This window comes from Phyllobates terribilis, unplaced genomic scaffold (genome assembly GCF_046119375.1).
Source record: "Phyllobates terribilis strain yellow unplaced genomic scaffold, ASM4611937v1 Scaffold_2__4_contigs__length_985480577, whole genome shotgun sequence".
Classification (NCBI taxonomy): domain Eukaryota; kingdom Metazoa; phylum Chordata; class Amphibia; order Anura; family Dendrobatidae; genus Phyllobates; species Phyllobates terribilis.
Window position 1 is genome coordinate 741,561,648 of NW_027362762.1, and position 110,888 is coordinate 741,672,535.

The 110,888-nt window shown below is 44.4% G+C and overlaps 2 protein-coding genes across 2 annotated transcripts; one reads left to right on the top strand and one right to left on the bottom strand.

Annotated features, from left to right (window-relative positions):
- Positions 1-2,370: 2,370 nt before the first annotated feature.
- ATG3 (autophagy related 3) lies at positions 2,371-43,024 on the bottom strand. Its single transcript, XM_073667235.1, has 14 exons — positions 42,987-43,024; positions 42,803-42,892; positions 42,624-42,721; positions 37,874-37,915; positions 35,855-35,904; positions 32,911-32,981; positions 28,748-28,855; positions 25,275-25,324; positions 23,701-23,779; positions 21,215-21,249; positions 11,065-11,217; positions 4,274-4,401; positions 3,542-3,610; positions 2,371-2,611 (listed from the first exon to the last, which is right to left on the bottom strand). The coding sequence occupies exons 3-14, from the start codon at positions 42,693-42,695 to the stop codon at positions 2,530-2,532; spliced, it is 939 nt and encodes a 312-aa protein (XP_073523336.1). The 5' UTR covers positions 42,696-42,721; positions 42,803-42,892; positions 42,987-43,024; the 3' UTR covers positions 2,371-2,529.
- A 66-nt stretch (positions 43,025-43,090) lies between these two features.
- SLC35A5 (solute carrier family 35 member A5) lies at positions 43,091-87,123 on the top strand. The gene is made up of 8 exons (XM_073667234.1): positions 43,091-43,242; positions 56,002-56,118; positions 57,528-57,683; positions 68,978-69,076; positions 73,523-73,656; positions 75,946-76,013; positions 83,669-84,416; positions 86,706-87,123. Exons 3-8 carry the CDS (start codon positions 57,554-57,556, stop codon positions 86,772-86,774), a joined length of 1,248 nt encoding a protein of 415 aa, XP_073523335.1. The 5' UTR covers positions 43,091-43,242; positions 56,002-56,118; positions 57,528-57,553; the 3' UTR covers positions 86,775-87,123.
- Positions 87,124-110,888: the final 23,765 nt, after the last annotated feature.

Consider the following 110,888-nt stretch of genomic DNA (forward strand, 5'->3'; position numbering starts at 1 on the left):
ACAAGTGCAGTAACCAACACTGTCACTGTGCTTCTTATATGTGTGACTGACATGTTTCTATCTATCTAATCTATGTGTGATGCTCTATTCCTTCTTGTCTAAATTGTCGGGTACCGGTGTATGCCGCTGCTGAATTTGCCGGCCGGCTTTTTTAAAGAGAGTGTCTTCTGAGCAGTTTGTCAGCTTTTGGACACCTTTGCAGGTGTTTTCTATGTGTTTCTATGTGTTTTTGTTTGCCTGCCATTGGTTTTAACGGTGTTCGACGGTGTTCTAAGGTGTTCGACGAACAGTTCGACGAACAGTTCCTCGAACATCCCGGTGTTCGACGAACCGAACCGAACCCGAACACTACGGGGGTGGCTCAACACTAATTGTGATCTGATTGATTATCTGAAAATGCAGAAGCTTTCATATGTCGGAACTGTAAGAAAATATATAAAAGAATTGCCTACACAGTTTGTAAGTGTGAAAGGGAGACAACAGTACAGCAGTATGTTTGCATTCCATAATGGAAAGGTTTTGGTTTCCTATGTACCACAAGCAAAAAAATTGTACTTCTTCTATCAACACTTCATGATGATGATGCCATCGATCCTGGGACTGAGGCACAAAAAACCCGGAGATAATTACATTTTATAATGCAACCAAAGGGGGTGTTGATACAGCTGATCAGATGTGCTCAACTTTCAACGTCAGCAGAAACACCAAACGCTGGCCAATGGTCATATTTTTTGCTATGTTGAATTTGGGTGGTATAAATTCACAAGTCATTTACCTTGAAAACAAGCTTGAACCACTCTGTAGACGATTCTATCTGAAAAAATTGGCCCATGAACTAGTGCTTGGAGAGCTACGCAGGAGAAGTATGAAAACAATCGGTATCCCCTCTCGCCTTCAAGTTCAGCTCAAAAGATTCCGCCCAGAAGATGATAGTGAAAATTCACCACCTGCACCACCTCCCAAAAGAAGGAGATGCACCACCTGCACCACGGAAAGCGGAATCAGAAGGCTTTCTAATTATGAATGTCACAAATGTCATAATGCAATCTGCCTGACACATGCAAAAATGATGTGTAATTCTTGCTCTTTGCTCTGCAAGTGTAATTTTTCTGGGGAAACTTCAGGATCTAATTCTGATTGAATATGTGTTTAATAGTACTTAAGGTATCTTAAAATTAAGTTTGTTTCCATAAATTTTCTTTGTAGAGTTTTTTGACAGAGTCGAACTGGGGACTATTTGGTGGGAGCTTTGAAATGTTTGTATTTCAGAGTTATTAGTTTTATGTTAAGTAAATGGGTTTTTTTTGCACCTGATTATGTGTAGTCTCTTTTATTACATCCATATGAAGGTCACTGATCACTTTTAGAGCACTGAAATTGCAAACATTAGATATTATAGGTATTTTTCTAGCCTGCGCCTGACAGTCACATTGTATGTGAACTCGTTAGAACCGATATTGTATGTGACGGAGGGTTAAGAAGTTTTCCTTTAGTTGAACTTAGCTGGTAAACACAGGAGTGTGAGATCGATTTCAGTGACCCAAAGAGCCGTGAGAAACAAAAAATTATACCTTTTTGACACTCAGACTATTAGCATAATAGTTTGGGAAGCGGTGTAGTAGACTTTAAGGTAAATAGTACCTTTCACTGTTTTAGTGCATCTTTGTGCCATTTTTCATTAACTTTTACTTAAAACGAATGGCCCATATTTACCAAACAGTGCACAAGTTTTGTCACAACTAGGACATGACGTGTTTTCACTATTTCAGTTTTGTAGTCATGGGTAGGGACAAAAGATTAGCTTCTAAATCGGGGATGTCAAACTCAAATATACTGTGGGCCAAAATTAAAAACTTGGAGAAAGTCGTGAGACAACTTTGATGTTTATAACATTAAATCACGGCAGAAAAAAAGTGGGGAGGGGTAAAATGGGTTGGGGGAATCTGCAAGGGTAGGGAATGCAAAGGGTGTGGTGACTCTGAAATAGAAGGAAATATAGGGAAGCAGAAAACATCAGAAGTTCGTAAACCACGCTGAAATGATAATATTTGCAGAGCCCAGATGGTAGGGAGAGAACAAAAAGGGCGAGATCTCAATACATAGGGAAAGGATAACGTACATAGCCTTGTAGTGACCGGGGAATGTGCCAGGCCAGAAACGCGGGATTTGTAGTATTGCATGCGCTGTCTACCGGTGAGCCAGCTCTAGTAGACATTTGGTATTTTAGCATGGGCAAAATATAAATGACAGATTGACATCTATGTTCTAAATGCTCATTTGTTTGCTTTTTTTATTGATAAAACATGATCTAAAATGTATTTCAAGTATTTTATGATTGTATGCCATGAACAGAAAGAAATAAACTTGGAAAATGTTTAAATGCAGAAATTTAATCAAAGAAGTATATTATACATTACAGAAATGTTGAAGAATTGTTTGGATGGAAAAAAAAACAAAAAACAATAGATATTTCTGAGTCTGTTAGTAAAAATTGGAGCTTTAATGGAACTTGCAGGTAGACAATAGCAGTTACATTGTAAAATGCCGCGTGTAATCGTATTCTATAGTGGGAATGACAGCCTGTACAAATTTTAGAAAAATGAGAAGGTACCTGGTAAGGTCACATTAAGGAAGATAACAAATATATACTCAGCATTATTCACCCTTATCGTGTCATAGTTTTTTTTATTTTTTTTTTATAGTTGACTGTAGACTTAAGTCCTTCGAGTTCAACCTATAAACTAACATGTTGATTCAGAGGAAGGCAAAAACCCCACAATAATAGCACCATATTACGGGAAAAATCCTTCCCGACTCAACATACGGCAATCAGACTGGTTCCCTGGATCAGCACCCCATCACAGAATCTAGTGCCCATAACCTGTAATATTATAGTTTTCAAAAAGGGCAGTCTAATAGTGACAGAAAATGCAAAATTTGGGTCATTACTAGTGATGATCGAGCATGCTCGTTGCTCGAGATACACGAGCATGCTCGGGCGATCACCTATTATCTTCAGCGTGCCTGGGGGTTAAGTTTTCGTCGCTCTGTGACTGTTTGACAGCTTTAATACATGTGAGGAATGCTGGAAAAACAGGCATTCCTCACAAGTATTAAAGCTGTCAAAAAGTCGCAAATCATATTCACGGAGCGACGAAAACTTAACCCCCAGGCATGCTGAAGATAATAGGTGCTCGGCCAAGCATGCTTGTAAATCTCGAGCAACGAGCATGCTCGATCATCACTAGTCATTACAAGTGGTAAGGAGCATAAAAACCCCTCACCATAACCAAAAACTAGATTAGTGCAGTGCAGCACCTGGACGGCTTCTCCCAGCGCTGATAGAGGTGATTGACAGCTCTCCTATAGTGAGACCAGGCAATCACAAACAGCGGTGCTGGGAAAAGCCGTCCAGGAGTGGCGCTGGACTAGTCTCGTCTCCAGTTATGGCTCTCAGCCCGATCTTCAAACTAGATTTTCTCTGAAAATAAAATGGCACGGACATTTATTGCATACGGTAAAGAAATAAAGGAAAGGATACATGTGAACTCCCAACTCTCCGCCGCCTTCTGCCACGGTCTCAATGATTTTCTTCATTACTTCCGCATGCCTAACATGAAAAATAAAACAAACATTTTGACAAAGGCTGCGTTAACAAGGGAACCATTGGGGGTAACAAGATAAACATTTGTTTCCCTCTAAAAACTGTTTTCACATCCACATTTCATAGTCTTAACTCCTCGGTGAACTTGGGGCACTAATGTGCAATTTTCACCAAACCACTGAGTCTCTTTTTATTTCTGCTATTTCAAAACACATTGCAGAGGTCACTTGTTAATGGATCCCCTCCCTTCCTTCCTCCACATGGCTGGTCTTTAATGACACATCTACATCTACCATAAGAGCGCACCCATGTAAGACTGATTCTGCAAGGCAAAATCTGGATCAAATCGGCTGGATTTTGTTGCAAAGTGATGTGGATTTACCGCAGCAATCACGGACACCGTGGATTTCATTACATATCTGATACATATTCAGGGGCCCATAATATTGTACCCCACTTTGATATCACATGTATTAACCCCTCAATGTCATCCTGTTCCTAATAAAGGCTAGTGCTCATTAGGATCCTGCGGCTTTTCAGCACTTATTCTTGCATATGTGCTGACTATGTAGCTTGTGCCATGGAATATAATCACTTAGATTTTCCACGCCATCAGGTATATATACAATGTGCATGGCTTCTATCTTCTAGGTCATTAATGTAGCTTACCTGCATGGATGTACTGAACACATAGCTGGCGGGGGCAGATGAGGGTGGTTTTCAATGGTCACAGTTTTTTTCACATGATCTTGGCTAATGTCTTCATACATATTTTCTACGGTCAATGGCTGACGTTGCTGGAAGTTACGAAGAAATACAGAAATGTGCATCAAAAAGAAAATGCAATATTGTTACCAAATTCATTATGAAAATCATTTTTATAGGCCGCCATAAATGCCTGATAGAATGCACCAACCAAAAGGGCAATTTTCTAACCCTAACCCCTTTTTTTCACAGAATTTTACATTTTGCTACACAGTCAGGTAAATGCACATTCCTGCTACAAATAGTTTCACCGTATTAGTCAAAGAATTACGGTATATTGGAGTAGGGGTAGGATTTATACCCTACTCCAATATATAGTGATTAAATGCACATATCCGGACCAAAATCCACGTGAGTTGAATGTGAATGTCGCCATGCATTTGTAGCAGATTTTATCATATGCTTGAAAAAAGGTGAATCTGCAAATACAGAATTGGCTTGTAGAGGATTTAAAAATCTGAATTGTAAGTCAATTTATGCACAAAAAATGTTAACATTGTATAGATGATATTTTTAGGATCTCATCCACTTAACAGGTAGTGCGCTACACTGTGGATTTACAGCACCAAATATCCACCGTGTGCCTGTGCCCTCAAGACAATCATTAAAAAGAGCACTGTAATGCAACCATAGGAACTGGGCAGTCACGGTAAAAGCGACTAACAGTGCTAAAACACACGGCCATAATTTATAGAGAAAACCTATTCAGAAAAGTGATATAATGGCCAGTAGCTCTCTACATATAGATAAATAGAGCCATCACACCCATGGATGACAATGCATTGGAAATCACAGCTATCTAAATGTACGATTATTTAAAAATTAAAAATACTCAGTAAAACTCCCTTAATGGGAATATGCAGGTAGGTTTTTTCTTTGTAATCTGAGAGTAACATGATGTAGGGGCAGAGACCCTGATTCCAGCGATGTATCACTTACAAGGCTGTTTAGCAGCAGAAAGCGATAATCCCTACAGGACTAGGGGTCTCGTGCTTCTTGGTCCTTCTACTCAGTATAACCACACCACCCACCACTGATTAGCAGCTTTCTGCCTATGCACAGTGTAAACAGAAAGCTGCCAGTGGTTTGGGTAGGGTTATACAGAGCTCAGTATTGTGAGCAATGCTAGATCTGCAGCAGAGAAAAAAAAGGAAGGTATCAAAATGACAACATGCAACTCCGTAAGTGACACATTGCTGGAATCAGGCTGCTCTCAGAAAAGATGACAAAATCCTGTTGACAGATTCCCAATAATGGGACCTAAAAAAAAACAACTACAAAGTAAATATAATATATATATATATATATATATATATATATATATATACACAGTGGGGAAAAAAAAGTATTTAGGGTGTGTGCCCACGTAGCGTTTTACAAGCGTATATGCTGCGGAATTTCCGCAGCGTAAACGCTTGACAATCCGCCCCCCATGGTCCCCAATCAGAATCCGCAATTTCAATGCCCATGCTGTGGATTTTTCCGCCACGTTTATGCTGCGCTCAAAAATCCACAGCATGTCCATTAATTTTGCGGAAGCGCAGCGTAATTGCCGCCATTGACTTGCATTGAAACGCATTTGTACACACAGATATTATGCGTCTCTATGTGCGGATGGTACCCAAGTCTGGAGGAGAGGAGACTGGGTACCATAGAAACTGTAAAAAAAAAAAAAGAATTTGAAATAAAAAATAAAGTTTATACTTACCTTCTGATGTCCTCCTGGTGTTTTGCCTGCTCCGTCATGTATATTGCAATGCTCGCACTGTTGTGAAGGACCTGCCATGACATCACTGAGTCATGTGACCCATCACATGGCTCAATGACGTCACCACAGGTCCTTCACTCCACCCCGAGCCGCCCAACACACCGGACGTGGCAGAGAGAACACCGGGAGGACACCGGAAGGTAAGTATAAACTTTATTTTTTACCATTTTATTCTTTTTTTTTTAAACTAACTTGGTCACACTTTTCCAAGTGATGCTAAAATCGATTGGAAAGGCGATTGATAACCCGCATGCAGAAATGCATGTGAAGAACGCTTCACAAACGCTTCTACCTGGCAGGAAAAACGCATGTAAAATCCATATGCGTTTTTCCTGCCAGGGAGAAACGGAAAAAATATGCAGCATTTCTGCATCGTGGGCACATAGCCTCACTCAGTCAGTTCTCCCACTTAAAAAGATGAGAGAGGCCTGTAACTGACATCATAGGTAGACCTCAACTATGAGAGACAAAATGAGAAAACAAATCCTGAAAATCACATTGTCTGATTTGGAAAGAATTTTTTTTTTAATTTTGGTGGAAAATAAGTATTTGGTCAATTACTAACAAGCAACATTTCTGGCTCTCACAGACCTGTAACTTCTCCTTTAAGAGGCTCCTCTGTCCTCCACTCATTACCTGTAGTACTGGCACCTGTTTGAACTTGTTATCAGTATAAAAGACACCTGTAAGCAACCTCAAACAGTCACACTCCAAACTCCACTATGGTGAAGACCAAAGAGCTGTTGAAGGACACCAGAAAGAAAATTGTAGCCCTGCACCAGGCTGGGAAGGCTGAATCTGCAATAGGCAAGCAGATTGGTGTGAAGAAATCAACTGTGGGAGCAATAATTAGAAAATGGAAGACATACAAGACCACTGATAATCTCCCTTGATCTGGGGCTCCACACAAGATCTCACCCCGTGGGGTCAAAATGATCTCAAGAACGGTGAGCAAAAATCCTAGAACCACATGGGGGGACCTAGTGAATGACCTGCAGAGAGCTGGGACCAACATTACACAGGCTACCATCAGTAACACACTACGCTGCCAGGGACTCAGATCCTACAGTGCCAGACGTGTCCCCCTGCTTAAGCCATTACATGTCTGGCCCCATCTGAAGTTTGCTAGAGAGCATTTGGATGATCCAGAAGAGTATTGGGAGAATGTCATATGGTCAGATGAAACCAAAGTAGAACTGTTTGGTAGAAACACAACTCGTCATGTTTGGAGGAGAAAGAATGCCAAGTTACATCCAAAGAACACCATACCTACTGTGAAGCATGGGGGTGGCAACTTCATGCTTTGGGGCTGTTTCTCTGCCAAGGGACCAGGACAACTGATCCATGTACATGAAAGAATGAATGGGGCCATGTATCGTCAGATTTTGAGTGCAAACCTCCTTCCATCAGCAAGGGCATTGAAGATGAAACTTGGCTGGGTCTTTCAGCATGACAATGATCCCAAGTACACTGCCAGGGCAACGATGGAGTGGCTTTGTAAGAAGCATTTCAAGGTCTTGGAGTGGCCTAACCAGTCTTCAGATCTAAATACTATAAAAAACCTTTGGAGGGAGTTGAAAGTCCATGTTGCCCAGCGACATCACTGCTCTAGAGGAGATCTGCATGGAGGAATGGGCCAACATACCAGCAACAGTGTGTGCCACCTTGTGAAGACTTACAGAAAACGTTTGACCTCTGTCATTGCCAACAAAGGATATATAACAAAGTATTGAGATGAACTTTCGTAATTGACCAAATACTTTTTTTCCACCAAAATTTGAAAAAAAAAAAAAAAATAATAATCTTTCCAAATCTAAAAAGTTCATTTTTTTCTCAGTAAAGTACACTCTGCAACCCATCTTGACTGAAAAAAAAAAAAAAAAAAAATGTAGAAATTTTTGCAAATTTATTAAAAAAGAAAAACTGAAATATCACATGGTCATATTTATTCAGACTTTTTGCTCAGTATTGAATAGAAGCACCCTTTTGAGCTAGTACAGCCATGAGTCTTCTTGGGAATGATGCAACAAGTTTTTCACACCTGGATTTTGGGATGCTCTGCCATTCTTCCTTGCAGATCCTCTCCAGTTCCGTCAGGTTGGATGGTGCACATCGGTGGACAGCCATTTTCAGGTCTCTCCAGAGATGCTCAAATGGGTTTAGGTCATGGCTCTGGCTGGGCCAGTCGAGAATGGTCACAGAGTTATTCTGAAGCCATTCTTTTGTTATTTTAGCTGTGTGCTTAGGGTCATTGTCTTGTTGGAAGGTGAACTTTCGGCCAAGTCTGAGGTCCAGAGCACTCTGGAAGAGGTTTTCATCCAGGATATCTCTGTACTTGGCCACATTCAGGTCTCCTTCAATTGCAACCAGTTGTCCTATCCCTGCAGCTGAAAAACACCCCCATAGCATGATGCTGCCACCACCATCTTTCACTGTTGGGATTGTATTGGGCAGGTGATGAGCAGTGCCTGGTTTTCTCCACACATGCCACTTAGAACTTTTTGGTGATAATTCTATCTTCGTCTCATCAGACCAGAGAATCTTATTTCTCATAGTCTGTGAGTCCTTCATGTGTTTTTGAGCAAACTATCAGGGCCTTCATACGTTTTGCACTGAGGAGAAGCTTCCGTCGGGCCACTCTGCCATAAAGGCCCGACTGGTGGAGGGCTGCAGTGACTTTGTGGAACTTTCTCCCATCTCCGTACTTCATCTCTAGAGCTCAACCACAGTGATCTGGGGGTTCTTCTTTATCCCTCTCACCAAGGCTCTTCTCCCACGAATGCTCAGTTTGGCTGGATGGCCAGGTCTAGGAAGACTTCTGGTGATCTCAAACTTCTTTCATTTAAGGATTATGGAGACCACTGTGCTCTTAGGAACCTTGAGTAATGCAGAAATTCTTTTGTAACCTTGGTCAGATCTGTGCCTTGCCACAATTCTGTCTCTGAGCTCCTTGGGCAGTTCCTTTGAGCTCATGATTCTCATTTGGTCTGACATGCACTGTGAGCTGTGAGGTCTTATACAGACAGGTGTGTGCCTTTCCAAATCAAGTCCCATCAGTTTAATGAAACACAGCTGGATTCCAATGAAGGAGTAGAACCATCTCATGGAGGATCACAAGGAAATGGACAGCATACGACTTAAATATGAGTGTCTGAGTACTTATGACCATGTGATATTTCAGTTTTTCTTTTTTTATAAATTTGCAAAAATGTCTACATTTGTTTTTTTTCAGTCAAGATGAGGTGCAGAGTGTACATTAATGAGAAAAAAATGAACTTTTTAGAATTTACCAAATGGCTGCAATGAAACAAAGAGTGAAAAATTTAAAGGGGTCTGAATACTTTCCGTACCACACTGTGTTAAAATTTTTTAAGCAAATACAGTTCATGGCTACTATTAGCAAATGTAAAGATTACTTTATTCAACTTTCCAGCTGGTGACATTTAGCTCTGACTACAGAGAGGAGGTCATGAAGGAGTTAAGTAAGAGAATGCTTCCCATTACGCATCCACGTCATTAAAGAACAAGCCGTCACAGTCACATCATTCATCTCAAATAGTTTTTTTTCTGATGTCTGTTGATTTATACAATTCTCCATGATGATGAGCTTCTGCACAAGCCGGGAGCAGACAAACGTGTCCGCACAGACTGATGCAATGGAGCCGTCCGTTACAACTTGAGCAACTTTCTGTTGTGTAACATTTGTAAGATAAGAAGAACAGATGCACTTTCTCAGGAAGGAACTCAGAGGCTGCACAGATTATGGAGAAGTTGTAGATGAATCACGATCCTCTATCCATCCGGGGGACCGACTGTTCTCATTATCAATGTAGCAGTTAACGGATAAACTTTTCTGCTGCTTATAGTTTCTGATCGCTCCTTCACATTTAGCTCTCCATCTGCTGGCTTTCTGCAGAGTGAATGCGGAATAAGCAGAGCTGCAGTGTAAAGCATTGTAGGTGAGCTGAGGTTTTCAGACCATCTCAGATGGAATTCCATTCACTGATCATAGTTTTGCTCTAATGGATTTCTCAGGAATGCAGCAACAGATAGCGATATAAAAAATGGGGTTCTGGGAGGTTGATCCTTGATAGTTTTCTGCCATCTGGTGGCTACCCTTTGTAATGTTTTCTTATTTTCATTATTTTGTGTCTCTCATTGGTTCTGAATAAATTGGAGTAACACTTATATGATATTAACACTTATATGATATTCCATGTAACATATGGCAGATAAATGAATCCTACATACACATTACATAGCTGTCAGTTGACAGATATCTCTCTTGAGACATCCAGCCAGATTCCTCTGGCAGTGACTTATTTCTGCACCGAAAAAAGAAAAAGGATTGCCTATACAATTTCAAACATCATCTTTTGGGGGAGTTGGGATGCCACCATACACATGAATTCTATATTTATTTAAAGGGGTTGTCTAGTACTTTTAAAACTAATGACCTGTCCTCAGGATAGGTCATAAATACAAAATTTGATGGGGTTTGACACCCAAGAATCCCACTGATCAGCTGTTACCAACACTGTAGGGAGTGGAGCACCGCAGCTCTGTACCTATTAGATGCTGCCGGGTCCTGTAGCGGCCACTAAACAGAGTATTGGGTGATCTGTGTCGCTCCATACACTCTTTACATCCGGCCTACACTGAAGGTGAAGTCAGCTGATCGGTGACCCCCAACAATTTTAAGTTATCTATATAATAGTACTGGAAAACCCCTGAAACGGTGACTGTCACCACACAGTGTAGAGCATTTACAAGATGCTCATAGAAGGTAAACTCACATTTTGGGCACTATTTGCTGTCACGCTGCACAAGTATATAAACTTATAATGAATGTTTTTTAATAAAAGGGGTCTGTCTAAAGAATCTTTGTAGAGATCACAATGAGACACTTCAATGCCAATGTACCTACCTCATCATACCCAAATAACCAAAGTCTCGGTGTTTGGTAATACTTGTCATATGTAATGTAAAGGTCATAAGTCCTGGTCTGTAAGATGGCGTCTTCAGCACCTTCAGCTTTTGGTTTGCTTGCTTCAACAATTTTGGCAGTGTCGACCGTTGCCTAGATCAAGATAAAGCATCACTTAGACAAGATATAGAGATAAATATATCTATCTATCTATCTACACACACACGTTATATATTAGTGACTCCTAAACAATTGGCAATATACCCAACAATAATAAAATCCACAGCGATATCTGAAGAGGTTAGATCACTGTATTTTAGCCTTTAACAAGGTAACACATTTCTGTCCTGCACATGACCAAGCGACAAGACCCAAAATTTAGATATTTTAGGTCATTAACATGCAACAAAAATTCTGAAGAATGTAAATTATGTGAAACTCCGTTTTAACCTTTTCATGGCCGGGCTATCTAAAAAAAAATATATAATATATAATATATATATATATATATATATATATATATATATATATATATATATATAGGCCCCATTATACAAGTGCTTCTCACAAAATTAGAATATCATCAAAATGTTAATTTATTTCAGTTCTTCAATACAAAAAGTGAAACTCATTATATAGAGTCATTACAGAGTGATCTATTTCAAGTGTTTATTTCTGTTAATGTTGATGATTATGGCTTACAGCCAATGAAAACACAAAAGTCATTATCTCAGTAAATTAGAATACTTTATAACAACAGCTTGAAAAATGTTTCTAAAATCCAAAATGTTGGCCTACTGAAATGTATGTTCAGTAAGTGCGCTCAATACTTGGTCAGGGCTCCTTTTGCATCAATTACTGCATCAATGCGGCGTGGCATGGAGGCGATCAGCCTGTGGCACTGCTGAGGTGTTATGGGAGCACAGGTTGCTTTGATAGCAGCCTTCAGCTCGTCTGCATTGTTGGGTCTGGTGTCTCATCTTCCTCTTGACAATACCCTATAGATTCTATATGGGGTTAAGGTCAGGCGAGTTTGCTGGCCGCCAATCAAGCACAGTGATACTGTTATTAAACCAGGTATTGGTACTTTTGGCAGTGTGGACAGGTGCCAAGTCCTGCTGGAGAATGACATTTCCATCTCCAAAAAGCTTGTGGGCAGAGGGAAGCATGAAGTGCTCTAAAATTTCCTGGTAGATGGCTGCGCTGACTTTGGTCTTGATAAAACACAGTGGACCTACACCAGCAGATGACATGGCTCCCCAAACCATCACTGATTGTGGAAACTTCACACTAGACCTCAAGCAGCTTGGATTGTGGCCTCTCCACTCTTCCTCCAGACTCTGGGACCTTGATTTCCAAATCAAAATTGGAACTCTGGGACTTTGTGGAGTGTGTCAATGACTGCCTTCTGGACATCTGTCAAGTCAGCAGTCTTCCCCATGATTGTGGAGCCTACTGAAACAGACTAAGGGACCTTTTTAAACGCTTAGGAAGCCTTTGCAGGTGTTTTTTGTTAATTATTTTAATTTACTGAGATAATGACTTCGGTGTTTTCATTGGCTGTAAGCCATAATCATCAACATTAACAGAAATAAACACTTGAAATAGATCATTCTGTAATGACTCTATATCATGTATGAATTTCACTTTTTATATTGAAGAGCTGAAATAAATTGGCTTTTTGATGATATTCTAATATAGTGACATCTACCTGTATAAAATAAATATATATTTTAGGTTTTCTTCTGATGAGGTCTTCTGGGCATCGGGGTGGGCCTGGGTCTTCTGCCTCCTGTGTTTCTACAAGTAATTGATTATTCAGTGACCTGCCTCAGTTTTCAAATTTCGCGCTGCCGATGCCATCACAGAGTGGACAGCGCGTCCACGGTGCGAGATTCCACGTTTGTCTTCAACAAATTGGCGCCGAGTCGCCGCATGAGGAGATCTAGATCTAAATCTGCGCCAACTCCGGTGCCATTTTATTGAACACCTGAACACCAGACGCAAAATCGCTTTTCTAGTTTATTACCATTTGTGCACATTTATTCAGGGTCTTTATTCGGGAGTCTAATCTGAGGTATGTATTTTATATTGGGGTATGTATTCATTGAGGTAAGCCCTTGGGCCTATATTTATTTTGGAGTATGTTCAGGGTTTTGTAATCATTTTTGTGGACTATGCTTATTTTGAGGTCTAATCTGGAGGTCTGTATTTTTTTGGGTGGGTCTACAGTTATTTTCATGGTTTGTAGCTATTTTGGAGGCTGATCTGGGATCTGTATTGATTTTAGGGGAAGTATTTTTTCAAGGTCATTATTCTGCAGATCGTGTTACATAGGGAATCTGAGGGTGCGGGGATCGTGTTACATAGGGAATCTGAGGGTGTGGGGATCGTGTTACATAGGGAATCTGAGGGTGCGGGGATTGTGTTACATAGGGAATCTGAGGGTGTGGGGATCGTGTTACATAGGGAATCTGAGGGTGTGGGGATCGTGTTATATAGGGAATATGAGGATGCGGGGATCGTGTTATATAGGGAATATGAGGCACCCTCAGATTCCCTATGTAACACGATCCCCGCACCCTCAGATTCCCTATGTAACACGATCCCCGCACCCTCAGATTCCCTATGTAACACGATCCCCGCACCCTCAGATTCCCTATGTAACACGATCCCCGCACCCTCAGATTCCCTATGTAACACGATCCCCGCACCCTCAGATTCCCTATGTAACACGATCCCCGCACCCTCATATTCCCTATATAACACGATCCTCGCACCCTCATATTCCCTATATAACACGATCCCCGCTCCCTCAGATTCCCTATATAACACAATCCCCGCACCCTCATATTCCCTATGTAACACGATCCCCGCACCCTCAGATTCCCTATATAACAGGATCCCCGCTCCCTCATATTCCCTATATAACAGGATCCCCACACCCTCATATTCCCTATATAACAGGATCCCCACACCCTCATATTCCCTATATAACAGGATCCCCGCACCCTCAGATTCCCTATATAACAGGATCCCCGCACCCTCAGATTCCCTATATAACAGGATCCCCGCTCCCTCATATTCCCTATATAACAGGATCCCCGCACCCTCATATTCCCTATATAACAGGATCCCCACACCCTCATATTCCCTATATAACACGATCCTCGCACCCTCATATTCCCTATATAACACGATCCCCGCTCCCTCAGATTCCCTATGTAATACGATCCCCGCACCCTCAGATTCCCTATATAACAGGATCCCCGCTCCCTCGGATTCCCTATATAACAGGATCCCCGCACCCTCATATTCCCTATATAACACGATCCCCGCACCCTCATATTCCCTATATAACAGGATCCCCACACCCTCATATTCCCTATATAACACGATCCTCGCACCCTCATATTCCCTATATAACAGGATCCCCGCTCCCTCATATTCCCTATATAACAGGATCCCCGCTCCCTCGGATTCCCTATGTAACAGGATCCCCGCTCCCTCGGATTCCCTATGTAACAGGATCCCCGCACCCTCAGATTCCCTATATAACACAATCCCCGCACCCTCATATTCCCTATGTAACACGATCCCCGCACCCTCAGATTCCCTATGTAACACGATCCCCGCACCCTCAGATTCCCTATGTAACACGATCCCCGCACCCTCAGATTCCCTATGTAACACGATCCCCGCACCCTCAGATTCCCTATGTAACACGATCCCCGCACCCTCAGATTCCCTATGTAACACGATCCCCGCACCCTCAGATTCCCTATGTAACACGATCCCCGCACCCTCAGATTCCCTATGTAACACGATCCCCGCACCCTCAGATTCCCTATATAACACAATCCTCGCACCCTCAGATTCCCTATATAACACAATCCTCGCACCCTCAGATTCCCTATATAACACAATCCCCGCTCCCTCATATTCCCTATATAACAGGATCCCCGCATCCTCATATTCCCTATATAACACGATCCCCACACCCTCAGATTCCCTATGTAACACGATCCCCACACCCTCAGATTCCCTATGTAACACAATCCCCGCACCCTCAGATTCCCTATGTAACACGATCCCCACACCCTCAGATTCCCTATATAACAGGATCCCCGCACCCTCATATTCCCTATATAACAGGATCCCCGCACCCTCATATTCCCTATATAACACGATCCTCGCACCCTCATATTCCCTATATAACACGATCCCCGCTCCCTCAGATTCCCTATGTAACAGGATCCCCGCTCCCTCGGAATATGAGGGTGCGAGGATCGTGTTATATAGGGAATATGAGGGTGTGGGGATCCTGTTATATAGGGAATATGAGGGTGCGGGGATCGTGTTATATAGGGAATATGAGGGTGCGGGGATCCTGTTATATAGGGAATCCGAGGGAGCGGGGATCCTGTTATATAGGGAATCTGAGGGTGCGGGGATCGTATTACATAGGGAATCTGAGGGAGCGGGGATCGTGTTATATAGGGAATATGAGGGTGCGAGGATCGTGTTATATAGGGAATATGAGGGTGTGGGGATCCTGTTATATAGGGAATATGAGGGTGCGGGGATCCTGTTATATAGGGAATATGAGGGAGCGGGGATCCTGTTATATAGGGAATCTGAGGGTGCGGGGATCCTGTTATATAGGGAATCTGAGGGTGCGGGGATCCTGTTATATAGGGAATATGAGGGTGTGGGGATCCTGTTATATAGGGAATATGAGGGTGTGGGGATCCTGTTATATAGGGAATATGAGGGAGCGGGGATCCTGTTATATAGGGAATCTGAGGGTGCGGGGATCGTGTTACATAGGGAATATGAGGGTGCGGGGATTGTGTTATATAGGGAATCTGAGGGTGCGAGGATCGTGTTATATAGGGAATATGAGGGTGTGGGGATCCTGTTATATAGAGAATATGAGGGTGTGGGGATCCTGTTATATAGGGAATATGAGGGAGCGGGGATCCTGTTATATAGGGAATCTGAGGGTGCGGGGATCCTGTTATATAGGGAATCTGAGGGTGTGGGGATCCTGTTATATAGGGAATATGAGGGTGTGGGGATCCTGTTATATAGGGAATATGAGGGAGCGGGGATCCTGTTATATAGGGAATCTGAGGGTGCGGGGATCGTGTTACATAGGGAATATGAGGGTGCGGGGATTGTGTTATATAGGGAATCTGAGGGAGCGGGGATCGTGTTATATAGGGAATATGAGGGTGCGAGGATCGTGTTATATAGGGAATATGAGGGTGTGGGGATCCTGTTATATAGGGAATATGAGGGAGCGGGGATCCTGTTATATAGGGAATCTGAGGGTGCGGGGATCGTGTTACATAGGGAATCTGAGGGTGCGGGGATCGTGTTATATAGGGAATATGAGGGTGCGAGGATCGTGTTATATAGGGAATATGAGGGTGCGGGGATCGTGTTATATAGGGAATCTGAGGGTGCGGGGATCCTGTTATATAGGGAATCTGAGGGTGCGGGGATCGTGTTACATAGGGAATCTGAGGGAGCGGGGATCGTGTTATATAGGGAATATGAGGGTGCGGGGATCCTGTTATATAGGGAATCTGAGGGTGCGGGGATCCTGTTATATAGGGAATATAAGGGCGCGGGGATCCTGTTATATAGGGAATATGAGGGTGCGGGGATTGTGTTATACAGGGAATATGAGGGTGCGGGGATTGTGTTATACAGGGAATCTGAGGGTGCGGGGATCCTGTTATATAGGGAATATGAGGGTGTGGGGATCCTGTTATATAGGGAATATGAGGGTGCGGGGATCCTGTTATATAGGGAATATGAGGGTGCGGGGATCCTGTTATATAGGGAATATGAGGGTGCGGGGATCCTGTTATATAGGGAATATGAGGGTGCGGGGATCCTGTTATATAGGGAATATGAGGGTGCGGGGATCCTGTTATATTGGGAATATGAGGGTGCGGGGATCCTGTTATATTGGGAATATGAGGGTGCGGGGATCGTGTTATATAGGGAATCTGAGGGTGCGGGGATCCTGTTATATAGGGAATATGAGGGTGCGGGGATCGTGTTATATAGGGAATATGAGGGTGCGGGGATTGTGTTTTATAGGGAATCTGAGGGTGCGGGGATCCTGTTATATAGGGAATATGAGGGTGCGGGGATCCTGTTATATAGGGAATATGAGGGTGCGGGGATCCTGTTATATAGGGAATCTGAGGGAGCGGGGATCCTGTTATATAGGGAATATGAGGGTGCGGGGATTGTGTTATATAGGGAATATGAGGGTGCGAGGATCGTGTTATATAGGGAATATGAGGGTGTGGGGATCCTGTTATATAGGGAATATGAGGGTGCGGGGATCCTGTTATATAGGGAATCTGAGGGTGCGGGGATCGTGTTACATAGGGAATCTGAGGGTGTGGGGATCGTGTTACATAGGGAATCTGAGGGTGCGGGGATTGTGTTACATAGGGAATCTGAGGGTGTGGGGATCGTGTTATATAGGGAATATGAGGGTGCGAGGATCGTGTTATATAGGGAATATGAGGGTGTGGGGATCCTGTTATATAGGGAATATGAGGGTGCGGGGATCCTGTTATATAGGGAATCTGAGGGTGCGGGGATCGTGTTACATAGGGAATCTGAGGGTGCGGGGATCGTGTTACATAGGGAATCTGAGGGTGCGGGGATCGTGTTATATAGGGAATATGAGGGTGCGAGGATCGTGTTATATAGGGAATATGAGGGTGTGCGGATCCTGTTATATAGGGAATATGAGGGTGCGGGGATCCTGTTATATAGGGAATCTGAGGGTGCGGGGATCGTGTTACATAGGGAATCTGAGGGTGCGGGGATCGTGTTACATAGGGAATCTGAGGGTGCGGGGATCGTGTTACATAGGGAATCTGAGGGTGCGGGGATCCTGTTATATAGGGAATATGAGGGAGCGGGGATCCTGTTATATAGGGAATATGAGGGTGCGGGGATCCCCGCACCCTCAGATTCCCTATGTAACAGGATCCCCGCTCCCTCGGATTCCCTATGTAACAGGATCCCCGCACCCTCAGATTCCCTATGTAACAGGATCCCCGCACCCTCAGATTCCCTATGTAACACGATCCCCGCACCCTCAGATTCCCTATGTAACAGGATCCCCGCACCCTCAGATTCCCTATGTAACACGATCCCCGCACCCTCAGATTCCCTATGTAACAAGATCCCCGCACCCTCAGATTCCCTATGTAACACGATCCCCGCACCCTCAGATTCCCTATGTAACACGATCCCCGCACCCTCAGATTCCCTATGTAACACGATCCCCGCACCCTCAGATTCCCTATGTAACACGATCCCCGCACCCTCAGATTCCCTATGTAACACGATCCCCGCACCCTCAGATTCCCTATGTAACACGATCCCCGCACCCTCAGATTCCCTATGTAACACGATCCCCGCACCCTCAGATTCCCTATATAACACAATCCTCGCACCCTCAGATTCCCTATATAACACGATCCCCGCTCCCTCATATTCCCTATATAACAGGATCCCCGCATCCTCATATTCCCTATATAACACGATCCCCACACCCTCAGATTCCCTATGTAACACAATCCCCGCACCCTCAGATTCCCTATGTAACACGATCCCCACACCCTCAGATTCCCTATGTAACACGATCCCCGCACCCTCAGATTCCCTATATAACAGGATCCCCGCTCCCTCATATTCCCTATATAACACGATCCCCACACCCTCATATTCCCTATATAACACGATCCTCGCACCCTCATATTCCCTATATAACACGATCCCCGCTCCCTCAGATTCCCTATATAACACAATCCCCGCACCCTCATATTCCCTATGTAACACGATCCCCGCACCCTCAGATTCCCTATATAACAGGATCCCCGCTCCCTCATATTCCCTATATAACAGGATCCCCACACCCTCATATTCCCTATATAACAGGATCCCCACACCCTCATATTCCCTATATAACAGGATCCCCGCACCCTCAGATTCCCTATATAACAGGATCCCCGCACCCTCATATTCCCTATATAACACGATCCCCGCACCCTCATATTCCCTATATAACAGGATCCCCACACCCTCATATTCCCTATATAACACGATCCTCGCACCCTCATATTCCCTATATAACACGATCCCCGCTCCCTCAGATTCCCTATGTAATACGATCCCCGCACCCTCAGATTCCCTATATAACAGGATCCCCGCTCCCTCGGATTCCCTATATAACAGGATCCCCGCACCCTCATATTCCCTATATAACACGATCCCCGCACCCTCATATTCCCTATATAACAGGATCCCCACACCCTCATATTCCCTATATAACACGATCCTCGCACCCTCATATTCCCTATATAACACGATCCCCGCACCCTCATATTCCCTATATAACAGGATCCCCGCTCCCTCATATTCCCTATATAACAGGATCCCCGCTCCCTCGGATTCCCTATGTAACAGGATCCCCGCTCCCTCGGATTCCCTATGTAACAGGATCCCCGCACCCTCAGATTCCCTATATAACACAATCCCCGCACCCTCATATTCCCTATGTAACACGATCCCCGCACCCTCAGATTCCCTATGTAACAGGATCCCCGCTCCCTCATATTCCCTATATAACAGGATCCCCGCTCCCTCGGATTCCCTATGTAACACGATCCCCGCACCCTCAGATTCCCTATGTAACAGGATCCCCGCACCCTCAGATTCCCTATGTAACACGATCCAGCACTCTCAGATCTCAGACCAGAGAGGGGCGCCACACAGTGCTGGAGCTAGAGCAGATGAATAATCTACTGGACAATGGGTACTTGACCCCCATTGAACGCATTCATGGATCTGGTCTAAACCATTTATTTATTCAGGCGGTCTAGTCTATAGTTATTACTTATGCAGGGGTCTGCATTTATTCTGGAAATTTGTGTTTGTTTCTTTAGGGGCCTTATCTGCATCTGTCTGCCTTTAGGGGTTCTGTATTTGCCATGTTGTCTGGTGTGATGTGTGTATTTATCTTGAGGTTAAAGGGGTACTCTGGGGAGATAAAAAAATGTTTGTACTGTTCCTGCACTCGACACTGAAAAGAAGAGATGGTCAGTACAGTTGTATGATCCTTGTAATTCCGTGTGACAGGATCCGCTCCTCACTGCCCCCCCCGTCTGGGTCATTACATCATACACCAAGTGCTGCTCCCCCCTGTAAGGAACAGCCAGCCTGAGGAGAGGGGTCATGGTCACATTTTAGTTTATATTTAAATACGACATGGTCTTATGATTTATGTTGTATTTAGTAGCATATTGTGTTTTTTTCATATATTTATATAACTGGAGCAAGTTCAGAGAAGAGCGACCAGAATGCTGACCGGTCTGCAAACCATGTCCTATGAGGAACGGTTACAGGATTTGGGAATGTTTGGCTTGCAAAAAAGAAGACTGAGAGGAGACTTAATAGCTGTCTACAAATATGTCAAGGGCTGTCACATTGTAGAAGGATCATCTTTATTCTCATTTGCACAAGGAAAGACTAGAAGCAATGGGATGAAACTAAATGGGAGGAGACACAGATTAGATATTAGAAAAAACTTTTTGACAGTTAGGGTGATTAATGAGTGGAACAGGCTGCCACGAGAGGTGGTGAGTTCCCCTTCAATGGACGTCTTCAAACAGAGGCTGGACAGACATCTGTATGAGATGATTTAGTGAATCCTGCTTTGAGCAGGGGGTTGGACCAGATGACCCAGGAGGTCCCTTCCAACTCTACCATTCTATGATTCTATAATTTCTATAGCGTTACTGATGAAGGTCTGATGACAAGAACGAAATGTTTATTCATTTGGATCGCACATACGAATAAAACAAGAATCTAATATCGTCATTTGAGTGCAGAGTTTTGTTTGTGTATTTTGGTGTGTGTCTCGGGGTCTTTTTGGGGGACTTTATTCTGGTGTTTGGTCTGGGTTCCTTATTAACTTCTGGGTCTGATAAGAGCAATATTCAGTTTTTCTGAATACAATAGACAGAGCGATGACCCCATTCCCAATATCCGGTAACATTTAGCTATAGGAGAACAGCTTTGACCAAACTGACAGTGCTGCACTTACATCATCAGTCTCTAGTAGGCCACTTTCTTCATATTCTAAAAAATAAAAAAAAAATAAATACATATAAGTAGATCCATGTACATATATTGGTCCATTCATACACACTTGTGAAGCACAATTTTGCTTTTGCCTTTATTTATTGCCAATAATCCCAATATTAAAGAAGCAAATACCATATTCCATAGAAACAAGAAACGTTACCATTCTGTCCTGCTACTTTATAACTAGGTAATTTCTTTCTAAAGGAACACGTAGGGCAATACACTACTATTATGGCAGGGCTTTGTATTTTTCAGCTGACATTGAGGTATGAGGGCTTGTTATTTTTGCAGCTGTAGTCTGATTGATGACATTCATTTTGCCATACAATGTTCTGAAAAAAAAAAAAAAAAATTCCAAGTGGGATTAAATGGTGAAAAAAAAATGCAATTGCACCATTGTTTTTTGGGTTTTGTTTTTAACTCTTGTTTATAGCATATTAAAAATAACCTAGAAAAATGACTGTCTAGGTCAGTGCGATTGCACCAATTCCAAGCGTAAAGATTTTTTTCAATTTAACCCCTTCACGACGTATAGGTACGTCATCAGTCATGTCTCGGTCTTTGATGCAGGCTCCGGCGCTGAGACCGCATCTTTCCCCGCACATGACACCGGATTTGATCAGCTGTCATGTTCCCCTAACAGCCGCGGGTGGATCCGGGATGTTAACAAGTTAAATCTCTGACAGCACCATTCAACACACACTGGCTGGAAGTGCGTCATAAGACCCACCCATCGGCGCCCCCGTCGTGTGATTGCGGGGCGCCGATGGGTTGTTATGACAGCCAGTGGTCTGCAGAAGACCCCTTTACCTGTCACTGTAAATCTCCTATGAACGCTGGTATTCACAGGAGATCATGATTTCTGCTAAACCTAGCAGGCTGAAGCCCTGCTACGTGTACCAAAGGCGATCAAAAGATCACAGCCTTAAGTCTCCGAATGAGACTTATTGAAGCATTTAAAAAATAAAAAAAAAAAAAGAACAAAAAAACCCCCACAGTTTCAAATCACCCCCCTTTTGCCCCTTTCAAAATAAAACAATTAAAAACAATAAAAAACACACATTTGGTATCGCTGCGTTCAGAAATGTCCAAACTATCAAACTATAAAGTTAATTAATCCGATCGGTAAACAGTGTAATGAGAAAAAAAAATCAAAACTACAGAATTACGTCTTTTTTTGTCGCCGCAACATCGCAATAAAATGCAATAACGGGCGATCAAAACATTGTATCTACCCCAAAATGTAAAAACGTCAGCTAGGTGCGCAAAGAGTAAGCCCTTACACAGACCCCCAAAAATGGTGACATAAGCAAATTTTTTTTTTCTTACAAATTTCTTTAACACTTAAATAAAAAACAAACAAACAAAAAAACCTATACATGTTTGACATCTGCGTACTCATACTGACCTGGGGAATTACATTTAAAAAAAATCATTGTGGAATTGCACTTTTTTTGCAATTTCACCGCACTTGGAATTTTCTTCCCAATTTTCATGTACACTAAATTTTTATTTTTTTTTCTCCTTAGAGGACTTGAACCTGCGATTGGCTGATGGCTTGTATTATATACTGCAGTACATATAGGTTTATATAGTGAAAATCATAGTCTCCTATTAAACTCAGGAATTCCAAGATAGCACCTCGAGACCCCTCCAAACATGTGGACCCCTGCCCAGGACGTTATTTCACATCCTACTGTGGGAAGGAGCTAATGAGGTGATGGTGCATTACATGGAGATCCTATCTTTCGGGTTTCTCCAGCTGACACTGCTATACACTTGATGGACAGTTGTACTGACCAGTATCCCAACACTCAGCAATTATTATGCATGGGGTCTCTCCTAATTAATAGGACACAAGCATGCTACATGTGGGATGGCTGCCTTTCCTTGGCCTCAGCGGGCAGCAGCATTTCTCCATTGCCAGATCAGGCGGCAGAGATGCTGCACAACCCCTTTAAAGACCCTTCCACTCAAAACATAATGGCAATATACTATTAAATCTGATGCCAGCGCAATTTTTTTTTTGTAAGTTTATGGTTTGAACCCAATTAACACAAGCACAAGCAGACATTATGGTAAATTAGCTTCTCAGAAATAGAATCACCGATTTACTATCAGAACCTGACAACTGATACAGAAATATTTGTATTTTTTCTCCCCATAAGTAAAGAAAACATTAATACTAACGTCTTTCAATTTACCAATAAATGGAGAATTTACATTTTGCGTTAAATATGATGTACAGAGGGTTGCCCCCCAGCATACATATCAGAAACGTATTAGACTGGCCGCAGCAATCACATACCCAGAAGAGCGAGTACAGACCCCAGCAGCACTGGAAGAGGGGCGGCGGAGGATCAGTATAGCGAGCAGGTGCATGCATTTAAAAAAAAAAATATTATTCATACTATATATAGATTTCAAGGTTTTGAAAAGTTTTACCTTCCATATCTGCAGCTTCCCCATCATCATCGTCGTCATCATCATCACAAGTTGCACGGCTGGCTGCTTTTCCAGAGTCCTTGTACAAGCAAAAATACAAGAAATAAGGTAAGATTTATAACTGGAATATGGAGCATAATAGGCAATGTAAGACAAAAGTATAATCCTGTCAGCTGGAGGGGCTCTCTGCTCGTATCAATTCCCTATTTGGTAAAATGGCCCATTAAAAATACACTGACTACTAAGTTTCCGAGCTGGTACTCCCAGTACTCAGATATAACTTGTGGTATCACATGTTAAAGGGATATCCCCGCTCATCCATTCATGGCATATCCACAGGATGTGCAGATATGTATCCCACCAATGGGATCTGGATCAATGGCGAGAATGGGGACTTGAATTCAGTGGAGAGGTGGCTGGGAATCCCATCTACTTGTACAGAAATTCTGACCACCTCTCTCCAGATAGATGCAAGTCTCATTCATGGAACTTGTGACTACTATGCATTTAGAGACTATTCAGTGGCTATGCCATAACTGTACAAGATGGGAAAGATGGGAATACCCTTTTAAATTTCCATGCAGCACCATCACAGGGGGAAGTAAGCATTACATAGTGTCCCTCCTAATGGATGGGAGGACCTGTCCTCCAGTGGGACATACACGATTTGTAAGCCATCTCTGCTAGGAGGATTCTAAGTAGAGGACCCCCCGCGCTATTCTCGTACAGGCGGATTCTCCCCGTCTGCTGACAAGCCTCTGTTTGTATACTCGTATAGGCAGAGGCAAGCCGCCAGGGACCCGCCTGTACGACTAGTCACTAGCACGCCTTGGTCTCTGGCAGCTATTAAAAGCATGTCTTTCTCTGAAACGCTGCAGCGTTTCAAAGGACATGCAGTGGCTGACACATGCTGCCCAAACCATGGACAGCACGTATCAGCTGACAGATTCCCTTTAACCCCTTCACCCCCAGGCAATTTTCCATTTTTTTTTCCTCCCCTTCTTCAAAGAGCCATAACTTTTTTATTCTTCCAGCACATGAGGGCTTGTTGTGGGACAAGTTGTACTTTTGAATGAAAAAATTCCAAGTGTGGTGAAATTGCAAAAAAAAAAAGTGCAATTTCACAGTGTTTTTAATTTACTATGTCCACTATATGGTAAAATTGACCTGGCAATATGTTTCCCCAGGTCAGTATGAGTATGCAGATACCAAGCATATTACGTTTTTTTATTTTTTTTTATTTACCCATACTAGATAACACATGCCAATATAAGAGAAAACAAAAATTTCATATCACATAATTAGGGTAAATAGATAAAAATAGAATAAACAGGTTTTAGTAGCACTTTTCAGGGTTCCTCAACCATCTCAACTAGTGGCACAAGCAGTGGTTAGGATCTTTTATTTAATAGACAGACAGGACTTTAATAGCTTAATAACTTTTTGCTAGATCAGATTTTCAGAAGTCCTTGAAAATGCAGAATTACTCATTTATAACATCCATCTCACTGCTCAGCATGTGTTATTATTCTGTAAATTGCCTGCAGTGCAACATCCAAATCTGTTAATCTTACCTGCGTCTCAAGGGTAATTTCTTTCACGGCCTCAGTAACAGTGTTCACACCTAACATACACAGGCTTTAATTAGAATACAAATGTGATCTAAAGTGGTATGGTGTCAGGATTATTTACAGAAACCGTCAATCACAAAACTAACTTTCTCAGTCGCTTAATTGGAGGAACGCAGGAACCATAAGACTTTAAGAATATATTTTAGAAAAATAAAAGCCGACATGCCTCCCCCACCAGACTACACCTTGGCAGCAGACACTCAGTTATCCAGTTTAGCTAAGGCCTCTTTCACATGTCAGTGTCTCCAGTAGGTATGGTGACAGTTTTCACACGTACTGAAGACACATACACACAGACCCAAATGAATGGGTCTGCACATATCAGTGTTTCCTCGGACCGTGTGTCCGTGGGCAAAACACGCTGACATGACCATTTTTTACACGCTGCACAAGTCCAAATCAGCGGTATAGTTAGCGCTGTTCCTAGGCACCGGGTGCTGAGGGAATCTCTCATCATTGTCCCCTGCTTGCGCTGCGATCAGCGTGAGCAAGGGACAATGTTGAGAGTAGTATTCTGCCCCCGCTGCCCTGACCGACATTTATTCATCAGCATGCGCGGTGGCTTGAGGCGACTGCACCTGAACTGTGCTGAGCTCACTTAGTGACAGGACACCACTCACTGAGCTCAGCGCAGTTCAGGGGCCTGCTCTCTGTATCAAGTCATTCTCCTCTGCGAGTGGGGTCACCTCAAGCCACCGAGCACGCTGATGCAGAAATGTCGGTCAGATAGACTGTGGCGTGGGACACTGGATTATTTAAATTTAGGACAGGTGAGGGATATTGTTCTTTTTTTATTTTTGGTTTGTTTACAGGGGACAATGGTTTCAGGGAATTAGGTGTTAAAAGGGGATTATAATGTGTTTTTATTTTCTTATTTTTACACTTGTTGGAGACACCGGGGGCAGAATACAACTGTCAACATTATCCCTTGCTCACGCTGATCGAAGCGCAAGCAGGGGACAATGATGAGAAATTCCTTCAGCACCCTGCGCTTGGGAACAGCGCTAACTGAATCGCTGATTGCCAGGCGCCGATACGTATGATCCTAATGCTGCACACAGACACGGATATCTCCGGTACTGTTTTTTCCAGTAAAGTAAATATCAGGACATGTGAAAGAGGCCTTCGTGTCATTAGGAGGCAACAAGGGGCTAAGTAGCAGACCTGTCTTAGCCTTGATTAGGCAGGTTAGGAATAAACTATTTTGTCTTTGCTATTCAAAAGACATGGGCTGTAACCCAACTTTTTCATAGGATGGGTAATAGACAGTAAATGAGGCCCCACGGAGTGATGGAGAACACAGCCTCTACCCTCTCTTGTTGGTATAGCAGGGCGCAGTTGGCGATAGGATGGTTGGTCCTTTTACCTTTGACTCCTACCTAGCATAGAGCGGCGAGTTTGCATGGAACAGAAGATAGGCATCGGGAAGTCCAGGCTCTATCTACCCGACTAGCTTTCTTCAAAACAGTTAAGTAGGTCCCTTGCTGCAGTCGGGCATTGCACTGGATTCCCTGTGTTCGTTTTTTGGCAGAGTCGCAGTCCTATCCCAACACCCAGGGTATCCTCCCTGACTGCTTGCCTGCCGGCATTTCACTGCAGCTCCTATCCCTCCACTTCGCTCTTCTGATACGCCTCCTTCCCTGGTACCGGTCATCCGGCTTTTGAAAAGGGAGGGTGCTTTCTCTGGCGGTCCTTGATGTTCCGCCATTTTCCAGGGGATATAGAGCTTTTCCATGTTGGCTTATTGCCTTTTTTTCCCGTTGCTTCATATGAGTTCTGCTAGTCAGAAGATTTATGCAGTATATAGGTAATATTTATTACAACACAATATGATGTAGTCAGAGCTGTTCAGCTAAGTCTCTCACAGGACTGTTCGGATATTCGGTTGCCTTGTGGGTCATCTCGTTACGCTCGACAGAGATCAGACAACCTCTAGGGCTACCACTGTTCTGTGGTTACGATCTGCCAATGCGGAAGGTTGGGCTAAGCTAAGGTGCCCCTGCCAGGGCACAGCGCTCTCACCCTGCTGGGTAAAAGCCCCTCGGGTGTTACGCCTCCAGACGCATGGTCTTCTATTCCATTGGGCCGCCACTGCATCTTCTGCCCACATCATTGTGAAGCTCTTATCTTTGCATCCAGGAATGCAAGTCTTTGCAGGATACTAAATGCGGCAGTTACTTAGGTTGTAACCTGAGGGATTGTTATTCTCCCTTCTGCAGGACTGATGTTAGTTTTCCACCCCAGCGACCACTTTAGGCCATCCCATGGTTCCATTCACCCCAAAGAAGTGACTGAAAAAAAAAAATTATTGGTACTCACCGCAAAATCTCTTTCTCGTAGCCTTCATTGGGGGGACACAACCCCCTCGCTTCTTTGTGTGGTAGAAGGTGGGGGAGAGGTTTGGGTTTTGCTCTTAATACTATTTCTGCACTAACTGAAGGTCAGCTGGCTGTCCAGGTGTATTCAGGTGGGGAGGAATCATATTAACCCATGGTTCCTGTGTCCCCCAATGAAGGCTACGGGAAACATTTCACGGCGAATACCAAACATCGTTATTTGTTAACAATAAATCCACAATACATTATGTTTGGCTGCACATGGCAGCAACATTCCTATATTACATGCATAGGCAATGTATAGCAGAGAGAAGACCCCACTAATGACATCAAATGGGGGAAAGCTAGGTAGGTGGAGATCATTTTGCTTCATATTAGAACATTTATTACCATAAGCCAAAGTCAGATTAGATATGTATAGTCACGTACACTTATATTTTAGCATACATCATTATTATTTAATGGAAATAATGACTTGAGCCTTGATTCATCATTGCTGCTGTTCCGGTTTTCTGGAGTAATTTGCACTTTTTTTTTAGTGACGTATTTGCGCCATTTTTTAAGCTTTAAGTCTTTTTTTTACATTTTCCCTTTATCAAATGTTGCATTTTCTTGGCACTTGTCACACTAGTCCCTGGCTGTGGTAAGATTTCTGGAGCAGTTTTCAATTTGGCACTTTTTTTTTTTTTTCAGACAAATGTGTGACTTCTTAAAGGATCTGCGACTATTAGTGCTGAAAAGGTCCAAAAAAACAATTAAAGACAAAAAATATAGAGCACTCTTGATTTTGCGTCACGCTCATAAACTGAATGCACCATTTTAAAGAATTTGGCAGAGAAACAGTCAGCGACTAAAACAAGATAAAAAAAAAAAAAAAAAAGACTAAGAAAATTTGGAAATGATGAATTAGGCCTTTGGTGATTTGTTCTCAATTTGCCCAAATAAAAAACAACCCCTTTAACCTCCCATTCACATAAAACTTGGCATCTCGTCCTTGTGCCTAGTGAATTTTGCCATTTTGTACATACATAAGCATTATTTAACAAGGGAGGAATGTTAAAGCCCAGAAGTATAACTTACCTGCATGATGAAAAGTGTCAACCCAACCACCGTCTCCATCATCCTCTTCTATGATGGCTTCCTGTTCATCGGAGTACTCCATCTGCTTACATCTTTTATAACACGGCACTGAGGGGAGTAGTGATTGTCAATGCATAGAAATACTAAAGGCAGAAGACCCTCCATCAGCTACCTTCCGACACATCACTTAAATCACTGTATTACAGAACAGAGGGGTCGGTGGTGCTATGCAGGTGCCAGGACTTCCAGCTTCTACCTTACACATCCCCCTATCTGGAGCTTGGCTCGTTTATGCTCTGTGTCAGTGGGATTGTAATGCGAGCGTGGAAACTAAGGCAGGAAAAGGACACAACCTGCACATACATAACCTATCGGTTCCCCACGGCGTCATACTTCAGGTCTAGCCAAGCATGGGCTAAGTAATTAGAACTGATCACGAGGTTTTGCTCCCAGCCTTTTATTCATACATTAAAATGTAACTGTCTTTTCAGTACAAACTGTCCTGTGTGTTTACATGAGCAATAACTCTGTTTTCTGCCATCACATGGCTTGTATGCTGACTCTACTAGCTTTCCCTTCTGCAGGCTCTAATCACTAGAAGCCTCAGCATTTTCTCTTAATGTGCTCTGCCACTTTCTCCTTCCAGCTTCTTCCCCTCTCCTCTCCAGAGAACTCTATAGCAAACAGGTGTCATTTTATCTCTGGAGGACAGAACTGTAGACAGATTTGAGCAGGTTTTTTTTCCTCAGCATGAGTGATCAGCAGGATATAAAAAGTGACTGGGAATAGGAGACAGAAACAGATTTTTATGATAAGATATATTACAAAGCTTGTTATCTTCATTTGTACTGTTGAGTTATGTAAAATAACTTAAAATGGAGTCACTCATTAAGCTAGACGTGGTCACTGACAATATCAAGCTCCTTCTCTCTGGCAGACCACTCTTGCTGGGTAGAAAGCAAAAAGTAGTCATATGACAGAACCTTGTACTTCTCCTGTTAGCGGAGACCAATGCAGGAAGCTAAATAGACCCATATAGTTCTCTCATATATAGGTATTGTCAGCTGTAACACAAGAGAACATGGAGGAGGGCAAGCTGTGACTATTAGACACATAGAGTCCTCTCATATATAGGTACTAGCTATTGAGCCCGTTCTACGGCCGGGTGGCGAGCATTTTTATTGCTATATGGTCTCCCATGGTGGTATGTGCTCCCCCCATCCTGGTATTTGTGCTGCCCCCATCCTATCCTGGTACGTATGGCACCCTCATACCAAATCCTGGTATGCATGGTACCCCATCCCCATCCTGGTATGTATGGTACCCCTCATCCTAGTATGCATAGTACCTCTCATCCCTATCCTGGTATGCATGGCCTCCTCATCCCAAATTTGATATACATGGCACCCCTCTCATCCCAATCCTGGTATGTATGGCACCCCTCATCCTTTTATGCATGGCACCCCTCATCCCAAATTTGATATACATGGCACTCCTCACCCCCCAATCCTGGCATGTGTGGCGCCCCCCCCTCATCTCCCAATCCTGGCATGTGTGGCGCCCCCCCCTCACCCCCCAATCCTGGCATGTGTGGCCCCCCAACCGCACCCCCAATCCTGGCATGTGTGCCCCCCCGCACCTCCCAATCCTGGCATGTGCGCCCCCACTCACCCCCCAATCCTGGCATGTGCGCCCCCCCCCCTCATCCCCCAATCCTGGCATGTGCGCCCCCCCCCCCTCATCCCCCAATCCTGGCATGTGCAGGCCTCCCCCCCCCAATCCTGGCATGTGTGGCCCCCCCTCCCCCTCCAATCCTGGCATGTGTGGCCCCCCCTCCCCCTCCAATCCTGGCATGTGTGGCCCCCCCTCCCCCTCCAATCCCGGCAAGTGTGGCCCCCCCTCCCCCTCCAATCCCGGCATGTGTGGCCCCCCCTCCCCCTCCAATCCCGGCATGTGTGGCCCCCCCTCCCCCTCCAATCCCGGCATGTGTGGCCCCCCCTCCCCCTCCAATCCCGGCATGTGTGGCCCCCCTCCCCCTCCAATCCCGGCATGTGTGGCCCCCCCTCCCCCTCCAATCCCGGCATGTGTGGCCCCCCCTCCCCCTCCAATCCCGGCATGTGTGGCCCCCCCTCCCCCTCCAATCCCGGCATGTGTGGCCCCCCCTCCCCCTCCAATCCCGGCATGTGTGGCCCCCCCCTCCCCCTCCAATCCCGGCATGTGTGGCCCCCCCCTCCCCCTCCAATCCCGGCATGTGTGGCCCCCCCCTCCCCCTCCAATCCCGGCATGTGTGGCCCCCCCCTCCCCCTCCAATCCCGGCATGTGTGGCCCCCCCCTCCCCCTCCAATCCCGGCATGTGTGGCCCCCCCCCTCCCCCTCCAATCCCGGCATGTGTGGCCCCCCCCTCCCCCTCCAATCCCGGCATGTGTGGCCCCCCCTCCCCCTCCAATCCCGGCATGTGTGGCCCCCCCTCCCCCTCCAATCCCGGCATGTGTGGCCCCCCCTCCCCCTCCAATCCCGGCATGTGTGGCCCCCCCTCCCCCTCCAATCCCGGCATGTGTGGCCCCCCCTCCCCCTCCAATCCCGGCATGTGTGGCCCCCCCACCCCCCCCAATCCTGGCATGTGTGGCCCCCCCACCCCCCAATCCTGGCATGTGTGGCCCCCCCACCCCCCAATCCTGGCATGTGTGGCCCCCTCACCACTTTCACACTGCACACATACAAAAAACAAACAAACACTTACACTCACCTTTCTTCCCTGTGCTCCAGCGCTGCTGTGTCCTGTTCTGCCGGAGGAGGAGTGTGGTGCCGGAGTACGCGCATGCCCATACCGCACTGTCCGGCGCCATTTTGCTGAAGACACACTGCAAATGTGTCTTCAGTAAAATGGCGCCGGATAGCGCTATGCGCATGCGCCGATTCCGACGCCTTCACTCCTGCCCCGGTCTCCGGCGAGAAGAGAGGCGTCGCGGCAACGCTCCTCACGGTCAAGTAAGTATGTACGTATGGTGCTGGAGATCGCGGTATGCGTTCAGTGTCTACGCATACCGTGATCTCCGGCGCCATATACACTCCTCTTACCTGTAACGGCTCCATGCGTTCTTCTGTCTGGAGCCAGACTGCGTGTCGCGCTTGCGCAATCTATAGAGGCTTCAGACAGAGGGACGCTTGTACGATTATATTATAGATTATCATCTGTAACACAAGAGAACATGGAGGAGGGCAAGCTGTGACTATTAGACCCATATAGTCCTCTCATATACAGGTATTGTCAGCTGTAACAGAAGAGAACAAGGAGAGGGGCAAGCTGTGACTATCATTAGGGAGGTAGTTGGCTGGGTTATTCCTGCTGATAAGTGGCCCTCCTGTAATCTCTAGTGGGAAAAAAAGTCTTCAAGAAGTCCCATAGATCACCAGCTGCAGTGCATTTGTTGGACAGTTTTGCTTCTTCCATGCAGGGCTGAGGAGTCTGAGTCAGTATAAAATGGATCGACTCCTAAAATATATAATAACTGGGTTCATAGTACAATGCAGGATGTGCTGTAAAGGTTTTCAGAAGAATTTGGGAAAGTTTATCAAGTGTCCTATAAATGTCTGTTCTGTTCCTGATCTGAGGATTTAGGCTTTTAGTTGAGATGAATCTGTGCTGCACTTTATGTACATGCTCAGTAGTGAGGCACCACTGTGTAGTCGGAGTTGAAAATCAGGGAAATTGAGGAGTCAAAGTCGTGGAGTTGGAGTCAGTGTCCATTTTGGTTAAGTCGGTATAAAATAGGCCGACTCCGAAAATATATAATAAATTGGGTTAAGTAGTTCAGTTCAAGATGAGCTGTAAATGTTTTCATAAGAATATGGGAAAGTTATGAAATGTCCTATAAATGTCTGTTCTGTTCCTGATCTAGGGGTCTCGGCTTTTAGTTGAGATGAATCTGTGCTGCACTTTATGTACATGCTCAGTAGTGAGGCAGTGCTGGGGAGTCAGAAGTCAGAGCATTGGCTTACCCACTCCACAGCCCTGCATCCATGTGCATCAATTGTCCCCCAATTGTGTAAGGTATGCCTGGCTATACATCATGTCAAAAGGCTAATTTTGGGAGCTTGCTTTTAGATCTGTAGAAGTCTTGTCCAGGCCTGCACTGTAGAGGTTATACATCACAAGCTCTTACCATTCTTTGTCATTAGAAACTGCTTCTCATTGGGCAAGTAGGCTTTAACTTTTAATTCTTCACCAGGTGCCCTAAAGTAAAAAGATAAATGTTTATAACATGACAGATAAATATTTCCAAAAACCAATACAGCAACATAGAAAAAAAATTAAAATTAAAGCAACTTCAAACTCCTGGAACTCAAATCTTATGATTCAGAGAAGCCTGTGGATACATATATTTCTGGCCACTTCCACAGCAATCCTTTAATACACATACAGTGGGGGAAATACAAAAACTGGGTTAAGTTTGCCCACTGACAAAGACATGAACAGTCTAGAATGTTAAGGGTAGGTTAATTTTAACATTGAGAGATAGAATATCCCAAAAAAATATCAAGAAAATCACATTGTATAAATTAGATATTTTTTTTTGCATTTCACAGTGAGAAAAAAGTATTTGATCCCCTACAAACCATTATGAGTTCTGGCTCCTACTGATTAGTTAGACGCTCCTAATCAACATGTTACCTGCATTAAAGACAGCAGTCTAACATAGTCACCTGTATAAAAGACTCCTGTCCACAGACTCAATTAATCAGTCAGACTCTAACCTCTACAACATGGGCAAGACCAAAGAGCTTTCTACGGATGTCAGGGACAAGATCATAGACCTGCACAAAGCTGGAATGGGCTACAAAACAATAAGTAAGACGCTGGGTGAGAAGGAGACAACTGTTGGTGCAATAGTAAGAAAATGGAAGAAATATAAAATGACTGTCAATCGACATCGTTTGGGGCACAATGCAAAATCTCACCTTGTGGGGTATCCTTGATCATGAGGAAAGTGAGAGATCAACCTAAAACTACACAAGGGGAACTTGTTAATGATCTCAAGGCAGCTGGGACCACAGTCACCAAGAAAACCATTGGTAACACATTATGCCTTAAAGATTTAAAATCCTGCAGTGCCCGCAAGGTCCCCTTGCTCAAGAAGGCACATGTGCAGGCCCGTCTGAAGTTTGCCAATGATCACCTGGATGATTCTGTGAGTTATTGGGAGAAGGTGCTGTGGTCAGATAAGACAAAAATTGAGCTCTTTGGCATTAACTCAACTCGCCGTGTTTGGAGGAAGAAGGAGGAGTACAACCCTAAGAACATGGTCCCAATAGGGGAAGCATGGTGGGGGAAACATTATACTTTGGGGGTGCTTTTCTGCAAAGGCGACATGACGACTACACTGTACTGAAGGGAAGATGGATGGGGTCATGTATTGCGAGATTTTGGCCAACAACCTCCTTCCCTCAGTAAGAGCATTGAAGATGGGTCGTGGCTGGGTCTTCCAGCAAGACAATGACACAAAACATACAGCCAAGGCAACAAAGGAGTGGCTCAATAAGAAGCACAGTAAGGTCATGGAGTGGCCTAGCCAGTCTCCAGACCTTAATCCCATGGAAAACTTATGGAGGGAGTTGCAGCTCCGAGTTGCCAAGCGACAGCCTCAAAATCTTAATGATTTAGAGATGATCTGCAAAGAGGAGTGGACCAAAATGCCTCCTCACATGTGCGCAGACCTCATCATCAACTGCAAACAATGTCTGACTGCTGTGCTTGCCAACAAGGGTTTTGCCACCAAGTATTAAGTGTTGTTTGCCAGAGGGATCAAATACTTATTTCTCACTGCAAAATGCAAAAAAAAAAATGATCTAATTTATACAATGTGATTTTCTGGATTTTTTTTTTATATTCTATCTCTCAATGTTAAAATTAACCTACTCTTAAAATTATAGACTGTTCATAACTTTTTCAGTGGGCAAACTTACAAAAACAGCAAGGGATCAAATAATTATTTCCCCCACTGTAAAAGTTTAGAAAGGAAACAATATAGCTGAGCCTGTGATGCATTATTTAGTGTCTGCCAGCTCATTACCAGCAGGAGATAGCAGACACAGCGCAGATCTCATCAATTCTTAAGTAGGCGGTGTGCTGGAATATTCAACTTAACACTAACTAAAAACGGTGAAAAATCTAACTGAAAATATCAGTTCTAAACTAATAGGATCTCCGAGCAGAAGAGTATAAAGTGTTACAATAACCAACTAAATGATGGAGCATCAATGCTCTTTCCTCTCAAACTATCATTTTTGTTGGTTCTCTTTGGAGATCGCTGTGAGAAATATAGAAAGGATCTGGCATACACACAGCTAAGGGTTTGTTCACACCATGCCGCATACACCGAATATTTCCATAAGGCCCCATTGATAAGATGCATACTGTTAAGGGTGTGCCTTTTGCATATGTATGTGAGGTATGGTTCGGCATTCCTTTATTTAATAACAGAAGAAAAAAAAGCAAAAATAGTTTCAACACACCCTCCTGGAAAAAAAAAAAAAGAGTCCTACAATTCCAGCGGTGCACAGAGTCTGTGGTGTGTCTGCAACGCTGAATACATTCAATTTATTCCATCACATGGTTCAATCCTCACAGAATCATCTTCTACGGGTGGGTTCACAAGAGCAAATAAATAGTATTTACAAGAGTAAATAATAAATGTTGGATGATTTTACTTAATGGACACAGGCAGGATAAACTTACATTTTAATTTACTGTATGGGACAATATACTTGAATATTCTGTTCAATACTGGGGCAAAGAGTGAAAGGAAAAAAAGATATTTATTTATTTATTTTACACTGGGACCCTATGGGTAATGCATGCTTATATGGTAGGATATCTTGAAATCTTGGAAAGATTTACTCCCAACTTATACTGTACCTCCAATGGGAGGCTGACATGAGCTTTAGGGGATACAGCCTGTTACTCTTCATTTTACTGATTGGCAGGCAATACATTTCATGTGCTGTTAAATTGATTTTAATGGGGTCATTGGAAACTATGGTTTTGACTTACTGTGCCATAGGTTAAAAACAAAACAAAAAAGGAAAAGAAAACAAAAAACTACTTGCCATTGCCAAGTAGGGCAGTGATGAACCAAGTGATCACCGGCAGCCAGAAACTGTGAAAAAAATAGAAATATCTGGTTAGAAAATATACTTTTGGGTGGGTTGTACACTACTGTACAGAGCAATAATCATGTCCTACAGCCTGGGGTGGGACTCAAGATCACTACCAAGACTTCAAAAACTACAGTCTGATGAAACATTTGTCCTGGAGACGCATGAGATTTTGTATGGAAGAAGACCACCTTGCCCTACCTACTACTAGTAGGAGGTACAACTCATTCATATGGCAGCCATATATGTGGTCTCCAACAGTGGTTGTCTCCTCATCATCTCCTCAGTGAGAAGAGGAAGATGTCAAGAAAAAACCAGCACCATCTGTAGTGACAACAGATCATATATATGGGGGCAACCATGTTCAACGTTCTCCTGATCCAGGGTCTACCACATCATGGTCACAATTGCCAAGATGTCACCTACAAGTTGCTCTCCACTTCCTACCCATTCTGGGTTTGTCTCCTACTATATATTTCTATGACAAGCTTTACACCCATGGTCTTCTTATGGCTTTATCTACACTGCTCAAAAAAATAAAGGGAACACTTAAACAACAGAATATAACTCCAAGTAAATGAAACTTCTGTGAAATCAAACTATCCACTTAGGAAGCAACAATGATTGACAATCAATTTCACATGCTGTTGTGCAAATGGAATAGACAATAGATGGAAATTATTGGCAATTATCAAGACACCCTCAATAAAGGAGTGGTTCTGCAGGTGGGGACCACAGACCACATCTCAGTACCAATGCTTTCTGGCTGATGTTTTGGTCACTTTTGAATGTTGGTTGTGCTTTCACACTCGTGGTAGCATGAGACGGACTCTACAACCCACAGAAGTTGCTCAGGTAGTGCAGCTCATCCAGGATGGCACATCAATGCGAGCTGTGGCAAGGTTTGCTGTGTCTGTCAGCGTAGTGTCCAGAGGCTGGAGGCGCTACCAGGAGACAGGCCAGTACACCAGGACTTGTTTTAAGGACATTACATCAAAGTTGGATCAGCCTGTAGTGTGTTTTTCCACTTTAATTTTGGGGGTGACTCCAAATCCAGGCCTCCATTAGTTAAGAAATTTGATTTCCATTGATGATTTTTGTGTGATTGTGATGTCAGCACATTCAACTTTGTACAGAACAAAGTATTCAATGAGAATATTTCATTCATTCAGATCTAGGATGTGTCATTTGAGTGTTCCCTTTATTTTTTTGAGCAGTGTATATTACCGCAGGTTGTTAGGAGAGGTGATAAGCGTCTGATCACTGGGATCCTGGCAATCACAATAATGGGGTCCTGGGCCCTACATCTGAATGTAGCACTACCACTCTATTCATTGTCTGGGGCTAACAAACATGGAGTTCTGGACTCAGCTATCTGTCTAATAGACAATGTATGGAGCCACAGGGCGCATACCCAACTGCCACGCTGTTCAAACTGTGGGCGCAGGACCCCCATTCCAGTGCTTGGTAGGGGACCAGTGATCAGGCACTTATCACTGAATACAGGGGACAAGCTGTGATTGTGGGACACCCCCTTTAATCCTACACCAATAAGGCAGTGAGCCAAGCATTTGATCTAATGAGGTCCTGTCACCTGGTGAAAAGTGGTCAGTTTTTGTTCTCGCTGCTCCCCTGAGCAATAATAATAATAATAATAATAATAATAATTTTTATTTATATAGCGCCAACCTATTCCGCAGAGCTTTAGTTAAGTAGGGTTTATTTGTATTTTTAATTCACCATGCGGCTCCAGAGATAGGGGCTTTTTATTTGGTGCTTGTTCTCATAGTCTTTACAATGGGGCGTGACTCTCAGGATTTTCTGGGGACGTGTCTTTAGGCTGCTCTGCATTATTACCCTGTGACCCACGCCCCTTTGGTAAAGACCATAACAAGTAGCAATTAACATAAATGGGCCCGTATCTTGTAAAACTGAAGAAAATATTCAGTAGGAGGCCTGTGAAACACTTACCTCTTCAGGAGTAATGACACCGGTTTCCTTAAATTTTGACTCCTGTATAAGAAATACATAAATAAGAATGGGAAATAATGTCATGAGACACAAATCAGTCGTGGAGAAGTCTGTGCATGTATCCTTAAGTGTGACTTGGCTCTTTTTTTTCCCCCTCACAAATTCATAAAAATACTGGCCAAGTGGACGTCCATAAAATTCAATTTTGCGGGTCCACTGCAGGTTAAAAACTTCATGTGACTGCAAGAGACCCTTCCAGGATAAGTCCCCCTGAGTTTACACGTGGCACTGTGGTAAGGTTCTGCTATAGTTTTCAGTAGAAGAAAGCCATGCATTTCCTAGAACCATCATGAGATGGTATTTTTTTCAGGAGGGCAGAAAATATGACGAGTCCTTTTAGCTGTTGTCTTCAAGAACGTAACAAGCGCTCTTCTGAAGAACTGCTCAGGTGGCCTTATCAGGAAGACTGTGAAAGTCCAACTGGTCATCATGAGAACATTGCTTTCATGGGATTGTCCACTCCTTTCTACAATTGGCCCACAGAACTAACATTCAAGAAAGAAAGACTTTAATGAATATATTTACTTATCTAAGATGATCTGCGTGTGTCGCGGTCATCTAATCCTGCCCAAAATCTTCCTTAGATGTTTTGTTCGAAAGTGACATCACGAGAGGCTCTTTCATGGCGGTCCGCACATGTGCATCCTCTCGAGTGATGTCACTGGTGATTCATCCAAGGGTGGAGGCCAGAAGGAAAATCTGTCAGATGGTATGTCACAGGAAGGATCATGGGCAGTATGAATGGAGACCGTCTAAAAGGAGCAGAGGTCGGGTATGTGCACCTCCCTATGAGACTGACAAAAAATACCGAAATCGACCATCTCAGGCAATCCCATAAAGAATGAATGGAGCAGAAGTGTGCTTGCTTGACTGTGGCTTCATACCTATGGGGTTCTGAAGAGTTCTCGACTGGTAGAGGTCCAAACAGTTGCCCTCTCCTAGTAATCAACAAGTTAGAACATTGCTACAGGATAATTCTAGCCCTCGGTCCCCTGCCCTCAGTCATATACTCCCCTTCAAGCGTCTTGACAGTCTTTCGGTGCCGCTCCAGTCCCACTGCGCCATCTTTTGAGTGCAGCTTCTGGCTGGCCGGAAGTCAGAGGTTACGTCACGAGGCTCTCATAGACTTACATTGAGTAGTGACCTCCGGCTCGCTCCATGAAACACTGGAGCAGCTGGCAGGCCACAAACTGCAGGAGACAGACGGCAGCAAAAACAGATGAAAACGCTGGAAGGTGAATGTCAGACAGGGAATTTGGATTTTAAGCACCACCCCAACGGTGAAATAGAAAAAAAAACGCTGGAGTGATGCTTTAAGGGCTCATTCACACGTCTGTTTTTCACATGAATACTGTTTTTTTTTTTTTTCACCGATAACACTCGTACCCGCAATAGTCTATGGATGTTTACGGAGTGGTCCAAGCAACATCACGTGAGATGTCCTTTATTGATCCGAGTGTTGGATCAACCTTGGCAATGAAAGTCTATGGGTCTGTGAAAACATTCAGACAGTACTCTGATGCCATCCATGTGCTGTCTGTGTTACTCTGATAGGAGAAGGTGGAGAAACCTTTTTTTTATTTCAGCAAAAAAAACTGGATGAAACTCTCTGCTTTTCTCATACGTCCAAACAAACTGACATGTGAACGAGGCCTAAATTGGAAGGGGGAAAGGGTCTAGCTCTATGAACCAGAGATTTGAGCCATACTAAAAGCCATCAGCCAACTCTGCTGAGATCAGCGGATTAGGGCAGATGAGCAAAACCACATCCAACATTAGAGGGCATCTGTCAGCCCATTTGTGAGTATTTAGCTAATAACATGGGCATACAGGTTGTATACAGCTGGAACTAGTCATACCTGTATGCCTCCTAGATGTGGCCTTGTTCATTAAAAATCATCTTATTCCATTTTGGTCTTCCAGACTATGGGGCGTACGCTGCCGGGAAGATAAGACTGCCTCCTCTCTCATGCTGGATTTATCCTCCCCTTCCCTTTGATGTCAGGTGTGCGGTTGGAGATCCCGCACCTGTGTTTCTCCTGTGCACTGTTCTCCCCTTCTCAGGGCAGTGACTTTAATTTTCTTGTGCGCAGGAGGTTCACGGTCACTTCCGGCCCCAGTGATCTCTGGCGCTCTGAAAAGTTGCTGCAGCCAAAACCCTGAGACTGGAGCAGCGGTGGAGAGTCGGCAATGGACCTGGGAATGGTGAAAACTACCTGACTTATTTTACAGGAGTTCTATTCTTTGCAGAACACTTTTGTAAACAAGTTGAAAACCCCTTTAAATAAAATCTGCTACCAGCAAGGAGTAATATTATAAGATGTAATGTCCCGTTGTCTTGTAGAATCTCAACCAATGCCTCATACTTTATATATCATTTTCATCTTCTTATTACACATTTTTCATATTGATGCAGGCTGCAGCCAGGCCCCGTATTATCATTGGTTGGGTGAATCGGGGTGTCTGTCCTTGTGGGGTGCACTTATATAGTGCTGGGCAGCCACCTGATCTAATAGTATGGGTGTAACCAGTAGGCTGTAAGCCAGACACTGTGCATCACACGTATCTGTGTGACTGGCGTCCTATACAAGCCTCATCTGTGCATTTATAACACTAGACAGCCACCCCCTCCATGATGGAAGGTTGTGAGTGGTCTTCCCAGATTGTCATGGTCCCAGCTGGTGTCTTGGCGCCTGAGACACCAGATAAACAGCCAGTGCTTCTATCAGGGGCAGACAAACCACTGGTGTAACGTTCAGCCGCACAGGGGTCCATGAGGGAGGCAGCCCACTCCTAGCACAGACACATTATTGGACCGCACATGGCCCCTTCTGTCTGTACCCACCCCAGGTGTGGTGGCTGACGGGTGTACAGGACACAATAAAACAGGCTTTAGGAGCCAACTGGACAAATGAAGTAATCACATAAGTAGATGGTCATTGACCACAAGAGATAAGAAGTTAAGTTAGTGCCCACTCTCTGGCTACCGGGCCCTGGGGTTGGATTTAGAGAGTGTAACCCATCCTAGATACCCAGCACAGAAAGTGAAAGGCTGGCAGTGCTGACATCTGGGCTAGTGTATGGAAAAGTCACAGATGGCAGAGGATGCATGGGATAGGAGGGGGGGGGGGATATCTATGGGACGGGCAGGTGGGGGGGGGATATCTATGGGATAGGAGGGGGGGGGGATATATATGGGACGGGCAGGTGGGGGGCGATATCTATGGGACGGGCAGGTGGGGGGCGATATCTATGGGACGGGCAGGTGGGGGGCGATATCTATGGGACGGGCAGGTGGGGGGCGATATCTATGGGACGGGCAGGTGGGGGGCGATATCTATGGGACGGGCAGGTGGGGGGCGATATCTATGGGACGGGCAGGTGGGGGGCGATATCTATGGGACGGGCAGGTGGGGGGGATATCTATGGGATGGGCAGGTGGGGGGGGGATATCTATGGGATGGGCAGGTGGGGGGGATATCTATGGGATAGGAGGGGGGATATCTATGGGACGGGCAGGTGGGGGGGGGATATCTATGGGACGGGCAGGTGGGGGGCGATATCTATGGGATGGGCAGGTGGGGGGCGATATCTATGGGATGGGCAGGTGGGGGGCGATATCTATGGGACGGGCAGGTGGGGGGCGATATCTATGGGACGGGCAGGTGGGGGGCGATATCTATGGGACGGGCAGGTGGGGGGCGATATCTATGGGACGGGCAGGTGGGGGGCGATATCTATGGGACGGGCAGGTGGGGGGCGATATCTATGGGACGGGCAGGTGGGGGGCGATATCTATGGGACGGGCAGGTGGGGGGCGATATCTATGGGACGGGCAGGTGGGGGGCGATATCTATGGGACGGGCAGGTGGGGGGCGATATCTATGGGACGGGCAGGTGGGGGGCGATATCTATGGGACGGGCAGGTGGGGGGCGATATCTATGGGACGGGCAGGTGGGGGGCGATATCTATGGGACGGGCAGGTGGGGGGCGATATCTATGGGACGGGCAGGTGGGGGGCGATATCTATGGGACGGGCAGGTGGGGGGCGATATCTATGGGACGGGCAGGTGGGGGGCGATATCTATGGGACGGGCAGGTGGGGGGCGATATCTATGGGACGGGCAGGTGGGGGGCGATATCTATGGGATGGGCAGGTGGGGGGGGATATCTATGGGATGGGCAGGTGGGGGGGGGATATCTATGGGATGGGCAGGTGGGGGGGATATCTATGGGATGGGAGGGGGATATCTATGGGACGGGCAGGTGGGGGGCGATATCTATGGGACGGGCAGGTGGGGGGGCGATATCTATGGGACGGGCAGGTGGGGGGGCGATATCTATGGGATGGGCAGGTGGGGGGCGATATCTATGGGATGGGCAGGTGGGGGGCGATATCTATGGGATGGGCAGGTGGGGGGCGATATCTATGGGATGGGCAGGTGGGGGGGATATCTATGGGATGGGCAGGTGGGGGGATATCTATGGGGGGGGGGATTCATGGGTTTGGGATGGCGTGAGGGGGGAAACTATGAGACGGGTGGGGGTCCATGGGTTTGGGACCGCGTGGGGAGCGGGGTCCATGGGTTGCCATGGTGGGGGGAGGGCACAGCAGAGTAACGCCCACCAGCTGACGAGTGCTGGCAGGATGATGGAGGTCATACTCCTGGCAATGATGGCGGTGCTTACCTTCAGCACAGGAGTCAGGTACTCCGCCACCTCCAGCGCCTTGCCCTTCACCGTGTTGATGACGCTCTGCATGTCTCCTGTCTCCCCGCACAGGGGCGCTGCAGAACAGAACACACAGGTGATCACTGGACACAGCGCTGACAGGGGGCGCTCATCCTCACAGCAGCAGCAGCCCTCACCTGCTAGCAGGGTCTCTCAAGGGAACCTCTCCGCCCTGTTCCTCTACTCCAGTGCCGGTCACATGGGGGCGCCACTCCCGGAAATGTCCGCTGCGCATGGCCAAGAAATATGGGAGGGGAGTTTAGCTTGTATGTTATTTTCGTGTAATGTTACTATGCCTGACAAATACACTATGATCAATACCTTGTGTTATGAGTCTGGAGCCGGTTCATACTCGTAAAGCCGCTGCTGTTTTACGCAGAGCTAGATTTGTTTTAGCATATTGCTTTAAATATGTAAATGTTTCGTGTTCTGAGAGCGAGGTGTGGAGCGCGTGACGTCATAACCCGGAAGTAAACTTGGTGCAGGTTTGTGAGGCTGGTTGTGCGGTGAGATGTGGGGCAATGCACGGGTGACGTGTCCGAGTCCTGCTGTCAGCTGCCGGCTAGTGACTCCACAGGTGAGTGGCTGCTACCGAGTGTTCTCATACTGTGTGCGGAGCACTCGCTTTACGGCTGAGCCTTGTGTCACGTGATGGCCCCATGTGCACTGGACATACCCTCTATATAAGTCCTGACCTATAGGAAAGTATCATGTGCAGAACTTATTATTATGCTTTGCTTTTAGAGCGTCATCACATTCCACAGCGCTTTACATTCATTATCATCACTGTCCCCATTGGAGCTCACACTCTAGATTTCCTAGGACGTCTTTGGAGTGTGGGAGGAAAACCCATGCAAACACTGGAGAACATACAAACTCCTTGCCGATGTTGTCCTTGGTGGGATTGAACCCAGGACCCCAGCGCTACAAGGCTAACCACTGATCCACCTTGCTGCCCAACATATGGCAGAAGCCACCCTTGTATCGGCCTCCCTATAGAACAATGAGTGTATGGCAGAGGCCGCCCTTGTATCGGCCTCCCTATAGAACAATGAGCGTATGGCAGAGGCCGCCCTTGTATTGGCCTCCCTATAGAACAATGAGCGTATGGCAGAGGCCGCCCTTGTATCGGCCTCCCTATAGAACAATGAGCGTATGGCAGAGGCCACCCTTGTATCGGCCTCCCTATAGAACAATGAGCGTACGGCAGAGGCCACCTTTGTATCGGCCTCTCTATAGAACAATAAGCATATGGCAGAGGCCACCCTATAGAACAATGAGCGTATGGCAGAGGCCGCCCTTGTATCGGCCTCCCTATAGAGCAATAAGCATATGGCAGAGGCCACCCTATATAACAATAAACGTATGGCAGAGGCCGCCCTTGTATCGGCCTCCCTATAGAACAATGAGCGTATGGCAGAGGCCGTCCTTGTATCGGCCTCCCTATAGAACAATGAGCGTATGGCAGAGGCCGCCCTTGTATCGGCCTCCCTATAGAACAATGAGCGTATGGCAGAGGCCGCCCTTGTATCGGCCTCCCTATAGAACAATGAGCGTATGGCAGAGGCCGCCCTTGTATCGGCCTCCCTATAGAACAGTGAGCGTATGGCAGAGGCCGCCCTTGTATCGGCCACCCTATAGAACAGTGAGCGTATGGCAGAGGCCGCCCTTGTATCGGCCTCCCTATAGAACAATGAGCATATGGCAGAGGCCGCCCTTGTATCGGCCTCCCTATAGAACAATGAGCGTATGGCAGAGGCCGCCCTTGTATCGGCCTCCCTATAGAACAGTGAGCGTATGGCAGAGGCCGCCCTTGTATCGGCCACCCTATAGAACAATGAGCGTATGGCAGAGGCCGCCCTTGTATCGGCCTCACTATAGAACAATGAGCGTATGGCAGAGGCCGCCCTTGTATCGGCCTCACTATAGAACAATGAGCGTATGGCAGAGGCCGCCCTTGTATCGGCCTCCCTATAGAACAATGAGCGTATGGCAGAGGCCGCCCTTGTATCGGCCTCTCTATAGAACAATAAGCATATGCAGAGGCCTCCCTATAGAACAATGAGCGTATGGCAGAGGCCACCCTTGTATCGGCCTCTCTATAGAACAATAAGCATATGCAGAGGCCACCCTATAGAACAATGAGCGTATGGCAGAGGTCGCCTTTGTATCGGCCTCCCTATAGAACAATGAGCGTACGGCAGAGGCCGCCCTTGTATCTGCCTCCCTATAGAGCAATGAGCGTATGGCAGAGGCCACCCTTGTATCGGCCTCCCTATAGAGCAATGAGCGTACGGCAGAGGCCACCTTTGTATCGGCCTCCCTATAGAACAATGAGATTATGGCAGAGGCCACCCTTGTATCGGCCTCTCTATACAACAATAAGCATATGGCAGAGGCCACCCTATAGAACAATGAGCATATGGCAGAGGCCGCCCTTGTATCTGCCTCTATAGAACAATAAGCATATGGCAGAGGCCACCCTATAGAACAATGAGCATATGGCAGAGGCCGCCCTTGTATCGGCCTCCCTATAGAACAATGAGCGTATGGCAGAGGCCACCCTTGTATCGGCCTCCCTATAGAACAATGAGCGTATGGCAGAGGCCACCTTTGTATCGGCCTCCCTATAGAACAATGAGCGTATGGCAAAGGCCACCCTTGTATCGGCCTCCCTATAGAACAATGAGCGTATGGCAGAGGCCGCCCTTGTATCGGCCTCCCTATAGAACAATAAGCATATGGCAGAGGCCACCCTATATAACAATAAACGTATGGCAGAGGCCGCCCTTGTATCGGCCTCCCTATATAACAATGAGCATATGGCAGAGGCTGCCCTTGTATCGGCCTCCCTATATAACAATGAGCGTATGGCGGAGGCCGCCCTTGTATCGGCCTCCCTGTAGAACAACGAGCGTACGGCCTAGGCCGCCCTTGTATCGGCCTCCCTGTAGAACAATGAGCGTACGGCCGAGGCCACCCTTGTATCGGCCTCCCTGTAGAACAATGAGCGTATGGCAGAGGTCGCCCTTGTATCGGCCTCCCTATAGAACAATAAGCATATGGCACAGGGCACCCTATATAACAATGAGCGTATGACAGAGGTCTCCCTATAGAACAATGAGCGTATGGCAGAGGCCGCCCTTGTATTGGCCTCCTTATAGAGCAATAAGCATATGGCAGAGGCCACCCTATATAACAATGGGCGTATGGCAGAGGCCGCCCTTGTATCGGCCTCCCTATATAACAATAAATATATGGCAGAGGCCTCCCTTGTATCGGCCTCCCTATAGAACAATGAGCGTGTGGCAGAGGCCGCCCTTGTATCGGCCTCCCTGTATAACAATGAGCTTATGGCAGAGGTCTCCCTATAGAACAATGAGCGTATGAAAGAGGCCTCCCTTGTATCGACCTCCCTATAGAACAATAAGCGTATGGCAGAGGCCACCCTATGTAACAATAAGCATATGGCAGAGGCCGCCCTTGTATCTGCCTCCCTATAGAACAATGAGTGTATGGCAGAGGTCGCCCTTGTATCGGCCTCCCTATAGAACAATGAGCGTATGGCAGAGGCCACCCTATATAACAATAAACGTATGGCAGAGGTCGCCCTTGTATCGGCCTCCCCATAGAACAATAAGCGTATGGCAGAGGCCACCCTATATAAAAGTAAACGTATGGCAGAGGCCGCCCTTGTATCAGCCTCCCTATAGAACAATGAGCTTATGGCAGAAGTCGCCCTTATATCGGCCTCCCTATAGAACAATAAGCGTATGGCAGAGGCCACCCTATATAACAATAAACGTATGGCAGAGGCCGCCCTTGTATCGGCCTCCCTATAGAACAATGAGCGTATGAAAAAGGCTGCCCTTGTATCGGCCTCCCTATAGAACAATGAGCGTATGGCAGAGGCCGCCCTTGTATCGGCCTCCCTGTATGACAATGAGCGTACGGCCGAGGCCACCCTTGTATCGGCCTCCCTGTAGAACAATGAGCGTACGGCCGAGGCCGCCATTGTATCGGCCTCCCTGTAGAACAATGAGCGTACGACCGAGGCCTCCCTAAAAGTCCTATACACATTGTCATACAGAGAAATAAAAATCCATACAGTCATCTCCACAGAGGAGACATATCACACTTACATTGAACATATGGGATTAATTAAAACTGGGGAAGTGAGCAAGAGCTGACAATTCAACTTCCATTGAAGTAGAGACCTCCTGCTGTGACTAGGTAATTACAGCAGAGATCTGCTCTGAGAACCAGACAATAAGACTGGGATTCGTTAATTCAGCGGCTGAGAAGTACACTTCTGAGGCAAGAGCTTCCTCTGCTTAAAGCACTGTTTCTCAGACTTTTTGGAGCCAGTGATGAATATTGGGGTCTACATCGATCCTACATTTATGGGAGATGTCTTTTTGGCTTTGTAGCAAAGGGATCAACATAACACATTCACTCACATCACCATAAGGCCATTCTATCCTCTCCAGCGTAATATTGGTCAGATGGATGATGCTACCCATGTCATGTTTCATCACTATAGAAAGGTATAGTCGTGACAGGAAACATGACGGCAATATCTCCCGCCTGAGCCCTCCAGGGGCGAAACTGTCAATAGGAAATTTCATGAAAATGCAAAGCGCGTGCTGCTGTTCTGTATACAAAATGAGAAGATTTTAAAATAAAGTTTGACACCGAGATGGTTAACATTTATTACAGATGAGGTAGAAAATATACGGTGCAGCATTCAGAGGTGTTTTTTTTTTTTTTTAACAATTTTCAGCTTCTCTGTGGGATCCAGCCTTCACCCATGTCGTTGAGCCTTGGATGCCCATTACCCTGGCACTGGCTCAGCAACTGCATAGTGAGAACATCCCATAAGGCCTGCTGTTTTGAAGATGATCTGACCAAGTCTTGTAGCCATCACAATCTAGCTCTTCTCAGTCTTGCTTTGACTCTTAAAGGGATTGTCCACTACATTAAAACACATTCTATGTTTGCCCGGTGTGGTAGGAAAATAAAATAGTAATCCTTCAGAAATGCACTGAATCACATGAACTCTGTAGCCAATTAGTGCCCCTGATTGATTGCAGCCTTCATAGTCTGTCAGAGAAACAATTCCTCTTCCAGTTCAGTTGGAAAGTGAAGGCTACAACTGGTCAGCGGCCAATCATTAGCAATCTGAGCTTCCATCTAAATCCCTGCTAATGAGATTTATAAGCAACCCCTGACAAAGTAATTCAGTATAATGGGGCATATGGAGTCTCTTTGGCCTCTGTTACATCCAAGTCTTATGGGTTTTTTTTTTAAAAAAACATACCCAACTGGATGACTCCATCTGCCCCATTGTACTGAATAATTCCCTCGGGGGTTTCGTATGAACCACTTTTTTTGAGGCTATAGACCAAAACCCCAACTTAGTTCTGAGCTTAGAGCACAATGTAAAAGGTAACCTTCATTTTATTTCTTAAATCAGTGCACATGACAATAAGCAACTTTGTAATATATCTAATCAGAGAAATCTGCTTCTTTCTCCTCCTGGACTCTGAAGACAGATTGTTACATTACTGAGATAGGACATGGCAGGTACTAGTAATAAGATTCCATGTAGACGGGAGGTGCTAGAGGTGGAGCGTCTCCCTTTTCTTTCTCCCTCCTCCCGTCTACATAGAATCTTATCAGTAGCAGCTGCCATCTCCTATCTCAGAAATGGGAAAATCCATCTTCACTGATACAGATTTTACTTATGAATTGAGAATAAAAGATCAGTCCTGGAGGAGAAAGAAGCAAATCTCTCTGATAAGATATATTACAAAGTAGCTTATTGTCATGTGTACTATTGAGTTATGAAATAAAAATGGCATTTACACTTTAATCCCGATGATGTATATTTACGTCATCGGCCGTGTCCGTGCTTTAGATACAGGGACATGGCTCGCATCTTTACCCGCACTTGTTGGTTGACTTAATCAGCCATCAAGTGCCTCTATAAGCTGTGAGTGGATCCAAGACGTTAAGTTAAATACCGCTGTCAATCACAGACATCGGCATTTAACATGCGTCACAAGTCCCGCCCATCAGCACCCCTGTCACGTAATCGCAGGGCGCTGATGGGTTGTCATGACAGCTGGGGGGCTGCAGAAGACCCCCGTGCCGGTTATTACGATACTCCTTTGAACGCTGGCTTGTGGCTGGCGTTCATAGGAGATCGTGATTTTTTGCTATACATAGCAGGGCTGAAGCTCTGCTATGTATAGTACAGGCAATCAGACGAACGCTGCTTCAAGTCTCCTAAGAAGACTATTAAATAAAGTAAAAGTGAAGAAAAAAAAATTTTTCAAAAATCACCCTCCTTTTATCCCATTGAAAATAAAACAAAAAATACACATATTTGGTATCGCTGCGTTCAGAAATGTCCGATCTATCAAAATATAAAGTAAATTAATCCGATTGGTAAACGGCGTAATGAAAAAAATCAAAATGCCAGAATTACGTTTTTATGGTCACGGCAACATTGCAATAACAGGCGATCAAAGCATCGTATCTACTACAAAATGGTCTCAATAAAACTGTCAGCTCAGGGTGTAATAAATAAGCCCTCACCCACCCCAGATCGTGAAAAATGGAGATTCTACGGGTCTCAGAAAATTATGACATACGCAAAACTTTTTTTTCATACAAATTCCTGGAATTTTTTTTTTTTTTACCACTTAAATAAAAACTAAACTATAAATGTTTGGTATCTGTGTACTCATACTGACCTGGGAAATCATATTACTTAGGTCAGTTTTATCATATAGTGAACAAGGTAAATAAAAAAAAAAAAAAAAAAATTATTCTGGAATTTCACTTTTTTTTGGGATACTTTTTCTGCTTTTCAGTACACTATATGGTAAAATCAATGGATCAATGGTATCATTCAAAAGTACAACTGCTCCCACAAAAAACAATCCCTCATACGGCCATACTGACTGAAAAATAAAAGTTATGGCTCTTGGAAGAAGGGAAGGAAAAAAACGAAAAATTGCCCAGTGGGGAAGGGGTTAAAGTGCTTTTCCCAAAAAACCCTGAACCTACATAGATGCCACCTAGGGACACACACTTTTCCCATCTCTTTAAGTAACTGTAAACACTTGTAGAAGTCGACCGGTTGCTCCAAAAGCCACGTTGTGACTTTGGAAATCAGAGTCTCATCTGGAAAATGCTTGCCCTTCAAAATTAACTTCATTGTTGGAAAGAGGTGGAAGTCCGATGGTGCGAGGTCAGGTGAATAAGGGGGATGCGGTAGAATTTCAAAGGCACAGGAGCCTGCTTCTATTTGGGCAACATGTGAGTTGTGAACTGGTGCAATGTCTTGCAGAAGGTGGACACCTTTGGTGAGCATGCCACGTCTCTTGGTTTTGATGGTCTCCTGCAATTTCCGCAGCAGTGAAGCATAGCATGCCACAGTGGTCATGGTACCCTTTGCTAGGAAATCCATCAATAATACACCGTACTGGTCTCAAAATACTGTGAGCATGACCTTGCTGCCGAGGGTTAGGCACGTACCTTCTTTGGATGATGCTTCCATTGCATTGCCTGGACTTTAGTCTCAGGATCATAGTGATGGACCCAGCTTCATCCTGTGTGATGAGCCTATTGAAAAAGTCCTCCTGGTTTCCATGGCGCATCGTCAATAGAGCCTGAGAGCATTTGAGTTGTTCCTGCTTCTGGAAAGGTGTGAGCAGCCAGGGAACCCAGCGAGCGGATACCTTATGCATGTGAAGATGGTCTTGTATGATTTTTTTCCACAGACCCCACTCTAATCTTAATATTTTGGGCTAGATGGCGAATGGTTATACAGTGATTTTTAAAAAATGGCGACCTCCACTTGCTGGATGGTGTGTCGCCCTGGAATTGGAGCTGTTTGCACAGAAGTCCGACCACATTTCAATTGACAATGCCAGTTCTTGACTACATCATATGATGGGGAATCATCACCAGAAACCTCTTTCATCTCGTCGAATGTCTCCTTTGGTGTGCTTCCTTTCAAGTAAAGGAACTTGATGACTGCTCTTTATTCCACTGGGTCCATCATCAAACATCACACCACTTCAGCACCTGTAAAATCAAGACCGTTATCAGTTCTGAGTTGCAAATTGGCATGTAACCTATAGAGACTCTCATCATTACACATGTGACGTTTCAGCGTCCTGTAATTAATAGAAGTGGGTCAAGGGAAATTTTTAAGGAACATCCCTCTAATATTATTATATTCCGAAGTTCCCTGACCCTAGTATTATACTCAACAGACTCTCTTATTTATCTCTTCCCGGCGCTGGTCCGGCCTTGCGCCGCCGTCTTGTGACTGACCGGAAGTCAGAGGTAACAGTCACAAGTTCTCATAGACTTACATTGTGACTTCTGGCTCACACAGGAAACACTGGAGTGATCTGGTCGGTCAAAACCTGCAGAAGATGACTAAAGCTGCACTGATTAAAAAAAAAAAGACGGGCAGAGAACGTACATTAGAATCACCACTCCAGCAGTATAATTGAAAAAAAAAATAAAAAAATCCTGGTGAAGTGGTGCGGTAAAAAAAAAACCCAAAAATGCTGAGCTTACTCGCCCTCCCTGGGTCCAGCGCTGAGTGTCCATCACTGTAGACAAAAATGGACACCGGGTCAGGGATGGAGACTCAGCCTTACTCGCCCTCTGTAGGTCCAGCGCTATGTGCCCACGATGCAGAAATGTTCCGGATTTTTTCCTGAGCGTTTCTGCATCTCCCTGGCAGAAAAAAACGCATGCGGATTGTACATGCGGATTGTACATGCGTTTTCCTGCCAGGGACATGCGGAAATGGAGCGTTATCACTGACCTTTCCGCATGCGGATTGACAAGCGCTTTCCAAGCGATTAGCATCACTTGGAAAGTGCTTGTGACAACTAGGTCACACTATATAAATCCTTGCAAACGGCATGGATTTATATAGTTTGACCTGAGAGAATGGTAAAAATAAAAAAATATAATGTATACTTACCCTCCGATGGCCCCCGGTGTCCTACTCACTCCGTTCTCTCTTGTCGGCATCGGTGGATTGAAAGACCTGCCGACGTCAGCGTCGCGTGACCCGTCACATGACTCTGATGTCAGCGCAGGTCCTTTAGTCCACTGCAAAGTGCCGGGAAGCACGGAGGAGCGCAGCGCGGGATTTATTTTTTATTTTATTCTTTTTTTTACAGATTTTTAATGGTACCTGGGTGTGGATGAGATTCTCCTCTCATCTACACCCGGGTACCATCCGCACATTAGAACGCTTGGATTACGCATCTACATATACAGTGATGCATAATCCATGCGGTCTAATGCAAGTCAATGGCAGCGAAGACGCAGCACTTCCGCAAAATAATTGGTAGTGCTGCGTTTCTTTCCGCAATGATAATCCGCAGCGGAAATTTCCGCAGAATGTGCACAGCACATGCAGATTATCATTGGGGAACATGGCAGGCCTTCTACCATGTGGTTTTAATGCGTTTCTGCAGCTGCAAAAAACTGCAGAAACGCATTAAAAACGCATCGTGGGCACACAGCCTTAGGCTATGTGCCCACGATGCAGAAATGAAGCAGAAAATTTCTGCAGCATTTCTGCATCTCCCTGGCAGAAAAAAACGCATGCAGATTGTGCACGCGTTTTTCCTGCAGAATACATGCGGATCCACATGCGGGTTCACATGCGTTTCCGCATGCAGATTGACAAGCGCTTTCCAGGCGATAGCATCACTTGGAAAGTGCTTGACAACTAGGTCACACTATATAAATCCATGCAAACAGCATGGATTTATACAGTGTGAACCGTAAAAATAAAACAAATAAAGCTATACTCACCCCCGAGGCCCCGGCGTGGCTGCAGCGCTGCTTCCTGGCTGGTTCCCGGCTGCCGGCATATCGCGAGACAGAGCGGTGAAGGGCCTGCGGTCACATGACTGTGACGTCACCGAAGGTCCTTCAGCGCTGCTGGCATTCAGAGAGAAGACGCCGGACAGGTGAGTATAAACTTTATTTGTTATTTTATTCTTTTTTTACAGGTACAATGGTACCCAGGTCTGGATGAGAGTCTCCTCTCCTCCAGAACTGGGTACCATCCGCACATAGAAACGCATAGAAGCCGCTTGTACAAATGTACAGTCGCGGTTTCTATGCGTCTCAATGCAAGTCAATGGCGGGAGTTCCGCTGCGCTTCCGCAAAATTAAATGAAATGCTGCGGATTTTTGTACGTAGCATAAACGCTGCGGAAAAATCCGCAGCATGTGCATAGAACATGCGGAATCCCCTTGGGGACCATGGGGTGCGGATTACCTAGCGTTTCACAAGCGTTTCCGCTGTGGAAATTCCGCAGCATAAACGCTTGAAAAACGCATCGTGGGCACACAGCCTAAAGGTCAGTTTGTTTTTCTAAACATACTGCAGCTGGGGACACAGGTTTTCAGGAAACCAGAAAATCCCCTTGAAGTAGAGGACATATTCTTTAGCCTTGTTTCTGCTTCTAATTAATCCGCTTGCAATTTGGCCTTGTTAAAGTTGATCTGATCTTACCCAGTTTTCCTGCTTCGAGCGTATCAAGGACTGACTGTCACATGCTACCCATATATCCCAACCCTTGACAAGGTGCCATCGTATTAAAAAAATGAATTGATGGTCAGTTTTAATGTTATGGCTGATCCTCGTAGTTCCATAAGATGGTAGCATTGTGCCTATAGCATGTAACAATGCACAGCCTTCTGGTATTGAACAGGAACGCTTTCCAATACCAGCCCAGTTTTTGTAGATCTGCAGAAATGCCACCAGCTTCTAAAAGCTTCACACCGAGGTTTTCATTATCAAACCATCATATACATTTTTTGCCATGTTCCTTCCATCAGATGTCTTAATGCAGAGGTTCTGCTTCTACGGGTATTATGAGGCCTTAGGCTGCAGATGATATCCACAGCAAAGATATACAGTTGAATCCACAGCCTTTCTTCTTATTTCTGCAGAATGCTCAAAAATCTTCTAATGAAGCAGGATTTAAAAACCAAAATATTTGGTTGCAGAACACGCAAATCAACGGCGCGAGAGCCTGGGCTGGGTCGGGCTGGCGCAGGAGCGGCTAGGGGGGCCTGGGCTGGGTCGGGCTGGCGCAGGAGAGGCTAGGGGGGCCTGGGCTGGGTCGGGCTGGCGCAGGAGAGGCTAGGGGGGCCTGGGCTGGGTCGGGCTGGCGCAGGAGAGGCTAGGGGGGCCTGGGCTGGGTCGGGCTGGCGCAGGAGAGGCTAGGGGGGCCTGGGCTGGGTCGGGCTGGCGCAGGAGCGGCTAGGGGGGCCTGGGCTGGGTCGGGCTGGCACAGGAGAGGCTAGGGGGGCCTGGGCTGGGTCGGGCTGGCGCAGGAGTGGCTAGGGGGGCCTGGGCTGAGTCGGGCTGGCGCAGGAGAGGCTAGGGGGGCCTGGGCTGGGTCGGGCTGGCGCAGGAGAGGCTAGGGGGGCCTGGGCTGGGTCGGGCTGGCGCAGGAGAGGCTAGGGGGGCCTGGGCTGGGTCGGGCTGGCGCAGGAGTGACTAGGGGGGCCTGGGCTGGGTCGGGCTGGCGCAGGAGAGGCTAGGGGGGCCTGGGCTGGGTCGGGCTGGCGCAGGAGAGGCTAGGGGGGCCTGGGCTGGGTCGGGCTGGCGCAGGAGAGGCTAGGGGGGCCTGGGCTGGGTCGGGCTGGCGCAGGAGCGGCTAGGGGGGCCTGGGCTGGGTCGGGCTGGCGCAGGAGCGGCTAGGGGGGCCTGGGCTGGGTCGGGCTGGCGCAGGAGAGGCTAGGGGGGCCTGGGCTGGGTCGGGCTGGCGCAGGAGTGGCTAAGGGGGCCTGGGCTGGGTCGGGCTGGCGCAGGAGCGGCTAGGGGGGCCTGGGCTGGGTCGGGCTGGCACAGGAGAGGCTAGGGGGGCCTGGGCTGGGTCGGGCTGGCGCAGGAGTGGCTAGGGGGGCCTGGGCTGGGTCGGGCTGGCGCAGGAGAGGCTAGGGGGGCCTGGGCTGGGTCGGGCTGGCGCAGGAGAGGCTAGGGGGGCCTGGGCTGGGTCGGGCTGGCGCAGGAGAGGCTAGGGGGGCCTGGGCTGGGTCGGGCTGGCGCAGGAGAGGCTAGGGGGGCCTGGGCTGGGTCGGGCTGGCGCAGGAGCGGCTAGGGGGGCCTGGGCTGGGTCGGGCTGGCGCAGGAGAGGCTAGGGGGGCCTGGGCTGGGTCGGGCTGGCGCAGGAGTGGCTAAGGGGGCCTGGGCTGGGTCGGGCTGGCGCAGGAGCGGCTAGGGGGGCCTGGGCTGGGTCGGGCTGGCACAGGAGAGGCTAGGGGGGCCTGGGCTGGGTCGGGCTGGCGCAGGAGTGGCTAGGGGGGCCTGGGCTGAGTCGGGCTGGCGCAGGAGAGGCTAGGGGGGCCTGGGCTGGGTCGGGCTGGCGCAGGAGAGGCTAGGGGGGCCTGGGCTGGGTCGGGCTGGCGCAGGAGAGGCTAGGGGGGCCTGGGCTGGGTCGGGCTGGCGCAGGAGTGACTAGGGGGGCCTGGGCTGGGTCGGGCTGGCGCAGGAGAGGCTAGGGGGGCCTGGGCTGGGTCGGGCTGGCACAGGAGAGGCTAGGGGGGCCTGGGCTGGGTCGGGCTGGCGCAGGAGTGGCTAGGGGGGCCTGGGCTGGGTCGGGCTGGCGCAGGAGAGGCTAGGGGGGCCTGGGCTGGGTCGGGCTGGCGCAGGAGAGGCTAGGGGGGCCTGGGCTGGGTCGGGCTGGCGCAGGAGAGGCTAGGGGGGCCTGGGCTGGGTCGGGCTGGCGCAGGAGTGACTAGGGGGGCCTGGGCTGGGTCGGGCTGGCGCAGGAGAGGCTAGGGGGGCCTGGGCTGGGTCGGGCTGGCGCAGGAGAGGCTAGGGGGGCCTGGGCTGGGTCGGGCTGGCGCAGGAGCGGCTAGGGGGGCCTGGGCTGGGTCGGGCTGGCGCAGGAGTGGCTAGGGGGGCCTGGGCTGGGTCGGGCTGGCGCAGGAGCGGCTAGGGGGGCCTGGGCTGGCGCAGGAGCGGCTAGGGGGGCCGGCGCAGCGCGGGAGCCTGGGCTGGGCGCTCTTTGCAGGACATATCTTTACATTGTGATTTATTTAGAATGTGTCATTTCCAAATGCCTAATTAAAGGGGCTGTCTTATCAGAGAACATGGACATTATAAGGGTATGTACACTGTCTTTTGGAGAAGTTCTGCTTAAAAGAAAAAAAGCCTGAAAAATCATTTAAAAAACACTTGAAATACTCTTCCTATCTTTTCTATTATAAATGCACTTTGCTTGTCCTATGTTCAGACTATTGAGTGTTTTTTTTTCCTTTTCAGGTTTTGAACAAGGCCTGGTGAAAATAAAGTACATGTCACTTCTTTGAAAAAGCTCCCAATGTAAAATACTCCAAACTCAACATTGTCTACTCAGAAGTCTGCAAAAAAACACTTCAGGTAATAAACTGTCCAAAAACTGCTGCTAGAAACAAACAACTCCCCAACAAAAAACCTTTCCTGAACCAGTTTGCGTTAGAAAACCCATAGTATTTGACCGCCTCAAAAAAGCTCCATGTGCACATAGCCTTAGAGGTTCTCCGCCTAGGCCGTCCTCTGTAAGCCGGAGCTGATAACGGGCAGTGGGCCTCACTCTGGTGGACTTGTACTGTCAGTATATTACATTAGTGGCTTCTTCCAGGTACATTTCTCTTGTGGCAGACACTGTAGGATTAATGTCTAGTCTGCTGTGACTTTCCATAGCAAAATTACCTGTTTGCCTGGGGTGTTAGGCGATTTACCCTTTGTGAAATAAATGGAGGGGCTTTATGCATGGTCTGTATTATAGGGACAGAAGAACATTTATAGTGTGGGCAAGAGAGTGTATCTTTAATGTGAGAGCAGCATGATATAGGGGAAGAGACTGATTCCAGCAATGTGTCACTTACTGGATTGCTTGGTGTAGTTTTGAGAAAATCCCTGTTTTCTCTGCTGTAGATGTAGCAGTTCTCTGAATTCTGAGCCCTGATTGGCAGCTTCCTGTATACCCTGTGCATTGTCAACAAGCTGGCAATCAGAGGCGGGGTTACACAGATTAGCTGGACCGCCTGGCACAAGACAACTAGTCCTGTAGTGACAATCTCCTGCTGATAAAATGCTGATTATATTGAAACTACAGCAAGCTGCTGAGCAAGTGACACATCCCTGGAATCAGGATCTCTGCCCCTACATTATGCTTCTCTCAGATTAAATCACAAAAACCTGCTGACAGATTCTCTTTAAAGGAAGTCTGACTGCTGCCCCCTGCCTACTAAATCATGTCCAGCATTGGGTAATTGACGTTTCAAGCCGCAGATTGTTTGATTATTGCTGAGAAGGTCAGCTTTGTGTGATTCAGTAAATGATCTGGCAAGTGCTTGGTCAGGTAAGTGTGCCATCTCCCCTGCCTAATGCTGCCTCCTTCGCCCTGCACCTGCACCATGCGTTCCCAGCCTGGCACATGTGCGGTACTCTCTTCTCAATGATACCTGTGCAGGGTTATGACCACTTTACATGTATGCAAGAACGCAGGGAGATGTCACAATGGCTCAATCCCAGCAGACTGCCAAAGCCATATTATTGCAATTTCCTGTGAATTGGCTTGTAACCCAAAAAGCGAGAACTGCATTTTTTTTGGATAGTCCCGTCACTGAATGGTCTTTACTGCTGACACTTATTTCAACATCTAATTATTGGTGCTCGGATTTATATTTTCATCTCTGCAAAAAGTTCAGACCTAAAACCTGTATCAGTGCCAGCTGTGCCTGTGGCACATACTGTATACGTAAGATTCACCCCCCACCTATATGTGATTTTTTATATTTCATTAGGAAATGCTGGACTGATCCTGACTACAATGAGGTGCAAGACCTGCATCAATCCATCATGGTTCTCCAGATCCAACTTGCACACCTTTCTGCTTGGGTTTACTTTTGTTGGACTTGGATCAAGCCGTGTCCTTCTGGTGAAATTTTCTGCTAATGAGGGTGGGTTGACTTTATTTCTTGACATAATGTTTATTTTTAACTCCAATCTTAAATTTTAATAGATTATTTTTACAAAAAGTAAATGATGTAATCATGCAAAAGGACAATCATTAATGGAAAGTGCTAGGTGACTTTTTCACAATGTGCAGTGTATTTACTTTTTGTTTTGGATGTAATTGTTTATTTCTACTTTTATAATTCGTGTTTAATACGTGTATCAAAAGTGTGACCATTGGGCTCATGGGAGTCTGTAAGCACCATCCAAACTAGGTACAGTGGATCTAAAAAATGTACACATTCCTGTTAAAATGCCAGATTTTAGTAGTGTAAAAAAATCATACCGAGCAGAATCATTTCAGAACTTTTTCCACCTGCAAAGTCACCCGTAATCTGTATAAATCCATTGAGAAACAAACTGAAATAATTTTGAGCTGGAAAATAAAATAAAAATGACAAACATCCTACATCAAGTCCGCCAAAAGCATGTGGGAAAACGTGTTATAGTCTGATAACAAGATTGAACTTTTTGGCCATAATTCCAAAAGGTATGTTTGCAGCAAAACCAACACTGCGTATCACCAAAAGAACACCATACCACCTTGAAGCATGGTGGAGGTAGCGTTATACTATTTGGCAGTTTTTTGGCAACTGGAACTGGGGACTTTAATCAAGGTGATTGGATTATGAACATTTCCAAATATCAGCTAATTTCGCATCAAAACCTTCAGTCTTTTCCAAAAAGAAAACCTGAAGATGAAGAGGAATTTTACCTTTCAGCATGACAATGACGCTAAGCATACCTCCTAATCCGCAAAAGAATGGCTTTACTAGAAGATCAAAGTTTTGGAATGGGCCAGCCAGAGCCCAGACCTGAATCCGATTGAAAATTTGTGGATTGACCTGAAGATGGCGCTGTATTCAGGAGATTCTCTCACAAAATGACAGATTTGGAGCGCTACTGCAGGGAAGAGGGGGCAAAAATTGCTAATTCTAGATGTGCCGTCCTGATAAACTCCAACTCAAAAAGACTACATGCTGTCAAAAATTCAATGGGTACTTCAACAAAGTATTAGTTTAATGGAAATCTGTCAGTAGGGTCAACCCTCCTAAGCCGTAGGTCATAGGAAACTGAAAAATCATACCTTGATATCTGCGATCTGATGTCTTATTCCAGAGAAATCCCTGTTTTTATGATATGTAAATGTGCTGTTCCAGGCTGTGGGGAGAACACTGATCTGCATGAGAATCTGCCTCCAGAGATTATTATAAATTAAAAGGAGGAGTTACCAGTGTGATGGCCGCTCTCTGCTCTCCTGATCTCACTGCAGAGCTGTGTGTGATTATACCTGACACATCTGCAGGTTCCTCTCAGCTTTCATCTCACAGGCAGATAGTGTTACAATAAAGCAGAGCTCTGAGCGCTGCTTCAAATGTGTTTGTTATAATACCAAGTTTAGTTTTACTGTTCTGTGCAAGTCTTTTGGGGTATGTCTCTACCAGTTTTGCGCATCTAGAGGCTGAAATTTTTGCCCATTCTTTTTTGCAAACTAGCTCTAGCTAAGTGAGATTGGATGGAGAGTGTTTGTGAGCAGCGATTTTCAAGTCTTCCCATAGATTCTCAATGGGATTTAGGTCTGGACTGTTACAGGGCCACTCAAACACATGAATATGCTTTGATCTAAACCATTCCATCGTAGCTCTGGCAGTATATTTAGGGTCATTATTTTGCTGGAAGGTGAGCCTACACCACAATCTCAAGTCTTTTGCAGCCTCTAACAAGTTTTCCTCCAGGATTGCCCTGTATTTAGCTCCATCCATCTTCACATCAACTCTGACCAGCTTCCCTGTCCCTGCTGAAGAAAATCATCCCCACAGCATGACACTGTCACCACCATGTTTGGCACTGGGGATGGTGTTTTCAGGGTGACTTTCAGTGTAAGTGTGGCGCCCCTGAGGGTGTTTCCTCCACATGGATGCTGCACCTCTTTAATGGGGTGTAGTGTTCCTCCTTTGAGGTAAGAACAGTGCGATGGTCAGGACCCTTCCTCCACATCCTACACCACACTTCTCCCACCAGAGGGGGCTATTAGGCACCAGGTGCTGCCCCTACTGGAAGTTGGGAGACTGGTGAACCAAGAGACGGGAACCAATTCGTGGGTAAGGGTGGAGGATTCACATTTTAGTGACACTTTAAATTTCTTATTTAATACACAGCCATCTTGGTTCTGGGTTCTTTGATCATTCTTTGATCGTGATCTCCCTCCCTGAGCGTGGATCCTGTGTGGACCTGCAGAGGATGGAGACACGGCCCTCGTATCCTGGCCTTGGGTCGAGGGGCAGGTTGCAGATAAGGAATGTCTCAACCCGGTCAAGGACCATGACCAAGAAGGTCAGGAGCTCAGGAGTGTAGCTCCACCGCAAATGGATCCCGGGGGGGGGTGCAGACGGAGCGCTATACGCCACCTGTCCTCGCCAACCTGATCTATTCAGAGGGATTCCGGCTGCAAGAGGGGTACCGGCCCCCGACACCTGACCTTGCTACTCTATGTCCTGGTCAGGGAAGCCCGGTAGGCCTGAGGATCCCACCGGGTAACGGAAGGAGCGGAGCTGCCACCCGTACCCTTATTCTGAGTGAAGTTCAGAGGGAGACTCGGCCTATCCACACACACAGGAAAGGACTCGGTCTGAAGCCTAGGAACACTCTGGTGCAGGGTCCTGATTGAACACTGGACTTACTCGGAGGTTGTCGGACCCCCCCCCCCGTCCCTGGTGACCGCAGAACTCCGCGAGGAGCAGGGAGAAGCCTTTCAACTGCAATCTCCACCGTGAGTAAAACCCTGGAAGTTAACCCCTATGGCCTCCGGACTCTTTATTCTGCATTACACCTCACTACGCAGCACCAGACATCCTAGACTACAACCCCCTCCATCCTGTCTCTCTGCCCTGAGGCCCTGCTCTGCCTGTGGGGAGTAGTAACAACTACGGCTGCCATAACACCATGCCTCAGCGGACTGCAGCAGCGCTGGTGGCCTTCACCAGGTGCCACAGGTGGCGTAGTCTAGATCAGCCACTCAACCCGGATAAGCCCACACCATCCTTTTTAATGTGACGGCCCTGGGCACTTAGCGGGTCCGGGCCACGGCTGCACCCCATCAACAACATAGGACCCGGCTCCGAGTCCCCCATCTCCCAGGGTAGGGCTTTCCAGCGTCACACGAACTGGCGTCACATAAGTATTCTGCCACACATAGCTTTTTTTATGAATACTTTTTTCAAGGCACTGTTTATTTGTACTGAGTACACTTTAGACCTGATTGCTGCTATACAGTTATATGAAAAAGTTTGGGCACCCCTATTAATCTTAAGCTTAATGCTTTATATAAATTGGTGTTTTTGCAACAGCTATTTCAGTTTGATATATGTAATAACTGTTGGACACAGTATGTTTCTGCCTTGAAATGAGGTTTATTGTACTAACAGAAAATGTGCAATCTGCATTCAAACAAAATTTCACAGGTGCATAAGTATGGGCACCTCACCAGAAAAGTGACATTAATATTTAGTAGATCCTCCTTTTGCAAAAATAACAGCCTCTAGTCGCTTCCTGTAGCTTTTAATGATTTCCTGGATCCTGGATGAAGGTATTTTTGACCATTCCTCTTTACCAAACAATTCCAGTTCAGTTAAGGTTGATGGTCGCCGAGCATGGACAGCCCTCTTCAAATGATCCCACAGATGTTCAATGATATTCAGGTCTGGGGACTGGGATGGCTATTCCAGAACATTGTAATTGTTCCTCTGCATGAATGCCTGAGTAGATTTGGAGCGGTGTTTTGGATTATTGTCTTGCTGAAAGATCCATCCCCTGCGTAACTTCAACTTTGTCACTGATTCTTGAACATTATTGTCAAGAATCTGCTGATACTGAGTGGAATCCATGCGTCCCTCAACTTTAACAAGATTCCCGGTGCCGGCATTGGCCACACAGCCCCAAAGCATGATGGAACCTCCACCAATATTTACTATGGGTAGCAAGTGTTTTTCTTGGAATGCTCTGTTTTTTTGCCGCCATGCATAACGCCTTTTTGTATGACCAAACAACTCAATCTTGGTTTTATCAGTCCACAGGTCCTTCTTCCAAAAAGAAATTGGCTTCTCCAAATGTGCTTTTGCAAACCTCAGCTGACTCTGTTTGTGGCGTGCTTTCAGAAACAGCTTCTTTCGCATCACTCTCCCATACAGCTTCTCCTTGTGCAAAGTGCGTTGTATAGTTGACCGATGCACAGTGACACCATCTGCAGCAAGTTGATGCTCCTGCTCTCTGGAGGTGGTCTGAGGATTGTCCTTGACTGATCTCACCATTCTTCTTCTCTGCCTTTCTGATGTTTTTCTTGGCCTGCCACTTCTGGCCTTAACAAGAACTGTTCCTGTGTTCTTCCATTTCCTTACTATGTTCCTCACAGTGGAAACTGACCGGTTAAATCGCTGAGACAGCTTTTTGTATCCTTCCCCTGAACAACTATCTTTGTTTTCAGATCATTTGACAGTTGTTTTGAGGAGCCCATGATGCCACTCTTCAGAGGAGATTCAAACAAGAGAACAACTTGCAAGTGGCCACTTTAAGTAGCTTTTCTCATGATTGCATACACCTGGCTATGAAGTTCAAAGCTCAATGAGGTTACAAAACCCCAAAAAGTGCTTTAGTAAGTCAGTAAAAAGTAGGTAGGAGTATTTAAAACAAGAAAATGATAAGGGTACCCATACTTATGCACCTGTCAAATTTTGTTTGAATGCAGATTGCACATTTTCTGTTAGTACAATAAACCTCATTTCAAGGCAGAAACATTACTGTGTCCAACAGTTATTACATATATCAAGCTGAAATAGCTGTTGCAAAAACACCAATTTTTATAAAACATTAAGCTTAAGATTAATAGGGGTGCCCAAACTTTTTCATATAACTGTATATTCCTGGTCTACAATTCTGCGGCTCTGCAGTAGTTGTTGTTTCCTTAGTAACTTTTCTCTGCTAACCATAATGACTGTGCTTTATTGTGCTGCCAAACATGCACTTCATCTGTGCTCACCCTGGGAATATATGCACATAACATTATGTATTCTTCTGCTGGAATCATTCCTCTTTGCAGGTGCAATATAATGTGTCCAATATAATTGTGCATAATATTAGTGTGTAATTATTAATGGGATTGTTCAACAAACAGCATAGATAGGATGGATGATTAAATATATGATCAACGGGAGTGTGACTGCTGGGACTCGCACTGATTCCACAAACGGGGTTTCCGTTTTCCATCCATGAGAAGAGAGTAGTAAGGTGTATTCGTGACCGCCGCTCAAGTCACTGTTCATGGGAGCACTTGTCACAGAAGCACGCTACTGCTCTATTCACATGTGGGAATCCCATTTTTTTGATTATGGGGTCCTAGCATCTGACATTTACAAATCTTTAAAGATCTGAAAAAAAAAGCACTGCATGAAACATTTTGGAAGCCCCTTGCCATTTAGTTTGCTTATCTCTGCTTGACCCATTATAAAAAGGGGTTATCTAAACCAGTTGGCGTATTACTTTGAAGCTGAAAAATAACACTGCTAATCTGGGACAGCCTACCACGGGCAAATGCATGGGAGTTGGGAAAAGTGCCAAAAAGATGCCTGAAAATTGCCTATTTCTTTTACATGGTGATCGCTTTGCTAAAAATGGATCCCTTTTATCCAATAAAGGTATTTCTAGTGTTAGGAACAACTGGTCCATTTTGATATAAATAATGCCCATAGGTGTGCTTCATTTGTTATTTTCGTCATACTGTCATCCATTTTTTTTTTTATGTTGTACTGAATTGTAGAGATTGTGTTTTTAAGAGCACTTGTCTGTAAACTGAGAAATGTTGATCTCTATTACAGGTTTGGACTGTAGATGTCACTAGACCCTTGTGGCTTCTTGTATAACTCATGAGAAACTGCTCACCTCTCCTGCAATTTTTTTAGTGTGTGATATGCAAATAATGTAAATGTATTTATGTACCAATATATAGTTAAGTAATGCGTCTGTCTACTATGGAAATTTGGAGCGATGGCTGGCATTTTACAGCTTAGTTACTGACTAGACACAGACCACAGGTCTGTCCAGTTTGTGTGAACCCCTTGTTACATTGCTATGTTGCTTCTGCTCTACATATGGTAGTTAGGTTCAGAAATATTTGGACAGTGACACGTTTTGTAATTTTAACTGTTTGTCAAAACATATTCAAGAAAGAATTGTGCAGACTATCAGCTTTAATTTTAGAGTATTCACATCTAAATTAGAGTAAGGGTTTAGGAATTACAGCTTTTTAATATGTAGCTGCCTTTTTAAGGGACCAGACGTAGTTGTACAATTATCTCAAAAGCTTTTTAATGGGCTGCATGGGCTATTTCATCTTTAATCCATCATCAACTAAGCAGGTAAAAGTTCTGGAGCTGATTCCAGGTGTGGCATTTGCATTTAGATGCTGTTGCTGTGAATCCACAACATGCTGTCAAAAGAGATCTCAATGGAAGAGAAATAGACCATCATTAGGCTGAAAAAAAAAAAAAAAGAAATCAATCAGTGAGATAGCAAAAATGTTAGGAGTGGCCAAATAATCAGTTTGGTACATTCTGCAAAAAAAAAAAAAAGCACTGGTGAGCTTGGGAACGCAAAAAGCCCTGGACATCCACGGAAGACAACAGTGGTGGATGATCGCAGAATCCTTTCCATGGTAAAGAAAAAACCCCTTCAACAACATCCACCCAAGTGAAGAACACTCTCTAGGAAGTACTGCATTTTGCAGACAATAAGACGCACCCCAAATTTTGGAGTGGAAAATAGGACCTTTTTAAAAAAAAAATAAAATGGTGGTGCCACTTAAAGTCCTTTTTAATGGTGGCTTACCAGGGGGCGGCGGTGGAGCGGGGTCATAGGAGGCAGGGTTGCTGCTTCAGGAGGCTGGCGGCGGCATGGGTGGGGGGATGCTGGGAGGAGGGGGCGTCCAGGCGGTGCGAGGCTGCAGGTCCTGGGCTTGAGATTGAGATCTCTGGAGATAGGAAATCGATGGGAAAGGGCACTCACCAACATCTTATGAGAGCCCAGGGTCTCCAGCATCACCCCACTCCTGCCGCTGCCGGCCTCCTGACGCAACAACTCTGCCTCCTGTGACCCCCCCCCCCCTCCACCTCCGGTAATCTGCCTTCAGATTATAAAATGCACCCCCATTTACCTCCCAGATTTGGAGGAAAAAAAAGTGTGTTTTATAATAAGAAAAATACAGTAGGTGTTTCAGTATGAAAGTCTACCATAAAGAGAAACAAAGGTGCAAACCATTAATCAGCATTTAAAAACAAAGGCCAGATTAGACTTTGCCCCAAAAAATATCTGAAGAAGCCAGCCCTCTTCTGGAACTGCATTCTTTGGACAGATCAAATTAAGATCAACCTGAACCAGAATCATGGGAAGAAGAAAGTATGGAGGAGGCTTGGAACGGCTCATGATCCAAAGCACACCATATCCACTGTAAAACATGGTGGAGGCAGTGAGATGGCATGGGCATGCATGGCTTCCAATAGCCCTGGGTCACTAGTGTTTATTGATGATGTGACTGAAGACAGAAGCATGAAGTTTACAGGGTGACACTTTCTGCTGAGATTCAACCCCATCGAGCAGTATTTCACATGGTTAAGACAAAACTTAAGGCAGAAAGACCCACAAACAATCAACAACTGAAGTAATCTGCAGTAAAGTCCTGGCAAAGCATCACAAAGGAGGTAACCCAGCGTTACGTGACGTCCATGGCTTCCAGATTTCAGGTAGTCAAAGGATTCTCTACAAAGTATTAAAAATGAACATTTCATCACTGTCCAAATATTTCTGGACCTAACTGTAAGTGAGTGCAGAAATACCCATGAAATGTGTCCGATGGGTGCCCATTCTTGAGTTGAGGCTCCTGGGACATGTGCCACTAGACCAGGTGGAAAATTGTCAAGCCCCTTTTAAATTCAGTCTGTCAGCAGAATCTCATGACCAGTCCTTTCTCTCATTACCGAGTAATCAGCGTTTGAATTGATATGTGAATGAGCTGAAGAACTATTTGTAGATTTGAATCCAGCTCTTTTCTTCACCCAGAGCTGCTGCCTTCTGCTTAACTTGATGGCTCCTTTGCCTGAAGTCAATCAGCATAGAGGCTGTCAGTGAAGCAGGAGGAGGTGGCGCTGGGCTGATCTTCCATAGGCCTTCAGCCTCATTTGCTTATCAATTCGAACACTGATTTCTCAGTTATGTAGGAACGGGTTTTGCTGGATTTGTGTTTGGAAGAGCTACATGCGCATATAAATAGTTTGGGAGGGGAGACCTTTTTCTTTGAGAAACTGTCCCCACTAGGTATTAGTGCTCAGGGTCGTGTGCATTTACTTACAGTTGCAAGCCTGGTCCAATTTCATATCAACCTGGCTCGTGTCCATGGCGGTGGTGAATGCATGGACTCTGCACCTTGTGCCACCAAGATTGAGACTGTTCTTCTCAGAGTCTGAATTCCTACATGGCACAATTTGTTTTCTCCATAGATTATGTGCACACTACGTCTTCTAAACTGCAGCAAACCCGCCCAGTTTGTCAAGCAGAAGACGCTTCAGGAAACTGGTATTTTTGAAGAATGGACACTTCTTTTTAACTTCTTGGCATTTTTAGCAACTTGATGCAGTTAAAGGGGTTGTCCGGTCCAAATCGATAAGTCGATAAGGGTATGTATGCATTATACATGCTCCCGGCCAGAGCCCGTCCAGTGGGCGTGGCCTCGCTCCATACACTTGTATGGAGCAAGGCCCCGCCCTCTATTTGGCCAAGCCTACTGGACGACCGCATCTCTTGTAGGAGAGCGGCCTCACTCAATACACTGGACTGGATGGCCACTGGCCGGGAGTACGTATAACGCATACATACCCTCCGATCCCGGCTCAAACTGGCGAATCCTCGCCGCGCACAGTGCCTGCACTGGGGGGATTCATACTGCAGAGGTATCGATTTGGACTGAACAACCCCTTTAAGACATTAAAAAGCCCAAACAGTGTAAGATCGGACACACAGAGGTTCAGTATGGTGATAGAGCAGCTTATAGACGTCATTTTGGACCTTAATACTGTGAGTTGCTGATACAGCCTTGTGCATGTGGCCGCAGCAGAACAGGAAACTGCTGACTCTGGCTTATACAGCTTCTGGGCTATCCACAGTGCATGCATCATCAGAGAGCAATAGTAGACTTCAGTCACTATTCTTAAAGTGCCAATACGCCTTAGATGGACATCTTACTGAATTGGCCAGTCTCCTAATATGTATGGGGTCTTCCAACACCTCAACTGATATCAGGAGGACTGAAGAATTGGGCATGTTGGATTTCACTATACCCAACTCTTTTTGTTCTCACAAAAGATCAGTCACTGCCAAAAGTGACAGGTAGCAGCTAGTGATGAGCGAGTATGTTTTGTTAACCCTTTCGCCGAGTATGCTCGGGCGATCACCGAGTATTTACAGCTCTGTGTTATGTTGGAATCACTCCTGTGTGCAAGATTTGCAGTTTTTTTACAGCTTTAATACATGTGAGGAATGTGTAAGAAATAGACATTCCTCACATGTAATAAAGCTGTCAAACAGTCGCAAATCATGCACACGGGAGCGATTCAAACATATCACCGAGCAGCTGTAACTACTCGGTGCTCGCCTGAGTATACTCGGCGAAAGGGTTAACAAAACATACTCGCTCAACACTAGTAGCAGCTTATTTCCCCCTTTTCACTGGGAAAACTCAATGAGCCAAGAGTGCAGGGGAGGCTGGAAGGAATAGCTGCCGTGCGGCCGACACCTATGTAAGGCCATCTTTTCTCTAAAATTCACCATGTAGGCATAGTGTTTTTTTGGAAAACAGCAGTATACACAGAGGGTACCTTACTAGGGTATAGGATGGGATGCTACATTACTTTTATGTAAGCCCTTACCTTTAGTGAGTTGATATACATGCAAAACTCTGAAATCTGTATGATCTGTTCTAACTTTATCAAGCTTTCTAGTAAAACATTTGAGTTCCCACAATCAGTGATTCTACACTTTGAAGTCAATGCGCTTCATAAAAGCTACACGGGAGTGCTGTGTCCACCACAATCAGAGATGCTATGTAGCCAGTGTCTGTTCTAGCTAATTGTGGAGTTCTTGAGCAGGGAAAACCTCCATTAATTTAGAACACCCTAATCTGGGATTTGAAAACCATGGAACGCTTTTATTTTTATTTTTTTTAAAGGGGTATTCCGGTTAGACCAGGGATGTCAAACTTAAACACACAGAGGGCCAAAGTGAAAAACTTGGACAAAGTCGCGGGCCAACAAGTATAGAGAATAATGGGTCCCACATAGTCCACCATAGAGAATAATGGGTCCCACATAGCCAACCATAGAGAATAACGGGCCCCACGTAGTCCACCATGCAGAATAACGGGCCCCACGTAGTCCACCATGCAGAATAACGGGCCCACATAGGAGTGGTGGTTCTGGTGTCGTGGGCCAAATATAACCACCCTGTGGGCCAGATTTGGCCCACGGGCCGGACTTTGACCCGTATGGGTTAGACCAAGTTATTGCATTTTCCACTGTATAGTATTGGTTTGATTAATGAAACTCCCACTGATCATCAGAAGGGGGCGTTTTGTTATCACCGTAGTGCACATGCCTGTCCAGCGGTCCACTCAATCCTTCATGGGAATGCCAAGACGAAGCTCTTTGGCACGGAGCGTCAATCTTGTATGTGCACTGTCGCGCTATCCTAACCAGTATAGGAGAGACCTGTTTTGGTAACTGGTGCAGGTTTCAGGAGTCGGACCTCCACCGATTTAGAAGTTATCACCTATCCTATGGAAAGATAATTTCTTCCTACACCCTTAAGCTTGGTATATAATGGATTGGAAAAGGTGCAATTTTCCTATAAATGTAGGCCAGGTACTGTACAACTTTTTTAGCTTCTGTAAAGCCTTTTCTTTTGCAGATGATCTGTAGCCAACGGTTTTCTGTTCTTACTTTTACATTTAGGATAATTGTGTTGTTTTTTTTCTCTTTATAGGTTCAACAATGCTTTGTAATTTCTGGTGTATACTGAAAAAAACTATTATCTAATGCATCCGTGTGTTTGATACATCTTTTCACTGTAAATTTACCGTGGGACATGAGCCCTTGACACCGAACTTGTAATCTTGACGCAGACTTGTTTGTTGTTTTTTTTGCAGATAATACATATGACTATGTTCCTGCCACAGTAAATGTGTGCGCAGAAGGCGTCAAACTCCTATTTTGTCTGATAATGGCCATTCGAGTCATTGTGAAGGGTAAGTTATCTGCAGAGCGCAGTACATTAGTGTACACCTCAGTTGTAACCTGCAGCTGTGACTACAGAGTTCACTGTTTTTATTTCTGTTCTGTACAGTCTAGATTTATCTTATTCTTATGAAGTTATTAAATGGCACAATGATAATACCGAGCATTCTCAGTGTGCCAAGTTATTGCGACAAATCCAGTGCAGCAGAGCAGAAGACATTAAAAGCTGAATAATAGACCTTGAAAAATGTCACTTAACATTGTCAGCGAGAGCACAACATTGAAAAGCTACATAGTTGTTGGTGATAACAAGCATACCAATCCTTGAAATCAAGGAGCAGGGCAAGAAACACCAATAATAAAGAGAAGAAGGAAGGGAGCAGAAGAGAAAAGAGAAAAAAAAGATATAAGTAGAGGGGGAAATGAGAGAAGAATGTTATGGAGTCCGTAGTTAAAACGGCAAATTGTCTCTTCGGAGAAGACTAGAACTCTAGTGCAACCTATTGTAAATAGCAATCCGAAAAATCACTATCGACCCTTTCACGAGCGTTGTCACATGACTTAGGATAATGGCCAAAACCGGTTTTGACTATTCTCCTAAGTCATGTGATAAGGCTCCTTAAAGAGTCAATATTGACTTTTAGGATTGCTATTGCTACTTCCTATAGGTGGCGCTAGAGTTCTAGTCCTCTTCCTCTCTGAACACACAATTTGCATATTTCCCAGAGGAGCATTGTGGCTGAAAAGTCTCTTTACCTTGACATGCTTAACATGTCACTCTCCGCAAGGAGAAACATTACCCCTTGAATATTAGTTAAAAGGGAAAAGAGATCATATGACTTGAATAGAATCCAACAGGAGCAGATTGTCATAAAGTGATCTTATCAATCATTTCCCAAGGCATTAAATCCTTTGCATAACATTGTTTACTTCTTAAACCAATTTTTGCCTTACTGGAACTACAGACTTTGCAAATGATGTAGAATCACAATATGGACCATAGTGCTCCAGTGCATTTAGCTTGTAAAGTTTAGGTTATAAGTTATTAAAAATAGCCTATGGTTTTGTGTTTATAACTCATTCAGACCAATGCATGTCCATGGTTACAGGCTGCAAGCTAATCCTGCTATGGTCATGTCACTCCACTCCCTCTGCCCACCATCGCCCACTTTGACGATCTTCAGACAGAGATTGATCAGACGACAGCCCAGCAGACGTAAAGCATGGTTCCACATTCTTCACGTCAATGCCAGCATGTGTCTGACCCCATGAGCTAGAATGAATGGGACATAACATGGCACCTGTACCAACTAAATAATAGTTTGTGTATAGAATAAATGTAGATTTGTCCGATGCTGGTGGGTTGCCATTGCACCCATGGGCCTACTGGAGGCCCCCGTGCCTGCCATTACAGTGCTTCTGTGAAGACCACCCCGTGGCTGGGCTGTACAGGAGACCTTGATTTTATGTACGGTAAACACTGTTAAGAGAAAAAAATTGAAACGTCAGAAATGTGTTTTTTCAGTTGCCACAACTACCCCTTAAGACGAACTCAAAATGTGATATCTAGCCCAAAAATGGTATCGATATAAATGTCAGCTCGCCACAAAAAACACAAACCATCATCCCGCTCCATTGACCGAAAAAGGAAAACGTTCTGGGTTTGGTGGCACAAACCAGTATATATATTGTTTTCACAACTTAAATAAGAAAAAAACAATCAAAACCTTACAAGTTTGGTATAACCGTATATTCGCAGTGACCTGTAGAATATTGCCAATGTCTTTTTTTTTTTTTTTTTTTCCTGTGTTTTTAACCAGTCAATGAAAGCCTTACAAACCAAATCCAAAAAACAACAATGTCCTTTGCAGACATTGCCATGAGTTGCAGGTTGTATTGCCGCTAAGGGAAAAGGTAACTGTATTTAAATAATCTGTTCTAGTGAGTGTGAGAGCTTGCGAGTGTGATTTTTCTTAAATGGGTTATCCACTACTCTGACAACCCCTTCTTAAACTAAATGTTTCGGTATGAACTGAACATGAAGAGGAAGCCAGGGCTACAGCTGATCCCGGACTTCAGCTTCATGTTTAGTTTGTCCTAAGGCAGGGGCAGTGACACCAGCTCTGATTGGGCGCTGGACATCACGTGTCATTCCAACGGGTCACCGCCCCAGGACCTCGAGTGCTGACACCGCTGGAACGGAGTCGGCACCGGTGGTGAGTATTGGCATTTTTATTTTATCGGGGCTGAACATTTTAGTTTAAGAAGGGGTTGTCCGAGTAGCGGACAACCCCTTTAAGTGTGTGACTTGTGATTCAGTGACTTTGGTTTCAGGGAGTTTAGAAGGAAGGAACTTGTATTAATTCACCTGTTGTATTTACATGCCTATTTATTTTTGTCTCGTGAAATCCACATTAGTAATATGTGCTCCATGATTGACAATGGCATCCAGTGTGCATCTTCTCGCATTTACACGTTGTACATTTGGAAGCTCTGGTACTGGATCTAAGTGAACAGCTGGCAACACTGAGATCCATAGACAATATGGAAAGGCTTTTGTAGCTCCCTGAGCAAGTGCTCACTGGGGTAGATGTGGGGGACGATCGTAGTATGGAGCTTCAGGACAGTGAGGCCTCTAGCTGGGTGACAGAAGGCAGGGTAGAGGGAAGAGTGCCTGCGAAGCTAGTCCTGATCTGACACAACCCAACAAGTTTGCTAATTTAGCAGATGAGGGGGGTTTCCGTACAGGAGTAGCACTTCTGCGGCAAGACAAGTCTACTGAAAGCCGGGGGAGTGTCTGCTATAGCAAGGGGGAAAATATGAGTGTAGGGCAAGCCAGACAGGTATTGGTAATGGGGGACTCCATTACTAGGGGGAATAGATCTGGCAATCTGTCACAAAGACTGAGATCACTGAATGGTGTGTTGTCTTCCTGGCACTCGAGTTCGGCACAAAGCTGATCAGGTTGACAGATTACTGGGAGGGTCTGGGGAGGACCCAGTGGTCATGGTACACATCTGCACCAATGGCAAAGTTAGAGTTAGGTGAAAGGTCCTTAAAGATGATTGCAGAGAATTAGGCTGTAAGCTTAAAGCAATGACCTCGAAGGTAGTATTTTCTGAAATACTGCCTGTCCCTTGTGCCACACCACAGAGGCAGCTGGAGATTAGGGAAGTAAATAAGTGTCTCAGGAATTGGTGCAGGAAGTAGGGGTTTGGGTTTCTGGAGAGCTGGGCTGACTTCTCTGTTGGCTACATGCTCTACACTAGGGATGGGCTGCACATCAGTGGGGAGGGTGCAGCTGTGCTGGGGGAAAGAATGATTAGAAGGTTGGAGGAGGTGGGCAATTACTGTACAGCTGGGGAAGATAGTGTAGATAGTGACCTGGGCATAAGTAATGAAATTTGGGGTGGCATGGGGGAAGGGGTTAGAGTCAATAGACTAAGCAGGAGTAGAAATACACAAAGTACATGTTCACTAATGCCAGAACCCTCACCAACAAGATGAAAGAATTAGAATTAATACTTTTGAAAGAATATTATGATATGGTGGGGATAATGGAGACATGGCTGGACGAAAGCTATGACTGGGCTGTTAATTTACAGGGCTATAGTCTGTTCATGAATGACCATACAAATAAGTGAAAGGGAAAGGTTTGCCTATATATAAAATTGTCCCTAAAACCCATCGTACGTGATGATATACGTGAGGCTAATGAAAATGTTGAATCCCTGTGAGTGGAGATAAGGGCAAGGAGAAAAAATAATAAAATACTGTTACGGGTTTGTTATAAGTCTCCAAATATAGTGTAAAAAGCAGAAAATATCCTCATAAAGCAAATGGATGAGGCAGCAAATCAGGGAGAAGTCATTATTATAGGGGACTTCAACCACACAGACATTAAATTGGGGAGCAGAAACCTGCAGGTCCAGCAAAGGAAAGACAATTGCCATTCACAACTGGTTTAGGACCCAATAAGAGGAGGGGGTAACTTCTAGAACTAATTTTGACCAATAGGCCGGACCGCATATAAAGTATACAGGTTGGGGGTAATAATGATAACAACATAATACGTCTATGAAATGGTGGAATTGCATTATTTTTGCCAATTCACCGCACTTGGGATTATTTTGCTGTACATTATTTTGTAAATTGAATTGTGTCATTCAAATCTACAATTAGTTTTTCAAAAAATAATTTCTAATACAATTATGTTGACAAATAAATAAAAGCTTACAGCTGTTGGAAGAAGGGTAGGGAAATAACGAAGGCGCAAAAATAATAGGAAAACCACACAGTTGGGTAGGGGTTAATGGGTAAATAAATAAGGGTCTGCTGCCTGGAAGCTGGACTACTCAACTGTATAGCAATGTATTATATTATGACTTTGTATTCCATTTTGCCATCTTAAGTTACTGCATGTTCTAGTTTTTTATGTACTTTTATGTATTTTTCAGAAAAGCGATCATTGCGGTGCTCCTCGTATTTTACATTGAAGGAATTCTGCCGCTACATGAAATGGGCTGTGCCTGCGTTTCTCTACTTTGTAGACAATCTTATAATTTTCTATGTCCTGACCTATCTACAGCCAGTAAGTGATGAGTACATTTTTTATGGCAATGTGTTGATGTATATTATGAACTTCTTTTTTTATTTTATTTCAAATTTTTTCCCTACATCTTTTTTTGAGAGGCTATTTTAGAGGTTGCCTAACTAAGCCTGTTCCCACTGGTGAAACCACTCGGTGGCTATCGGCACCCTGTGATTCTATCTTGGAGTCCAGTAGCTTTCTTTGGTAGCCTCTGACTGTTGACCCCAGGTTTGTCTAAGGTTAGGCTGTGACAGGAGCGAGCCCTCCTAGTTTACCTGTCAGTTTTATACTAACATCATTCATGTACTAGGGCATTGAGACTAGACTATTTTTCTTCTTTCGAAATGAATTGTAAAATTTATGGCAAAATCGATATTTACCACGTCTAGATTAAACTGACACCCACTGTGCAGACAGCCGATCCCAAATAAATAGTGTTGAATGCAATACCCTGCACAGCCGGATGACTGGTTCATCAATGGGCAGAGAAACGGTGATGGGAACACACAGCTATGGCGGCTTTATTTTTGGGATTGGTGGGAGTCCTCGAGGTCAGGCCCACACCAATCTTAAAGTAATGGCACAGCCTAGCCATAAGTCCTCTTTTGACCCGATAGGAATACCCCTTAAAGGCAATTTCTGTAGTGGAATTTTGGGCTGCATGTAAACATAATTTAATAAACCAATTTCCCTTTTGTCTTTCCCCTTCATTTGGCAAATGGTTATCTTCTGTCCTTAAAATATATTATGTATCAAGTAAAGAACTGGATTGCAATGTTTTTTAATGTACTGAAATGTTTCTAAACCTGCTAATGGCAAGCTGTTTTTGTACATGTCATTTTCAGTTCTTTGTGTCTTCTTCATTAAAGTCAGTTGGGAAGTAACACCACAATCCACAAAGAATTGAATTTGTTGCAGAAAAAATAGACGTTTACTTAAAGGGGTTTTTAATCAATAGATCTTGGAATAATAATAAGTTCCATAATTGGATGTGTTTAAAAAAATAAATAAATAAAAAATGTTCCTGTTCTGAGATAATCTTATAAATGTGCCCCTGCTGTGTACTGTGTAATGGCCGTGTCTGACCATACAGGAACATGGTCTGATCATACCACAGCTCCTGGGCAGAGGAGGAAGCAAAAGAGTATACACCCTCAACTGTGTGAGGTGAGACATTATGGGAGGGGGAGGTTAGGAACTCACCATGTTGGCAGTCTTCAGTTCTGGCAGGAGTCTGTCCGGAGGGTGCCCCACCCATCGGTGATTACAGCCATATAGAGAAAAGGAAAGGGAGTTCATCGGCACATCCAACCAGAAAATAAAACAAACTCCTTTATTGATTGAAGATTTAAAATATTAAAAACATAGAAACCTCAGAACGTGATGCGTCTCCAGTGTACAGCGACACGCCTATTCATAGGATACAGTGAGGTTAGTAGATATGCTGCGCTATATATATATATATATATATATATATATATATATATATATATATAAAATGTCTGCTTGACACAGATGAAGACAATTATTCAAATTAGAAGAAACGTCAGCTGCATAGGTGCAAAGATTCGCTAATGTGTAAAATGCATTGCAACCTCATAAATGGCGATATAAGCCGTGAAACATCGGACGCGAAACATTAAACAGAAAATATATTTGTACATACAATTTCATCTGTAAATAATTTCAATAAATCTAAAATAAATCATTTCTGTAGTTCATTCTGTGGGGAAACTTGGTATCTAATTGCAGTCTCTAAAATACCTCACGTAATGCTGTTTTTGCCAATTACCCCCACGACTTTGATGATAAACTCTCTCGATGCCAAAAAAAGAAAGTTGAGAAATACCTCCTTTGTGTGACAGTGAAATGTGTTGCCACTCCAGAATAACAAGAATTATTATTGTTAATATTGGAGATGTGTTCTGCTATCCTCTTTTTCAACTTCCTTGTAGTGTACGCTATATAGGACAAATTACATGCATTACACTGAATGCACTAGACTGGTTATTAACTGTGAATCTAGCCACAATCTAATTTGATAGGAAATACCTTGCGAGGAGAAAAAAATGTGTTTTTTATTATCCGCATAGCAGCACACATTACATGTGTCACACGTAAAGGAGATCTTTCTATTTTTGGCATTGAGAGAGTTGATCTCCAGAGCCGCTGGGGTAATTGGCATACTTTTTTTTTTGTCTTACCTGAAAAATGATTGAAAATGTTTTACATTACTTTTATTTTTATTTTCTTCTAAATGTTTTTGTTTTTTTGCCTTCTCCTTTATAGGCTATGGCGGTATTGTTGTCCAATTTTGTTATCATTACAACTGCGTTCTTCTTCAGGATCATATTAAAGTATGTAACCTTCAATGTATATATTCTTCTCATGCTGGCCACTTTATATTTCTCTTAATTTGTGTAGGTCATCCAGTAAATATCAGTGGCAGTCATAGTAATTTTTTTGGTTACTTTCCACTGTGTTGCATTATTCCTCGCTTTAAGAGGCTAATTCATCAAAGCTTTTACCCCAGAAAACTCACATAAATGTTTTGAAACTTTTGTGCGTCTTTTAACGTTTCTGCCAGATTGAAGCAGCTGTCAAAATGAGTGTAGATGTAGACGAGCCTGGGTTGGACAGGGCAAGGATACATCCGCCCATCAAATTGAGCAAAAGTGGTGGCGTTTCTTATGTCAGAAGTGCTATTCTAGTGTCTAACTAGAATAGCATTTCTGGCAAGGTGCTTTGAGGCACACGCCACTTAAATGATGCTCCAAATTCATTAAATGGTATGTACAGTGCCTACAAGTAGTATTCAACCCCCTGCCGATTTAGCTGGTTTGATAAGATGCAAATAAGTTAGAGCCTTCAAACTGCAAACGAGAGTAGGTTTTATGAACAGAAGCATAAATCTTACAAACCAAAAAGTTATGTTGCTCAGTTGAATTTTATTAAATTTTAAACATAAAAGTGTGGGTCAATGATTATACAACCCCTATGTTTAATATTTTGTGGAATAACCCTTGTTTGCAATTACAGCTAATAATCGTCTTTTATAAGACCTGATCAGGCCGGCACAGGTCTGTGGAGTTATCTTGGCCCACTCCTCCATGCAGATCTTCTCCAAGTTATCTAGGTTCTTTGGGTGTCTCATGTGGACTTTATTCTTGAGCTCCTTCCACAAGTTTTCAATTGGGTTAAGGTCAGGAGACTGACTAGGCCACTCCAACACCTTGACTTTTTCCCTCTTGAACCAGGCCTTGGTTTTCTTGGCTGTGTGCTTTGGGTCGTTGTCTTGTTGGAAGATGAAATTACGACCCATCTTAAGATCCTTGATGGAGGAGCGGAGGTTCTTGGCCAAAATCTCCAGGTAGGCTGTGCTATCCATCTTCCCATGGATGCGGACCAGATGGCCAGGCCCCTTGGCAGAGAAACAGCCCCACAGCATGATGCTGCCACCACCATGCTTGACTGTAGGGATGGTATTCTTGGGGTCGTATGCAGTGCCATCCAGTCTCCAAACGTCACGTGTGGTTGGCACCAAAGATCTCCATCTTGGTCTCATCAGACCATAGAACCTTGAACCAGTCTGTCTCAGAGTCCTCCAAGTGATCATGAGCAAACTGTAGACGAGCCTTGACATGACGCTTTGAAAGTAAAGGTACCTACCTTACGGGCTCATCTGGAACGGAGACCATTGCGGTGGAGTACGTTACTTATGGTATTGACTGAAACCAATGTCCCCACTGCCATGAGATCTTCCCGGAGCTCCTTCCTTGTTGTCCTTGGGTTAGCCTTGACTCTTCGGACAAGCCTGGCCTCGGCACGGGAGGACACTTTCAAAGGCTGTCCTGGCCGTGGAAGGCTAACAGTAGTTCCATAAGCCTTCCACTTACGGATGATGCTCCCAACAGTGGAGACAGGTAGGCCCAACTCCTTGGAAAGGGTTTTGTACCCCTTGCCAGCCTTGTGACCCTCCACGATCTTGTCTCTGATGGCCTTGGAATGCTCCTTTGTCTTTCCCATGTTGACCATGTCTGAGTGCTGTTCACAAGTTTGAGGAGGGTCTTAAATAGTCAGAAAAGGCTGGCAAAAGAGATCTTTAATCCACACATGTGAAGCTCATTATTCTTGGTGCCTGAACTACTTCTTAATACTTTTGGGGGACCAAACAGAATTCTTGTGGTTTGAGGGGTTGAATAATAAATGACACTCTGAATTAACTTTTAACGTTTAAAAAAAAAAAAAAAACAAAAACAAAATTTGCTGCAGTGCATTTCCCACTTCCAGGCTGATCTACAGTACAAATGTCACAATGCCAAGTTAATTCCGCATGTGTCAACCAGCTAAATCTGCAGGGGGTTGAATACTACTTGTAGGCACTGTATTTATTAATGAATTTGGCTCATCGTATTCCACGGACTCCCTCATTAAGTCTGGCTTCCGTAACCCCAGAATTAATGAAAGCGACCCCTGAAACTTCATTGTATCTGTCTTTGATGACCTTTTAATATGAACAAAAAGTTGTTTTTTTTAAGCATGTTCCTTTTAAATAAAGATAAATAAAATTCTGAAAAACTAATATTTCCCAGGACGTCCCTCATGACAGCACGACAAGAGGTAGTCCTACTTATCCTCTAAGGACAGGAAACACACGAGAGGTTAAAAGCCCCCCCCCCCCCTTTCCAGCTCACCCTCAGTGTATTTCCTGTCCCTAGCAGGAAAGGACGCAAGAGAGAGGGGCATCGGCATGAAGAATTACTTTGGAGCTCAGGGGGATTGGAGGGGATCAATCTCTTCCCTTCTCTCTGTGAAGAAGCTTCAGGCTGATACCTCGCTGGGTAGGAGTTCCTCAGCCAGGTTAGTAAAGGTGGATGTGGCTCCTGACTCTGCCACTTCCCTCTGCGGAGGGCTCTGTGCTCCATGCAGCATCTGTCGTATGAACTTACGGTGATGCGCATTGTGTACGTTTCAGCGTGAAAGTATTTCTGGTTTCGAGGGGAACCTCCAATTTGGACGGCGCAGCAAGCGTTCCAACGTAGAACGCAGGAGATTCGGATGGGGGATGTCTCTAAAGCACTTAGGCAAGGCAAGACCCTATAAAAGGGTGCCTTCAGGTGTGCACAGTCTGGCAATGGATACTAATCCTTCTCGCACAGAGGCACCAGCCAAAGAGTCCCTGAGCAGTGTAAGTGATCCCATTACACAGCTAAACTCTGATCCTTTCTGGAAAGGCTTGAGCCCTTTTTAAAGTGAAGGTCTCCTGTCTTTTTAAAAATAGGATAGAGGAGCCCCCTTAGGATCTGGCTCCTCCTCACGAAAGAAACCAAGTAGATATCCGGCGTGTAATGTTAAACTGTCAGAAGCGCATAAAAAGCAATTATGTGCATAGCAAAAATTCTTAAAGGCGAACAATCGTCGTTTCTAGCAGATATGCGGTCCATGATCAGAGAAGAAGTCCAGAGCACTGTCTATAGTCTTATGCCACCCCAGACAACTCTGAGTACTTCCCGTCATAAGAGAGCTAGATGGGAGATGGAAGAGTCATCAGAGGAGGGGGCATATTCATATTATTCTGATCAGGACCTTGAGGGAGAGGAAGAACATGTTCCCCAAATACCCTCATAGGAAAGAAAAAAAGTACTTCTCATCTGAAAATATGGATGATTTATTGAGAGCAGTGCGGGGTACCATGAAGATCAAGGATACTCAGGTGGCACACTCAGTAGAGGACCCAGAGGAATAGTGTTCCCAGTTAACGAACATATAAAAGCGATAATTCTGGAGGAATGTGAAGATACAGAAAAGAGACTGGTTATTCCCAGAGATTTTAAGGCTCGTCTCCCTTTTGATCCGCAGGAGGTCAAGGTTTGGTAAGAGATCCCAAAAATTGACGTTCCCATCGCTAAGGTGGCAAAGAAAACCTCAATACCCTTTGAGGATTCGTCCTGCCTCCATGATGCCATGGACAGGAAGGCGGAGGGGTTACTAAAAATAAGTTGGGAGGCATCAGCTGCCATTATTAAAGCCAACATAGCCTCCACCTCGGTAGCCAGGTCCATGTGCCTTTTGGATTGACAATTTAACAACCCAGTTAAAATCCGACACTCCCAGAGTGGTTATGCTAGATTCCCTCCCTATGTTAAATTGTGTAGCTATTTTTATGGCGGATGCCTCAGCAGAATCTGTGAGGTGTGCGGCAAGAAGCAATGTTTTATCTAATTCGGCGAGATGTGCCATCTGGCTAATAACGTGGTCGAGGGAAAGCCATTTTTAAAACAAACTCTGTTCCATCCCTTTCTCAGGTACACATGTCTTCAGTCTCATCTTAGATGAGATTCTAGAGAGGGCCTCTGATGACAAGAAAGGTTTCCTGGAAGAAAAACCGAAAAAGTATCATTCCTTTCGTAGACCCTGTCCATCCCACAGACAGGATTACAAGGGAATGGGTAAAACGGGAAGGTGGAGTTAGCGTAAGGAAGTTGGGGGGAGTCTTCAGTTTTTCCTAGAAAGGTCGCAGGCCATTACAGAGAACCAGTGGATTCTGCGGACCATAGGGGAAGGTTACAGAATAGATTTTTTTTCCCATCCCACCCCCCACAAAAGTATCGCCTCACCAAATCCCAATCCCTTTCCGCCTCAAAAAGGTTCTGGAGCGATTCTGGGACCTTCTCGAATCTGGGGCAGTCAGTCCAGTACCCCTCTCAGAGGTAGGACAGGGTCACTATTCCTCTCTTTTCTCCATAAAAAAGCCTTCGAGCCAATACTGTACCATTTATAAATCTAAAACCCCTAAATCAATGGGTCACATACAAAAAATTCAAAATGGAGTCAGTGAAATCAAGCATTCCGATAATAGGAAGGAATTTGGTAATGTGCACAATAGACTTAAGAGACCCATATTATCATGTGCCCATCCATCCCAGCCAGCAACAGTTTCTGAGGTTTGCACTGGAACATCAAGGAATAGTCCACCACTTCCAGTTCCGGTGCCTACTGTTTGGCCTGTCCTCAGCACCTCGTATATTCACGAAGTTAATGATGGAGCAGGCATCCTTCTTGAAGAAGAAGGGAGTTATTGTCGTCCTATACCTGGGCGTTTTCCTTTTAGTGGCAGATTGAACTGTCCACCTCAGTCAACATCTTGCCCAACTATCCACACTCTTGAAAATCTAGTGTTGTGCATCAACTGGGAAAAGTCCGACTTACAACCAGACACTCAAAAGTATTTTTAGGAGTCCTCTTCGACTCACTTTGCAGAATGTCATCCCTACCCCTCATAAAAAGGGAGGAAATCAGGAACAGAATTTGGGCCTTCCAGAGAAAGAAAACCGTATCTGTCAGGTACGCTATGAGAATTCTAGGACTAATGACTTTTTGCATCCCCAGCGTACAGTGGAGTCAGGCCCACTCAAGACAACTGCAAGAGGCAATCCTGTCAGCCTAGAACAGGTGTCCGTCCGGACTGGACAGGAAGACGAACATATCAGCAGGCCTAAATGCCTCCCTGTCATGGTGGACATCCACGATGAAGCTCCAGGAAGGAGGACCATGGATCCTATCCCCCTTTATTCGTGTTACCACGGACGCAAGCCAAATAGGCTGGCCGGGGAGTGGAAGTAGAGGGTCAATACCTTCAGGGTACATGGTCCCCTGAAGAACAAAAGAAATCGTCCAATTACAGAGAGTTAAGAGCGGTATAGGAAACACTCCAACAGTGCAGTGCCAGATTGTTTCCTTTCTACATTGTCAAGGAGGTCCACGAGGTCAACTCCTGCAGGCCCTAGCGGGACAAATATATCAATGGGCAGAGAAGACCGTTCTTTCCATTTCAGTGGTTCACTTGAAGGGCTCCGAAAACAAAGTGGCAGATTTTCTCAGCAGGGAAAAAGTCTGGTCCTCCGAATGAGAGCTAAACGTAGAGAGGTGTTTCATCAACTAACCCAGAGATGGGGGTATTCCACGTATAGATCTATTTGCAACCCAAAGGAATGCGAAGCTAATGAGATTCTGCTCTATAGATCCAAGAGACAACCCAGAAGGTGTAGATGCTTTGTCTCAGAGTTTTCAAACAGATCTTCTATAAGCATTTCCTCCATTTCCACTTACCCAAGTGTCCTAAGGAAAATCCAAGCGGATCGAGCCACCGTGATATTTGTGGTGCCCTTCTGGCCCAAGAGAAGTTGGTTCCTGTTATTACACCACATGGCTCTGGAAGATCCATTTTCCCTTCCAGAGAGATGTGTCCTTCTGTCTCAGGGTCCCCTCATACATCAGGATATATACTTTCTATGCCTGACAGCCTCGATCCTGAAAGGCAGATCCTAAGTTCTAACGACCATGCAGGCAAGCAGAAAACCAGTTACTTCTGACATCTACTCTAAGGTATGGAAGAAGTTCTGCTCGAATGTAGTAATATCCATTTATGCAAACTTTGAACCTCAGGAAGAGTCTAACATCCGATTACTCTCCATGAAGACTGCATTCTTAGTAGCTGTCACCTTAGCAAAATAGGTAGGAGAGATCCAGGCGTTATCGGTAAGGGTCTAGATGACCGAATAATATTCAAACTCAACCCCTCCTTTGTTCCAAAAGTAGTATCCAATACAAATTTAAACTAGGCAGAAGCATTCTACCCTCCTTTTGTCAGCTCCCAAAGAATGAAAAGGAAAAATACACTGGACGTGAGAAGATCAGTAATATGTTGCGTAGAAGCTACGGAACCCTGGAGGCAAGATGCAGATCTGTTTGTACAGCATTCAGGAAGGAACAAAGGCAAAAAAGCCTCAAAAGTGACTCTAGCCAGATGGATCACTTCGACCATATCTCAGGCGTAGAAATCTGAAGGAAAAGAATTCCCTCTTAAAGAAGTTGTCCAGTACTTTATATTACCCCTCCAATGTATCTCCCCGGGGCCCCTAAGGATTTTTGTGAATTCCTTTACGTTGCTGTTTCTGCCTGAGAGCGGCGTTATCCTTGGCCGCTCATAGGCATCACGTGACCCCTCGCTGATGTCACGACAAGTGAGGCGTGACTCAGCGCTGAAGTTCCCGCGGTGGCTGCTGGGTTGTGGGCGGGTTTACCCCCCGCGTCACACCCAGCATCCACCACTCTTCCCAATGAATGGGGAGAGGCAGAGCGCACGGTGGATGCTGGGTGTGAAGCGGGGGGGGGGGGCAACCCTGCCCACAGCCTGGCATCCACCGTGGAACCAGGAAGACAGAGACCCCCGGCTGTCGTGACGTCAGCGGATGTCAGAGCCGGCTGCAACCGGGGGTCACGTGATGCCTGTGAGCGGCCAGTGATGGCACCACTCACAGGCATTATCTGCAACGTAAGCTAATTACAAAAATCCTTAGGAGCCCCTGGGGGATACATTGGGGGGGGGGGTTAATATAAAGTACTGGAGAACCCCTTTAATATCAAGACTCGCTCCACAAGTGCCATTTCTGTATCCTGGGCTGAGAGAGCGGGAGCTTCTGTAAACCAGATCTGCAAAGCCGCAACTTGGTTTAACCTAACCACCTTCTGTAGGCACTACAAACTGGATGTAATTTCAGGGCAACTGCTTGCCTATGGAAGGAAGGTCCTTCAGGCAGTAGTCCCACCCTGAAATGCCATTTATTTGGTATTTTGTCCTGTTGTGCTGTCATGAGGGACGTCATGGGAAAATAGGAATTAGTCTTACCGGTAATTTTATTTCCAGCAGTCCATCATGACCGCACCATTACATACCCTCCCCTGAATTCCTAATAGTATGTGAAGTTAAATATTTGTTTGTGAGAATTCAATAAAATAGAGTTGCATCCATCCTGGTGTGGTGATTGGAAAAACACTGAGGGTGAGGTGGAGGGGCTGCGGTGGTGGTGGGGGATTTTAACCTCTCGTGTGTTTCATGTCCCTAGAGGATGAGTAGGACTACCTCCTGTTGTGCTCTCATGATGGACTCCTGGCAATACAATTACCGGTTGGACTAACTCCTATTTTTTTGTCTTTTTTTTTCCTCATCCAGACGACACCTTTCTTACGTTCAGTGGGCATCGCTCCTAATACTTTTCCTATCCATATTGGGCCTCACATCTCAGAATGGAACTCACAAAGAAGTCTCAGTCCACGAAGTTCATCACATTTTCCACTCCAAACCATCCAACAGCTGCATTTTTGTGGCAAAGTCTGATGCCGAGAGCCATGAAAGCAGCAATCCAGCAATACAGAGTACATTGAAATCTATCCCTCTTGGATTTGGCCACTTTCTGATTTTACTGCAGTGTATTATATCAGCTCTGGCAAACATTTACAATGAGAAAATCCTGAAAGAAGGGGACCAGATTTCTGAGAGCATTTTTATTCAAAACAGCAAACTTTACGCATTTGGTGTTTTGTTCAATGGACTCACGTTGTCTCTTCACAGTGAGCACTTCGACAAAATAAAGTCCTGTGGCTTTTTTTATGGCCATAATGGATTTTCAATTGCTCTCATTTTTGCAACTGCATTTGTTGGGTTGTCAGTGGCTTTTATACTAAAATTCAGAGACAATATGTTTCACGTACTCACAGCACAAGTGACAACCGTTATAATTACAATTGTGTCATTTTTTGTATTCAACTTTAAGCCCTCTCAGGAATTCTTTCTCCAAGCACCTGTGGTTCTTCTCTCCATATATATTTACAATGCAAGCCGAATAATAGAATCCAAAGGCCCTCCACAGCGGGAAAAGTTAAAAATAGTAAATGGAGATGTTTGGGAACACTCTTGTGGTGTAAGTAATTTTTTTTTTTTTACCTTTTTTGTTTAGTAAATTTTTTAACATGACAAAATATGAATATCCATACAATCCTGCGCTGAAATATTTATCGCAGGTTACTTAATGTTTAGGATATTTTTTTAATGTGAAGTAGCACCTCTTATGCACTAAAATCCCCACAGATCCCCCCTGGTCACAGAAACTACAGGGCTAAAAGTGCTGAGCTTGTTTTGACACAGTCAGCCCAGTATAACAGCAGTCTAGCTGTGTAGTCTGGATCACCCCCTATAACAGCAGTCTGGCCGTGTAGTCTGGATCACCCCTATAACAGCAGTCTGGCTGTGTAGTCTGGATCACTCCCTATAACAGCAGTCTGGATCACCCCCTATAACAGCAGTCTGGCTGTATAGTCTGGATCACCCCCTATAACAGCAGTCGTCTGGCTGTATAGTTTGGATCACCCCTATAACAGCAGTCTGGCTGTGTAGTCTGGATCACTCCCTATAACAGCAGTCTGGATCACCCCCTATAACAGCAGTCTGGCTGTATAGTCTGGATCACCCCCTATAACAGCAGGCTGTGTACTCTGGATCACCCCCTATAACAGCAGTCTGGATCACCCCCTATAACAGCAGTCTGGCCGTGTAGTCTGGATCACCCCCTATAACAGCAGTCTGGCCGTGTAGTCTGGATCACCCCCTATAACAGCAGTCTGGCCGTGTAGTCTGGATCACCCCCTATAACAGCAGTCTGGCCGTGTAGTCTGGATCACCCCCTATAACAGCAGTCTGGCCGTGTAATCTGGATCACCCTCTATAACAGCAGTCTGGCTGTGTAGTCTGGATCACCCCCTATAACAGCAGTCTGGCCGTGTAGTCTGGATCACCCCCTATAACAGCAGTCTGGCCGTGTAGTCTGGATCACCCCCTATAACAGCAGTCTGGTCGTGTAGTCTGGATCACCCCCTATAACAGCAGTCTGGTCGTGTAGTCTGGATCACCCCCTATAACAGCAGTCTGGCCGTGTAGTCTGGATCACCCCCTATAACAGCAGTCTGGCCGTGTAGTCTGGATCACCCCCTATAACAGCAGTCTGGTCGTGTAGTCTGGATCACCCCCTATAACAGCAGTCTGGTCGTGTAGTCTGGATCACCCCCTATAACAGCAGTCTGGCTGTGTAATCTGGATCACCCCCTATAACAGCAGTCTGGCCGTGTAGTCTGGATCACCCCCTATAACAGCAGTCTGGCTGTGTAGTCTGGATCACCCCCTATAACAGCAGTCTGGCTGTGTAATCTGGATCACCCCCTATAACAGCAGTCTGGCTGTGTAGTCTGGATCACCCCCTATAACAGCAGTCTGGTCATGTAGTCTGGATCACCCCCTATAACAGCAGCCTGGATGTGTAGTTAAGACCTTTTTCTACTAGAGCAGTCTGGTTGTGTTTTGGTCCTTATCATATCCTTGATGGCTCTCAAAAGCTAATTTAACCAATTAAAGATTGGGATTTTTTTGTAGTTAAGAATTTTTTCTTCTATGTGTATTCAAATAATTTTTATGTAATTTTTATATTTGGAGTTTTTAGTATTTTTGCAGATATCTGTGGAAAATGAATCCACAAAAAATGCCACTAAAATATATTTTAAATTGTATTTCCATGTCTGCAACCATTATTTCTATGTGACAGACATAGTTTTCTTTTTTTTTGTGTTTTTTCATCAAGGGCTTGGCTAGAAGCAGCAGTTTGGACTAGAGGCTGCTTTTTTCCTTTTTATTTATTTCTTGATTTTTTCCTTTTTCTTCATTAATTTATTAAAAAAATTGAGATTGCACATTGTGCCCCACACAAACTCATTACAGACCCTTTGGGGGTATCTCAATAATTAAATAATACTTTTTAATTATTGCTGATTTTCACTGTAATTTGGATTGGCTTTTAGACTTGGTTTACAGGACAAATTCAGCCACCTTACTATACTGCAAATCTACTGCTTCCTCCCAATACCCAGCCATCACATGAGGAGGAAGCGCTGGGTACAGGGATCAAGATGGAAGGCAGAGATGGAAATGGACCATCTCTGCCTTCTCTATGGGGACGCTGACTGTTTGATAGCTGGCTCTGTGCAGCTGCTTTCTCTGTAACAATGTTTTAAATCGTCCTTGCAGAGTCATATGTGGACTAGCTCGACGTTTTAAAACATTGGGTGGTCAGCAAATAAATATCATGTTCATGTCCAGCTACATAAACAAACAATTTTTGGATGTTTTGCATTGTAATGTGTTTTTTTTTCTTTTTTACCTGTAGGATGGTGAAGAGCTTGAAAAATTAACCAGAACAAGTGACGACTCAGAGACTGATGAAGACATTTTTTAACTCATTTAATAGCACAGACCTAAAAGAAAAAAAAATTGTGGGACAAATTTACTGAACTGTAGATGTATCAAGGCGTACTGTATTTTGGGAAATGGTTACAAAAATGGACACTTTTTTTTTCCCCTAAAAACTATTTTCATGGAGAAAATACAGGGGTTTGCACAGGATGAGAAATATTTATTAGGGACGGGTATTCTATAAAAAGAGTGGAATAAGTAAGGAAAATGTGAAGAATAATGTAAAAATATTTTTAGCAGGGTATCTTGTCACATATAATCTTTGGTGTATTGACGTGTCTTGGACCTGAAGCCTCCTAAAGAGATGTTCACCTCCTTGTCTATCCCCCCCCCCCCCCCCCCCCCCCCGAGTCCTATATATTAGGGGGCGTCTTCTGATCCAGTCCCTGATACCGTTTAGCGCTACTTAGTGTCACTGTACAAGGCTGAACGTGCTTTGGCACTTGTAATCTTGAGCCTGAGTCTGTGGTTGCAATGCAGTATGTGTGAAGATGAGCTTAAAGGGGCTTACGATTCTTCAAGTCCCATCTCTTGGTCCTTCACCTATTGGGAGAACGTAAGTCCAGAGACGGAGCAAATTTTGTTTCTTTCCTAGAAGTGTGTTAGTGTTTTAACAAATACAGGTATGTTATGAACCTGATTTTGTGAATTTTACTAATGAGTATTACAGGTTTTCCCTCTGCAATTCCTCACAGACTTAAAGGGAACCTGTCATGTAAAAAAAAATGCTGTTAATCTGCAGGTTAATAGCGTCCTGAAGCTTAAAGCTGCCAGGCGCCTGCATTGAGAGCCCCACTGCCGGGAGGAAATTAATTTTATTCTTCCCTGCAGGCCCGGGGTTTCAGTCATATGAGTGTGGCTGGCGCGGCTTCGGTCACAGCTCTGTATATAGTGAGTAGCTGCTGTAACCATGCGTTTGGCACTGACTGATAGCCGGCTGAGCATTAGAGCGGACTGTCAGTCAGTGCCGAGGGCGTTGTTTCAGGCGCCGCTCACTGTATACAGAGCGGTGACTGAAGCAGCACCAACTGCACCCCTATGACTGAAAGCTCGAACCTGCCGGGAGTAATAAAACTTATTTCCTCCTGGCAGCGGGCCTCTCAGTACTTGTGCCTGCCAACTATGAACTCTATTAACCTACAGATTAGCCCCATATCTGCAGGTTAATAATGTTTTTTTACATGACAGGTTCCCTTTAATAACTCTCCTTTTTTCAAAATTACTGCTGATGGGGGGCATGTGATCAGACTTGACTTTCAGCCTCATCCAATAAAAAAAAAACCCTTTGCATAAGAAAGCTTTTTTTCTGATTGGAGGAGACTGATGGAAAGATCTGGTCACATGCTTCTCTTTTGGAAATAGAGTTGTGCAGTCTTTGAGGAAGGCTGTGCTACCATTGTAGGAAAAGAACCTGTAATACTTGTGTATTAAAAAGTGCCACAAAATCTTTTCCCCAACACATCTGTAAAAATAAAGTGGACAATCCCTTTAACTTCTATAAAAATAAAGAGAGCGGGCGTAGCAACTGCCAACTTCACAGGCTGGTGTTCCCTTCATCGATGTAGTTGCCTCCTTTGGGACTCTCGCCTATCAGGCATTTATCTTATCCCCTGGATGCCCATTAAAGGGTGTACTTTTTGACTAGACTAATACTGGTTCTAAAAGATATTTTTACATGAGTGCCTTAGTCTTTTCCAGGTAGGCTATCTACCTTGCAGGAAATTTTTGCATTTATTCCTGACATTACATCTCAATAGATGAAAGCGTACAATTAGAATAATGTTGGTGCACAAGGTAAAAAAAAGAAGTAATGTTTTTCCCAATATAATTTTAGATCACTAAGGCAATGAACTGTATCTTTATACATGTGTCAATGTAATGTGCGCTCTGTGAGTGCGTCTATGTGCACTTTATATGCATTCTTTCATCTTCTCCTTATTGCTTTCTGTTTCTGCTTCTCCATCCTTGATTGCTTCAGTGTAGTGGTTAACCAAAGGTGGTATTGTTCTGTCCTGCCAACTCACCAGTACTATGTCATAATGTATATAACTACCCAGTACAGGCCTCATTCACCAATATTGACCCTAATTCTCATTGCCTTTGTGTAGTTTTCTGTCTACTTTTTGTATGTTTTGTGCCTTTGCAACTGATTCATTATTATATATGCACCTTTCTATTTATTGCCCGATTCATTAATTGCAACTTTTTAAATTATAAAATTTGGCATAGTTCCACTCCAGTTACCCGTAGTGTATTTTTGAGTATGCCAGGATTTTGGTGCAATTTTTGTGCCATTTAATGAAAAGTGTGACATTTTGGATCCAAAAAAAGACCGTTTAAGACAGAAAAAAATAGTGTGCACTATTTTGAAGAATTTGGCGCCAAAAATGGCAACTAATACCACAAGACAAAAAGGAAAGTGACTTAAAAATGATGAATCGAAGTCGTAATGTCGAATTCCAAGGCGTTGATTGCAAATGGTAATTGGTTGTAATCTAAAATATTGGGTTTTTCTTCTTTATGTCTAGATTGAAGGAAATGCATATGGGCCTTTTGAATAGGCAAGAGGAATAAAGTTTATGATGAATGAAAAGTGGCACCCGCATTGCTCCAGGCTACTTCCAATGCTGCCAGTGAAGTACTACAATTTTCCATTGTTTCTGCTGGAAAGAGCTGTTAGATACAGTACTGCATCAACTGCCAGGGATCCAAGAACACAGGTTTACCAGGCTCAGGTCGATGTTTCAAGAGAAAATGTATTCTTTTTTGCATGTTCACACGCAATGCAGGCCAGGATATTTTATACAACTTCATCCGAAGTCGGGTGTATCTCTGTTTTTGGACTTTAGGTGATGCGAGGAGGTTGATGGAGCCTGGACCGCATGGAAAACTTAGTTGGTTCTGAGGACAGCATCAGGCTTAGTAGTTCTGTACTGTATGTACTCCCATTTTGCAATAGGTTGGCAACTGGGTGTTACCATTTTCTTTGTTAAAGGGGTAGATGTGTCTATGTATTCTGACACTGTCAGCACTGATTTGTTAGGGTCAGTGCTTAGGGACACACCCCAACTCTTAAGTGCTTGAGCCTGGGTTTTAATCTTATGCTATTGTAATTTTACGGTTCAGGGTTAAAGTTCCTGTAATCTAGCAGACTCCGGTATGGTCCCTGGTTGTACCTGCTCCAGACACAGCCGAAGGACCTGGGTAGAAGACAGAAACTGTTTATTACCGCTTCTTTTTTCTATTTCGCCGGTTACATAGTTCTCAATGAGGAATTCAGTTTGCATAGAATTGAAAGTGGCTTTAGCACCAGTATCACTCTACAAAGGGTGCTTACTTGGCATGCTGCCGGGGCAGTAATACGATTTGCCATTGTTTCTGATTATAGTGGAATAGCTATTAGGTGATGCATTACTGTATCTGCCAGGGATTCAGGAATGTAGATGCAGCAGACTCGGGTTGACATTGCAGGAGAAAATGTAATTTTTCCACTCCCACAACAGCACCATAAAGGGAGAGGATCCGCGCCCCAATGACCGGAAACGTACAGATTGAAAAGGCAAAGCCTCAATATATTCTTCAGTGGTTTCATATCTTTGGAGACAGACATACAGTTCCTGATGCTGCCAGGGGAATTCTTCTTACATGGGGGTAGTTACTCCTGGAGGGTCGTGGAGGTCCAGCAAGGAGCTGTATTTCTGGCCTCTGCATCGGGAAACGAGTTCCGGCAGTGTTGCAGGTCGAGTCATTTCTCTCTGCTTCAAGAGAAGATGGTCCCGTGTACAGCACAATGAGACCGTTTTTTTCTGGTGAATGAGGCATATTCATATAAACACTTGTTTTACTACAGGATGTGTTTTACTACAACTTCTACCTAAGTCATTGAGCACTTTGGCATGGACCAAAGCATCGGCACTACTTTTGTAAGAGCTGGGGATCATACGGTTGCTCTAGCCGACTCAGATAAGCTCTATCCATGACATGGGGCACAGTAGTGGGCTATTTTCCTCTGTAACTCTGGCTATAATGGATACCACAGTTAGTGGAAAAATGAAACAATAAATTAAAAAAAAAAAAATGTTCCCCATGTCCACACGACCATAATATCCTGGAGAATTCATTCCACATGTTATATCAAATGTGAACAATTAAGCTATAAACAAGAAAAAACTGAGCCAAAAATAGCTTTTTTTTTTTTTTTTCTTTTACTATATTCACATCACACAAAAAAAGTTAAAACATTTAACAGAAGTATATATGTATACCCAAAACTCAGTGTCTTCCCCACAATTGGGGCTCGCTCACACGACCATATTTTCAGTCCAAGAGCTGTCCGTAAAAATAAAAAAGGACCACACGTGGACAGCGCTAGGACCATGGTTACTCAATAGGCCATTGTATATGACCAATTTTTTTTTTCTTTCCCCTTTCAAGGACAGAATCTGTGTGTGAAACAAATGGCATCATACACTAGCTTGTTCTGTAAATCAGATGAGACTTGCCTATTCAAGTCTATAGGTGCACAAAAAAATTGGCTGCAATACGCAATCACAGTCCAGCATCCATTTTTTACAGAGACATTGAAATTCTGTAATATGGACTTGTAAATAAACTGCTGCTGTAAAAAAAAAACCGATTGCATATGAATTGTACTTGGACAATTTTTTTGTCTCACTTATTATCCAAGTCTGATATTTTGCAGTTAGCTTTATTTCTAGAGTCCCAGTTTTGCTTTAACTTTTTCTACCAGTTCTCATAAGAAATAGAGCCCAATCGTGCCTTACCTGACAGTTATTTACAAAATTATAAAAAGTTATGAAACTTTGCAAAGTTTAGTTACTCTGGGAACATATCTGCTTGTAAATGCTGTGGGATCTATGAGCAGCTGAGCAAACTGATATTAAAATTGGTGGAAGGGGTCCAGTATTTTATTCATTGAAATCCCTGCTCATTTTATGATTGAGTCAAGTGGGTGGTGCTGTTCTGTGATTGATAGCTTGCCCTGTCAATCAATGATTAGGACCACACACTTAATATGTAAGACTATAACGCCTAAGCCCATGAGCCGAGATTTTGAAATGTTTATTGCAAGATATACTTAATCATTTTCCGCAAACCCTTATCTAAATCTTCTTTTAGAACAGTGCAAATTCCATACATTATTGAATAGACCTGATGTGGCTAGAGTACTGACTTCTACTGGCTAGAGTACTGAAATCTATCAGAATAGCTGAATAATCTTTTCTGTATGTTTTTTTGTTTGATATTTATTGAGCATTTATGAATCCAGCTCAGAAGTTGCTCCCTGATAATTGCAAACAGAAAAATAACATTCGCCAATTCAGTGCTGCTTGTAAAAGTTTTTCTTGTACATTAGTAAAATGTTCTGCTTTTCTGGCTTTTTTTGTGGCAAAATCCTGGCTGTAAGCCAATGAGAAAACATGAAATGAACTAAAAGCAGCATGGGGCGCAAGAATTGTCGTTTTTTCACACTTTGATGTGTTTTATTGACACCCTGGCATTTTTTCATGAGTATTTACTTAGGTGGACTTTGGAAAAAAGCACGTCACAACTGATCAAGCACAAAACATACTACATAGCTATCTGAATGAAATTCATACAGTTAAAGTGGTTGTCCACTACTTTTCCATTGATGATCTATCCTTAGGATAGGTCATCAATGTCTGATCGGCCGGGGTCCGGCACCCCTGCTGATCAGTCGGTGGTGGTGGCCACCGGCAGGAAGTACTCATTTGCTGAGCTGCTTCGTCTTCTTGTAGTGGCCGCTGCAGGGTACTATACATCCGCCTCATATTGATTTGAATAGGAGGTGGATGTGTATAGCCAAGCCTCGGCCACTACAAGTAGACTGAGCAGCTCGGCAAGTGAGTACGTCCTGCCAGCGGCCACAGATAGCAGCTGATCAGCGAGGGTGCCGGGTGTTGGACCCTGGCTAATCAGACATTGATGACCTATCCTTAGGATAGGTCATCAATGTAAAAGTAGTTGTCAACCTCTTTAAGTGTGAAAGACCTCTTTACTACACAGCAGATCAGTCATCATAATATGTTTTGTCAAGGTAGCAAGTCAGACCACACAAAAAGCCTCTAAGAAAACATAGAGACTCTTAATTGTGTGAGTGCTCATCTGTATCACCAACAGGGCTGTGGAGTCGGTAAGCCAAACCACCGACTCCTCAATTTCCATGACACCGACTCCACAACTCAGACTCCGTCATACATGGCTCATGTTTAAGTGATAAATTTACTGTAGCACAGATTCATCTCCGCTAAAAGTCTAGACCAGTGATGGCGAACCTTTTACCATCCAAGTGCCCAAACTGCAATCCAAAACCCACTTATTTATCGCCAAGTGCCAACACGGCAAATGAACCTGAATACTGAGGTTTTAGTTTAGAAAAAACAATTCATACAGAGAGCAGACAAGGCTAGCGTAGAGCAGCCACAGGAAGGATCAGGGGTATGAGACTACAGAAATAAAGAATGTGCTCACCCCCATCTTGTTATATGCCCCCTTCCATGTATACATGCCACCCTCCCCCAATCCATGTATATATGCCTGCCCTCCCCCCAATCCATGTATATATGGCTGCCCTCCCCCAATCCATGTATATATGGCTGCCCTCCCCCAATCCATGTATATATGCTGTTTCCCCCCCATTCCATGTATATATGCTGTTTCCCCCCCATTCCATGTATATATGCTGTTTCCCCCCCATTCCATGTATATATGCTGTTTCCCCCCCATTCCATGTATATATGCTGTTTCCCCCCCATTCCATGTAGATATGCTGCCCCCCATTCCATGTAGATATGCTGCCCCCCATTCCATGTAGATATGCTGCCCCCCATTCCATGTAGATATGCTCTTTCCCTCCCATTCCATGTAGATATGCTGCCCCCCATTCCATGTAGATATGCTCTTTCCCTCCCATTCCATGTAGATATGCTCTTTCCCTCCCATTCCATGTAGATATGCTCTTTCCCTCCCATTCCATGTAGATATGCTCTTTCCCTCCCATTCCATGTAGATATGCTCTTTCCCTCCCATTCCATGTAGATATGCTCTTTCCCTCCCATTCCATGTAGATATGCGCTTTCCCTCCCATTCCATGTAGATATGCGCTTTCCCTCCCCCCTCCCATTCCATGTATATATGCGCTTTCCCTCCCCCCTCCCATTCCATGTATATATACTCTTTCCCTCCCCCCTCCCATTCCATGTATATATGCTCTTTCCCTCCCCCCTCCCATTCCATGTATATATGCTCATTCCTTCCCATTCCATGTAAATATGCTCTTTCCCTCCCCCCTCCTATTCCATGTATATATGCTCTTTCCTTCCCATTCCATGTAAATATGCTCTTTCCCTCCCCCCTCCTATTCCATGTATATATGCTCTTTCCCTCCCATTCCATGTATATATGCTGTTTACCTCCCCCCTCCCATTTCATGTATATATGCTCTTTCCCTCCCATTCTATGTATATATGCTCTTTCCCTCCCATTCCATGTATATATGCTCTTTCCCTCCCCCCTCCCATTCCATGTATATATGCTCATTCCTTCCCATTCCATGTAAATATGCTCTTTCCCTCCCCCCTCCTATTCCATGTATATATGCTCTTTCCTTCCCATTCCATGTAAATATGCTCTTTCCCTCCCCCCTCCTATTCCATGTATATATGCTCTTTCCCTCCCATTCCATGTATATATGCTCTTTACCTCCCCCCTCCCATTTCATGTATATATGCTCTTTCCCTCCCATTCTATGTATATATGCTCTTTCCCTCCCATTCCATGTATATATGCTCTTTCCCTACCATTCCATGTATATATGCTCTTTACCTCCCCCCTCCCATTCCATGTATATATGCTCTTACCCTCCCATTCCATGTATATATGCTCTTACCCTCCCATTCCATGTATATATGCTCTTACCCTCCCATTCCATGTATATATGCTCTTACCCTTCCATTCCATGTATATATGCTCTTTCCCTCCCATTCCATGTATATATGCTCTTACCCTCCCATTCCATGTATATATGCTCTTACCCTCCCATTCCATGTATATATGCTCTTTCCCTCCCATTCCATGTATATATGCTTTTTCCCTCCCATTCCATGTAGATATGCTGCCCCCCATTCCATGTAGATATGCTGCCCCCCATTCCATGTAGATATGCTCTTTCCCTCCCATTCCATGTAGATATGCTCTTTCCCTCCCATTCCATGTAGATATGCTCTTTCCCTCCCATTCCATGTAGATATGCTCTTTCCCTCCCATTCCATGTAGATATGCTCTTTCCCTCCCATTCCATGTAGATATGCTCTTTCCCTCCCATTCCATGTATATATGCGCTTTCCCTCCCCCCTCCCATTCCATGTATATATGCGCTTTCCCTCCCCCCTCCCATTCCATGTATATATACTCTTTCCCTCCCCCCTCCCATTCCATGTATATATGCTCTTTCCCTCCCCCCTCCCATTCCATGTATATATGCTCTTTCCTTCCCATTCCATGTAAATATGCTCTTTCCCTCCCCCCTCCTATTCCATGTATATATGCTCTTTCCTTCCCATTCCATGTAAATATGCTCTTTCCCTCCCCCCTCCTATTCCATGTATATATGCTCTTTCCCTCCCATTCCATGTATATATGCTCTTTACCTCCCCCCTCCCATTTCATGTATATATGCTCTTTCCCTCCCATTCTATGTATATATGCTCTTTCCCTCCCATTCCATGTATATATGCTCTTACCCTTCCATTCCATGTATATATGCTCTTACCCTTCCATTCCATGTATATATGCTCTTACCCTTCCATTCCATGTATATATGCTCTTACCCTTCCATTCCATGTATATATGCTCTTTACCTCCCCCCTCCCATTCCATGTATATATGCTCTTACCCTCCCATTCCATGTATATATGCTCTTACCCTCCCATTCCATGTATATATGCTCTTACCCTCCCATTCCATGTATATATGCTCTTACCCTTCCATTCCATGTATATATGCTCTTACCCTCCCATTCCATGTATATATGCTCTTACCCTCCCATTCCATGTATATATGCTCTTACCCTTCCATTCCATGTATATATGCTCTTACCCTTCCATTCCATGTATATATGCTTTTTCCCTCCCATTCCATGTATATATGCTCTTTCCCTCCCATTCCATGTATATATGCTCTTACCCTCCCATTCCATGTATATATGCTCTTACCCTCCCATTCCATGTATATATGCTCTTTCCCTCCCATTCCATGTATATATGCTTTTTCCCTCCCATTCCATGTATATATGCTCTTCACCTCCCATTCCATGTATATATGCTCTTTCCCTCCCATTCCATGTATATATGCTCTTACCCTTCCATTCCATGTATATATGCTCTTTCCCTCCCATTCCATGTATATATGCTTTTTCCCTCCCATTCCATGTATATATGCTCTTACCCTTCCATTCCATGTAGATATGCTGCCCCCCATTCCATGTAGATATGCTCTTTCCCTCCCATTCCATGTATATATGCTCTTTCCCTCCCATTCCATGTATATATGCTCTTTCCCTCCCATTCCATGTATATATGCTCTTACCCTTCCATTCCATGTATATATGCTCTTTCCCTCCCATTCCATGTATATATGCTTTTTCCCTCCCATTCCATGTATATATGCTCTTCACCTCCCATTCCATGTATATATGCTCTTTCCCTCCCATTCCATGTATATATGCTTTTTCCCTCCCATTCCATGTATATATGCTCTTCACCTCCCATTCCATGTATATATGCTCTTTCCCTCCCCCCCTCCATTCCATCTATATATGCTCTTTACCTCGCCCCTCTCGCCCCCCATTCCATGTTTATATTGCTGTCCCGCCCCCCATTCCATCCTGCTGGCACCGCTGTTCATATAAAAGAAAAAACCCATAATAAACACTCCTACTCACCTTCCTTCCTCTCCCATGCTGCATCCTCTCCTGTAGCCAGCAGCTGACTTCAGCGTCCTAGCGACGGGGCGCATGATGTCACTGCCATGCGCCCAGTCGCGTGTACGCTGACATCAGCTGCTGGCCTCTGATTGGCCAGCAGCATGTATTGCGGCGCACTGGCCTGGCAACTCGTGCGCTGCAATACACTTCAGCTAGATGTGTGTCAGAGAATGCACATCTAGCAGAAGTGGGGACTGGTGTCGGCGGTCTCGGAGTACTCACCCGCCGGGCCAGGTCCTGGTCCAGGAGCGCTAGTGCTGCGGCGATGGCGTGCGTGCCCTTAGGGAGGGCTCTGCGTGCCCACTCTGGCACGCGTACCATAGGTTCGCCAGCACTGGTCTAGACCCTTAGATCAGGAATAGGACAGACATTTATAGGACATTTCATAACTTTCCCAAATTCTTATGAAAAAAAATATTCCCCACAAACACTGTACCCAGTTTATTATATATTTTAGGAGTCTGGATTGATCCATTTTATACCGACTCCGACTCCACCAAAATGGACACCGACTCCACGACTCTGACTCCATAGCCCTGGTCACCAATACTTGACACCTGCTGTGTATACATGGAGATATATTGGCTCCTATCGGTCATGATTTCATAGACCTATACAAGGCTGTCCAGTTTGATTAGATGACCGGCAGCCGGTCTGGGCATCGAGGTCCTTATTCAGTTTAGATGTTCTCTATAGGTTTTTTTAAAGGGAAGCCATCATCAGAAAATGACCCATTGTTTAAATCGTGCTTTTGTGTTTACGTGTATTTGTTATTTCATATGGATATATATCAATCATACACGTTATTAAAAGACAAAAGGAGAAATCTTGAAATTTGCAACTGCTCTAAACTGTTCTAGAAAGGACATTAAGTTAGAGTTTAAAAATGCCCCATTAGCCAGGGTGAAAATTACAGCATGTCTGGTTTTGTTTTTAATAAAGATTATCATCTGGGAAAAAAAAACAATGGCAAAAATTTAATTAAAAATACATTTAATACAGAAAGTCTGATTTAAACACTAGGTAATTTTCTCTTGACAGATTTCTTTTAAGCCTTATTTGCATATTTGTGATTTCGATTTATATGTACCCTCAGAAAAAATAAAAATCTGTACTTTATTAGATCACTTTAAAATACGGACTGACGGACATAATATATTTGTCTGTCAGTCCATATTTTAAAATTATCTAATAAAGTATAGATTTTATTTTTTCTGAAGGTACATGTTAACCTTATTCTATTCCTCAAGACTAGTTATAGAAATTGTTCATTCACCATATTTGTGATTTTGCTCGTCCACAAAAAAATGGACCAATTTTCATCTATTTTTCTCATATACAGGATTCTTGAGTTTCAACACATTTTTCTTTTGTTAGTTTACTGCTTGCATGTTTCTTCTTTTTGATATAGAGCAAAGTTGTTTTGGAGCTTTAAGAAGTTTTAATGGCAATTAAATCTTCATTTGTGTAATTTGACTCTCCGGTTCTTCCTTTACCTGCCTATTATTGTGTATTGTTCATAACCTGATTAGAATTCCTTGTAAAAGTAAAAGTTTATTGTCATTAGACATTTATGGAATATGTCATAAATGTATGATAAATGCTCACCTGTCTGGAGTAGGGGGAGAGTGGGACACCAGCTTTTGTGAATGGAGTGTTGGCTGTGCGTGGGCCCCTCTCTGTATCCGCTCGTATGGTAGATCTGGGTAGAAGTGTACTTGGCTGTGTTCAGAACTCCCATATAAGACAGTAGAGCGATCCGTGCATACATAGATGTCTCACCACGGACAGAGGTCACCACAACAGACACCAGGAGGTCTCACTACTGAGATCTGCATGTATCAGACATTTATCGGTCGACCATGACAGCACCACGAGAGAGGGAATCCGCCCACCAAGGACAGGAAACCTACAGGCTTAAAAGGGGGCGGCCCTCCCTCTCGCCTCAGTTTGGATTAGAGCATTGAGAGGACCGCCCGGTTACCAAAACTAATGTCGTTCCATGGGACCTAAACCTGGTTCTGAAAGCGTTAGCTGGGGCACCCTTTGAACCAATAGATTCTGTATCCCTGAGATCTATTACCCTCAAAACAGCGCTTCTTGTAGGCCTAACATCTTCTAGGAGGATTGGTGATATTCAGGCTCTGTCCTCTGGCCCTCCCTTCACCCAGGTTCTGGACGACAGAATAATTCTTAGAGCAGATCCAGCATACTTGCCTAAGGTAGCTTCCCGGTTTCATAGACTTCAGGAAGTAATATTACCCTCTTTTTGTCTGAACCCTAGTAATCAGATAGAAGCAGATTTCCATGCTTTAGATGTGAGAAGGTGTGTGGTTAGGTACCTTGCTGTCACTCAGCCCTTTAGGAGAGATAGTTCCCTGTTTGTCTCCTATCAGGGGGTTAGGAAGGGGCTTAAGGTCTCTAGATCCACCATAGCTAGATGCATTAGGGAGGCCATTACGCTAGCCTATGTATCCAGCGGAGAAAAAGCACCGCGTGGCCTGAAAGCTCACTCGACCCAGGCGGTGGCAACCTCATGGGCAGAGAGGTCTGGCGTCTCGATGGAGGATATATGTAAGGCAGCTACCTGGTCTTCTCCATCTACCTTCTATAAGCACTATAGACTAGATCTGGGTGCTTCGTCTGACCTCACATTTGGGAGAAGGGTGCTCCAAGCGGTGGTCCCTCCCTAGAATCTTCATCTCTGCAATTCTCTCGTGGTGCTGTCATGGTCGTCCGATAAAGAGATTAGTTACTTACCGGTAACGGGATTTCTCGGAGACCATGACAGCACCCTTATATTCCCTCCCTTCACCCCTTTTTTGGGAGCACTTCTTATCTGTTTTCATTCTTTATTCTCACACATTGGTGTTGTAAGAAAATGTATATACTGTTTGTTTCATGATTATGTTGCTATGTCTACTAACCGGGCGGTCCTCTCAATGCTCTGTAATCCAAACTGAGGCGAGAGGGAGGGCCGCCCCCTTTTAAGCCTGTAGGTTTCCTGTCCTTGGTGGGCGGATTCCCTCTCTCGTGGTGCTGTCATGGTCTCCGAGAAATCCCGTTACCGGTAAGTAACTAATCTCTTTCTGGCATATCCTACGGAATGTCTGAGATTAAGAATGAATTCCTTTTAAAGGGAATCTGTCACCAAGTTTTTGGCACCTAATCTGAGAGCAGGATAATGTAGAGACAGAGACCCCGATTCCAGAGATGCATCACTTACTGGTCTGCTTGGTGTATTCTTGATAAAATCACTGGTTTATCAGCAGGAGATTCACACAAGGACTAGTAAACCTGCTGCCAGGTAGTCCGCCATATTCATAAGCTCCCACTCACTAGCAGATTCCTGCCTATGCACAGTGTACACACAAAAAGCTGCCAATTGGTGGGTGTGGAGTAGTAGACTTGGCCTTTTATTGCACAGGCTGCAGTGTTGAATTGTACATTGATATCTTGAAATCTTGACTCTTCAAACTACGGAGTTCACCAGTTGGGATACTTTTATGCCTAAAAATTACAAAAGTCACATCATTCTTCTAGTTATTCAATACAGGTATCACTCCTAGAATACTTCTGTAATTTTTGGGAATAAAAGTATTTACATAGACTCTTTTACTATAAACTTTCTAATTGAACTGTAGGCTTTTATGACGCAGCCTATTATTACTATGAAGAATGTGATTGAAAGCTGCTAAATGTTTGGCCCAAGTATCACTTTACTATGGGGTTTAAAGAAACTTGGTCATGTGTAAAGCCTCGACAACTGTACTGGTGAAGTCTTAAATATTACTACGAATATTTAATGCATATTGTATCATTTTCAGAAGGTAAGTAATATGAATATATCGATTTCTTCGCTTGTCAAAGCACCACTCCAGCGGCTTTCTATTTTACCACTGGATTGGTGCTTCTAATCTAAGGTTGCTGACCCCACTCCTATACTCCCCTGCCACCATCGTCACCTTCTATCACTGCCGCTCCCGTCGGTCTCTGGCAGTGTTTCATGGAGCAAGCCGGAGGTCACAACTCGTTCTGGCTCTCCTAGACTTGCATTGAGACCTTGTGATGTAACTTCTGATTTCCGGTCAGTCAGAAGTTGTATACAAAAAAAAAACTGACCAGGTCATCCAAAATGTTTGTACAGGTGTCGGCTAACGAAGTCAATAGAACTAAGAAAATAAAGCTGCACTCTGAAATGTCAAAAAGAGCAAATTTGGAAAATAGGAACTGCATTACTGCCATAGAAAATGGGTAAATGCTACTTTATGTACATATGGGATCTTGGAAAAATGGAATATTGCTACAAAAATAAAAGGAAAAAAAAAAAGAGAGAAGGTACTTAGCACATAAATTAGCCAATTCATTGCAGCCCGATAGCCATCAACAAGGTGTACCTCATTGTTGGGGACCTAACCTGATTATGACACCTCTCCTGAGCTGTAAAGCCTAAAATTTATAGGACAGGACGGATCCAGCAAATTAAAACCGCCATATGTACATAAAGTAGCATTTACCTATTTTCTATGGCAGTAATTCAGTTCCTATTTTCCAAATTTGCTATTTTTGACATTTCAGAATGCAGCTTTATTTTCTTAGTCAGAAGTTGTCACACGATTGCGCCAAAAATAGGTGAAGACATCGGAGGGTAAGTATAAGACTGGAGGCAGGGACCTTACATTAGAAGCACCACTCCAGTGCTGAAAAAAACCCTGCTGGACTGGTGCTTTAATCTTTGTATGTAACGAGATAACACATATTCAGGTGAGATGTCACAAAAATAAATTGTGCTTTTTATTTTTAGTTTTTTAAAACTTTTGGGAGTGTGCATTAACCAAGCAATTAAGTTATTGTAGTAATTATCTTATTTGACTATGTATGTGGAACAATGTACAAAATAATGTGTAGAGGCAACTATAAGGGAGACACATCTGTTCATGCAATAGTTTTCTTTGGTATAATTGGAATTTGTACATTGTAGATTCAGACTGAAGGCTGCAGAACCACAAAGGTAAACATGTGTTAAACCTTAAATTCCTCAAGTACTCCCCCCATGTACTCTGATGGTAGCTTTACCAACCCTTACCATTCTCTCAAGCAGCTTCATCAGTTGGTCACCTGGAATGGCTTTCTAACTGTCTTGAAGGAGAATCCCTGGAGGGGGCTAAGCACGTGTGCTGCTTTGACTTCCTGCGGTACAACTCATCTCAAACCATGTTGATTGGGTTAAGTTTGGGTGCTTGGGGAGGCCATGTCAACTGATGTAGCACTCCATCTCTCTTCTTGGACACAGTCCTGGCTTAGCCTCGAGATGTGTTTGGGTCATTGACCTGTTGCAACACAAATGATGGGCCCACTAAGCGCAGACCAGATTTGAAGGCATATCCTTGTAGAATGCAGTTGTATGTTGTAGCCTTGCTAGGTACGTATGCTTTGAATTTGAAATAAATGAACAGTGTCACCAGTAAAGCACCTACCATAACCACTCCTTTTCAAAGTGGGCACCACACATGTAGAAACCAACCACTCCCTTTTCTGCTTCTCACAAACATGGCAGTTGGTGCAAAAAAGAAATCTTAAAATTTGATTTATCAGACCACGGTACAGATTTCCACTATTCTAATGCCAAGCTCACATGTTACTTGTCCCAAACAAGTCCCTTGTTTGCAGTCCTCAGTATTGACTTCTTTCCATAAAGGTCTGCTTCTCACAGTCTTCTCTTGACCGTTAATGTTGAAATGAGGCTGCTACTTGATGTCTGTGCATCATGTATGAGGGCTCTAGTCAGACTTGACGCCAATTTGCAGTTTGAGGCTGGAAACTGATGAACTTATCCTCTGCAGCAGTAGTAATTCCAGTTCTTTCTTGGTATGGTCCTCATGAATGCCAGTTTCATCATAGTGATAGCTGGTCTTCATGACTGCATGTGACAATAACATTTTCAGAATTGACTGACCTTTATGTCTTAAAGCCGTGTTCTCCAACTCCAGTCCTCAAGGCCCACCAACAGATCATGTTTTCAGGATTTCCTTAGTATTGCACAGGTGATGGAATTATTACTTGTGCAGGTGATGGAATTATCGCCTGTGCAATACTAAGGAAATCCTGAAAACATGACCTGTTGGTGGGCCTTGAGGACTGGAGTTGGGGAACCCTGTCTTAAAGTAACGATGGACCGTTATTTCTTGTTACTTGGTGGAGTGGTTCTTGACTTATTCTGGCGTAGAACAGTTGTAAAATAGGGTTCAGCACTGTATGGAACGGTGTACCAACACTGCTGCTTGAAAACACATCTGATGGTCATAAACTCTTGCTGAAGGTTGCTGATCCCACAAATAAAGTCTTGATGAGGTATCTGTTCTCTAGAAGCCATCCCAGGTCACCAACTGATGAAGAATGTCAAAGAGGTGGAAAAACGGTCATCAATTTAAAATTGGATTACTTTGTGAAATCGAAGGTTTAAAACATATGCTGGCTGGTTTCACACTTGTCTATTTACTCCTTGTTTCAATATGAGTTACTTCACGCTGCTTCATCAAACCACATCACATTGCATTGATTCATGGTCCAGTTCTTATGCTCGCATGTGGATTTAAGGGATCAGTATGTACACTCTAACTGATCTGCAGCTACACAACCCTATACACAACAAGCTGCTGTGATAGTTTGCATGTTCTGACCCCTTTCCATCATGACCAGGAATAAGTTTTTCACCAATTTATGCTACAGTAGCTCTGTGATCGGACCAGATCGGGTACATTTGTCCATTCATCACCCTTTGGCACAAAGAAGGCGCAGGAAGAAAAGTAGGCAGCTTAGATTGATTAGACTGCAGTAAGGATGAAGAGGTATAGGGGATTTTCAAATGATGCTCCCCATAAAAGGCTGAGCTGCTCTCTAATTTCTGCAGCAGTCCCAGTGCTTAAGCATACAGTACGCAGCCTCTAGAGCCATGAGTGCCCAAGTGTGAATATGCTGTTTATATTTTCCCACACATCCTTGGGCTGTGCAGCCCATCCCTTTATGTCAAAAAGATCTCCCGACAACATGCTGATCCCAGTATCCTAAGACAGCAATGTGCTAAAATCTGAGAATGAACTTGGTAGCAAGTTTCCTTTCACTGCAGCGCCACCATAAGGAATATGTAGTATTACACAGTTATTTATTTTACTCACCTATACAGCGCCATTAATTCCACAGCGCTTTACAGACCTCAGCATTACTGTCCCCATTGCAGCTCACAATCTAAATTACCTATCATTATGTCTTTGGAGTGTGGGAGGAAACCCATAAAATCACGTGGAGAACATACAAACTCCTTGCAGATGGTATCCTTAGGTGGAGATTGATTCCAGGACCCCGGCTCTGCAAGGCTGCAGTGCTAACCACTGTGCTACCCTCTTAAAATGAATAGTCTCTTTATAGACACATCAGTAGCTCCGATATTAGTTGCTATTTTCATCTTCTTTAGTCTACCATAATTCTTTCAATGTTTTGATCTAGCATCTATATGAATTTTGCAAAAGAAAAAAGATGCCATCAGCTCTGCATGTAGGCACACATGCTTTGAGAGAAAAAAAAGTTTTTAATCTCTTCATCAGCCTTTGCAAAGTTATGTGTCATTGTAATATTCTTTATAACCTTACTTTGCTTCCTTCTCTCCCAAGCACCATGCTGAGCAAAGTTCATGCTCCTTTAGAAGCTGCTTTAAGCTGCTGCTCTAGTAAGAATCCATACTTTAGCCCTCCTTACAAACACTTTGTGTGACCTTCTCTGCTACCCTTCTCAGACAGGTATGGATTTTCTTCTAGAGTAGCTTATAAAAATGAGCATGAACTAAGCTAAAGGGAGTCTGTCAACCCAAACTGGCAGTATAAACTAAGTTCACAGCCTTGTAGGGAGTATAACACATATAAAAAAAAAATCACACTTTTAGGCTGAGCGCACACGTTGCACATTTGGTGCGTTTTTGTCGCGTATTTGCGACAAAACCTCAAGCGAAACTGATGCCAGCAAAGTGAATGAGAAACCTGAAGTGTCATGCACAAGTTGAGTATTTGTGACTTGCAGATTTGGTGCAGAAAATAATCTGCAGCATGTCATTCTCTGTGCGTTTTTGCCCTGCGTTTTTCACCATTGACTTCACTCAAGTCAGTCAAAAACGCGCCAAAAACTCTGTATTTTCCGTTGCGTTTTTGCTGCCAACAAATTATTAGAAATTCCGAAACGTTGCAGAAATTTCTGCAATCAAACACTCTACGTGTGCACATAGCCTTAGTATTCTAATTGCTTCTGTTTTACACAAACTGAAGTTAAATCACATATGCTAAATAATAATGTGACTAACAAGCACTTTAAAAAGAAAAACATTTTTTTAAATAAATTAAATACAAAATAACGTTTGAAATAATGAAAACGTGTTTAATTTATTAAAAAACAACCCAACTCCCTGCAAAAAAAAAAAAATATATTGCTGGGTTCGTAATTTGTTTTCTTCATATTCCTTCCCATAAAAAGTTAATAAAAGCTTGTTAATTAGTTATATGTACTCCAAAATGATGCCACTGACAAACATAACTCCTCCTCCTCCCACCAAAAAACAAGCCCTATTATGACTGTCACCAAAAACATAAAAAAAAGTTACGGCTCTTGAACTCGACAATAGAAAAGAGAAAAAAAAGAATTTTGTGATGCAAAGGAATTAAAGAGAATTTGTGACCAGTAGGAATGAGTGGACCTGTGGAAGTTCGGGTTCTGGTACCCGACCCAAACTTTAGTCCTCTCTCCCCCCTTTCCACCTCTCTCTGAACATTAAAATGGCTCCACCTCCCCGGAACTCCCAACATTAAAATGGACTTCCGGGAGATTTTCGGAGTTTAGCAGCAGACACTGTCTGCCCGGTACGAACTTTTAAGTTCGGGTTCACTCCTTTCTAGTCACCAGGTTTTTGCCACCGAATCTGGGAGCAGCATATTGTAGAAACAGAGACCCTGATTACAGGAGTGTGTCGCTTACTGGGCTGCTTGCTGTAGTTTTGATAATCTGCTGAAAAGTGATTTTTATCACTTCAAAACTAGTGAACTTGCTGCCAGATAGTCAAGCATATTCGTGAGCTGTGTATAACCCCACCCCCATCACTGATTGGCAGCTTCCTGCCTATGCACAGAATACATTGAAAGCCAATCAGTGGTGTGGGCGGGGCTATACAGAGCTTGGCATTTAGAGAACTTTAGATCGGTAGCAGATAAAACAGTGATTTTATCAAAATGACAGCAAGCAGTCTATTAAGTGCCACATCACTGGAATCAGGGTCTTTGCCCCTACATTATTCTGCTGTCAGATGCGGCAGTAAAAACCTGGAGACAGATTCACTTTAAGCAACCTAAATATAAGTATTTATGAATTTATGTAACTTGCACACACAAAAATCATATTTTTCATGACAAAATTGCATGCAAAGAACAGATGTATTGTTAATTCCCACACAACTGGCTACAGGATGACTGGAGGGAGAGTCAAGTCAATGCTCCATTATGAAAGAATGCAGCATGTGGAGAGGGAAATCTAAACCACATACAGACATGAGAGGGCAGTAAAGAAAAACACAGTGAAGTGATGTTTCCAAGGTGATCATTTCATAACAGCATTCCACAATGGTACACCTTATCAAAAAAGATTATTCTGAAAAGAAGCAAGAAATGTACATGTCTATTGCATCTACCAGAAGAAAGAACATGTCTAAAAGATTTTGGCTGGATTGTAATCATGGTTAACTTCTGAATCAATTGATATAACCCCATATCCACTATGATTATGGGTTAAGCAGTTTTCGAAAATCTTAACATTTGATGGCTTATCCTTAAAGGGTTTGTCCACAACTCAAACAACTGCTTCTCAATCACTCTATTCCCCCAGCCTAGGTCAAGTGCATTGAGCGAGGCCAGAAACAGTCTAGTTGGATTGTGGCTGGGAGTGTGCATATTGCATACTTGCCGTGGCGCTGACACCGGAGAATCCTCACTGCCGATGTGAGTATTCACAAGTTTGCAGTCACATAGAGTGACAGCAGACTTGTTTTAGACCAAACAACCCCTTTAATAATAGCAGCCCATAGAGGTACCCACCTCTACTTAATGGCATCTGAGTCAAAGTGGAGGTCCGTGCTCGTTACTGATACAGCCATAAGCCCATCCATCTGGTCCGTCAACAGTCACTCTGATCTCATCAGTCCATAAAACCTTTGAAAAATCTGTCTTCAGATAATTCTTAGCCCAATTTTGACATTTCAAGTTCTGTCTTCATCAGTGGTGGTCGGGTTTCAGCCTTCCTTACCTTGGCCATGTCTCTGAGCACTGCACATCTTATACTTCTGGGCCTCCAGGGAGGTTGCAGTTCTGGAATATGACAGCACTGGAGGATAATGGCTTCCTGGTCGCTTCGTATTTGATTCTTACCTTTTTGGCAGTCAATGTGCATCTTTTTATCTTTCTTTTACCTTGTTGACTATTTGCAACAAAACTTTTGATGGTTCTGTGATTGCACCCCACTATCTTTGCAGTGTCAAGAGTGCTGCATCCCTTTGTAAGACTTTTAACAATTTTTGACTTTTCAGAGTCAGTTAAATGTCTTTTTTTGCCTCATTTTACCTGAAGAAAACAATCTGCCTAATAATTAAAATTGATGATATGGTTAAAATACTCACTGACTAATAATTGACATAGTGTATGTATAGGGGGAGGCGTTTAGGATTGGTCATCATCAAATATCAGTAGGGTCCAACACCTGGTACACCCAACATTCAGCTATTAGAAGCCCCTCCATTGTCGTGAAGCAAATCATGTATGGAGACAGAACACTATAGCTCTTTACACTGTACAGTATAGTGACTCATTGAAGTGAATGTGAGCTGAGCTGCACCTTCTAGCAGCTGAACATGTGGGTGCCATGTGTTGGGCCCCACCATCTTGATATTGATGACCCATTCTAAGGATAGACTTTCCTTTCTATATCAAAGTCCCAGACAACCTCTTTAGTGTAGCTTTTTTTTTTTAAAATAAAATATAAATTCAAGCAGCTCTTATGCAGCATTTCTGCATCGTGGGCAGATAGCCTATTTTTTCCGCTTCTCCCTGGCAGAAAAAACGCATGCGGTTTTTACATGCGTTTTTCCTGCCAGGTAGAAGCGTTTGTAAAGCGTTTTTGCATGTATTTCTGCATGCGGGTTATCAAGCGCTTTCCAAACGATTTTAGCATCACTTGGAAAGTGCTTGACAACTTGGTCACACTATATAAATCCATGCAACCGGCATGGATTTATATAGTGTGACCAAGTTAGTTAAAAAAAGAAAGAATAATAATGGTAAAAAATAAAGATTATACTTACGATGTCCTCCCGGTGTTTTCTTCGCTCCGTCCGGTGTCTTGGGCCACTCGCGGTGCTGTGAAGGACCTGCGGTGATGTCATTGAGTCATGTGTCAGGTCACATGACTATATTAGCATATTTGGATGCATGAATATATTTCCAGTAAAAGTCAGACCTCTTTTGGAATAATATTTGCATTTTCAGTTCAGACCTCACCTAAAATGTGATGATAAAGGGATTCCAAAGATTCAACTTTCTTGCCCAAAACCACATTTATTGCAAATGGATCCACATGAATGTTGTGTATTTACAATATGAAAGCAATGGCCAAAATCAATTTAACCCTCTAGAACTAAAAGAAACTTGGATTGCTTAAAAGTGGATGGTTTTATTTTTATTTGATACATAATATGATACAGAAGTAGTCTGCAAATCAATATTTTTTAATGTATGTTGTCTTCTCACACACTAATTACTGCAAAGCATTGACCAGTAGTTGCAGTGGCATAGGGTGTGAGGGCCATATGGGTGCTTGGCCTGGGGGGAAAATACTATGAAGAACACAAAATTTTGAGCCCCATCTCCACTGTCGCTTTTCCTTGGAGTGCTGCTAAGGCGCAGTGAGTGCTGGCCAAGCCTTGGTGGCGCAGGTTCCTATGCAGAGAGCAACTGTCAAGATGAGTTTGTCATCTTCTGCTGCCATCTTAGGCAGCAATCGAGAAGACAATGCTCATGATATGATGAAGTGTCATCTCGGTAGTGATAGTGCTAGGGTTTAGGACCAGGCTGTAAAAATAGCTACGTAAAAAAGCACAAAAGATGTAATAAAGTAACAATGTGTAACTTTATTTTTAATCCCCTCACTCCCAGCAATATTCATTTTTGGGGTAGATACAATGTTTTTATCGTCTTTTTTGCATCTTATTGCAATGTTGCAGCGGCCAAAAGACATAATTCAAGTGTTTTGATTTTTTTTTTCATTACTCTGTTTACCTATTGGATTAATTTATTTTATATTTTGATAGATTGGACATTAGAGATGCCAAATATGTTTTTTTTTTTTGTTTTTTTTTAAATGTTTTTATTTTCAATGGGGTAATTTGAACGTTTGTGTTTTTATTATTTTCATATTTTTAAAAACTTTTTTTTTTTTTCACTTTTTACTGTATTGAATAGTTCCCTTAGGGGACTTAAAGCTGTGATCATCTGATTGCCTGTGCTATACATGGCAGTGCCTCAGAAGGTCTAAGATCAAGCTATAATTACATCATTATTTTCTTAAGATATAATATACACTGCTCAAAAAAATAAAGGGAACACTTAAACAACAGAATATAACTCCAAGTACATCAAACTTCTGTGAAATCAAACTATCCACTTAGGAAGCAACACTGATTGACAATCAATTTCACATGCTGTTGTGCAAATGGAATAGACAATAGATGGAAATTATTGGCAATTATCAAGACACACTCAATAAAGGATTGGTTCTGCAGGTGGGGACCACAGACCACATCTCAGTACCAATGCTTTCTGGCAGATGTTTTGGTCACTTTTGAATGTTGGTTGTGCTTTCACACTCGTGGTAGCATGAGACAGACTCTACAACCCACAGAAGTTGCTCAGGTAGTGCAGCTCATCCAGGATGGCACATCAATGCAAGCTGTGGCAAGAAGGTTAGCTGTGTCTGTCAGCGTAGTGGCCAGAGGCTGGAGGCGCTGCCAGGAGACAGGCCAGTACACCAGGAGATGTGGAGGGGGCCGTAGGAGGGCAAAAACCCAGCAGCAGGACCGCTACCTCTGCCTTTGTGCAAGGAGGAACAGGAGCAGCACTGCCAGAGCCCTGCAAAATGACCTCCAGCTGGCCACATATGTGCATGTGTCTGCACAAATGGTTAGAAACCGACTCCATGAGGGTGGCATGAGGGCCCGACGTCCACAGATGGGGGTTGTGCTCACAGCCCAACACCGTGCAGGACGCTTGGCATTTGCCACAAAACACCAGGATTGGCATAGTCGCCACTGGCACCCTGTGCTCTTCACAGATGAAAGCAGGTTCACACTGAGCACATGTCACAGACGTAACAGAGTCTGGAGACGCCGTGGAGAGCGATCTGCTGCCTGCAACATCCTTCAGCATGACCGGTTTGGCAGTGGGTCAGTAATGGTGTGGGGTGGCATTTCTTTGGAGGGCCGCACAGCCCTCCATGTGCTCGCCAGAGGTAACCTGACTGCCATTAGGTACCGAGATGAGATCCTTAGACCCCTTGTGAGACCTTATGTTGGTGCGGTTGGCTCTGGGTTCCTCCTAATGCAGGACAATGCCAGACCTCATGTGGCTGGAGTGTGTTAGCAGTTCCTGCAAGATGAAGGCATTGCAGCTATGGACTGGCCCGCCTGTTCCCCAGACCTGATTGAGCACATCTGGGACATCATGTCTCACTCCATCTACCAACGTCACGTTGCACCACAGACTGTCCAGGAGTTGGTGGATACTTTAGTCCAGGTCTGGGAGGAGATCCCACAGGAGACCATCCGCAACCTCATCAGGAGCATGCGCAGGCGTTGTAGGGAGGTCATACAGGCACGTGGAGGTCACACACAATACTGAGCCTCATTTTGACTTGTTTTAAGGACATTACATCAAAGTTGGATCAGCCTGTAGTGTGTTTTTCCACTTTAATTTGGGGGGTGACTGCAAATCCAGGCCT

Coding starts and splice junctions, on each gene's coding strand:
- ATG3 (XM_073667235.1), bottom strand. CDS start 42,695: ATGCAGAGCGTCATCAACACGGTGAAGGGCAAGGCGCTGGAGGTGGCG. Junction 35,905..37,873: donor GTGTCATTACTCCTGAAGAG/GTAAGTGTTTCA, acceptor TTTTTTTCACAG/TTTCTGGCTGCCGGTGATCA. Junction 2,612..3,541: donor GGAGAGTTGGGAGTTCACAT/GTATCCTTTCCT, acceptor TGACCTTACCAG/GTACCTTCTCATTTTTCTAA.
- SLC35A5 (XM_073667234.1), top strand. CDS start 57,554: ATGAGGTGCAAGACCTGCATCAATCCATCATGGTTCTCCAGATCCAAC. Junction 69,077..73,522: donor CATTCGAGTCATTGTGAAGG/GTAAGTTATCTG, acceptor TGTATTTTTCAG/AAAAGCGATCATTGCGGTGC. Junction 84,417..86,705: donor TTTGGGAACACTCTTGTGGT/GTAAGTAATTTT, acceptor TTTTACCTGTAG/GATGGTGAAGAGCTTGAAAA.